General features: G+C 36.5%; 13 protein-coding genes and 3 pseudogenes across 24 annotated transcripts; 3 read left to right on the plus strand and 13 right to left on the minus strand.

Annotated features, from left to right (window-relative positions):
• Positions 1 to 504: 504 nt before the first annotated feature.
• Positions 505 to 5,557, minus strand: LOC148914546 (cyclic nucleotide-gated ion channel 1-like). Its single transcript, XM_089042676.1, has 7 exons — positions 5,503 to 5,557; positions 5,193 to 5,258; positions 2,911 to 3,398; positions 2,510 to 2,698; positions 2,144 to 2,224; positions 1,052 to 1,150; positions 505 to 978 (listed from the first exon to the last, which is right to left on the minus strand). Exons 1-7 carry the CDS (start codon positions 5,555 to 5,557, stop codon positions 505 to 507), a joined length of 1,452 nt encoding a protein of 483 aa, XP_088898802.1.
• Positions 5,558 to 7,355: 1,798 nt separating this feature from the next.
• LOC103340678 (uncharacterized) lies at positions 7,356 to 28,805 on the minus strand. 11 transcript variants are annotated; one of them, XM_089042430.1, is made up of 12 exons: positions 28,554 to 28,804; positions 27,548 to 27,643; positions 26,251 to 27,262; positions 26,078 to 26,134; positions 25,922 to 25,973; positions 25,758 to 25,831; positions 25,527 to 25,657; positions 25,298 to 25,421; positions 24,628 to 24,938; positions 23,795 to 24,523; positions 7,638 to 7,721; positions 7,356 to 7,442 (listed from the first exon to the last, which is right to left on the minus strand). In XM_089042430.1, exons 3-12 carry the CDS (start codon positions 26,273 to 26,275, stop codon positions 7,371 to 7,373), a joined length of 1,659 nt encoding a protein of 552 aa, XP_088898556.1. In that variant the 5' UTR covers positions 26,276 to 27,262; positions 27,548 to 27,643; positions 28,554 to 28,804; the 3' UTR covers positions 7,356 to 7,370. The 11 variants fall into 11 exon arrangements, with proteins under 11 accessions (XP_088898556.1, XP_088898552.1, XP_088898554.1 ...); XM_089042426.1 differs by having other exon boundaries at positions 27,484 to 27,643; XM_089042428.1 differs by having other exon boundaries at positions 27,548 to 27,647.
• LOC103340677 (cyclic nucleotide-gated ion channel 1-like) lies at positions 9,519 to 18,988 on the minus strand. Its single transcript, XM_089042434.1, has 7 exons — positions 18,135 to 18,988; positions 16,409 to 16,919; positions 16,084 to 16,278; positions 15,685 to 16,010; positions 10,352 to 10,466; positions 10,093 to 10,209; positions 9,519 to 10,014 (listed from the first exon to the last, which is right to left on the minus strand). Exons 1-7 carry the CDS (start codon positions 18,170 to 18,172, stop codon positions 9,535 to 9,537), a joined length of 1,782 nt encoding a protein of 593 aa, XP_088898560.1. The 5' UTR covers positions 18,173 to 18,988; the 3' UTR covers positions 9,519 to 9,534.
• LOC148914547 (auxin-induced in root cultures protein 12 pseudogene) lies at positions 11,797 to 13,309 on the minus strand (annotated as a pseudogene).
• Positions 28,806 to 30,634: 1,829 nt separating the features above from the next.
• Positions 30,635 to 32,407, minus strand: GNC (GATA type zinc finger transcription factor family protein). The gene is made up of 3 exons (XM_008244118.3): positions 32,058 to 32,407; positions 31,559 to 31,975; positions 30,635 to 31,416 (listed from the first exon to the last, which is right to left on the minus strand). Exons 1-3 carry the CDS (start codon positions 32,259 to 32,261, stop codon positions 31,030 to 31,032), a joined length of 1,008 nt encoding a protein of 335 aa, XP_008242340.1. The 5' UTR covers positions 32,262 to 32,407; the 3' UTR covers positions 30,635 to 31,029.
• Positions 32,408 to 43,367: 10,960 nt separating this feature from the next.
• Positions 43,368 to 48,925, plus strand: BGAL4 (beta-galactosidase 4). The gene is made up of 19 exons (XM_008244119.3): positions 43,368 to 43,825; positions 43,955 to 44,050; positions 44,181 to 44,293; positions 44,418 to 44,484; positions 44,591 to 44,683; positions 44,875 to 45,018; positions 45,482 to 45,570; positions 45,697 to 45,802; positions 45,897 to 45,984; positions 46,164 to 46,282; positions 46,373 to 46,534; positions 46,650 to 46,825; positions 46,986 to 47,095; positions 47,188 to 47,297; positions 47,392 to 47,502; positions 47,616 to 47,726; positions 47,820 to 48,025; positions 48,105 to 48,432; positions 48,514 to 48,925. The coding sequence occupies exons 1-19, from the start codon at positions 43,655 to 43,657 to the stop codon at positions 48,622 to 48,624; spliced, it is 2,511 nt and encodes an 836-aa protein (XP_008242341.3). The 5' UTR covers positions 43,368 to 43,654; the 3' UTR covers positions 48,625 to 48,925.
• Positions 48,926 to 49,004: 79 nt separating this feature from the next.
• LOC103340682 (acyl-CoA synthetase family protein) lies at positions 49,005 to 51,794 on the minus strand. Its single transcript, XM_008244120.3, has 6 exons — positions 51,480 to 51,794; positions 51,199 to 51,385; positions 50,896 to 51,079; positions 50,597 to 50,800; positions 50,150 to 50,449; positions 49,005 to 50,053 (listed from the first exon to the last, which is right to left on the minus strand). Exons 1-6 carry the CDS (start codon positions 51,777 to 51,779, stop codon positions 49,045 to 49,047), a joined length of 2,184 nt encoding a protein of 727 aa, XP_008242342.2. The 5' UTR covers positions 51,780 to 51,794; the 3' UTR covers positions 49,005 to 49,044.
• A 4,970-nt stretch (positions 51,795 to 56,764) lies between these two features.
• Positions 56,765 to 59,102, minus strand: PAO5 (polyamine oxidase 5). The gene has a single exon (XM_089042435.1). It carries the CDS (start codon positions 58,663 to 58,665, stop codon positions 56,962 to 56,964), a length of 1,704 nt encoding a protein of 567 aa, XP_088898561.1. The 5' UTR covers positions 58,666 to 59,102; the 3' UTR covers positions 56,765 to 56,961.
• Positions 59,103 to 61,862: 2,760 nt separating this feature from the next.
• LOC103340724 (uncharacterized) lies at positions 61,863 to 63,542 on the minus strand. Its single transcript, XM_008244168.3, has one exon. The coding sequence runs from the start codon at positions 62,840 to 62,842 to the stop codon at positions 62,315 to 62,317; it is 528 nt and encodes a 175-aa protein (XP_008242390.1). The 5' UTR covers positions 62,843 to 63,542; the 3' UTR covers positions 61,863 to 62,314.
• Positions 63,543 to 64,761: 1,219 nt separating this feature from the next.
• On the minus strand, positions 64,762 to 69,922 carry NFC5 (nucleosome/chromatin assembly factor group C5). The gene is made up of 15 exons (XM_008244121.2): positions 69,544 to 69,922; positions 69,258 to 69,321; positions 68,898 to 68,984; positions 68,758 to 68,820; positions 68,572 to 68,637; positions 68,388 to 68,462; positions 68,149 to 68,224; positions 67,656 to 67,881; positions 67,402 to 67,483; positions 66,964 to 67,037; positions 66,716 to 66,827; positions 66,513 to 66,587; positions 66,212 to 66,282; positions 65,527 to 65,626; positions 64,762 to 65,196 (listed from the first exon to the last, which is right to left on the minus strand). The coding sequence occupies exons 1-15, from the start codon at positions 69,777 to 69,779 to the stop codon at positions 65,095 to 65,097; spliced, it is 1,509 nt and encodes a 502-aa protein (XP_008242343.1). The 5' UTR covers positions 69,780 to 69,922; the 3' UTR covers positions 64,762 to 65,094.
• Positions 69,923 to 70,485: 563 nt separating this feature from the next.
• On the minus strand, positions 70,486 to 72,176 carry LOC103340725 (cytochrome P450 736A117 pseudogene; annotated as a pseudogene).
• Positions 72,177 to 72,506: 330 nt separating this feature from the next.
• LOC103340684 (uncharacterized) lies at positions 72,507 to 74,157 on the minus strand. Its single transcript, XM_008244122.2, has 4 exons — positions 74,015 to 74,157; positions 73,818 to 73,918; positions 72,849 to 72,927; positions 72,507 to 72,747 (listed from the first exon to the last, which is right to left on the minus strand). The coding sequence occupies exons 1-4, from the start codon at positions 74,015 to 74,017 to the stop codon at positions 72,700 to 72,702; spliced, it is 231 nt and encodes a 76-aa protein (XP_008242344.1). The 5' UTR covers positions 74,018 to 74,157; the 3' UTR covers positions 72,507 to 72,699.
• A 264-nt stretch (positions 74,158 to 74,421) lies between these two features.
• On the minus strand, positions 74,422 to 82,084 carry LOC103340685 (Protein kinase superfamily protein). Of its 2 annotated transcripts, none has more exons than XM_008244123.3 (17): positions 81,481 to 82,084; positions 80,648 to 80,773; positions 79,695 to 80,573; positions 79,470 to 79,610; positions 79,292 to 79,381; positions 79,095 to 79,184; positions 78,600 to 78,722; positions 78,374 to 78,508; positions 78,082 to 78,285; positions 77,897 to 77,968; positions 77,712 to 77,813; positions 77,505 to 77,603; positions 77,011 to 77,382; positions 76,634 to 76,924; positions 76,085 to 76,474; positions 75,698 to 75,941; positions 74,422 to 75,517 (listed from the first exon to the last, which is right to left on the minus strand). In XM_008244123.3, the coding sequence occupies exons 1-17, from the start codon at positions 81,560 to 81,562 to the stop codon at positions 74,830 to 74,832; spliced, it is 4,128 nt and encodes a 1,375-aa protein (XP_008242345.2). In that variant the 5' UTR covers positions 81,563 to 82,084; the 3' UTR covers positions 74,422 to 74,829. The 2 variants fall into 2 exon arrangements, with proteins under 2 accessions (XP_008242345.2, XP_016651723.2); XM_016796237.2 differs by having other exon boundaries at positions 79,695 to 80,567; positions 81,481 to 81,700.
• A 2,657-nt stretch (positions 82,085 to 84,741) lies between these two features.
• On the minus strand, positions 84,742 to 88,735 carry LOC103340686 (CwfJ-like family protein / zinc finger (CCCH-type) family protein). The gene is made up of 10 exons (XM_008244126.3): positions 88,579 to 88,735; positions 88,215 to 88,488; positions 87,644 to 87,773; positions 87,385 to 87,504; positions 87,120 to 87,237; positions 86,459 to 86,910; positions 86,070 to 86,355; positions 85,899 to 85,992; positions 85,591 to 85,736; positions 84,742 to 85,494 (listed from the first exon to the last, which is right to left on the minus strand). Exons 1-10 carry the CDS (start codon positions 88,651 to 88,653, stop codon positions 85,366 to 85,368), a joined length of 1,824 nt encoding a protein of 607 aa, XP_008242348.2. The 5' UTR covers positions 88,654 to 88,735; the 3' UTR covers positions 84,742 to 85,365.
• Positions 88,736 to 93,158: 4,423 nt separating this feature from the next.
• LOC103340687 (cotton fiber protein) lies at positions 93,159 to 94,282 on the plus strand. Its single transcript, XM_008244127.2, has one exon. The coding sequence runs from the start codon at positions 93,264 to 93,266 to the stop codon at positions 93,993 to 93,995; it is 732 nt and encodes a 243-aa protein (XP_008242349.1). The 5' UTR covers positions 93,159 to 93,263; the 3' UTR covers positions 93,996 to 94,282.
• Positions 94,283 to 97,581: 3,299 nt separating this feature from the next.
• LOC148914548 (uncharacterized) lies at positions 97,582 to 102,168 on the plus strand (annotated as a pseudogene).
• Positions 102,169 to 142,021: the final 39,853 nt, after the last annotated feature.

The following is a 142,021-nucleotide window of genomic DNA, read 5'->3' on the forward strand; positions in this document are numbered from 1 at the left end:
GAGATCAAAAGGCACTTTTTATATACTTTTAGTAAGCAAATAAGGCTTTTTTTGGCATTGTCATTATTCAAAGGTGTTACCGCAAAAAAATTAGCCTCCACTACGACAACAACAAAAAAGTGACAATAGTCACCAAATGTCACCAAATAATGATGACTGTTGCCACTTTTTTTTTTTTTTTTTGGTAGTGCTCGTTTTTGGGTCACAGTCATTACTTAACAAGAAACATAGTGGCTTGTGCAAAGCAAAAACAGGAAACCATATAGAAAAGGGCCAAGGCCTAAGAAAAGCACTTTAAAAAACTCAAAACGATAATAAATTATTGCATGTTACAAGGTCCAAAACAAATTCAAAGCAGGGAAATATTTAGTAACTCAAATTGAAAACAAAAAAGCAACACAAACACAAACAACATCCCCACACAAGATAAGAAGAAGAAAAAAAAAGTAGTTGGTTTATGTGCTTATTACACTCTTTTTTTTGGATGTCGTAGTTTTGGCTAATTTAATGTAAGTTTGTCCCATCCAATTGGGCCCTTAGCCTTTGCACGACGGCAGCGCCAGAATGCCTGTATGGAAGAAGCTGCAAAATGCTCCAATTGAGAACGAGGAAGCTCCCTTTGAAAATGCCACCAGAAACAATAGACTTCAAGTGGTTGGCCCTAATTGAAAATGCTTCAACTTTTGTTTGGGACATAAGATTTGTAGTGGAGATAGGTAACTCTGAAAATGAGCACAATTTGAATGCCCAATTTAGAAGTTCTTCTCCATGAAAATCACTTTTCTCAAGGCACTTGCACACATAATTTCCACCCTTAATAGTTGTGTAGGTCAATGCAGTGCCTCGTGTGATGAAAAACATCTTTCGAAATGGTTCTCCCTCTCGAATGATATAAACATCCTCGCCATAAGTCACCGGCTTAAGATACTCACAGATTGCTTTTAACACTTTCTCATCTATACTTTCAAGCAACGGCACCTACCAATATATATATAATTTAATGAACAAAATTTAATAGAAAGAATCAGAGAAAATTAATCCAACTACTTACTTTCTTTAGTGAAGCTAAACCGAGACCGCAAATATTACGCATTTGCTCTATTATGTCTGGATATATCGTTTCAATCTTCTGCTGCAATTTAAGCTGATCCTGCATATAATTATTAATTTTATAGATACACTAGAATTAATACAGAAATTTATATGGAGGAGCTTCAAGTTTAAAGACATAAATTTAATTTAGAATATCGCTTTGTCAAACAAAAAAAGGACATCAGTTTTGTTTAAACACCAACCTGCACCCTTGAATTGAGATATACTAAAAATAGTGCCAAGCCACTTATAGAGATCACAATCGAAAAGATGATTTCGTCCTTAAAGAAACTGGTCTGGAGGTTTGAACCAAAAGAACTGCAAAAAGAAAATGAAGAAGCAATATATTTGATTAGTGTTTAATAATCTTTTAACAAAACTGACTCATCTAGAGCATCTCCAAGGATATGTCATTTTTAACATATCTCTTCCACCCTTCAAATCTATATAGGATTTGACTATTCGGTTGGAGCAACTTTAACATTCATTTTTTGTCATTTCATGTCTATATGACAATTTGACATATCAGTTGAAAATGCTCTAAGATGAGGAAATTTTTAGAGTCAAAGAAATTTCCTTAGACGACACAAGGAAGAATTGATGGGTTTAAAACTTTGCATATGAAATTCAATATATATATAATTAATTGGTAGTGTTAGAATATAAGAACCTTTTTTAAAAATCAGAAATATAAGAACGTGTTTACTACTATGACATCCTGGTAAATTGTAATTATAGGATCAAAACATGATTTATTTATTTTTAAGGGATCATCATGAAAAGTTAAAAAACCTCATTAATATACAAACCTCAGATTTCGCAAGCCCCACCAAATACATTGCAACATCTTCACTGGAAGATCTCTTGAGCTTGTCATATTAGATTGGAGAGCGTATAGATATATACCATAATCGAAAGGTAAACTTGTTACATTTGCTGAAAGTTGTACAGCGCATGCTTCGTGTAAACGCGAGACATTGAACGTCATATTGTTTTCTGGAGTGAAGCTAGTGCAATAGAAGAAATAAACACGCGTTTCACGAGTACATACATCATAAATTTTACAGATATGCTCCTGCCAGCAAACCATCTTTCGGTCCACAGCAAAAAAGTACCACAACGCTCCGAATAGCTGAAGGACCAACGAGTATATAGTCAATAATCAATAGTTCATCGAAAATTTGAAAAGTATGAAATAATTCCCAAAAAAAAAGATCTAATATATTTTTCTACAATTAATTAACAATTAATTTAAATAAACAAAAATAAAGTAAAGTTCACTTATATTTTTCTACAATTATTCCTGTTCTTTTCTTTCTCTAATCTTTTGAGCAATAATTGAAAGGGGGGGAAATAATGCTAATGTAGGAGTTGATAATTTTTTTCTTCAAATATGGCAGACAAGATTGAAACTTACATGAGCAGTAAGGATGAATGGAAGGAAGTCCAGAGCAGCTTTAAGCAATCTTTTTACTGCGGTCTCTAAGTTAGCATGCCGATCGAGCCATCGGTAGAGGTTATAAGCCCGTAGAGTATATTGGATTGGAATTAGATAAAAAAGATTACTGTTATCAAGGTATGTGTATTTTCCAATGAATATGATTGCCTGGACACAATTAAGCCAACAGTTAAAATTTGATTACTGTGTAACCAATATTAAGTAATTATTAACATATAAAGATAAATGTTTATGTATGTTGCCAAGTCTAACATAACTCTGGCATGAGTAGTTTTTTTATATATATTAATATTAATTTCAAGATAAGATATTTAATTACGTGGAAAAAGGCTAGTTTTCTTAGGTACGAACTTATATACCTGTAGAATGGGAAGAGCAGCACAAATGCGAGGTAGAATGCCTAAGAACCTAAGTGATTTCTGGCCATTCAACACCTTCCAAATTCTGGAATCATGACCGCCAAAATGCTTTGTCCAGGAGGCCCCAAATGGCTTGGCATTAACATTGCTGCGACGTCGCTTTATGAAAACCAAAACGTCCATTCCATAAAATAGATCGCCGGCTGATCGTAAGGCCAAAAATGTCCACATCAAGGTTTGGTCCCAATAGTAGCACCTGCTATCGTCGATGATGACGGGAACGTAGCAGCTCAAAGGATCAACGAACACAGCAAATGCAGATGCTACTGTAAATATGATCTCCCACTTTGGAAGGAATTTTTTTGGCTGCTGATGAATCTGATATGCGTTATTAACAACTTCCTCCAGTTTTGACCCTTTTGCTGCAGCACTGCTTGTACTTGTGTGTCCTCCATCTTCCTTGAGCTTGGAAGATTCCCCCTCCTCATCTAGATTACTGAACAAGACACAACAAATTAACAAATATATAATCGCATCCAAGAGAAATAAAAATTAAGTATATATCGGTTATATGCACTTCTAACACGTATATGTAAGTGATGAATATAATATACTTAATTTTAACATTCATGCATATTTTTCATCATGTATGTATATGTTCTTCATTTTTACCTTTTGGTTAGGTAGATTATATGTAAATTAATTATGTGTTAAATTAATAAAAATAAATAAAGCGCTTTTAATTGTATAAAAAAAAATAAAGTGTTTTTTAATTTGTTTCTACTATTTACCTTTAAAGGCAAAATAATCATAAAAACTAAGAAATAAATGAAAATTGGGTTTTTATTCAATAACTATAATAGGAGGGTTCTTCCCAACATTTTGGTCATTGATTCGGTCTATATTGAAAGGCCCATATAATTAAGGGAGTTTCACTAAAACACCCAAAATGGAGGTTGAAATTATAAAAAAACCCAACACCCAAAACACTTTATAAACACACCCAAAACCCATCATTACACACACTCAAAACCCATGTATAAACACACCCAAAAAGTTGACTTTGGGGTTGATTTTGGGTGTGTTTCTATGTTTAAATAGTGCTTGGGTTTTTTTATAAATACATGTCTAGAATTAGGTTTATTTATAAATTTGTATATAATTAATCAGGCAATAAAATAGAATTTTTCTAACATATATATATATAGTGCCCTTCTATTAGGGAATCTCTCAAATAATTTTATTTGAAGGACACCATTTAGGGTTTCTTACGAAGAAAAAAAAATTAACAATCCAAACCATTTATTTTTCACATCTTCATTCAAAGATCATCCTTGCAAATTGAAAATCATTAAGGCATCTAATTGAGACCAACAAAATCAATGAACATGGTGCTTTAAGAAAGTACTATAATTTCAATAATTTAATTAAGTGGTCAAATAATATCGGATTCAAGTGGATTTTTGTAGAGATGATCTTTGAATAAATATCTACAAAATAAATGGTTTAGATTAGTAAAATACAATGTTGAGTGGGCTCTACAAGAGTGTCCCTCAAATAAAAACATGTGCTTTTGTCTTAGTCTGGAGAAGAAAAGTAGCTTTTATTTATTTAAAAACCCAAATTTGCTCAAGTTTAGCTATATATATACCCATTCTATTGAAGGATCCCTCAAATAAGAGGGAACCCCTAACGATTTTTTTTTCAATGATCCAAACCATTTATTTTTTAAGTCACATTCACAAACCATCCTTACAAAAAATTAGATAAATTGGAAACCGTTTCGACATACAATTGTGTCATACAAAATCAATGAATACGGTACTTCAAGAAAATACTAAAATTTCAATAACTCTGGTCAAATTATATCGGATTCAAGTAATTTTTCACATAAATAAATTAAGTATGCACCTAAAATAGTCCTCATACCATCAAAGTTTCCTATTAAAAAAACATTAAAAGAAAAAGAAAAAGGGGTTAAGTAAAGAACTTAACCTCAACTCAATTGATACATCTTCAACCGGTTTGATCATATCTCAAGCTTATTTGTATCCTCTCTCTCAATTCTACGGATTATTCAAAAACCCAGGTAGCTCGCTCTTGTTAAACTAGAGTTAATTAGAGTACATACTCCTGCAAATATTAGCCAAATATGAAGTGAAACTTAAAGAATTTTCCTGTCCATGTGTGAGGAGACTGAAGCCCCTTCTAACTTGACAATATATATATATGTGTGTGTGTGTGTGTAAAAGAGAATATAGCTACATTTTATTGAAACTTACACGCAGCACTGGGTAGGAGCAGATAGCTGAGCGGAGGGATTTGAAGAAAACGAAGAGGAGCAAAATCTGAGACACAGTGACAAAGTTAACAATAACTAACTCTAACTATGGTCCTCGTTTTATAGTTTTATTTCTTAATTTTTATTAATCAACAACTGTCATTGGGCGAGCGAGTGATCAAATAAAGAAATGAAAAGACTTGACGATATTAATTGGGGCTTATGGGTCTTCTCTTTTGCGCAAGTCTTTTTCTTATAATATAATCATTTAAGTTACAAAGTCTTCTCTCAACTCAACCAACTAAGATCACCGCGCCCAATGCGCTCATCTGTGTGACGCTGCCACATGCAATGGTCAATGGTCATTTCTAAAGCATATTGTATTTTGTAAGAAAAATGTAACGGCTAATTTCGATTTAGTATCATGAACTCTTACTCTTATGGCATGTTTGTCTCTGCACTTTTAATTTTAACAATTACATACCCTAATCTTTTCAATTTTTTCCAATCTGATTCCAGGTTTAACTTTGACATCAAAATTTTCGTTAATTGCTTGCATGGCAGGTGGAGCCCATCTCTTGCCCTAGCAAGAATAGGGCGCTAGAAACACAAATTGGGGCCTGGAGGGCCTCTTGCTCGGCTGGGGCCTCCTACTAGAAATGCTTTAAGTGGCTCTACTTTTGAGTGCAAGAGTACGAGCTTACTTTTCTGATTAGATAGTCTAATTCATATATGCAAAGTATTTTTTGTTTAATCAAGGAGAAGCACACATTATTTTATTAACCAGAATTGTTAAAAAGAAAACAAAAACTTATTATTTTTTCAAATGAATATTTGTTCTTGATTTTTTTTTTTTTTTTGGTCTTTTTTTTTTTTTTTTTTTTTTTTTTGCCAAGTGATTATTGTGTTGGATGTTGTTCAAGTGAGTTATTATATTAGTCTTGTTTATTATTATTCTTATTACTAGCCCCTTGGCACATGCGTGATTTCTTTTTTCTTTTATTTTTAGAATTAAGAAAAAATAATATGAGGAGTTTCCATAAAAGGATGACTTATTATCTATTTTTTTTTTAATTTTTTTTTTAATATTAAAAAAATATGAATTTAACATATTATCCTCATTTAATTAATAATTTTAATTCTTAATGTTTGAATTAACCAAGGGCATTTTCTAGTAATTTGAATATTTCACCATTCTCTATCTTTTGCTTTATATATATATTAGCCTCTCCACACGCGCTTTCGCGCCTGGGAAAGGCTTTTTTTAAAAAAAATTGTAAATTTATTTTAGAATTAAAAAAGATAATGCTTAGTTGTGTTCCATAAAAATAGGATCCATTATCTGATTTTTCTTTTAGTTTTAATTTTTTTAATATGAAAATGTGTGAATTTATTATATTATCCTCATTTAATTAATAATTTCAATTCTTAATGTTTGCATTAACCAATGGCATTTTTTGGTATTTTGAATGTTTCACAATTCTCTGCCTTTTGCTTTATATATACTAGCCTCTCTGCACGCGCTTCCGCGCCTGCTAGAGGCTTTTAAAAAAATAAAAATAAATTTATTTTAGAATTAAAAAAGATCATGGATAGTTGTGTTTCATAAAAATATGATTCATTATCTAATTTTTCTTTTTCTTTTAATTTTTTTAATATGAAAAAGTGTGAATTTACCGTATTATCCTCATTTAATTAATAATTTTAATTCTCAATGTTTGGATTCAACAAGGGCATTTTATGGTATTTTGAATATTTCATCATTCTCTGTCTTTTGCTGTGTATATACAGATATATATATATATATATTCAAATGTCAATTTCAGCATTCAAAACTATTTAAATCGTTCCAACATAAAATTTAAAAATAAAATAAAAAACTATTTAAATCGCATGGAAAGAGGTTATCAAATGAAGAGTTGAAGGAGATGCAAAATCGGGGACACAACAGCAAGCGTAGGGACAATTACCCTAAACTTTTCGTATTTAAAACAAAAAAACAAAAAAAATAAAACAAATGGTGGTTCCAAAATCTTCTCACCCCACCCCTTGGGATAATAACCAAAGTGCATCTGCCGGTTAATTTGCAATTACGTAAAATGGCCATTCAAGTCAGCATATACACCCCCACCGCTTGGAGAAACTTCATCTGCTGATCTTTTTTTATTTTCATCTGCAATTACCTGTTTTTTCTTTGTCTTGTAAGGAGAACTAGTGTGCCAAAAGCAATCATGATTGCCACTTTTATTGCCTGATAAGAGAAATGGGAGGATTAAAATGAAGAAATTGCATATCAGCACTACTTCCCTAATAGTTTGCACTCTGTTTCCTTGTTAGTTGTAGTCTTACTCTGAAGTCTTAAATCTTAAATCTTAGCCTTGAGGAGAGGAAGTCACATAAGAACTATAAATCATTTCACTAAAGAATTTAGGAGAGGAATTTTAACCTGTCCAACTTTCCCTCCAGAAGTTTCAGCTTCCTCTGGATGATCAACCTTTGATATTCTTGGTCTGTGATTCTTCACATTCTGCTAAAAAAGATGGCATGAACATTATGATCAGACTGCTAGAACAATAGTTCAATGGTCCACCACACCATGTTCGATACAACGAAAATAGCATCATTTGAAGTTTTAAAGCTATTGAATGCCTGTGAGGTGCAGGGGGCTGCTTGTGCGGGTGAGACTAGCAGAGCCAGGAAGGAAGAGAACCATGAAACTGACACAAGAAGGAGAAGAGAGGAAGCCATTGGAGAGAGAGAGAGAGAGAGTTTGGACTTGGACAAACCGAAGAAAAGATAACTGTCTTTAGCAAAAGCTGAAGAGAAGATAAATGTCTGAATTCAATTATGGCCCAATGAAGTTGGAGTGTAGCCAAAAGAATTAGAGTGCTGTTTATTATTTCCATTCTTTTAGTTTGAATTCAATCAAGGTATTCTAGGAATAATGATGTATGAAAAGATAAGATTATTATTATTTTTTAATTTACATGATAGATTAGAAGATAAAATGAATAGAAAAATAAAATACGAGTGAAAATAACTGAAGGATTATTGTCTTTAGCAAAAAGATGAAATAATTTTGCTTCCACTGTATATGCTTTCTGCTTGATTAATTAGTCAGTCTTCGCGTTCGTGCATAGTTCAGACCTGACTCATGGATTGTACTTTTTATGATTGCCCTGGTCTGAACTTTGAACAATTGTTTTCTGGCATATGTTAAAAGCTAATTAGAGTTAAATATGTTTGTGGGAAAACTAATATTTAGATATAATTCTCCCTCAAGTGTTTCTACGTGTATCTCTCTTTCCAAAGAATTAAAATAAGTTTTTTTTCTTCTTCTCTGTTTTGCCCCTCTATCAACCATCAAATTTTAGTGAGAATCCTTACTAACCTGAGACTGAAGAGAATTTGGACAGAACGAAATGGAGTTTTTCAAGCGTGACAATAGACAAGTCTAAAAAACTAAAAGAAAGTATTTCATATTCTATGGCTGAATGAAAGTTGGAGTGGTGGTGTTGTCTTTGGCCAAAAAGATTAAATAATTCTGCTTTTGATCTAAAAAACTGAAGATCAAAAGGCACTTTTTAAATGTTTTTAGTAAGAAAATAAGGCTTTTTTGGTATTGTCATTATTCAAAGGTGTTACTGCAAAAAAATTAGCCTTTGTTTTTTGGGTCACAATATCATTACATAACAAGAAACGTAGTGGGCTTGTACAAAGCCAAAACAAGGAAAACATAGAGAAAAGGGACGAGGTGGAAGAAAAGCACTTTAAAAAACTCAAAACAAGTTTCAACTCCAAAACGAAAATAAATTATTGCGTGTTACAAGGTCCAAAACAAATTCAAATGAGTTCACACCTCGACAAGGACGACAAACAGTAAACAATCGAAAACAACAAAGCAACACAAACACAAACAAAATACCCACACAATCATGCTTTCTATTTTTTAGTTAAATTTTAGCTAAAAACATATAAAAGTTATTTTAGGAGCTCTCTATACAATTTAAACTTCAATCATGCTCTTTAGTTTAGGGAGTCATAAATACTATAACTCTTTTTTGATTGGTCCATCTCTATTAAATAAAAGTTAGCATTAAATAAAAGTTTGAAATACTCATTAAATAAAACAGCATTAAATTATAGGGAGCCACTAGGAGTCATTTATCTCTCCTCAGATTTAGGAGCTTCTAGAGGTCTTCCTATTTTAGAAGGTGGATAGGGAGCATGGTTGGAGTTGTATTTTTACAATTCCTCCCTAAAATTTATCCAATGAATTAGGTTAGGAAGTCCATTGTAGATGCTCTACACTCTTTTTTTTGGATGTCGTAGTTTTGGCTAATTTAATGTAAGTTTGTCCCATCCAGTTGGGCTCTTAGCCTTGCATGACGGCGGCACCAAAATACCTGTATGGAAGAAGCTGCAAAATGCTCCAATTGAGAACGAGGAAGCTCCCTTCGAAAATGCCGCCAAAATTGAGCGACAATAGACTTCAAGTGGTTGGCCCTAATTGGAAATGCTTCAACTTTTGTTTGGGACATAAGATTTGTAGTGGAGATTGGTAACTCAGAAAATGAGCAAAATTTGAATGCCCAATTTAGAAGTTCTTCTCCATAAAAATCACTTTTCTCAAGGCACTTGCACACATTTGTTCCACCCTTAATAGTTGTGTAGGTCAATGCAGTGCCCCGTGTGATGAAAAACATATTTTGAAGTGGTTCTCCTTCTCGAATGATACAAACATCTTCGCCATAAGTTACCGGCTTAAGGTACTCGCAGATTGCTTTTAAAACTTTCTCATCTGTACTTTCGAGCAACGGCACCTACCAATCCCATATAATTTAATAATGTTGAACAAAATTTCATAGAAAGAATCAGAGCAAATTAACCCAACTACTTACTTTCTTTAGTGAAGCCAAGCCGAGACGGCACATATTACGCATTTGCTCTATTATGTCTGGATATACCGTTTCAATCTTTTGTTGTAATTTAAGCTGATCTGACACTTTTTTCGACCCCTGCATATAATGATTAATTTTATAGATGCATTAATACGAAAATTTATATGGAGGAGCTTCAAATTTAAAGACGTAAATTTAGTTTAGAATATCACTTTGTCAAAAAAAAAAAAAAAGACATCAATTTTGTTTAAACACCAACCTGCACCCTTGAATTGAGATATACTAAAAACAGTGCCAAGCCACTAATAGAGATCACAATCGAAAAGATGATTTCGTCATTTAAGAAACTGGTCTGGAGGTTTGAACCAAAAGAACTGCAAAAAGAAAATGAAGAAGCAATATATTTGATAAGTGTATATCGCAGGTTATAATGAAAATTCCCGCAGCTACCTAGCTCAAAATTGGAAGAGAGAGAGGGGCGGGGGGGAGATAAGAATCCTTGGAAATGTCATAGGTAGGTCATCATGACTAGAATTGTTTTTTTATTTTATTGTAGTCTTATGTCAAGTCTTAGTAACTTCTATAGGTATGATATTAATTATCACACAATAAGAAATAACACACTTGGGGCGCTTTAGGAATAATCTTTTAACAGAACTGACTCATCTAGAGAATCTCCAAGGATATGTCATTTTTGACATATCTCTTCCAGCCTTCAAATCCATGTAAGATTTAATTATTCGGTTGGAGCAACTTTAACCTTCAATTTTTGTCATTTCAAGTCCATGTGGTAATTTGACATATCGGTTGGAAATGCTCTAAGATAAAGAAATTTCATGACACAAGAAAAAAATGATGGGTTTAAAACTTTGCATGAAATTCTATATATATAAAACTAATTGGTAGTGTTAGAATATAAGAACGCTTTTTAAAAAAAAATCAGAAATATATGCTAGCACCATTATCCTAATCTAGATCCATTGAGCTTTTAAATTACAAAGTAAAATTACAAGGGTGTCAAATATGATTAATCATAACCTAACAGAATGGTTGTTCTGTATCTTTGTTTTGCGAAGTTCCTTTAGTTTTTATTTCATCAGCGCATATCTTATTATTTGCTTCTGAATATATGGATTTGAGCACACACTTGAATCACCTTAGTTGTAACTTGTAGCTAGCAATACGGAGTCCTAGCTTGACGGATCCTTCTTAGTGTCTAGGATGTCACTTGGAATGCATATGCCATGTGTTTGATAATTTGATTGAATGAGTTTTCAGTTTCTGAATTGATTTAGGATGTTTGTGTCTCGTCTGCAAAAAGTAGTATTGGATGACTAGTTCAGAATGCAAAAGGTTTAGTTAAAGTCAGGTATGTGCGCAGTTTGTTTGGTTGATTGTTATTGGGTAATACTTTGGTACAGTCTGTGTAACGTAGGCCATCTGATTTCTTGAGCCAAGTCATCTATCATCTGTTACGTTTTAACTCAGAGTCCTTGTTCTCATCGATTCATTGTCATTGGTGATTCTGCTGCTTACTCCCACTAAATAAAAGGATTTAACTTAACAAACTCTATTAAACAAGTAACCAAAATAAATAAAAAATTTGTGCTTATTACTAATTGTTTCATCTTCAACAATATAATAGGGATGAGAACATGACCAAGCGAATCGGAGCTTGGTACCAGAGAAAAAAATTAGAAACTATTGAATGAAATATGCAGAATTTAAAATTTAATAATATTCATGTTACACAACTAGAACACACTTAGCAATATATACATATTACTTTATATCATAATTTCCCCGAACCAGCCCCAACCTCATATCCAAAAAATTTCCCAAAGCTATCCCCAAACATAATTTTATTCTTCACACGACCCATTAGCATCAGAAAATTACCATCCCTGTACAATAAACCTCATCGATCACATTACTATGAAGAAAAATAAAATTAGAAAGACCAAATCCAAAATACCAAATTTAGAAAGCAATGAGAGCTGCAAGAATCGAAAGCAAAACAGAGAACAAAACCACGTTTCCTCCACTCCCAATCCTCAAAGCCCCTCCTGCAATACCACCCCCACCACGGCCACTAGCGAGACAGTCCACCTTGTTAGTCGTCCTAGGGGGAGTGCGAGTGCCCGTATTGGGAGCTGGAGCAGCAAAGCAGTGGACAGGTCTAGGGCGATCAATGCTAGTGCCCGTAGTGGTCTTAGCTACCAAGGACAAGGTCTGAAAGGACTCCAGGTTGGGGCCGACGATGTCATGTTTGTCGGGGAAACCAGAGGTTTGGTTGACCTTGGGCCCCACCTGCCAGACTTGGTTCACAGACTTCTCGTTTTTGGGAACCTTAACGGCGGCGAAGATCTTGAACGTTCCGTCGGAGAACTCGGAGCTGATGTCCCAGATATCGAACGAGAGTTTTCCCGGTACCAAGGAGGTGTATGAGCTGATGTTGAAGGTTTTGACGGTTGGGATCCCACTATCTGTGTTGTAGGCCAAGAGTATCTGTGCCCCAGCCATCTTGGTGGAGGTGGGGTTGATGCCCCACGCTACCCAGCCGTCAGATTGGGAGGGCGTAGAGACGAAGGCGATGGACAGAGAGGAGTTGGAGGTGTCGTAGGTCCAGTGGAGGTAGGAGCTGAGGACGGGGAGGTCGGTGCAGCTGGAGTAGAGCTTCTTTTTATTGAATGCCTGTGAGGTGCAGGTGGCTGCTTGTGCTGGTGAGACTAGCAGAGCCAGGAAGGAAGAGAACCATGAAACTGACACAAGAAGAAGAAGAGAGGACGCCATTTGGGGGAGAGAGAGAGAAATTTGGACAAACCGAAGAAAGGATAAATGTCTTTAGCAAAAGCTGAAGAGAAGATAAATGTCTGAAATATTCAATTATGGCCCAATGAAGTTGCAGTGTTGCCAAAATTAGAGTTCCACTCTTTGTTCCTTTTCCCCACTTATCTTATTTGTAAATGACTTCTTATTCAGTATATTGACAGTCGATATAACCCAAAATGAGTATTAAAAAATGAAGAGAAGTTCTTACTTTAGTTTTGAAATTTTGATTTTACAAGATTGATTATTTTCATGTGTACCAGAATCTGTTTTGAAGGAAAAGAAAGAGAAGCAAAAGCCACTTGAAGCGAAGAAGTAAAACCCAGGAGGTCTCTTCTCCAGGATTAGCAGAGCAAACACAAAAAACTGCATCAGAAATACAACTTCCTGCGGAGAAGGTATTTACTCCGAAATGGTCATTTCTTGCCCAATTAACTTGCACTCATGTTATAGTCTTGATTGGTTCTTAGTTTGAATTGAATCAGGGGTATTTTAGGAATAATGATATGTGAAAAGATATAATTGTGTTTTTTTAGATTTATATAGTGAGTGAAAAGATAAAGTCAATATAAAAATAAAATACGAGTGAAAATAACAACACCGAAGAATTATTCTTTAGCAAAAAGATGAAATAATTTTGCTTCGACTATGCAATTTCTGCTTGATTAATTAGTCAGTCTTAGCGTTCGTGCATAGTTGAGACCTGACTTATGGATTGTAATTTCTATGATTGCCCTGGTTTGAGCTTTGAACAATGATTGATGTCTCCAATTGTTTTCTGGCACGTTAAAAGCTAATTAGAGTTAAATATGTCTGTGGAAAACTAACATTTAGATATAATTCTCCAGAATTATTGTCTCCCTCAAGTGTTTCCACGTGTATCTCTCTTTCCAAATAATTAAAATAAGTTTTTTTCTTCTTCTCTGTTTTGCCCCTCTATCAACCATCAAATTTCAGTGAGAATCCTTACTAACCTGAGACTGAAGAGACACTGATAGAGGGAGAATTTGGACATAACGAAATGGAGTGTTTCACGTGTGACATTAGACAAGTCTAGAAAACTAAAAGAAAGTATTTCATATTCTATGGCTCAATGAAAGTTGGAGTGGTGTCGTTGTCTTTGGCCAAAAAGATGAAATAATGCTGCTTTATTCAAGTGGCAAATCTCTCCTCAAAGCAGATAAGACGTTGCTCTTGTCTTTTCCCAGCTCATTTGCATTCATCCTTTCCTGTTGTTAAGAAAGGTAACAATAAGCGGAATATTATTTTTGAGTGTAATTGACACATGTTGAATGTAGGGTGGTTACAAAGCAACACAAACACAAGATAAGAAGAAAAGAAAAAAAGTAGTTGGTTTATGTGCTTATTACACTAATTTTTTTGAATGTCGTAGTTTTGGCTAATTTAATGTAAGTTTGTCCCATCCAGTTGGGCCCTTAGCCTTTGCACGACGGCGACGGTGCCAGAATGCCTGTATGGAAGAAGCTGCAAAATGCTCCAACTGAGAACGAGGAAGCTCTCTCTGAAAATGCCACCAAAATTGAGCGACAATTGACTTCAAGTGGTGGGCCTTAATTGAAAATGCTTCAACCTTTGTTTGGGACAAAAGAGTTGTAGTGGAGAAAGGTAACTCAGAAAATGAGCAAAATTTGAATGCCCAATTTAGAAGTTCTTCTCCATAAAAATCACTTTTCCCAAGGCACTTGCACATATTTGTTCCACCCTTAATAGTTGTGTAGGTCAATGCAGTGCCCCGTGTGATGAAAAACATCTTTTGAAGTGGTTCTCCTTCTCGAAGGATACAAACATCTTCGCCATAGGTTACCGGCTTAAGGTACTCGCAGATTGCTTTTAAAACTTCTCATCTGTACTTTCGAGCAACGGCACCTACCAATCCCATATAATTTAATAATGTTGAACAAAATTTAATAGAAAGAATCAGAGCAAATTAACCCAACTACTTACTTTCTTTAGTGAAGCCAAGCCGAGACGGCACATATTACGCATTTGCTCTATTATGTCTGGATATACCGTTTCAATCTTCTGTTGCAATTTAAGCTGATCTGACACTTTTTTCGACCCCTGTATATAATTATTAATTTTATAGATACACAAGAATTAATATGGAAATTTATATGGAGTTTTGTTTAAACACCAACCTGCACCCTTGAATTGAGATATACTAAAAATAGTGCCAAGCCACTTATAGAGATCACAATCGAAAAGATGATTTCGTCCTTAAAGAAACTGGTCTTGAGCTCTGAACCAAAAGAACTGCAAAGAGAAAATGAAGAAGCAATATATTTGATAAGTGTCTATCGCAGCTTATAATGAAAATCCATCTGCTACCTGGCTCAAAGTTTTTGGGGGAGAATCTAAGGATATGTCATTTTTTACATATCTCTTCCAGCCTTCAAATTCATATAGGATTTTAATATTCAATTTTTGTCATTTCATGTCCACGTGACAATTTGACATATCGGTTGAAAATGCTCTAAGATAAAGAAATTTCATGACACAAGGAAGAATTGATGGGTTTAAAACTTTGCATGAAATTCTATATATATATATATATATATATATATAAAAATTCATTGGTAGGGTTAGAATATAAGAACGTTTAAAAAATAATAATAATAATAATAAAATCAGAACTATAAGAACTAACGCGTCTACTATGACATCCTTGTAAATTGTAATTATAGGATCAAAACATGATTTATTTATTTTTGGGGGATCATCATGAAAGGTTAAAAAAGCCACATAGATCTCAGATTTTGCAGGCCCCACCAAATACATTGTAACATCTTCACTGGAAGATCTCTGGACCTTGTCATATCAGATTGGAGAGCGTTTAGATATATACCATAATCGAAAGGTAAACTTGTTACATTTGCTGAAAGTTGTGCAGCGCATGACTCGTGTAAACGCGAGACATTGAACATCTTATTGTTTCCTGGAGTGAATCTACTGCAATAGAAGAAATATTCAACTGTTTCCCCACATATATCTTCAAATTCACAGATATGCTCCTGCCAACAAACTATCTTTCGTTCCACAGCAAAAAAGTACCACAAGGCTCCGAATAGCTGAAGGACCAATGAGCAGATAGTCAATAATCAATATTAAATTCAAATATGGAAGATTAAGATTGAAACTTACATGAGCAGCAAGGATGAATGGAAGGAAGTCCAGAACAGCTTTAAGAAATCTTTTTACTGCCGTCTCTATGTTAGCATGCTGATCGAGCCATTGGTAGAGGTTATAAGCCCGTAGAGTATATTGGATTGGAATTAGATAAAATAGCTGATGGTACGTTTTAATAAGGTTTGTATATTTTCCAACAAGTATGATTGCCTGGATACATTTAAAGCCAACAGTTAAAATTTGATAACTTTGTAAATAATTATTAACATATGAAGATTACTGTTTAATTATTAACCTAGATAAGATAGCTGTAGCTTCTCTTCGGTACGATCTTATATACCTGTAGAATAGGAAGAGCAGCACAAATGCGAGGTAGAATGCCTATGAACCTAAGTGATTTCTGGCCATTCAACACCTTGCAAATTGTGGAATGAGGACCGCCAAAAAACTTTATCCAGGAGGTCCCAAATGGCTTGGCATTAACATTGCCGCGACGCCGCTTTATGAAAACGAAAATGTCCGTTGCATAAAATAGATCACCGGCTGATCGTAAGGCGAAAAATGTCCACATCAAGGTTTGGTCCCAATAGTAGCACGTGCTATCGTCGATGATGACGGGAACGTAGCAGCTCAAAGGATCAACGAACACAGCAAATGCAGATGCTACTGTAAATATGATATCCCACTTTGGAAGGAATATTTTTGGCTGATGATGAATCTTATATGCTTTAATAACAACTTTCTCCAGTTTTGACCCTTTTGCTGCAGCACTACTTGTACTTCTATGTCCTCCATCTTCCTTGAGCTTAGAAGATTTCCCCTCCTCTAAAATAATATTCTCATCTAGATTACTAAACAAGACACAACAAATTAACAAATATATAATCGTGTCCAAGAGAAAGAAAAATTAAGTATATATCGGTTATATGCACTTCTAACATGTATATATAAGTGATGAATATAATATACTTAATTTTAACATTCACGTGTTCTTCATTTTTACCTTTTGGCTAGCTAGATTATATGTATATTAATTTTGTGCATTATATAAAAGAATAAAGCGCTTTTAATTGTATAAAAAAATTAAGTACTTTTAATAATTTGTTTCTATTATTTACCTTGAATGACAAAATAGTTATAAAAACTAAGTAATAAATGAAAATTGGGTTTTTATTCAATAACTATAATAGAAGAGTTTTTCTTAACATTTTGGTCGTTGACTGGGTGTATATTGAAAGGTCCTATAATTAATCAAGCAATAAAAATATATTTTTCCCTTTATATATATATATAGTCCCCTCTAATTGAGGGACACCCTTTAGGGTATTTTACGAAAAAAAATTCAACGATGCAAATCATCTATTTTTCACATATTCATTCAAAGATCATCCTTACAAAAAATCATGCAAATTGAAAATTGGGAGAAAAGTAAGGAGGGTTAGTAAAAAATATATGATGTTCGCACATTAATAACGTCTGGATGTCATAAGACAAAGGCCTCAATCGGTGAAACATTCAAAACCCTTATTATGTCCTTGCATAACAGAAATGCTAGAACATCATAATCTAATATAATAAGGGTAAAATAGTAAACATTAATTTAAAATTATAAAATAAAAAACAAATTCCACCTAAATAATTACATGAAAGCAGTCACTCCCCACTTAATCCACATTGCTCACTTTTCAGTTTTCTTTTCAAACTTTTAATTTAATTTACTAAATTATAAAATCAATAGGCACAAGGATGAGTATACCAAGAGACTAGTTTATCTTTAAAGATTCTATACTGCCCATACATTATTACTAATACTATTATTATTATGTATTAATATTGCATAAACCATTACAAGTCTTTACGCCAATGTATATATGCATAGTGTAGTGGTAGTAGAAAAGTTGTTGAATTGGTCATGGTGGATTGGATTAAAGCCACCTACGATACGTAGGTGAAGAAAGATCCTAATAAAACATGTTTAAGCCACTGCAAATGCGAGACCCTATTGTTTCATAAAACATCTACTTAATGAAAATGAAAAAGGTCTTAGAGTACATAAAGAAATTAACCTCAACTCAATTGATACTTTATCAACCGGATCGATCATGTCTCGAGCTTATTTATGACGCAAGATCTTTTTTGAAGTGTACGAGTTATTCACAAACCCAAGTAGCTCGCTCTTGTTAAACCACAACTCCAAATTATTGAGTATGTACTCACTGCGAATAGTAGCCAAATATGGAAAAGAGTGGAAGTTAAAGAATTATCAAATTAATATCCTGAGTACGTGTGTGTGTATATATATATATCATTTGAATGTCCGAACGTTATTACTCTGCATATGCTAATAATGTAAATATGAAGGAAAACATAGAAAGATAATAGAAAATACATGGTGTGTGGTTGTGGGCGTGGGAGTATGGGGCGTGGTCATGGGTGTGGCTGTTGTTTCTTGTAGAATTTTGGCGTGGTTGCTGTCGTTTTGGGCGTTAGTGTATTGGATGGGGACAACTGTATGTGATTGAGCTTAAATGAAAATAAGATAATTTAGAAGTTAGAGAAAGAAACTAACCTTTCAATCAGGAATCAAAGGGAGCAAAAACTAACCTTACGGCTGTTGAGTCATGATTGGAGACCCCCATAACTCAAGCTTATTGATGAGCAGCAGTAGGGAGCTTGTTATAAGAACCCTGCGAAAGGTCAAATATGTGTGCGGAAAACTAAAAGTTGGATATAATTATCAAATTTTAATAGTCCTAGTGAGAAGCCCCCTGCTAATAACCTGAGACTGCAGAGATGATTCATATAAAAGAAGTGCATTGAGACTTATACAAATTAGCTTAATTTGGTGGAGCAGAGAGAAAGAGAGGAGCAATTTGGACGGAGAGGAAACTGTCTTTTGGCACCAAAAAAAAAAGAGAGAAGATAAATGTCTGAATTCCATTTCAAGTATGGCCCAGTAAGATGAAAAAAATTTGATTCCACTAGGCTTCCTGCTTAATTATTTGCGTCTTTGTGCTAGAGACCTGACCTACTAGTTGGAAACGGGCCCCCTTCGCTTTAGGGATTGTATTTTGAATGATTGCCTGCTTTGAACAGTGATTAATGTCTCTAATTTGTTTTATGTCATCTTAAAAGACGGTTCCACAAAATAATGTTGACTCCTGCAAATGGTGGAAAACTAAAAGTTTGATATAATTATCAAATTTTAATCTAGTCCTAATGAGAATCCTTGCTAACCCTGTGTGTGTGTGTGTGTGTGAGAGAGAGAGAGAGAGAGAGAGAGAAAGAGAAAGAGAGAATTTTTCAAAAATATATACACTTATGCGACAAATGAAAATAGGCATGTCTGATTTCTGCTGGGCAGCCAAAAAAAGTCGAAAAATTAAAGAAAGTATTTCATATTCTATGGCCCAAAAAAAGATGAAAATGTTCAGCTTTATTAAAGCAGAGCAACTCTCTCTCTCTTCTCTGATTGTTTAAAAAAAAGTAACAATAAGCTGATAGGAGGCGACCTGTAAGTCTTTCCTTGAGAAATTTTTTTTTAGTGTAATCGACAAATGTGAAATTTATGTGGAATGTTTTCAATCCACTTTATAATACATATACATATATCAGTTGTCTCATGCATCTAATACCTATAGAGGACACTAATTGTTCTTCCTCCAGTTGGTCGTTTTGATGCAACACTACTTGTACTTCTGTGTCCCCTTCCTCTAAAATAATATTTCTATCTAGATTATTAAACAAGACACAACAAACTAACAAATATATAATCGCGTCTAAGAGAAAGAAAAATTAAGTATAGATATCAGTTATATGCACTTCTAACAAGTATATACAAGTTATGAATATAATATACTATAATTTTAACATTCATGCATATTTTTCGTCATGTATGTATATGTTCTTCATTTTTACCTTTTGATTAGGTAGATCATACGTAAATTAATTATGTGTGTTCTATATATATATATATATATATATATATATATAAAGCGCTTTTAATTGTATAAAAAAAATAAGTGTTTTTAAGGTGTTTCTATTATTTACTTTTAAAGGCAAAATAATCATAAAAACTAAGTGCCCGTTTGCATTACTTATTTGGGGTGATAAGTGTTTTAAAAAAAAATTTAGCAAGCCCAGCCTGTTTGGTAAACTATGAGAAAATCATTTATTATTAAAAATTGTTGTGAAAGAAAGCTATAAGAGAAAGCAGCTAATAAGGTGCTTTCATTTTCTGATTATACAAGAATCAGTTTTGAAGAGGCGTTAAATTTAATGATTATGAGGGAATTATTTTCTGATTATGCAGGAATTAGTACCAACAACATATTTAACAAAAAGTTTACCAAACGTCAAACTGCTTTCTCTCACAGATGATTTCTTCACAACAAATCTAATGGCAATTATTTTCACAAGCACAAGAATGCCAAACTGGCCCTAAGTAATAACTGAAAATTGGGTTTTTTTTTCAATAACTATAATAGGAGGGTTTTTCCCAACATTTTGATCGTTGACTCAGTCAACATTGAAAGGCCCATATAATTAATCAAGCAATAAAATAGAATTTTCATAACAACTATATATATATATATAGTGTCTTTTTATTGAGAGATTCCTTTAATAATTTTATTTGAAGGACACCCTTTAGGGTCCCTTACGAAGAAAAAAAAAATTTAACAATCCAAATCATCTATTTTTCACATCTTCATTCAAGGATCATCCTTGCAAATTGAAAATCATTAAGGTATCTACTTGAGACCAACAAAATCAATGAATATGGTGCTTTAAGAAAGTACTTGAATTTCAATAATTTAATTAAGTGGTCAAATGATATTGGATTTAAGTGAATTTTTGTAGAGATGATCTTTCAATGAATATCTACAAAATAGATAGTTTGGAAGGGTGTCCCTCAATGAAAGCTCTATCTATATACACAAAATTACATCAGATTCAAGTGATTTTTCACAAAAATAAATTAAGTATGCACCTAATATAGTCCTCATACCATCGAAGTTTCCTCTGAAAGAAAATTAAAAGAAAAAGAAAAAGGTGTTAAGTAAAGAACTTAACCTCAACTCAATTGACACATCTTGAACCGGTTTGATCATATCTCAAGCTTATTTGTATCCTCTCTCTCAATTCTACGGATTATTCAAAAACCCAGGTAGCTCGCTCTTGTTAAACTAGAGTTAATTAGAGTACATACTCCTGCAAATATGAAGTGAAACTTAGAGAATTTTCCTGTCCAAGTGTGAAGAGACTGAAGCCCCTTCTAACTTGACAAAATATATATATATGTGTGTGTGTGTGTGTAAGAGAGAATATAGCTACATTATATTGAAACTTGCATGCAGCACTGGGTAGGAGAGAGAGCTGAGAGGAGGGATTTGGAGAAAACGAAGAGCAACAAAATCTGAGACACAGTGACAAAGTTAACAATAACTAACTCAAATTATGGTCCTCGGGTTATAGTTTTATTTCTTAATTTTTATTAATCAACAACTGCCATTGGGCGAGCAAGTGATCAACTAAAGAAATGAAAAGACTTGACATGTTGTAAAGAATGTGGTTGAGCCCACATAAAGAAAAGAATGAAGGAGTTTGTCTGCCATCTTCCCTTGCAGCCAACCGTACATCACGGGTGCTTCAGTCTATTTGAAAGCTTCATCTCTCCATTGCCATGCAGAGAGAAAAAAGGAGAAATGATAACACACTCAACTGAGAGAAGAAAAGAAAGTGAGGAATCTTGAGAGTTAGAGAGCTCTATCTGAGAGAAAATTCTATCAATGTAGTAAAACCACAATAGCACACTTGGATCCTCTTTTGCCCAAGCCTTTTTCTTGTAATATAATAATTTAAGTTGTTAAGTCATCTGTGTGATGCTGCCACATGCAAGGGTCAATGGTCATTTCCAAAGCATATTGTATCTTGAAAGAAAAAATTAAGGATTAATTTCGATGTAGTAGCTTGAGCTGCTCTTTCTCTTAAGGCACGTTTGTCTCTGCACTATCAATTTTAACAATTACATACCCTAAGTTTTTCACTTTTTTGCAATCTGATTCCTGTTTTAACTTTGACATCAAAATTTATGTTAATTGCTTGTATGGCAGGCATGGGTCTCACCTATTCGTTTATTTCGACATCAATTAAAGAGTATTTTCGAGTAACTAATATCTTCTCGCCCATGAACACATTACACGCATTAATACCAAATTATTTCTTTAATAAAATACCCTTCAATTGACATTGAAATAAAGAAATAGGTGGGACCCAGGCTTGTCACACAAACAATTGACATAAATTTTGACAATGAAGTTAACGCATGAACCAGATTGCACAAAATTGAAAAGCTTAGAGTATGTAATCATTAAAATTGAGAGTGCATGGGCAAACATGTCTTAAAAGTAAGAGTTCACCCAAAATATAATAAGGTTTTATATTTGATGTTGAAACGGTCTGAAGAAGATTGTATAAACTCAAAGCTGGGAAGATTATTAGTCAATTCATTGACACATCTGCCCCAAATCAAGGATCTCTATTTAGATATGATTGAGCCGGGCCTGCATTACAATGAAATTAACTTTTATTGTGACGTGAAGATTCTTTTAATGTCTTTAGCAGCTTCTTATTTTCAAACTGAACATGAAGATTGGCACACACAGAGGCCATAATTAGACAAGAGAGCGAATCCGCAAATAAAAAGTTCATGTTCTTGATAATCTTTTTTTTTTTTTTTTTTTGCCAAGTGATTATTGTTGTTTGGATGTTGTTCAAGTGAGATATTATATTAGTCTTGTTTATTATTATTTATTCAAATGTCAATTTCCGCATTCAAAACAACAACAACAAAACTATTTTAATCGCATGGAAAGAGGGTTTTTTTTTTTTTAACAACTTATCAAATGAAGAGTTGGAGGAGGGGCAAAATAGGACACACAGCCGCGAGTGTAGGGACAATTACCCTAAACTTTTCGTATTAAAAAACAAACAAATGGTGGTTCCAAAATCTTCTCACCCGAAGTGCATCTGTCGGTTAATTTCATCTGCAATTACGTAAAATGGCCATTCAAGTCAGCATATACACCCAACCCCTTGGAGAAACTTCATCTGCTGATCTTGTTACATTTTTATATAAAAAAACAATATACGTACCAGTTTTTTCTTTGTCTTGTAAGGAGAACTAGTGTGCCAAAGCCAATCATGATTGCAACTTTTATTGCCTGATAAGAGAAATGGGAGGATTAAAATGAAGAAATTATATATCGGCACTACTTCCCTAACACTTTGCACTCTGTTTCTTTGTTAGTTGTAGTCTTACTCTCTCTTAAATCTTAGCCTTGAGGAGAAGAAGTCACATAAGAACTATAAATCATTTCACTAAAGAATTTAGGAGAGGAATTTTAACCTGTCCAACTTTCCCACCAGAAGTTTCAGCTTCCTCTGGATGATCAACCGTTGATTTTCTTGGTCTCTGATTCTTCACATTCTGCTAAAAAAGATGGCATGAACATTACATATGATCAGACTGTTAGAACACTAGTTCAATGGTCCACCACACCATGTTCGATACAACGAAAATCGCGTCATTTGAAGTTTTAAAGCCGTTCAGAATATCATTCTCATGTCAATAATAATCTTTTCCTTCACTATGAAGTGCCGAAAGTTTTAATTGAGATACAGTTAAATCAAATATATCAAATCAAAATGCTTCAAATTCATGTACCTCTTCTGAATTTTCTGGTAGAGAAACATTCATCCTTCCTTGCTGGATGTTTGGCTTCTCTCTGCAACCTCCTAGTAAATCCATTAATTTTTTACCACTAGTTGTTATGCAGAAACGTATTGCTTCATCTGGGAATATCCAGGCACCAGAGCTCTCAAAGGGAATTTGCCTATCTTCACAGTTTACTACTGATGTACACACATTGGCACTAGTTGAAGCTTCTTGAATGTCGATGATTTGAGAAATATTTCGGGAAGAAATTTCTAGTAGACTCTCCTCTATAACCGGAATGCCACCAGAATTTCGCCTTCCATGGCCCGTATTACTTGGTTGGTGCCTATGCTTACTAAGAATCTTCTCTGAAACTTGAACTGTTTCACATCTTGATGTTGTAATGAAATCTTTGTGGAAGTTCTTTTTCTTTATGCCAACTTCTTGATGTACATGCAATAGTTTGACTTTATTTTTTATCACAGTGGGATGTGATGATTTAGTCCCATCTGAAGCTCCAAGTAAATTAATTTGCTCACCACTTTTATCACCAGATGTTGGGTCAAGTAGCAAGTCCCCTGAAGCAAAAGACTTCACAACCCCTTCTAATATTGACTTTGCAGTTTCTGTATCCACTTTCTTGTCTTCTTTTAAATTATGGATTTTCAGGGGAGCTCCTGCTTTAATACTGTTCGATTGAACTTCTTTTGATGGCGGTTTGATGCAAGGCCTCATATCCTGTGCGTGAAGGAAACAGTATGCATCAAGCTCATGGAAAAAACAAGTTATATCCACTTGCAATGACATATGGATATCTGTTTCAAAGCAACATGCAGACATACCTCAGCTGAACCACTTTCGAAGGCACTTATCATTTTCTTTACATTGCTAGGAGTTTTATGGATTGGACCCTGCTTCTCGAGGTTATGAGGCTTATCTTCCTGAAGATTAGGAAGACTTATTGCGCTAACCATTGATTGTGAGCTTCTTAATAGTTTCGGAGATTCACTAGCATATTTGGCCTTGGCTGGAACATTAGCAGGAAGTGGCTGTGCCTCAGTCTCCTCAACTAATTTCCCTTGACATGATTCAGTCAGAGGGAGGTCAACCCTCTGATGCAGAGTAATGCCTGATGAAGTCTCCTCATTTCTATCTGCATCACTCTAAAACACGTTAAATGATCATTAAAAGAACTCGTGAACGTACCTTTCAAGCTTCTTTTTACTTAAAGTGGAAACATTCCACTATCCAAATTGTGTTAATTTTACTTCTGATCATGATGAGTGCTTCCAATCCCAATTACTATCTTTTCAATGCTTATGGCTTCTTTCCAAAGAGTCATTCAAGAAAGGTAAATCTGATACCATATTGAAACTAAGGACTTGTCAGACTATTTAACTGTTCTTGTTATGTTACTTTACTGTTCTTGTTACGTTACCTTTTTCTGCCTGAAGATTCTAATTTTCTGTCCCAAAAAAAAAAAATTATAATTTTCTTGTTGGGTGATCGAACCTGAGATCTCATTGGGAAGGCACAAAGATGATGCAAGATTTGTCCCAGCACCAGGAGTAGTTTGCACACTACCGGGATTGCTATAGGTAAACTCCCCAAGTTTCTTTTTTAGTGCAGATTCTCTCTGCAAGCAAGTTCAGAGGATGTAGTAAATGCCAACAACAATAACAACTTTTGAGTACAAACTGAAATTTATCATTAAAAATAAATCAGAACCACGAAAGAGTACCATCGAACGGATTCGGATGCGCTCTTCTTCGTTGAGTACAAACTTTAACTTCATATGCACCAACCCACCTCCTTTGAGGGGAAAGAAAGAGTCCCAAAGACCCTTCTCGACTATGGACTTGGTCTCAACACCTGATCCACACATGATCATACATATATTCATCTGCCTCAGTTTTAGAATTGATAAAAGGGTTCATCTAGTTATATATATGGGATTGTTTGACAGATAAACCTGCATCTAATATCTCATTTCCCTCGGCATCTTGAAGAAGAACAACCAAATTGTCACGAAGGGTCGTCAATGGGCTGTTAATAAACACAACATGGATTAATTAGATATCCAACCAATAACAATAGCATTTTTAGGACTAAAATAAGTTCTGCTGTGATTATTACAAGGTGAAGTCTCCCTTGTCCCAAGTTTGGCACTCTCTTTTCCCCATGGAAACTGCAAGTGCATATGTATACAGTGAGAACTTTGTTAAATTGTTGAAGTTTTTAGATAGACATTTAAAGAAGGAAACTGAGTTCAGAGGATAAATAATTGCTTACCCTTTATGGATATTGAGGAAGAAGATGATGAAGATGGAAGGTCCATGAATTCAAGAACTGAAGTGGAATTCAATATTCATATGAAAGAAAAAAGTTAATATTTATGTTAGACATAACATAACTGCCATGCCCATGTTTGAATTACAGTTGAAAACTTAGTTGTTAGTTGGTACCTGAAACTAGGATGGTTCCTGGCATTGTAGAGATAAAGATTCGTAATGGGAGGTTACCTGTGCAAGACCAGGGCCAGTATGCAAAATTCTCCTCTCTTTTTTTCTTTTTCTTTTTTTCAATTAGCTTTGAAATTTGGATGAATGGTTCAAGCCTGGAAGAGGGCAGATGGGATTGGATGGGAAGTGTGGATATCGTTAGAGGAGGGAGTTGGAGGACACAGCAATGGTGGAGCCCTCTATTAATTGTTAACCACGTCGAAGTCTCAAACTCAAAGCCCTCGAAAGGCAAAATGACAAAATCTTTATTTCTTTCATTCTCTCTCACTCTTGTTGTTTGCTTAATTTTTGTCCTTGGGTGCCTAACAACTGGTCGGGCTCCCAACGGAGGCTAATGATCTTCATTGGTAGTAATCTTAATGAATTTTTCTCCATTAATTCCACACTAAGTATTTGGGAAGAAATAAATAATCTAATATTTTGCAACAAATTCCCAATGTAAGAAGATACAGATAATTCTCATGGACAAGGGATCCTTATATCGAGCAAAAATTGGCATGTAATCTGCTGCAAACATGTTACTCAAGCCAAAATTATCCATCTCCCAACATAACAAGATCTAAGTGCGATGGTCTATACTTTGAAACAAAACTTCTCTGTATAAGCTTCTGTCAGTAAAGAGAAGCACCAATTAAAAGCTTGGTGCGGATTTTGCACGGATAAAACTTTTAAGATTGTCTTTTCTTCATCATTTCAATTATTCTCTTCAGGATCCTTGACTTTGAATTCGTTTTCCCTTCTAACGTCTACTTGAAATGTTACTGTTGCCGGTCTCCAGGGATAGGCAGGCTGCTGCACCTTCACATATCCCATGTCTCAGAAGTTGTACTTGTAGTAGTTGTTGCAGGAGGAGAGGGCACTTCAACTTCAGCTTTGTGATTTTTAGCGCCTGTTTCTGCAGATTTCCTATTTACTATGCCAATATCTCTCTTCCGAGCCCCAATAAACATGTAAGCTGCAAGAGGTCAGATGCAAGTCAGTAAGATCCTGTATTTCCTGTCAACGAAGTTAGAGTCATAGTATCGACTTGAAACCACCACAACTCCACAAGGAATGAAACTGTAGTTAACTTTTGAGTTTGACTATAATTTTTGTTATTCATACTGTGACAAATTATCAATAAAAGAAAAGAAAAGGTAAAACTAAGTACTGAGGAGATGAATTCATCAATAGAACCTTAAGAGATCAAGAGTTTAACCCCAATTACTCAATGGTGAAGTGGCAAAATAGGCACACCAACCAGTTAGCTTCATGTCATCAAGGTAAAGAGGAATGGAAAGTGGGTTTGTCCAGATGGCAGTAGCCTCTCATTATCAGGGTAGGGAGGGGACTAATCCTTCCTACGGGAAAATCAAACCAGAGATCCAGTCACATAACTCATTCAATGCACTCGCAAATAAGAAAGATAGAAGAGGCATTTCATACAAAGATGGCTATCTTCAAAACAACAAAAGTAGCAACTCTTGTTTTATACAATGGATGTATACTTGATCATCACCCTTTTAACAGATAGGGAAAACACCAATAAGATTAGATTGAGAGAGAGAGAGAAGCCCAAAAGGAATAAATGGATGTATACTTCTCCACATCAATTATATTTTCCCAAAAAACCTGCTTTAACAACACCCACCCCCTTTCAATAGATACGGCATAATCTAAGACGATTGGATTAAGAGAGAAAAGCCCAAAGGACAAATGGATGTATACTTTGGCAAGATTTACGTCGATCACAAGACAGAAAAGCATACAGCTCGTATCTTGGCCCAAGATATGAAACCACTTTTTCTATAGATGGCAAACATTCACAAATCAATAATCTTCCGCCAATTAAGATTTGCACATAAATGTCAACTTACTCCAGCTAGTTTTTAAGTATCTAACCTCTATCCCGGCCTTCCAGATTTAATAAATTGATTCCCGCAGTCTAACTAGATTATGCGATCATATCATTAAACAACAATGAGAACAAATTACCCATCAAACAATCATAGCCTAAAGAAACAGTTAAACAACAGCTTGACAAAATTTATATAACAGGCTTCTCTGAGTCAATAAATCAAACACATTGTGCACCAAAATGAGAAAACACGCGTTCCAAATCACTTAAACGGAGCCTCTGCTTAGATGAACATAACCCATTACCCAAAATTGATAAAAGACTCTAAATTGCAACCCCATAAGCCATAATCCAATCTAGTTCAAGAAACACACAGAAAGTAAAGGCGAAAAGGATCGGGGAAGCTGACCTCCGAGAGCAAGATTGGAGATCAAGAGGACTCGCCAAATGAACTTGTAGCGATTGATTGGCAATTCCTTTGGCGGTAATGGTGGTGGTGGTGGGTCCGCCATTTTTGCTTTTGAGTCAGAGCTATTTGGGGCTAGCTCGAGCTCTCTCTCTCTCTCTCTGGGCTCGACTCGACTGTTTGTGCAGAGCCAAGAAAGGAATCTGTTGAAGAACTCTCAAACAGTCTGCTCTGGTCGTTAATTAACTAATTTTACCAAATTAAGAGTTCGCGTATTTAGGACTTCAAAATGTTGAGAAAAATGAGGTCGGAATAGTACGTACGACCTGTCGTTTTGTTGAAGTATAAAGGTATGCTTTTTTTATGGTTAAAGTCAATGTTCCCTAGATAAAAGTACGTGTCGTCGATCATGGGGATGTTTTCAATAATTTTCCTTCTTCTTTTCTTTTTATTAATGATTTAATTTTTCTTTTTTTTCCTTTTTTTCCAGAATTTTTTATTTCTCAAGCAAAGTTTGCCATTGTCTAAACACAAAAACACGAATTGATTTGTTTTCCTTTTCCCCTTGGCATTTGAAATATGGGATTTTGAGACTCTGCATTTATGTTTCGTTTATTTACTCAAATTTCGATAAATCTAAGTCACTGAAATAATTTAACCACTTAACACACAACATGTCATCAAACTTTTAAATCAAGTTATTTTATTTTATTTTTATTTCCAACACTCTCTTTTTTTGTTTTCTCTCTGGCGAGCATTATTTTTTTGTTTTCTCTCTCGCGAACAAGGAACTAGCAACAAAACCTCCATGAATAAAGAACCCCAAGTTTCAACACCAGAGAAAACAAAATAACCTGTCCTTACAAAGGTTAAAAATTAAAATTTAAAAACATGAGAAAGTGGTCCCATTCCTACTATAGATCATGATATATTATTGGGGAGTGATCTAACACCAATTGGTTGAGCCTTTGGAAAATCTTCACAATTCATTTTCTTCATTGGATGCAAGTTCTTGATGAATTATTTAACGTCATTGTCTAAACGGATTATATGAACTTGTCATTAAGGTTAGCTCAAATGGCGAGGATGATGGATGGAAAAATGGGTTCCAATTTCTTTCTTTTTTGCCGTGCGGTGTGAGTGAATCTGAAAATATTTCGAACTGCCAAAAGAGAACTTAGCTAGATGCCTTCTTCATATATATAAAGTCATACTACCCATACATTACCACATTTGCCTCCAACAAAAACACAGAGCGAGCCAACTCGAAGTTGTTATATGATATCTGATATTGTGCAACTTATCTATCCCTTTGAAGTACTTAACTGTGGCTAGGGCTCAAGAGTCACTGTACACTCACGTATATGCTACAAGTTTAGTCCTTCTCCTTCCTTTGTACCACTATGCTGCTGCTGCTACTACTTACTAGCTCTCTTCAATATCAACTTCGAATCCAGACAATGTCTGAGACAAACGATCCTCTAGGTGACAACCTTTCCAGCCCAAAAGGCTGTATTTATATACATACATACATATATATATATATCAACTCTGAATCATCAACGTCATTATTGCTTAGCCAGTAAGCCCATAAAGCTTTTCAGCAACAAAACAAAACGAAAAAGAAATCAACTGTAGACTGTAAAAAGCTCAGTTGTTCCTTTCTCATATGAAACACCCTATATATATATTCCCTAAAGTTCTCTTTGATTATTAAACCTCGTGTATTAGAGCTCTCTCTCTCTCTCTCTCTCTCTCTCTCTCTCTCTCATATGTATGTTTGGGATGATCTGCACCCCTCAATCTTCGTGCCCTACTGCATATGCAGTATGTATCCACCTGATTCTAACGGTCATGTGACTCAAAAATATTTTGTTTCACTACACTATATTCCGAACTTGGCATTAATTGCTGGTCAGTGATCGATGGTACCTCTTCAATTATAAACTCTGATACAGTAAATGGAAAAAACCCTATCTACTTCACTTCACAACTAAGATTTGTACCAGCTAACTGCGGGCAGCACTGAAATCAAACAACAAGAGGACAAGGAAAGCAAAACGAGTATATATACGCGGCAAACCTTCGGAAAAATTTATTAGTTTTATATATATGCAGGATGACAATATTAATTGATCAAAATGATAACGCAACGTACAAGACATTTATATTGAACAAGCAGCTAGCACCATAATTTGCATGGTGAATTCTATTTCTACTTGCCTAAAACAAAACACCATATAATTAATAAGCTCTCATAACATCATCACAACATTTACTTCGTTTATTTTTTGGTTTTTATTGAACTAACTAATTCATGCGGTTCCTCATCATCACTGATTTTGTTACTCTCTCACACTCTCTCTAACCTGAACTTGGTTTAGTCCTAATAATAATATAACTAAATACTACTACTACTACTACAAAAGAAGTACTTGTTGTGGACTAATTAAACTCGAACATCGGTGTCGAAATTAATTCAACCATGAACAAGTCCACAAGATAAAGCCATGAGCAGGATCGCAGCTTCCTTCTCGTCTTGTGGGAAAACTCGTTGAAGGCTAGTAGTGGTGGTGGTAGTGGCAGATGATGAATGGTTATTGTTCATGCTTATTGCGAAATCCTCAAAACAAAGCTTCTTCGGTGGTCTGCCTTTTGATGGTGGGGTTGAGCTGAGTTTATTGTACGGCCTTTTCTTGAACGGGACAGTAGAAGCAAGTCTTGGTTTATTGTCTTTGTGTTGCACCTTACTAGTACTCTTCATAGGTGGCGCAGCAGCCAGGGTTGTGCCGCTTGCTGCCGCTGCAGCAGCTGCCATGGCCCGCCTTGCCTTCCTTTGCCGAATTCCACAGGCGTTGCAAAGTGACTGCTCCACCATAATTGTGCAAATTAATAAGTAAATAAAAAGAAAGAAAATTTTAACTTCAACTAGAATAGTTATCAAATTAACTATTTATCTTTGTATAGTTGTAGCAATAAATTAGACAGAAGATTAAGTAATGAATTACCTTGGGGCCTCTTGGTCCGCTCCTCCATAGAGGTGTCTTAGTAGTGTTGCAATCAGAGCAAACCCTAATAATTGGGACGTTGTTGTTCATGTTGTTTGACGAATTGTTGCTGCAGCTGATCATGTCAGGATGCTGCGGCTTCTGCTCTTCAGACTTGTGTGATATTGATAACTTCATTGCAACTGGTTTATCATCGCTGGATGTACAGCTGCTCGAAGTTTGATCCGGGTTTGTCATCTTCTTCATCATCCTCATCTTTGAAGACATCCACTTATCAGTACTTGGATTTCCATTTCTGCCAGCTCCATTCTTGGAAATGCTTAATTTCAGAATAGTACCACTGCCACTTTCGTTTTCGAGGGTTTGAGGGTCGTGATCACATGATCCGCCATACGAGACAATATTATGATGATCAGCCTAAAAAATAAGAGAATTCATTAGGTACAGGAAACCAAATAAGATATAGAGATCACATAATTAAATTATATAGTAATAGTACCTCTAGGAGTTGGAATTGAAAGTTTTGTGGTTCTCTATAGTGATCGGATGGTGCTTGGGCTTGAGATGGAGTTAAGAATATGGGGCTGGAAAAGGAGGAAGAAGAGAAAGAAGTTTGAGGTTCTAGATTGAAGAGATGGTGGTATTGATGATCATGATCTCCGCCATCTCCACTGAGCTCAAGAAAAGGGGAAGGTGGAGCCATTGGGAGAGAAAGCTAGCAAATTAGGAGAAGGCTAGTCAATCAAATCTTATATGTTACTCCAGTAAAGGTGGAAGAGGTCGGAGAAGTAGAGGGAGACATAGAAAGTAAAAAGAGAGAAAAGCAAAAGGGCCTAAGCTGTAGAGTGGTGTTACTCTTTTAAAAGAAGAGATCGGCTAGAGCAGGTGAGAGAGAGAGAGAGAGAGAGAGAGAGAGAGAGAGAGAGAGTTGAAGACATTCACGTGACTTCTTGATACCCAAACAAACAAGTTAAAAAAGACAAAACCACAAGGAGATGTGTGGAATGCTACTACACAGACCCCATATTGATGTCAAAACCCTATCTGCAAAGTTAGTAATTCACTCCACAATCCGGCCCCCAGTGAGAAAAATAAATAGTAGTGGCACCTCAGCTAGTCTAGCCACAGTAGTACAACTCAACGTTGCATGCTGGCCACACAAATATTTTAGGATCACATCACATTTCCATCCATCACTACACACCTTGATTTGAACCAATGATCATCTCAATTATAACCGATATATATTGCTTTGTACTCTCAACTTAATGGACAATCGATCTGAGCCACCACATGCATGTACTCTCTAATGCTTTGATATTTCTCTGGTTCTAGGGCTCGTGTTAAACCACAAATTTCTCAGAGCTTCAATTTTTTGTATTACTTTGGTATAAGTTATAACCATGGTCTTAATCATTTTCGTAAACATCTTAACAAACAAGACGATATTAGAACTTTGCTTATAGAAATTATAATACTTTGATATTTGAAACATTCATAAACGTCTCTTTATGAATTAATTAATAAGACGACTAACCTGATATCAGAGTTTTAATTTCAAAATTATAATACTTCTACATTTGAAACATCCGTGCCCGTGCGCAATAGAATTATATATATATCAAGTTAAAGTATCCAAGAGAGCTAGCTAGGTAACTGATGTGGTGAGTTGTAATTAAGGGGGATGGAGTGATGAGGATCACAGTGTTTTTTTTTTCTTTGTATTATGTTGGTTCAAGTTATGGGAGGAACAGGAAGGAATGTTATTTTTTGGGCAGATGAAATATTGGTTACAGTGTGGATGGGAACAAGTCCTGACCTTAGTATTGCCAAAAGACAATCAATGCTTCGACTGGCAAGGGACAAACCTTGCGCCCAACCCGTCCCCACATCTTTTCCATAAAGTATCTCACCAGAAAAATATTTATATATAACAAAAAAAATGCAGTTTTTTTCCCAAGTCATTATTATGAAAACAAAACGCAATTAATAAAAATTTGATAACAATATGCCAAAAATCATGAATATTTTTTTTAATTCTATGGGACCAGTAAGTAACCCAAAAGGAAAAAAAAAAAAAAAAGTAGCCAAACATGAGAGTTTGCATTATTGACCTACCAACAAATTTGCAACTAGTTGGAAATTGTCCCAACATATAGTCAACCCTAACTACCTCACGTGAACGATGGAGAGCAATATGCCAATTATTGAAAAGTAATTATTCAATCTCTCTATACATACACATATATCTATATCATTCGAATATTCACACGTTATTATCGTGTATTTTATTTATGGTACATTAGATTGAGAGTTACCATTTATTAGAGACCAAATAATAATTTACCTTACTTACCTCGTGATGGGATTAAATAGTGAGGCATTTACCTGACCTCCATGTTTTTGCGTGCATCCAAATTCCAAACAAAAGATATCATTATTAATTAATTAATTTAAAAGGCTGTATATCTTCATTTGGCATTCATGAGGTCATCGATCGATGAAGTTAAAAGTAGGACCACTGCTATAATTATTTTCCCCAATTCTGCTAAATTTGTTACACAGGGTTAAATATAAAAGTTGTGTTCCTTTGAATCTTCTGTCTCGTGTCTTTAAGCATGATGGAGTAAGAATTGCCTATCAAATTATTACTAGTACAGTTGTACAAAAACCCCAAATATCTCCTATAGGTTTCACCAAATTCATGCGTTTTTCTGTCATATCTAAAAAAGAAGAAGAGTACGTATTCATACACTCCCCCAAGTAATTTGTTTACCATGTTTCACTTATTTGAATCTAGATACCTTTTTATTTTAAAAGTAAGTTGTTAATCATATATGAGATTGCGGTCAGGAGATCATAGCGTTTAAAATAATTTGAGTTTAAGTGAAGCAAAATAAAGAAAGAAATGCAATTCGAAATACGCCATTCCTTAAAAAGTAAAAGTTAGGGCTATGAAAACCAATTAGCGTAATGATAATAAATGGATGAGTATGGGTCATGTCATGAACTCGGACATTCTAAGTTCATAATTACGGGCATATATCATATTATTAGTCCCTTAGTTAGCACACATGTAAGCATGTATCAGTTGGGTTTCTTTCGTTATTCCTTTAATTAGAATAATACAAACCAAGCTTTGTTGAATATTTGTGAGGCTGTAGTGGAAACAAGTATTAAAGATATACCAAATCTAATTCAAGCACACAACGACAAAAGCCTCTAGATATATACCAAATCGGGTATTAAAACAGATAACATATATAGGAACTTCAAAATTAGTCATTAGTCACACAATAATAATATCCATGATCGATCTATCAGAAATATTCAGAATTGATCAGAAGCACATAATTTTTCACGATCACGAGGCAGGCTACGTATGCAGTTTATGGTTCACTCCTGTACATGTTGGCTGTTGGGAGTGGAGACATATGTCTTGATTGGGACGGTGGTGAAAATTTTTACTTTTTTTGTCACTCATATTTACTTGTGTCCAAATTTGTGTAGCTTTCGTAATAGTACGCTTCAATATTTGAGGGACCATGTCACGATAACCATTCAGATATATGACAGTTTTCGGCATTGCCAAAGGCCCCAGCCCTCTGTCTCTCTCTCCCTCTCTGTCTCTCTCTCTCTCTAGATACGTTATGGGCTGGCAAATATTGATGGGGTCGGATCTTGGATCGGATGGGCAATATTGCATGTAAGGTTCGATATACAGTTTAGAAGTTTAGATCCCTTTGTTTGAGCTGCCAAATCAAATGTGAAACCATCTAATCCTTTACAAAATATAAATAATTAAGATTTAGTGCCGACCGCATGCCTTGTATATTGAGCTAAACTTCCAAACACAATTAATGACAATTTAACTTTATTAGTAGTTGTTCTCTATAATTTTTTTTTTTTAAAAAACTATGTGCATCACGCCCAATCGTTAATTAAAAATGCAGATCGATATATTATTGATGTTGGCAAAAATGGATCGCTAATATGTCGTTTTGTTTCTTGATCACAATCAGAGAATAAAATATCGAAAATTTTGCCGATATTTCGGCGAAATTATCGATTTTTAGGGGCAGCGATATTTTAGTATGTTTCCATTTATTTATCGTCAATTTATTGATAATTTCCTCGATAATTTCGGTACCGATATTTTCGTTCAAATGGCAGCTGCAAATGGTCAACATATCGCGATATTATCGATAATATCGCGATATGAACTTTCAAAAATGAAATAATTCGCTTGAACGTCGCACACAGGGGTTCGAACCCCTCCCAGCTGCCAACTTCTAACTGATATTTTTAGAAACATCAATGGAACCAGTCGATGAGTCCATACAAGGAAAACCAGATCTGAAGTTATGAACCTTAAAAGATAAATAAATAAAAATCTATCCAGCAAAACATATATGAACCTCAACTGAGCTTTAAATTTGCATAAAAAATCGGATTCCATATTCGAACAATAAAAAAATCAGATTCAAGAACTTAACCCAAGATATTCAAGAACCCAAATCTGCAAAGAAATAGATATAAAGGGAGAGATAGAAACATAGAACCGAGAGAGAAAAAATCAGAGAAAGAAAGGAAGAAAAAAGAAAAGACAAAGAATAAGAGAGAAAAAGAAAACGAAGAAGAAATGAGAGGAGAGAAAGAAATGGGAGGAAATAGAGCTTAGAGCTCCAAAACCACGGTTTTTTCATGGTGGGCTCTCACATCTCTCTTGCGATGATGACTGCCCCAAGTGCCAGAACAAAAACACTTAGAGGAAAAGAGGTGGAAACGGAAAGAATGAGAGAAAGAAAGAGAGAGTGAAGTGAGAAAAAGAAATGAAAGAAATGAATAAAGTGACTGACGTTGATGGATGGGATTAGATAGATAGGGTTAGGATATTAGTATTTAGTATGGTTAGTTGGGCTTGGGATATTATTAGTATGGCTTGTTGGGCTTGTTGGCTAGTTGGGCTTAGGATATTTAGTATTGCTATCATTGCATGCATTTTCTAATCAGCTAGTATAGCTAGTTGGGCTTGGGATATTATTAGTAGAAATCACTCAAACATGCTATGCAATGCATTTCCTTCCAATATTTTGTGTTAAAATAATAGATGATTGACTAAATAAAATTTTTACAAAGTTTCATTAAAAATTTCCATGTATTTATCACAATTTCCGTAGTTTTTATCCAATTTTTATCGATACCGATATTTTCCCGATATTTCTATTGATATTTCCGTGTTTTTGAACTACCAATATTTCCGAAACCCTCGATATTTAAGACCTTGATCACAATGATATCAACACATTATCGATAATATTATTTTGTTTAAAATTAAACAGAATTAGAGATAGGGTGTGGTGGGTGAACAAGTCGGTGCATAAAGAAGAAATTCTAATTATTTTCCTTTTCACGTTTACTTGCTGAACATACTGGACTCCACACCAAAAAAAAAACATATGCCTTCTGGCCCATCTTTTATTCAAGTAATAGGCCCAAGTAAATTAGGCCTCTACACTGTGTTTGTTAGGAACCCACCAAACACATGGTTGGCATTTTTATAGGGCCAGCCAGCAGGCAGCACCCCGGTATTTCGCCTGTGAAGTGAAAACTTCAAACTTAATAAGCATTCTTTCATCAATGTTTTAGAGACAACTAAAACAATACAACAATAATTCTTACGTGACAACTAATTATACGTGACCGCTAAAACAATACAACACTAATTCTTATCATGCATGCCTAGACGATTTCTAGACAAGATTTAGTATGAAACTTATCGTTAGACTCACATCAATCAACGGTTCACAGTCGTTCACGCGCGCATGTAATTAGTTATTGGTGTCATTTGGCAAAGAACAACACTATCAAATGCGGGCCCAAAAAGCTGGATTTCAAAAAGATAGAAGAGTAGGGCCGTTCACTGTTGTAAAGGATCGGGATTAAGATAATAAGATGAGGTGGCACTGGCAGCCTAAGCAAGATGAGAAATTGGATAATATATGGTTTTAGGGTTGCTTGTGCGTCAAATTCATCCCATGACCACACACGCACACACACGCAAAAGATAAGGAAACTCTTTTTCTGCGAGAGTTGCAAACTTGGAAAGAAAGAAAGTGTCTTTTTTAATTCTTATCCCTTTAAAATGATGATCTGCAATTCCGTTAACAAGAGGATGTCGTTGTTGTTGATCAACTTTTCCTTTAATCATGTAACGGAAAACACTAGTGACGTTTAGAACAATGACAGCAAGCAACATGTCAGATATTATATTTGACATATCAGCTGATATGTTTCATTGAAACATTGGATCAGAAGAAGAAATGTTGATAAACAAACATTGCCTTGAAAGTGGTGAGTTTGTTAATGAGGCCCTCTATCTTAATCAGTGACCTAATTTGTTCCATTGGGTAATTCTGAGGTAAACATGAGCCATGCATGTTAACCTGAAGTTTTGTATTTCAGCACGCAATTACCTACCAGTCTTGTTTACGCAACAGGTCACCAAAGGAGAGCAAGTGGTGAGTTTGGTCAACAGCTAGGAAGAGAGGGGCTGAGCCCATTACCTCTGCTGCCCCCCCAGCTGGTGGTTGGCTTGGCTTTGTGATCATATGTTGCAACAAGACCTTGACAGTGGTCTGGTCCCAACTCAACCAACAAAGCATGGCATGAAGATGAAGGGATTCTTCAAAAAAAGATTTTGGTTGGGAAAGTGGTAGGTAGTGAATTCTTGCAATAAAAATTTCAGCGATCTAGTCTTGGTGAAATTAAAACCAGAAACTATAAGTAAAAACAGGCGGTGGAGTTGGTTGATTGTTGAATCAATTTAAGTGAAGTAGTTTTTCAACTTTCAATGTCAAGGAAAGTTGAGCAGCTGGATATCATACAACTAACCAAGATTAATGGAGAGATTTAGGATATTGGGTCATTATATTTACAACAGAAATTGATTCAGAGTTGGTTAAAACTTCAATTAGCGTACCTAATACTAATTTGGCAAGTCAAATGACAAATCACTATTCGCTGAGGATAATTTCGTTAAGTCTTTTGTTAAATACATCATTATCAATGTGGGATCCTTTCTTTTGCCGTATCCAACCGTTTCTGGCTTTCTGCTTATGGCCCCATTGGTTTTTAACATGTTTGTCACTTTGATTTGGAAGAATATGTATCAATGATTCTGACCAAACAAAAACTTTGTATAGATGATGGGGCGGCCGCAGAGTTCAACTCATATTGCCAATGCCATGGATGTGGACGTCCAACCAAGTTGGTGTTCTACATTATTACGATAAACATGGCCTACTTCATAGGAGGAAACATTATTTTAATTGATAATTCACATGTTTATATCGTTAATTTACCATTACACAATATTTAGTTTGACATCAATTGACTACTAGTTAGTCTCGCAACATAATATATCAATTAAACTGTCTTAACATATCTAACATGTTATGTCATCCGACTATTATATTATACGAATATCTTCGATTGATCAACTTGACTTCATAATATTAAAGATTTAGTGGTTGTCCAAATTTGATTTTGAGGATAACATTAAAATTCCGATGGCTTTCGGCTGTTGTATATGACTTCGTATCAAATCAAAAAGACTCATGGAGTCATGATATTGAAAAATTGGGCAATTGTCGTCCTCTTTTAAACACAATCATGATAAGCATTGCATCATAGGAAACTCAGAATAAAGTTTATGGACTATTTATAAAATAAAATAAATCAATCAATTTGTATATAACACATGCAATGGACCACGAGGCAAGAACTAAACTACGAAAACCCATAAATTCAAAATCTTCTAAATGAGGTGCAATCTTTTTTTAATCATATTTTCCATTTCTTTGTTTATCTATTTATTTAAAAATTATTTAATATCTTGTCCAAAATAAAATAAAAATATATATTTAATATCAATGCAAAAAATATACATAGAAAATCGTGGAATCATTTGATCTGATCAGATCAATCAAATGGGCTCACTCGCTTGGTTAGGTGACACCGACCCTTTGCGAGATGGCCCACAAAGTTTCTTGAAAGTCCAAAATGAGCCTGCTGACATAGAAACATTTGGACCCCACAGAAGCTATAAGTTTGGATAACTGCCAATCAATAGGCCTCATCAAAGCGTGGCAAACTCATCCAAAAGAAAACAAAGACACAACCTGCCTGGCTTGGCCCTCAGCCTCTGCCTTTCCCTTTTGTTTGGCTTGTTTGGCGAACCTTAAAACGCTTTGCCTTATCATTAAAACGATCAATATTCTCTCTCCAATCGGACGACTGTTTTGGTCCTAGTTTGTTATGTTGCATTTTGCATGAGGAGAGAAACTATTTTATTGTTTTGAGGGGCCCATCCAAGGGCAATTTGGTCATGAGGCTGATGTTGTGCATTCATCATCCTCTTGATTATCACACAGTTGCAGTATGTTGGATTTTGGCTTGTGCTTTTGGAAAAAGCCAATTTGATTGCTTATACTTGCTAATCAAGTGGCCATGCTGATTCATTACTTTCTTAAAAGATTTAAGCCACTCTTGTGAGAAATTGGATATTGCTTTTGGGCTTCAAATGTATAAAACGTGACGTTCTTAATTTTAAGGTAGGGTCTGAATTACAAATATGGATAATGAAAAAATTATCATTGTCCATTTTATTAAAATTGTATTAATAACATGTCGTTATATTTCGTTGACGTTCTTTGAAGAACGAACATTCATTCCATAGTCGAACAAGTCAATTTGAATCACATATTAAATCCAAATTTTCATACACGAAGAACTAACAAGTCAAGTTTGCTTTAGGACAAATATTTCCTCAATACTAAAATAAGTAGGTCATATTGATATGGAATTACTTAAAATAAATAACATTTGCATTAGAAGAAAAAAAAAACTAAACTCAGTAAAACATAAAACAAATGAAAGACTACTAAAGTTGATCGAAAAATAAATAAATCAAAGTTGGGTAATGCTTTGGGACCTGCCAATTCTAGTTTTTGATACGTAACTGCATGACAAGATAGGAAGCCATCTAACCCTTTTTAAACCATTTTTTCTTTTTTCTTTTTATTTTCCTAAATAACTGTTTAGGTTTTAATTACTGGTTTGTTGTTGACGATTAATATTGTCATCATCACTGAACCTGAATAAAGTGATTACCTTCTTTTCTTTGTTATATAAAATAATATTTGCTTTCGAACATCTTTTGTTGTCAAGCTTGTTTTTCTTTTTCGACTTTTTGTGTCTGTAATGAGAAAATATTATCTTAATTATAAATTACCTTAAAAAAAACAACAACAACAACATCAACATGAAGCATGTGAGGACATAGAACTTAGGAGGTGCATCTCATTGCGTCTCAGGAGAGGAAGACAAGAATTTTATTTTCACGGATCGCTTTTCCAAAGTTTGCACTTAGCAAAGTGTTCATGCATTTATGTCTTATCTCTGCCCCTCAAATATTTTAAAATACAATAATATTCCTTTCTTTTTCTTCTTTTTTGCTAGTGGATTCCTTTCCCAGTAACTGAGAAATGCATAGGATTAAGAAATTATGTCACACAAATGACATGACATGCATGTAATGAATTAAGTTAATTACGGACAGGGACGTATCAACGTTTGTTTAATATGGATTATAGCTCAAGTGAGTTTTTTTTTTTTTAAAGAATATTTTTTATAATTAGTATATCAATTTTAAGGTTTAGCTTAGTCTAAAATTAACAGTTCACTCGTAAGGTAAATTTAGTCCACCTCATTTTTGAAATTTAGATAATTATGTATATTTCATAACTTGAAGATAAATTTTATGCGGAAAATAAATAAATAAATAAATAAACGAGTTTGTATATATTTTGTTTAGAGATAAGATAGGATCTTGAGTGTTGTGACACCATGAGAATCAAATGAGTATTTTATTCAGAAAATGTTTTGTTAACCAAAAAAAATTAGTTTTAATATATGACTTTGATTGTTTAATGAATACGTCTTCGGTGCTATATAAATAATAATTTGCATATGATATAATGACTCTGAAATTGGACCGATCTCGATGTAGCTCAAATAAGATATTAAAATATATAATTACATGTTTGAATTTATGCATTTGACATCATTTTTATTTCGTTGAAACGGGAGACTCATGCATTCGTCTTAAAATCAACTGATTAAGCGGTAGGTTACTGGTCACCCAATCACAGTTGTATTCTATAACAACCAGGAAACTTGGTCTGATCGATACATCACCCATTATAATAGACATCAAGCCAAAAATTCAACCAGCGTAGTTATGCAATTTTTGTTATAATTCCAAGAGAGAGAAATGCTAGTTTCAACAACCGTTTGATTATTGTAAGTCTCATAGTACGTACGCTCTATATTATACATCAACAAATCAAAATCGTACACACAAGCGTAAATGATATTGTGAAAACCGTTGTCCGGAATACATGTCTTGATTTCGAAGTTGTAATTATTGTATTTGATAATTGTTAGCAATTTCTTACTCGTGTAAGTAATATGACAAATGATGTATAAACCATTTTAGCACTCAAATTAGACTAACAAACATTAATGAGTTTGTCCTGGAAACTTCCTCATGACATGAACTTGCGGATTGTATTTTTACATTTTGTAGGCGTAAGCTGCAATTTAGTCTCTCAATTACCGGACCATATGGCATAATAGTGAAGGTGGAGTAAAAAAGAAAAAATAGAATAATAGTTTGTGCAATATTCTAACTTTCCACATGGCGTGCTGCGATTCGTAGCCGGCGTGTCCAGAGTGGAAATTGGAAATAGTTTAGAGTGAAAGCAACTGCATCACTGCTTGCAAAAAGCTATAGATATGTGGAAACTTGATCTTGCTACTTTTAACTTTCAACGAATATGACCAAAACAACAGTGAATTTCTTCGAAGAATGTATAGAATAATGAAGCTTTACTGTTGTCTTGTGACTTCTTGTGCACATCAATATGGACTTTTTTCTTTTCTGTTTTTCGTAAGGGCAAATGGAAAATCAAAGCTTAAAGTCATGAAAACCAACAGATCCCATTTGTTGTTTTGCTTGCACCTTTTGATTCCTCCTACTCTCTATTTATTTATTTTGTTGACAAAAACTATTTAAAACTATTTATTAACAAATAATGATAAGCATGAAAGTGTACATTTAAAAGAAAATAATCAAGTTTAGAATAGATGCAAGTTCAATCTCCATCCCAATAATTTAGATTAGATTAAAGCATAGAATATAGTTTGTATAAAAAATAAAAAGAAAAAGATATTGGGTGAACGATATTTAAATGAAAATAATGCAAGTTTGATATTGGATGGTTTTAAGACAATCATGGAAAGAAAAAAAGAGTTGATCACCTTATCCTATAACGAAAATCTAGAATCTTTTCTCAAATTTCTTTATATACACAAGAAAAAGATCTATATCTTAAATAAATCAAAATCTCAGTGGGGTCAGTTTGTTCAATTGAGTAAATAGACCATCGTTTTCAATCGATAAAAAATGACCAAGTTCTTTCAACATATGTTAGTGGTGGTTCCTTTTATTTTTCTCTGTTTTCCTCCAAAACAATATTGAATGGATTATTTTTCCAACATGGATAATCCCATGCATGCTTCCTTATACCTTTTAAAGAAAAAATATCTTCCAATCCAAATCACGTTTCCTTTTAAATTTAAGACCAAAAAAGAAAATCAAGGGCCAAAGGATAAGCTCCAAAAATTTCCATTTTGTTTTTAAATTCAGATTTGTTAGTAAATTTGCATCCTTGAAAATGTATATAAAGCAGTTGGGGGAGCTACCCGTTCTCAACGCAACTAAACCAAAACTCTCTCACCCATCAAATCCATTACACTAACACAACTCTGCCACTCTCTCTCTCTCTCTCTCTCTCTCTCTCCTCTTTCAATATCAAAAGCATCAAAAAAGAAAGCGTGCATTCAAAAATCAAAACCAAATCCCGATACCGAAATAAAATATTTCAAGTTAGATGCAAACAAAAACAGAGACAAATATAAAGGCCGTTGCTTTGCGCGTTTGAGAGGCTTGTGGGTGTTGGAATTTAAACAATGTGGAACGTGTTAAGAGGCAACAACATGCTCCTTTCATTGCTCTTGTTTTCATGGCTGGCTTCTGCAGCTACTGCCTCAGTGAGCTATGACCACAAAGCTATAATAATTAATGGGCAGAAGAGAATTCTCATCTCTGGCTCCATTCATTATCCCAGAAGCACACCTGAGGTACCAACAATGCCAATGTGGTTCATAGCTTTCTTTTTGTTTTTTTAATATTTATTTATTATTTGTGATGATATTTTAATGCTTTTTTGACTTATGGGTTTTTTCTGGCGTTTGTATGTGTGGTTACAGATGTGGCCTGATTTAATACAGAAGTCCAAAGATGGAGGCTTGGATGTTATTCAGACCTATGTGTTTTGGAATGGGCATGAGCCTTCTCCAGGAAAAGTAATGCAATTGCATTTTAATTTTCTCTGTCTCTCTCTCTCTCTCTCTCCCCTAATGCAAATATAGTTATGCTCTGGTGTTAAAGTGTACTTTTTAGAAGTTTAACTTGTTTTTTTATTCAAATTTGCAGTATTATTTTGAGGACAGATATGATTTGGTCAAGTTCATCAAGCTGGTACACCAAGCAGGCCTATATGTTAATCTCCGGATTGGCCCTTATGTGTGCGCTGAATGGAACTTCGGGTAATAATATAATATTAAAAACAAATATTACCCCTAGGTTTAGCCAATGACTGAAGTTTAGAAATTTTCTTGCTTTTGTTCTTGTCGTATTCATTACTCTGGTTTTTCTCTGTTTCTGATACAGGGGATTCCCCGTTTGGCTTAAATATGTTCCCGGAATTGTTTTTAGAACTGACAATGAGCCTTTCAAGGTTAGGCATTTAGGAATCTTCCATTTCCTCTATTGCTTCTAATTCGATAATTTAATTTTTAAATTTTCTAATTTATCGATTTCATTTCTAAATTACTGTTATGCAGGCGGCAATGCAAAAATTTACGGAGAAGATTGTCAGCATGATGAAGGCAGAACAGCTGTTTCAAAGTCAGGGAGGTCCTATAATTCTATCTCAGGTGAGAAAAATAGTTCGAAGTTTTAATCTATGCCATGTTTCTTGAACTGGGTTTTCAATTTGCTTTTAGTTCCAGCACCAATTTTATAAGAAATTGAGCAGTGTTTGTTTCTTTTTGTTTTATTTGCTGAGGAAAATATTGGGCAGTCAATGCTATATTAACCCTTTTTTATTTTATTTAAAATTTGACAGATAGAAAATGAATTTGGACCAGTAGAGTGGGAAATTGGTGCCCCTGGTAAAGCTTATACCAAATGGGCAGCTCGGATGGCTGTGGGTCTCAACACTGGAGTGCCATGGATTATGTGTAAGCAAGAAGATGCCCCTGATCCAGTTGTAAGCTACTCTGCCTATTTTTTCAAAGTTCTTTTTTATCTTTTTTCTCCTTTGTGTTGTCAATTTTTACAAGCATCGCATAATAGTTATTCATTTAGTGTGACCCTCCTTTGTTGGTGGGGTTTTTAAGCAGTTTGTTGTCATCTTAACTAAGTTGGTGGCCTCATGCTGTAGATTTTTGTTTCATGTGGTCAGGGCAATGCTTGTGCCCATTTTATGTGTTAATTCTCCAGATCTGCAGCTCTGTTTGTCAATGAATTCGTTTAAATTTTTTATAATTCTGACTTTTCTGCTGAAGACATGGAAGTCTACTTGGGTTGGTTTGGTCAATAACTGAGTTTGTTCTGCCAAATAAATTGTGCTATTAATTGCAACAAAGAACAAAAAAAAGAGCTTCAAGATATTTCTGTCCTCATCTCTAGAAGTTTAGACTAAAACCTTGTCATCATTTATTATGTGATAGATCGATACCTGCAATGGTTTCTACTGTGAAAATTTCACTCCAAACAAGAACTACAAACCCAAAATGTGGACAGAAGTCTGGACTGGCTGGTAAGTCACACATGTTTCCTGTACAGGCCAAAAATTTATTGCCGGAGACCTACTATTGTGTAGGTACTGTCTTGTATTGTTGTTCAAGTCCTTTGATGAGGCTGCCTCTTTGTATGTATTTTACAGGTATACAGAATTTGGTGGGGCAGTTCCCACTAGACCTGCGGAAGACTTGGCATTTTCAATTGCAAGGTTTATACAGAAGGGTGGTTCTTTTGTGAACTATTACATGGTTAGTTTCCGAGTTAACTGTATTTGACTGGTGTTTAATCACCTAGACTATGCTTTCTAAACTTTGTTTTCTTTCCTCCCACTTTGTGTTCCAGTACCATGGAGGAACGAATTTCGGCCGAACAGCTGGAGGTCCTTTCATGGCCACCAGCTATGACTACGACGCCCCTTTAGACGAATACGGTATGTAAATAGAGATTAGCCTGCTAGAGTAGGTTGTTATAAAGTTTGGCTCATAAAGTCATAATCCTCACTTTACGTACTTGTGTAATTTTTCAAACATCCAACTAGGAAAATGCTTAACAAGTGCAAAAACTTAATATTTCACATGGATAAAAATTGGTTTCCTTATGCTATGCCAGGACTACCAAGGGAACCAAAGTGGGGACATTTGAGAGATCTACATAAAGCCATCAAGTCATCCGAGTCAGCTTTAGTGTCTGCAGAACCTTCAGTGACATCACTTGGAAATAGTCAAGAGGTAAGGTTTTTTTTTACCTAGCTAGAAAAACCATATCATAAATCTTATTCTTCTTTGAAATTGCTAAGGTTCTCATTGTTATCCTTGTAGGCTCATGTGTTCAAGTCGAAGTCTGGGTGTGCTGCATTCCTTGCAAATTATGACACAAAGTCCTCTGCTAAAGTTAGCTTTGGAAATGGGCAATATGAACTGCCACCATGGTCCATCAGCATTCTCCCTGACTGCAAAACTGCAGTTTACAACACTGCAAGGGTGAGGAGTTTGGATATTTTGGTCTACACCATTCAAATTGTACTTTTTAATTTCAGTCTAGAAAGTTCAAGCTTTTCTACTTGGAGATTCACTTGGGATTGTTATCTCTGTACAGCTTGGTTCCCAAAGCTCGCAGATGAAGATGACACCAGTAAAATCTGCACTTCCTTGGCAGTCATTCATCGAAGAAAGTGCCTCTTCCGATGAATCTGATACAACTACGTTGGACGGGTTGTGGGAACAAATAAATGTCACTAGGGATACTACAGACTACTTGTGGTACATGACAGAGTAAGTATATTAAACAAACCATAGATTGAGTTTAAGTTTTTTTTTATCTTTTATTCAATGTATTTGGGAAAGGAACTAAATCTGTGTAAACTTCTTTTTTCTTGTTTTTCTATTGATTTTCTTTTCTTTCTAACTTAGTAATTTAAATTGATGTTACCAGTATCACAATCAGTCCTGATGAAGGATTTATAAAGAAAGGAGAGTCACCTCTTCTTACCATCTATTCAGCTGGTCATGCCTTGCATGTTTTCATCAATGGTCAGCTATCAGGTACATGAAAGAGGATGACATTTTGTGTAAATTCGTCTACTTCTTCTGCTGAATGAATTTAAATTTTATAAAATGGTCTACCTATATTGCAGGAACCGTGTATGGGGCATTGGAGAATCCTAAATTAACATTTAGTCAAAACGTGAAGCTGAGATCCGGCATCAATAAGCTTGCTTTACTTAGCATTTCAGTGGGTCTTCCGGTTAGTTCCCCCATCTTCTAATGGGATTTTGGTTGTTAAATGCATTGATATGGCAATTGACATTTTTGCTTTTCTGTGGTTTAATAAAAATCAGAATGTTGGTCTTCACTTTGAGACATGGAATGCTGGAGTTCTGGGCCCGGTCACATTGAAGGGTCTGAATTCAGGAACATGGGACATGTCACGATGGAAATGGACCTACAAGGTTTGTTGCCCTTCAACTTTCCTGTTCCACTTGCTTCCCCTGCCAGGATGCTGAAAATTTTGACAAAGACAACTAGAGAATAACTTGTGTGTTGGCATGTGCTTTATGAGCAGGTTGGTCTCAAAGGTGAAGCTTTAGGTCTTCATACTGTCAGTGGGAGTTCTTCTGTTGAATGGGCAGAAGGACCGTCAATGGCTCAAAAGCAACCTCTTACCTGGTACAAGGTTAGTATTCTCCCAATATATCTCTTATATGTAAATCTTTATTTTGGAGTTCATCAAAGATAAGATATTAATTTTGAGTTGTGATATTTCCAGGCCACTTTTAATGCACCCCCAGGTAATGGCCCATTAGCTTTGGATATGAGTAGCATGGGAAAAGGTCAGATATGGATCAATGGACAGAGCATTGGACGCCACTGGCCTGCATATACAGCACGGGGTAATTGTGGCAATTGCTATTATGCTGGAACTTACGACGACAAGAAATGCAGAACACATTGTGGGGAGCCCTCTCAGAGATGGTAAGAAAAGTTCATCTTCTTCATTGTCATACCTTTGTTTTGTCAATTACAGAAGTCATGTGAAACTATTTATTTTCAGGTATCATGTTCCGCGGTCGTGGTTAACCCCGAGCGAGAATCTATTGGTAGTGTTTGAAGAATGGGGCGGTGATCCGACTAAAATATCTTTGGTGGAAAGAAGAACATCAAGTGTCTGTGCTGATATATTTGAAGGGCAACCAACATTGACAAACTCTCAAAAGTTAGCCTCTGGCAAACTCAACAGACCAAAAGCCCATTTATGGTGTCCACCTGGTCAGGTCATCTCTGATATTAAGTTTGCTAGCTATGGGTTGCCACAAGGGACGTGTGGAAGCTTCCAAGAAGGGAGCTGCCATGCCCACAAGTCGTATGATGCTCCTAAAAGGGTATGCCCAGCAACACTTTGCTGATACTTACTTGAATTCTCCTCAATAACTGTAAAAACTAAAATTTCTTTATTCCTGCAGAACTGCATTGGAAAGCAATCCTGCTCAGTGACTGTGGCTCCAGAAGTTTTTGGAGGAGATCCTTGTCCGGGCAGTACGAAGAAGCTCTCGGTTGAGGCTGTTTGCAGCTAAGACCCAGTGGCTCTGTAGATTACTACATATATGAAGTCCAGATTAGTTCTATCTTTACCAGATAAGAATTTCATTGCCATCTTAGTGATTGTGTACATAGCCAAGAAAAGCTCTCCCTCTCCACATGATATGATACACCTAGGAGGACTACGTACAAAGTTTGTGGTCCTCAGATTTGCGCAAGCATTTCCAAATGTATGTAACAACAGCTTATGGAAAAGCGATGCGATGTAATTCCTTTACCTTTACAAGAATAAATTGAGAATTAATAGATACTACTTTTTATCTTTTTGTTTCCAAATTGCTGTATTAGCAAATATCTGTAATGTTCGTGTTTAAGATAGATAAGAAAATTTCTGTGACAAGTTGCCGCAAAGAACTTGTAAACAAAAGGCCAAATCGATTTTGCATAATATTTGTTCACATTGATGAAACAGAGCATGTTCTCTGACTCAATACATGAATGACATCATCTAAATCTTTGTGGAGCTCTAATACTTCTTGTCCCTGATGCCTCCACTTCTCCAATTTACGGCAGAAATCCATTACAACCCAATTTCCGTCATCAATTTTGAGTTGGATTAACCTCTTGATGCATTTTATCAAGTATTTGCTGATCCGCATTTTCACCTGGCAGAGAAAGTCTACGCCAGCTTCTTCAGTCTCGAACAGTGAAGCAGACATACTTTCTATAATATCAGTTAAACTGAAGACAAGACAGGCACCTGCTGTAGCTTCCCTTTCATTACATTCATCACTCCATGTAACTAAGTTCCTATGCCCTTTGGAGTTCCATTTTACATGCTTCAATCCTGTAGCGTTAGTTTCCCTCAACTGAAAAATTCTACTAGTTGTGGCATAATGCAGCAGCAATTCACATCCATCTTCATTGGTATAATGAGGGCAACCAAGCAAGATGCCTAGTGGGATTCTCCGGAACAGGACATTTTGCTGCAGACTAAGACCACAGGGTCGTTTTGTTTCACATGATGTTGAACTGTTAACAGTTTCATTGCAATTCCTTGTGTACATATTACTGAACCCGCTGAGCCAGACTGCAACTGCTTGATAATCATACTCCGTTGTGGAACTATAGTCCTCTTCACAGAATTTCTGTTTCTTGAGTTTTTTCTTGTAGCCGTATGTTTCTTTCTCATGGGAACCTGAGCCAAATGGCTTAAAAGCCCAAGACTCTGATGTTTTAATCAAACAATCAGCCAGCGTATCCTGGTGAGATTTACTAACAGGACTCAAAATCCAGGCAATGTACCTTGCTGCAGAAATAGAAGGTAGTTCTTCGTAGTGTGCTTTTCCAACTTTGGATGCCCCCAATATGCATTCTGGATGACAACTGTCATGAGAAGTTTTCTCCAAGAAGAGCAATGCAGAAGCAAAGTAGAACCAGTCTGGGAAGTTGATGGCCAGGGACCTACTATGCAACATTTGTGGATCAGTCTTGGGTTGTAGGACTGAGATGGTGTATAGGCCATATGTTATCAGATGGACTAATGGGGTAAGAAATTACCAGAGAGATTTGTCATCAATTGTTGAAACCTTTACTGCAGATGGCTTAAAAGTTGGACAAAGTTGTTTCTGGGCACAAGGCACTTGCTCATTTGTCTCATGCACTAATTGTAGAAGACCCTCGTGGGAGAGGGGTCCAGTCAAGATCCTTAGCAAGCGTTGGTTGTATGGGAAATAAGCATTAGAAAATGGCAACTTTGCTCCCACTTCCAGTGATATGTCCCAGAACATTGGTCTTGAAACCACATCTAATATCACTGCAACCAATTGAATTAGAAGCTCAAGCACAGAAGCCAGACCCCTGATGCAAAACTGGATTCTATTAATATACCATATCAAATTAAATCAATTTTCATAAAACTTCAGTTTCCTTGAGCGTGACCAACGATTAGTTAAAATTTACAACAGAAAGAACTTAAACGTGCTTGTCAACAAGAAATGGACTTACGTGACCAAAAACCATCGGTGCAGCAAAGCTCTGGCCTCAACAAACATAATGGGAGAAAGTACCAAGGATGTGATAACAGAGAGCCAATCATTACTTTCACGAAATTCCTTACTCAAACAAAGAAATGGCCTGTCTATGGTTTCTTGCAAAATGTTTGAAACATCGCGCTTCAAAATTAGTGGGTCAAGATACCACAACAGCAATCTGCATAGAAATTAGAATCCCGACATTTATAACTACAAGAACACACAGAAAAGCAGAAGGAACTTGCAAACTAGACAAAGTCCATTTTCAAAAACCTGAATGGTATTTTATTGTTGTCAAGGGATTTTTCTCTGGGAAAGTGACAGAGAAGCTTTGAAGTCAAGGTCTTTCTTGCATCCACTGATTTTACATCAAGAACGGGTCTTGACAGCTGCCGGTACAATGATGCTGAACTCACAACTCTTACAATGGCACGCAGTAAAGAATCCGAAAGATTACCTTCAATTCAAACACATTGAAAACAACACTCATTTTAGAATTACATAATAAAAGAAGATTACTTTATAGAACATGAAACAATTTTGAACACCAATTTTAGTATTAGAGTGTATACCCACCATGTCCCTCCAATTTCTCAAAAATATCAGCAGCCGCTTCGATCAAATGCCCACAATCCCGGTGACAAATCGAGCTTCCAATCAGCAAAATCTCATCTTTCGGAGATCGAAAGACCTTGCAACGAATGGAAGACAACAAAACGGTGACAATTGTCTTCACTAAATACTCAATGCCCGAATCGAAAACCTAAACACCACAACAAAAATACAGAGATGAGAAAAATCCTAACTTCAACATTCTTTTTGTCTATTAAAAAAATCCCTAATTTGAGAGAGCTGACCTGGGGAGCTTTGAAGCACATTAGAGATAGGACTGTGTCCAAAACCCTAACCCTAGAATTGCCGTTAGGGTTCAGAGATTGGTTCAGCTTTGAAATAGAGAGGTCCAGAGCTGCTTCGTCAAGTTCTTCTTTGGCAGTGTGAGGAGAAAACGACGTGTCATTTAGGGATTTGAGGCGGGAAGCGAGCCTGGCGAAGAGATCGGTTATTTCTGGTAGTGTGGTCATGGAGAACTGAGGTGAGGGAGACTGACTCTGAGGCCAGAACCGGCGGTCATGTGGGTTCGCGCCAAATTGAAGCATTTAAGCTATATCATACTTGGGCCTGGGCGTCGTAAAGCCCATTGAGAGTTATTCAGGCCCAAGCACACGAAAGAATTAAGAAAACTCAAATAATTACAAGTTGATGTTTTTTTGGGGTCTGGGTAGTCTCATCTCATACCGTCCATTGTGAGAGAAATTTTTGGTCCGGCGGGTGAATCAAGTCATTCATTCAGCCACATGCACAAATAAAGGGTACCTCTGCACTAGGATGGATCAACGTGAAATCGAGTAAAACTTAAAATAGAGATACCTTTTTTGTGTGTGTGGTTGGTCTATTGCAGGACCAAAGAATCTCTCTTGTTAAGAGTGACCAAAGAGTTTGGGTCTGGTCTAAGTACAAGGTTTGCAAAACGGCTGCACATCTATACCCAGGTTATTGGAGTGGTTCAGCTCAGCTCCATGTCTGACTGGTAGAAAAACATTTGCAGTCACAAAGCTGTGCATACAAAACAATGGTACTTATATGTAAATTGTTTTATGGTGGAAGCGACAGTTTGTGGATTACTTATTTATCTGCCCTCTGGTCTGTGCTAGCTTACATGCAAACTCGACTTTTTATTGATTAAAAGTGCTTTTTGTATAAAAGCACTTTGTTCAATCACTTTTATTAGAGCATTTCCAGTTAGCCATGGCAAGAGGAGTTCTAAGGCAGCTACTATTCAATTGAATAGTGGCTGCCCTTTCAAAGTGTGTTTAGTTTATGCTTGCCATGGCAAATATTATTCATTTTTTTTGTTTTTTTCACAACTTTGTTCACTTAAACAATTAATTTGGATAATATTTTCGGATAAGATTTTATTGTAGTTGTATTTTATTTTATTACTTGTATTGGTTGGTATTTATAGAAAAAAAAAATGTATGAGGATTTGATGTTAAAAGTGAAGAGTATTGGTTGGTATTTATAGACACTGGCGGACCTGGAATTTTTTTAGCGAATGTGCAATATTGACTAAGTATGAAAAATGGTTTTTCGGAATAATCATTTTCTCAAGATAATTTTTGGCGGCTTTTATTCCTTACACATCAAATAAGAAAACTTGATTTTATGAGATTTTAGTATGAAGTATATATTGACTTAATGAGCCATCATTTTTAGCCTAAATCATATTTTGCACTAAAACCGATTTTTCATATTTTGATCTGGTGGGAATTTGATTTTCTAGTATTTTTATTTGAATCCAAATGGGGGGTACTTCATTATTTACATTGTAAACTTAAGTAAATGGAGTAATATACAAATAAATGAAAGTAAAAGGACAAAGACATTTACTTTTAAAAATAAAAAAATCAGTAATTTTTTGGTTTTTTTTCTTCCTTTTTTCATTTTTTATTGCACAAAAATTTGCCATTGGATTGCTAGAAAAAATCTTATCAGAGAGCCCAGCGTGCGCCACGTGGGACGAGGGCAATCGTAGTGGTGTGTTCAATTTTTTGTTGGCGCGTGTATCGCGCGCCAACGTTAATTTTTTTGAGAGCCCACGCTGACGCGTCACGACGATGTCAACACGCTGACGTCAACTTAGCCCGCTGGCTAGGCTCGGCCAGCCCAATTTGCTGGGTCCCACTCCTTGCCCGGGCAAATTTTGTTGCTGGGGCCTCCCCTTGGATCCCCTCGCTGGAAGTGCTCTTAGTCGTAATTTTATTTGGAAATATATAAAAAGCTTTCATTAAAAAATCACGTTCTTCTGCATATTCATCTGGTAATCCCCATGCCTTGCTTCAAACACATTTGGGAAGTATGGTGTAATTGGCGTTGCCTCAAGAGGGCATCAATTTGAAAAAAGCCAAAACAAGTAACATTACAAGCCCACCATGCCAAAATTGGGGCAGTGAAATTTGCGCTCTTTACTCTAAGCACTTGATTTACCAACAATCTAGCATTTAGAATGGATGGTAAACTTACATTATAGTTTCATCGTATGACCAACACCTGTAGTAAGAAAATCTTCTCATTCTTACTCGTTTTATCATATGAGCAACACGTGATATGCAAACATGAATGAAGAAGTCATCCATTGCATGTGATCATGTAAACAACTGCTAGTGAGAAAAGAAGACGTATGCAAAAAAATTCACCTCCCTCTTGCAGTCATTCATTTTAGCTGGAATAAAGAAAGTTGAAACAAGCATTGGCCAAATTGACGTCAGATGCAACTTTTTGTTTTTTTTTTTTATCGACTGGTTAAACCTAGATGGGCCATTATTTATCAGCAGCAGGACAAATCCGAAGAAGATGGTGCCTTTAATTGCAGTGAAGTACGTTACTGTCTAGTAGTAGTTTTAGTTAATTTACAGGGAGGCATAGGAAGGAACTAGGCATACTGTTGTTTGTTTTCATGGGAAGCCTCCAAACTCCTAAGCTTGCTAGCTAAGACCCTCTTCCCTATGAGAGTAGACCCTAGATTCCCTCACAAAAAAAATTATATATATTGGAATTGGACCATTAGTGTATGCTTTTTTAGTTAAGGATTTAAAGCAAAGCTTTAGATGCCAATAAGATAACTTACTTAAAAATCAGCTTCTCTTTGAACATCATTGGCTTGGCTCACCAAACTAAAGTTAGAAAAGCTATTTCATTTTAGAGAGAATAAAGCAGACAGACAGACAGCTTCAATTTTATTATATCATACACTTACAATCTAAGATTTGTGGAAAAACAAAAAGCAAAGCTTATATCATTAGGTTAAAGATGGTAGATTCACAAAAAGCAAAGCTTATAAAGAAAAAGAGATGTTGTCCAAAGGTGGAAGACAATTAGATTCACAATTTTAAAAAGGAGTATGATTTGATTAATTCATATTTAGAAAAAAGCATTAGCGTATCAATCACTCACTATAACTACTTGGACGATATAAAAATGTTCGGTTATCAGATTATCAATATTCATCATCTAGATTAAGACAAGATACCATCACTATATCCAATTTGATTATAATTTTTAAGGCTTAAAGTGGGAATGATATTTGCAAATATCTTGCAGTTTGCAAGAACATTGGAATTGCTCATATCATGAGGAAATGAGAGGCAACGTCTTCCTCTGTGAACCGCACAATTTGCACGTGTCGTCAATTCAAAGTACAGGCAGCAAGTTGCTGCCATGTGGTCAAATTTCAGAAAGCTTGACCAAGATTAAACAAATAATGAAGGGGACATTGAACTGTGAAAAACTGAGCAAGTAAAGCTTCATTTCCCCTTGGGTGTGTCCTCATCTCATTGGTTTGGGATTTAATGAAATGATTATGGTTTTGATAATACAAAAGCACAGATAAGTTAATATGGTTTGTTCCAAAATGCACCATCATTAAGCAAAGGCTTTTAATGATGATTAGAGACAGATTTAGGGTTAAAGTAAGTAATTAACAAGTTAGATTAATTAGTCAGTGGGTGAGGTGGGGTTGGGTGGTGCAGAGCAGAGAAATGGAGAGATTCTCAGTTGTTTGTTTATGAAACCAGACAAGGACTTGGTGACAGATGGTCTGTGATATGCTCAATCATCAATGGCTGATTGAAGCCCACAAGAGGTAAAAAGAGACAGCAAGTGGGGCAAACCAGTTTTTTTTTTTTTTTGGTTGCTTTTTTTTCTGGGAAGAGACTGGCAAATCTTACAATAATAGAGGCTCTATGAATTGCCCTTGATTTGACCACACACACACACAAACAGAGCACTTGCAAACAGATTGGCCTATATCATCCAAGCCAAAAGGCTCAGCAGCAGCTTGTTCATTTCATTTCAGGGTAGTCTCCCTCAACAACCTAGTGCCTTAAATCATGTGATTTGTTGTTTACTGATTTTGTAATGGTGGTGGAAAATCTAGCATGGTCAATTATTAAGGCTATGTGGGTCTTCTTGGAGGGCAAGCAAAACCATAGATTAGAATGAGGAGAGGCAATCCAACGGATGGGATCGAAATTAATATGGTATATCATCAAAGCATGTTTGGACAGAAGAATCTGCTGTAAATATTTAGGTTGTTGTTGGTGTTGTTGCTTCTGGCCAGTCATTTTCTGTCTCTACCCAATGTATGGATTTTTGCTCTGTAGCCAAAATCAAATAGTACCAAGTGGGTAGCTCACTGCTATTATGCATTAAGAGATAACTGTCTCAGTGTGTATTGGCATATCTCACACATATACACATAGCAGCTGTGCTTAGGTCATTCATTCACTTGCGAGTAGCTACTCACGAGCGTCAATGCATATTAAGTTTCTCTTGCATCAACAGTTGAGAGTTGTCCACGTCTATAGCTCAGACGTATACATAATCTTCTCTACTTCTATATCATTTTTAAAGACAATATGGTTTACTGCTATGTATGACTGACCCCTTTAGGCCACTACAACACAAAATTTACCAAATGGGACCTAAGAGTTGTAGTTCTATTCTATCCCAACCATCCTGTGTTACCTACGCTTTAGCCAGCTCATTGATTGCCCCAAAGTTGTCCAACGTCTAACTCTACCAAGGAATGCAAATGTGGCTTAGGTCAGTTGACCCCCTTTTGTTTGAGTTTGAACTTCCTTCTCGTACATTAGAATAGTTTAGAATATCGTCATTGTCAAATCTATTTAACCCCGGAAAAAGAAAAAGAGAAAACTCTATAAAGGATATGTTGCCTTGGAATTCCATCGTAGAGAGAGAGAGAGAGGTAAACTCTTTATATGGATTGAAGAACACAATGTCATGGGCTGTGAAACAAAGTGTCAGTGCAGGAAAGGAACGGGTGAAAAGAAATGCAGCTGGAAAGAGCGGGTTTATCGGATCCTGTCCATTGAGCATTCCAAAATAGACACTTGGTAGGGAAGGGAGGTGGCATCCAAAGCTTTCTTGTTATTTGTACTTCTCAATATCATATAATACCATCTCATGAGATTGAGAGGCACATGTGGTTTTGCCTTGATGAAGAGAAGCACAAATGAAAACAAAGAGAAAAACTGCATCTCACACGCAATCAAAGAGAAAGCAATGGAAAATCAAAGTAACTTCTTTAATCCATGCAGTACATCTAACAAATTGTCCCCATCTCTCTCTCTCTCTCTCTCTCTCTCTCTCTCTCTGATCTCTCCCAAAGAAAGAGAAACAAAGATGTTCTACATGAAAATGAAAATAATTAATATCATAGCAATAAATGTGCAAAAATAAATAAAAGTCCTACAAAGTCCTCTAAACCCCAACATGGTGATAATGTTGGAGAAGCCTATTGGCTTCTCTAAGACCACTAAAGTAAGCTCCATGGGTGGTAGAATAGTGGGTTCTGTGTGTAGCTTCCCCTGCAAACAGAATTTGAAGTGGGGGGGAAGTAGCAGGCTCATCACCACAACTGTTCAACTTTGGCAATGGCTCTGCCATGGTGTCCAAATCCTCACCACTTGATCCAACAGCAACATAAGAGTAGGATCCTAGAAACAGAGGATCATTACCCCATTGACTCTTCAAAACCTTTGCAATTTTTACTTCAGAGTTCTCTTGTGAATTCACATTCCCATTGCATAGTTCATAGGAATGACAATTTTCTCTCTCTTTCTTTTGGGGTTTTGACAGAAAGCTAGAGACTGTTGCTGAAACCCCATTAATGATCTCTTCATCTTTGAGTGATTCAAGCTCAAGTGCTTCTTTCCCTGCAAACCAAGATAGCAGAACGCTGGAATTGTGATAGAGTGGACAAAGAGAAGCTGTCTTCCTCATCCACCATGGGATCTTTTTATGCCTGAATTCTGAGTCTGCTCTATGAAAAACCATTTGTAAAAATGGAAACTTACTGAAGTCTTGGCCTTTTGTAGCATGGGTAGAGCTCAGTTGCAGAAACAGCTTGTTAACAACACCAAAACCAAGCCTTGATATTGCCTCAGTCTTGAAAGAAGGCAAGGGAGGATTGAACATACCTGAATCTTGTTGAATTGAAGCTTTAAGGACCCCCAAAGAAACTGTAACAATAACATGATCGGCCAACATAACTGACCCATCAGAAAAGTGTAGCTTCACAGGCCTTGTGTCATCATAACCATTGTTGATATGAGTCTCTGGCTGCTGCCATTCAATTTTTGTGACCTTTCTGCCTAACTGGATCAACCCAGATGGTAGAACAGAGGCTAGTGATTGAACTATGCTCAAGTAGCCTTTAGCAATGGTGATTTCTTCGCCTGGGAACATACGGTACTCGCTTTCTGCACTATAATCCAGAGTAAACAAGTCACCAGCTGATGTATAAGTCCTTTGGGTGCTCTCATGCATTGCAAAGATGGCTTCTTCCAGCAACCTTCTGCTCCAATTTCCATAACCATTGAGCTTCAGCTCCTCATCTTGGTTTTTCTTTGAAATCCAATAAGCATCAAGGCCCTGCCTTAGGAAAGAACCAACACTGAGCTTCCCAAGACCGCCATTGCTTGTACAAACCTCGGCAGCTTTATCTCCAAGCTTACTGTATTCAACATCACCATTGCTCTCTGTTTCAGTACTTTCATCAAACACCTTCTTCCCCTGAGCATAATCCATCAAGTTCTTGAACAGAGATGAAATGGGGTCTACCAGAGTGGGGTTTAGCTCAAACCCACATTCAGCAATGGTCTTGGGCTCATCAGAGGACCCATCCATGCACTCCCATGGCTGCTCAGACTCAAGTGCATGGATTTCTTGAGCAATTTCGTGAACTGGGCTGCCTCCAATGCCATGGATCCAAGTGGCGCCCATCTCAATCCGGTCACCACCAAACTCTGATGTGTTGATTCTGCCACCAATTCTTGACCCACCTTCCACAACACAGAGCTCAAACAAGTCCTTGGACCCAGTGGCAGTGAAGAGCTTGTTAGCTGCTGTCACACCAGCCATTCCTGCTCCTATTATCACAATCCTTGATTTCTTGGCCACCATTTTTGTTTCTAACCTCTGCTTCTTTCAACAACACACAAAAATGACAAAAGGGTACTTAGAGTTTTTTAGACACAAGAAGAGTGAGAAGAGAGAGAAAAAGAAGAACTGTGAGGTGAGGTGATATTGAGTTACTGATGAGGATTTTATAAGGATCTCCTATGTCCTCTCTTTGTTTCTTTTACATATTACTACATTTTTCTTTTTCCCTTTGTTTCTTTTATTATTATTATTATTATTTTTTTCTAATAAAGACAGGGCTCTACTTTTTTTGAGCTCTCTCTACAAGTATATGGCTCATACCCAAAAGACCATTCTCTATGAAATCTTGTCCTAGCATCTCTCAATGCCACTTCCATTTATGTCCAAAATATCATTATATCTTCTGCACTCATTTGAATTCTGATTAGCCATAAAGATCTCAGCAGGCATAGTTACCAAAGGCAAAGGAAATTTTTTTTTATCATATATGATGATGCCCAGGAACATCTGAAACTTTAAAAGGTTGACAGGGCCTTTCACCAACCTTCACATGTACATTGAGCAAGGGACACCCCACCAACTCAGCAATTCAACGGTCCTGATCGGTTGATGAACCGTCATTCGGTGGTTCACGACTCATGACTTGGGTTTTTTTATCATGTATGTTCGTATTTAACTTTCAGATTGACAAGTTCGCTGTTCTCTATGGTTCATGACTCATGACTTGTGAGATTTTTCTCCCATGCATGTTCGTATTTAGCTGTTAGATTGGCGAGTTCACTGTTCTCTATTCATTGAGCTGTTTTGTGTTCAAACAACTCCATCACCGAGTTCACTGTTCTCTATTCATTGAGTTGTGTTGTGTTCAAATAACTCCATCACCGAGTTCACTATTCTCTGTTGGGATTTGTCTACAAATCGTACTTGATCTGTTTAAGTCCATAAACCCTAAACAGTAGCCTATTGTGGTCAACGTATACTTTGAATGGTAAAGGTGACAACGAATCTTGGTGGCCATCAGCACCATGATGACATTTATTACTATGACCCAACGTTATTATTATTTTAAACTCTATGCCATAGGCATAGATATAGGTTTATCAGTTGCTTTCACAAACTAAAACGTTCATGGTTCAATACTTTCAATTGTTTACCATATCCAAACTTTCTTCTAAATCTTCATCAAAGGTAGTGCAGATATGACAATATACACATTGGAATGACAGGATTTTGTATTGATTTCTTACAGTTAAAAATTTTATTGAACAAGAAAGATTACTACATCATTTACAATCAATTTATATCGTGTCAAAGGGTTTGTGGAATGAATCTTTATCCCATTCGATTAAAAATTGGTCTTAAATATATAGTAATATGAATCTTCATCAACGAAGTTAATCATCTTGTTAAGTCAAAGCTTATAGTACCACATTGATGACAACTTCTTATGTGACGGGTTCTAGTTATTTTATAGGTTACTTGCATTAGATTAAAAAAAACTTATATCTAACGGGTGTATACGTCATATAATGTCACTAGAACATTAACACGTGACTGAGAGAAAAACATATACTTGTTAAATGCAACTAAACGAGAAAAAGAACATTTGAATGGGGCGTTTTTAGGAAGAAAAAGTAATTCATTATTGATAGTTTGCTTTTACAGAGAATGACATGGATGATTGAGACCCAGGAGTTCACTTTTTTTTATATGAGGAATTGATAGGAGAATGATGGGATTGGGATGGGGTACAAAACTGGCCATCCATTGATATGATTGCCTAAAATTCTTGTTGGGTTTCACTTTTTTTAACAAGAGTTTTTCTCACCACTTTTGAACATTACTATTTCATTGAAAATATATGTCATGTATTATGATGATTGTGTATTTTAAAAACAATTTATACGTATAATACGTAAAACCCTTTGCATGAAATGATAATATTTCGAGCAACCTATTTGTTAAAGGGCTAATCCCCAAGAGTTTAGGGCTAGGGTTCTTGAGCTGCAAATTGTCCCCTTGTTTAGTTGGTAGGTACCCATTGTTTTTTTGTTTTTTTTTTTTTCAATCAAAATTGGGAAATTTGTTTGTTTGATGCTCATAGAGCTCGAAGTGGCTAGCTTCCTAGTGATGCCTAGCTAGCTAAAGACTAAGAGACCTAACCACTCATATTTATAGATAATAAATTCACTCTCTTAATCAACTTTAGCTTTCGAAGATGTTAAAGTGACGATGGTTGGTTAGGGAATAATTTGGTCATCAAATGATGTGAGGAGAGAAGAAAAGTAGTCCAAACAAAGCTTTTTTTTAAATGAATGGAATAGAATAGAGTTCCTTTCTTTTGCCTACAAGCGATTGGAGGAGAGGGGTTTGCACAAATATTCATTGGATGTTTAGGGGTTTTGAACCTCTATCAACACGGGTGAAGATGAAAGAGCTCAACCACTGACAAAATAATTCCTTTCTTATGATAATATTTAGTGGCGGTGGTGATGGCAGTGTCCTCCATTATCATATTTTCCACCAAGTCTTAAAGGAAATTAATGGGCCAATGAGACCACATGAGGCCCAATTAATGGGCCCAAATTTAGCTAACTATTTGTTTGCTTCCAGGATGATTGGAGTTTTGGGTTTTGTCCCAAATCCTAATGATAATGACAGTGTGGGCAACAAAGCAGACCCATGCCATTTCCAAAATTGCCACTGGGGGATGTTCGTTTCGGCCCAAGAATGAACTCATTTGGACCCACACACTTCAACACATAACCGGAGCCCATTCCACAAGTCCAATTGTCAATGAACAAATCGGATCAACAAATTCGTGGTAATGCTTCTCTTTCCCATATTTCTCAAGTTCGAATTTCCCTCTCGGTGAAAAAGGATGAACAAAATATTATAAACTTTTGATTTAAATAATTGTCACAACACAAGGTGTCTTTGTGACATGTTTGGCAGGATTCGTGATGAACACAAGGGGCCTAGTCGAAGTTTGAAAAAAATGGTCAAAGAAATCACCATCCATCCATCCAAATCCATATCTTGAAAAGCAAAAAAAATCAAAAACAGAGGCAAGGCAGAGGCATGCTTAAAACGTATGTCCCTTTTCTAGGAGTAGAGTAGAGTGGAGTAGAGTGGGACCCACAGAAGCTGACTCATTATATATCAATTTCATCCATTTTCTTCTTCGTTAAGGAAATAAAATTAAATAACAAAAATCAAACCGATAAGATAATAATGCTCCAAAACCAAAACAATAAAATCATAAAATAATTGCAAAGAAATTTAAAGGCAAATATTTTTTCAATAAAACTCTGTATTTTTTTCTTTTTGCAGTCAGTACTGTACGTACTACTACTACCAGACGGCCACATGCACACGCAATACCCAAAATGAACATTTCACCTTTTCTTTTCTTTTTTTCTGTGTGTACCCCCTAAATTGCTAATTGACAATCCTAATAATGTCCTATTCACATCTCTGTAGCTAGCTTCCTGCAGAAGACTACTCTGTGTAGCAGAAAATAAAACCCACCTACCCCTCTGGCCATGCCGCCTTTCATAAAAACACCCATTTCTTCCTAAACCCACCAAAATTCATTTCTATACCCCCCAGCCCCAGGTTGTTGAGAGACAACAAACAACACACAGACTCTGGGACTGCGAGAGAGAGGTCAAAATAGGTCTTCCCCGATGAACCTCGCCAGCGCAGCATCATCCCACTCCGCCTCCATGCCCAATCCGCCACCACGCGCCGCCTCCTCGATTATACCACACGCGCCGCCGCTCTCCTCCTTCGCCTCCTCCATCAACCACCTATCGAACTCCAAACCCATAACCTCCGCTCCAATGCCTAGCCCGCCACCGCATATGTCGACCCCCACCATGCACGTCGACTCCAGCTCCGAGAACGACGACCCGCAGCTCTCCTCGTTGCCGTTGACGGTGAAGTACGATGACGGCGAGTACGGGTCGTTGACGAACCTCACCTTCGCACCAGTAGTGCAACTAGCACCGTTGTCCGCCACGTCCAGAAGCTTCATCACCTCGTCGAGCGTCTCGTCGGGTTCGTTGAACAGCAGAGTCAAAATGTCGTCGTTTTGATCTCCTTCCACCTCCAGATCTCGCTGCCTCTTCACCGCCTTCTCCTCCAACGCTTCGTCTCCAGGCCTCTTAAGCGTTCCCCTGTCTGTGTCCGCCATGAGAGAGAGAGAGAGAGAGGTAGAGAGAGAGTGTGAGTGTACGGAGAGAGGCAGAGTTGGAGGAGTGTGTGGGTGTGTCGTGTATATATTTGAGTGGGACTTGACGTTTTACGTACAGTTTGGTGAGGTGTGCAGCCAAAATTCCCAATTTCGTTCCCCCCACATCGAAAATGGTGAAGAATTACCAAAAAGGAGGGATCGTGGGTCCCATATTTGGTGGGTCCAGCTGTCGACGACTTTGCTATAATCTAAACCGTTGAAGCTTACGCACCTGGACGATCTGACGGGGCGGGTTTTGTTAAAGATTTGGGGCTGGGTGACGTGGCGTGCAGTGGAGGTAAGGGATGGGAAGGAAAGGAGAGGAAAAAAGCGCGTTTTTAATGTTGTGTAGTAAATAACTAGAAACGGTGTGTGTTACTAGGAGCCTTCGCGAGAAAGAGAGATTTTTTGTACCCTCCGTTTTGATGTGCAAAAAGCGTGTATTGGAAAGATGGCTCTTTTGGACATCGAATTCATTTTACTCTTATGGAGGGGAAAAAAAAAAACAGAAAAAAAGTGGACGTTTTTGTTGTAATAAGCATGAGTCTAAAAGGGTTTTAGTTTCTGGATTAAGCAGTTGGTGCTTAAGTTTGTCATGTGAACATTTGAGTAAGAAAGTTTGTAAACAAAAATTTAAAGGTGCAAGTATCATGGTTTTTCGTCCTCTAATCATTTAGATAAGGAAGTTGTCCAGGTAATTCCAAAGTTAAGTTGTCATATTATGAATTTGAGTCATTTCGGTATAGTCTTGTTTAGAAATTTTATGGATTTGTCTGATAACACAATATGCCAGATTATTGTGGTTTTTCATGCTATTAAACTTTCCATTTAAAAAGTCCCTAATAAGGAATAATCCTGGTTAAATTTGGTAAGAACTAAGCCGTGCAATGTAACAAACCAGATAATTGTGATAGGTCATAGTGTCAAACAGACAAGTCAAATCATTCACTAGGTTCAATCTTATCCAAATGTGGTCCTAATTACCAATCAGGTTACATCACGTGCTAAATAAACAAGAAACCGTTACTCCAATATGGGTATATATAATCTCGTTGCCAACGAGGTCTAGCCCACTGAAAAATGATGATGACTTATAAGACCATTAGTCTCATGTTTGAAATCTCATGACCCTTTTGGTAGTGTGTATTATATGCTCTCATTTCCTTATAGTTTAAACTACCGCTTGTATAATATATATAATCTCGTTAATTCTTTATATAAGAAAAAGGAAAACTAGGATTCAAGTTGGGGAAAGGGATTTGGACTTTTTATTTAGGGTTATAACACTAGTATACAATGGTACCTAGGGATATAATAGATGAGTTTGGTTTAAAAATCTAGATTTTGAAGTGTAGCTCATGTTTGTCCCTAGGCATACAAAACCACTATGCTTTGCTTATCTCTCTCACCAATAGACACACAATAGTCGACAATTTGGCATTCTCATAATTCTTGCCTAAGAAATTGGAACATCCCATTTCTTACAAAATGATCCAAACACGTCATATGAGCTTAGATGTTTCTTCCATCGCGATTACTAGGCTCATAATTGGTCTAATTTAGTAGAGATAATTTGGTCCAGCTCGATTATTATCATTATTATTCTAAGATAATTGAGTTAACAAAATATTGTACCTTTAACTGCTTGTCACATCATTTCACTTGTCTTGATGGATAAAGAAATGGACTCACTTTTTGTGTGAATATAATTTTTAATCACAAACAGAATTGTCAATGCGAAATCTCTGCAAATGCTTAAATCCAAAATAAATAAGGGAGTTTCCTAAAAACCAAAAATGAAGGTTGACATTTTAAACACACCCTCTATTAATCTTACATGTCATTTGTAAATAAATAAAGACATCTACCACAACGAGATATTTGCCCCTCTTAAGGCTTCTGAATAATCATGTCCAATCCAATTAAAATTAAAATCTCTGATGAACATGGCCGAAAGAGTGAGCCATGCATCTAGGTTAAAGATCCCTAATCCCAAGCACCGGTCAAACACGATGCCGCATACATAAACTTAGTCTAAGCATGAATTTTCTCCTCTCATCATAAACACCCATATCCAATAAGCAAATATTACAATCACAGCAGACCTAGAAAACCATCCTACCTCTCTAACATAAAAGAGCTTAGATTCATTCAATAAGCTTGCTACAGAAATTTTTTCCCACGAATCTAAAAGTGCACTTGACACTCAACTCTCAAGGCTTTGAAGCACAGGAAACGACATGGGACTTGAACTTCTCAAGCTCTGCCAGAACCTCCTCTTCAGGTCTGTAGATCAGGTCACTCATTCGCCATATCTGAAATCAATTGTCAGCTTCAGAAATCAGTTTCCATTGTCAAATCAAAGGGTAATTTCTCTTTTAACCAGAGAAAGGTTTCAAAGGAAAGGGTAATATGGGAGGAAGGAGGGCATAGGGTAAAACACATCATGTGTACACCAGAAAAACTTTGTTCAAGCAACATTCTTTTTCTTATCATGTTTAACGCTTCACATTCATCTCATATGGTTTCTCATTATTGCTCCCTCAGCTTTCAAAATATACTTCTTTAAATTTGTTTTATAAGAAATAATTTATCACGGGTAAAGAGAAACCCTTCCAATGAGGTAAAGAAGAACATCCTGATACCTGCAATGTCCCCCCTCCACCAGTAGTATCACAGTCATCAGACACACTAACGATGGTCCATGGATCGGATGCATTCCAATGGAAATCAACAACTTTGTCCCTGATGAAGTAAAGAAAACCACGAGAGAACTATGAGAAACTAAAAGGAAAAAAGAACGCTAGACTATTCAAATTATACAGTCCAGGATCCAATTTCACTTGAGAAAACTTCATTACCATTTACCAGGCAATACCAAACATGTTCTAGATATAACCATTAAAAAATCATTCAGCGCCAAAGAATTTTAACAAACCTAGAAGACTAAGCAATAAGGTACAAGATAGATAAAAGGTTTTAGACCACTATCATGTCCAACTCTCTTGAGAAAAAGCCAACAAAGACAAACAGAACATTTCCCCAGTTTGGCAAATGATGTTAGCAGAGTAAAATTTCCAACAAACATTTTATGCAAAGGTCAAACTTAAAATTTCAGAGAACATGAGATAATTACAAGATCATGTTTTCATCACATACTGTTTACTGACCATATGAACCTAAAGATATATAGGTGGCATGGAAACAATATAAACTCTGGTATGATTCCCATTTAACAGAAACCGAGAAAGATAGAAAGTCAGTGAGATGCAAAAGAAAGAATCCTGTACCAGACACATCAAAAGCTAAGTAAAAGAGATAGTCTCGAACCTGTGCCCAGCATGCTGGAAAAACAGACCAGGTGGAGAACTTGGGCCTTTGGTAGTTCGCTCCTTACTTACCTGCAAGTTATTGTGTTTGCAAAAAGTTATCACAACTTCTGACTAATTGAAGTAATGGGCAGAGAAATAGAGAAGGTGAAACTCAAAGAAGTGGCAATCCACTCTTATAAGAACACAACAAAAAAGTTATTTAGAAACACTTTTTTCATCATTTCAAAAAGTTGATTGAATTTAAACTTACAAGATTAACACATAAATCAAACCACTGTACATTCTGAAGGCCACCATACCTTCTCATAATCCCAAATGTTTAAAAGACCATCTTCTGCAGAGCTTCCAAAGACAGACGATTTGTCTGGACACCACTGAAATATAAATGTAATTTGGTAAAAACAACAGATACAGACCTGCAGTTCTTGCAAAAAATGTACTTCCCATAGAGTAGAATTTTTTTAGAAATAGAATATAGCAAGACATGCAGTATAAGTATTACCTGGACACAAAGAACAGCTGCTTTGTGACCCTCAAATTTATAAATAGGTGCCCCAACTCCGCCAGAAGTGAGATTTCGGCGATCAAACAAGCGAACGGAATTATCTGCTGACCTGTTAAGAAATCATACCAGCATAGACGTATTAACAAGTGTCATATCTTCTCACAGTTCAAGCCTTAAAGCACAATAAAAAAAACAGAGGATTAGAAAAGCAGCAAAACTGAGAGAAATATGCCATTAGCATGTACCCTGTTAGAATAAGGTTATCATCATGGGGATTCCAATCAACACAGTGAAGATCAGCATTATGTGCTTTTTCAACCTGATAATCAGAAACAAGAACAGCCAAAATATACAATAAGTAGAAGGCAAAATTACACTTAAAGAAAAAGACACCTGCCAAGATTAATGATCAGAGATATTTAGGAAGATCTAACACCCAAAAAGATACTCCTATAGGCATGTTACTATTGATAATTAAGCAGTAATCTTCAAACAGAAAAATAGTTACATCAAAGATATATGCTGCAAACTGACACTACTCAGCCAAATTCTACATGTATACCAGTTTATTCACCCAACTCCGAAGTATGAAGCCTTTTAGCATGTGCAGAAGGACTGAAAATCCATTCCAAAGGCATATGAAAAATTAAAGGAGAGCCTAAAAAAAGGATGAGATGCATAACCTTTATGGCAGGGCTAGAGCCCACACGTGCATCCCATAATATGAGGCAGGAATCGTCACCAACACTACAGAACTCCTGTGAACTTCAGTAGAGATGTAAAATCATAAGAAATAAAAGGCCACGTCCTTAGAAGATAAATTGCAACTACTAAGGTTTAAATTGAATAGAGGTTCCATGTCTTTATTAGTTTGATTGAATCTTGGTCAGCATAAAAGAATTTATAAAGGCTTGGTAAATGAGAAGATGTAAGTTACCTAGATGGGCAAAATGCCACATCTTCAACTGTATCCTCATGCCCATAGTAGATTCCTCGTGGTGCAACAGAAGGGCCATCAGCAGCTTTATCATTACCATCCCCAGGCTTTGAGTTTTGTTTAATAATTGACCCACCAGATCCTGGAGATTTGGTTGCTGCTGGATCTGTGGTAGCCGCTGATATATGGTCCTGAATACTCCACAAAACCACTGTTTTGTCCTTCCCTGCAATAAAATATTTTTTCCAGTGAAAAAGAAAGAGCCTTCATAAAATACATAATCTAATTTCTCATAAGCCCAATAACGATAAGAATAACGATGGTGAGATGAGTTCTTGAAATCAATCGCAAACTAAAACATACAGCATCCAGTCATCAAATTTTACAGTAAAAAGAGCAAATTATATAAACAAGAACCTACATACATTAGGCATACTTAAATCATTTAACAGCATCATTAGGATTCAAAAAACAAAAGAAAAAAATTTCACACCTCCAGACAGCACATATGGTTCAGTTGGACACATTGCAAGAGCAAATTCTGCATTATCTTGATGTCCAGTCAAAATCTGAAAGGAGAAAATAGTCAAACAGGTTCTATATCTTTCAATTGAACAAACAAAGTTAGCAGTAAATCATACAAATCTTGAAAGGGTCCAACATTTAAAAATTGTGGCTCTCAAGGAAAAATGAAAAATTTAGGAAAAGAGATACGTAGCCAAAAAAGCTTACCAAATCCGGGCGTGAGCTTGTGGCTCCAAGGACAGCATGACGGTTAGGTTGAGCTTCCACATCCCAGATTAGAACCTAAATTTTGGCAAAATTTCAAAGTGATTATAACTTCAAAAATGAACCCAAACATATAAAACAAAGAACATGACACTATCATCAAAATTAATAAATAAAAAACACTTACATCAGGGCTGTCTGTATGTGTGGCCACTATCTTAGTGTTCTGTGGAAGTTCTCTGATTCTGTTTATCTGTCAAAATATATGAAAAGATTACTAAAGACAAAGTAATTGCAAGCTTCCAAGATCAACAACTTATACCCAAAATGAGAGAAGAAAGAATCAACGACTTAACAAGTGCATCATTCATACCTCTCCCGGATGTATGATAGTCTTGTACTTCTTAACAAATGGTGAGCGGGCTTCTTCATTGAACTGAAAAATGAAGTAATTAATAATGATATTCACAGAAGAGTTAAGCAGCATGCAAAAAATAAACCAATCACAAATACCTGAGATATATGCTCTGCAGCGGCAACTCTAGGTTTGACAACCTCGCAGTTTGCAATAACCAGCGTATTTGGAACACTTCCATCAGTCTGACAACGAATCAGAAAAAAGGATATTCTTTTAAAGAGAACATAACCTTAGTAAAATTTAGTATATATCTCCAGGATCAACATCACAAAAAATTTGTGCTTTAGCGCAATATAGTAACTTTAACGATTTCTAGTATGATTTATGAGTTTCAAATCCAAACACAGAATTTGTGCTTCCAATAAATTCAAGTGAATTTCATGTGTCGCAACACTTCCATGGGAGGATATTCAAAATTAACTGTGGGTAATCAAAATTGAGATGAGCAAGCTTACCTGCTCAGAAAGGTAGAGACGCTGGCGATTCTTGTAAGTAGCTTGCTCGAGCTGAGGACCCCACCTGGCCAAAACAGAAGCAGATATACAATGCTTATTAAAAAGGATGCAGACTTTTCACTATCCATTTGCCTCACAAACCCTAAAAACCAAAAAAAATCAGATACACAGAAACACAAAACCTAAATTTAGAGCAAAAACGAACTGCACAACTGACAATGAGGTCTCATAAAAACCCTAAAACCCCAAAAATAGGGATAGAAGAAGTTAGACAGAGAGAGAGTACCGGCAAGAGAGGGAGGGCCAGACGAGGTTGTGGTTAGCGAGCCAGTCGTAGAGGACAGGGACGAGTGACTTCCACTGAGTGTACTTGTCGTCGACGGTGGCTTGTTGGTGGGCCTTCTTCATCTTGGCCTGCTGTTGCTGGTCGTCCTTCTTTTCTTCCTTGGGCTTGGGCTTTCGGCCCCGAGTCTCCTTCTTCTTCACAACTCCGACTTGTGGCTGCTGCGACTGAGCGTCCATGGCTACTCTGATTTGCTCTGCTTCTCTGAGTTTGGCTACGACTTCGACTAAAAACCCTTGGATTTTACTTCCCACTTTGTCTCTCTCCTCCTCTCTCACTTTCTCCGTGTGTCTCTCTCTGGCTCTGTTTCAAATTGGGATGCGACTCCGGTGGTCCACCCCACGCACTTTTAAAGTGGACGATACACACGCGCCATGGAAATTTCGTTTTTTTTTTTTTTTGGAGGGGGGGGGAAATGTACATAAATTTATATGGCACTGAATAATATGAAGGATTGTTTGGAGGTATAAATTTTTTATTTTTAAGTACAAAAGAAAAATTACAAGGAGAATTGCGAGGGATTCCAATATTTCTATGATCAAACAATAATCTCATAGTCACCATAATTGGGAAATTATAAAATGAAATACAAAAATTCTGTTTATGAGGACCCATATTAGCAAAAACATCAACAACCATATTTTCTTTACAAAACATGCACTAAAATATTAGAAATCTGAAGCTGTTGAAGAAGATCTTGGATGTTCTGAAAAACAATGAAAATCGACAACGGTGGTGAACCATATTTCTGTAAAAGATTAATTAGAATTTGTGGTAAAACTAATGTCAATTGATAGTCACATGTGTGTCTATAGGAACTTTGTAATTGTGTTACTTACACATTATTCAGAAGAAGAAAAATATGCGAATAAATAATGAGAAATTTTATTCTTATGTTGCTCATCTTTATATACAAGGATTATTTTAGGTACCCTCATTAAGCAGGACTTGTTCCCAATAAAAATGACATATAATCACATAGACATGTTCACAAGCCAAGCCAAAGGATAAAAAGAAAAGGGAAACAAAGAAATTTTAAAAAGGCCTAAGCTTTGGCACAGCAAGAAGAGGAACTTGTCTGTGGATGACAAGACCTGTGCATTCTGTCATGTTCATGTCCTCAGCTCTTGCTCCACAAGGCAATGCCCAGTCAAACTTGCGCGCAAGATTTGCCAACACAAGCTCAATAGTGGTCATGGCAAACATTTGGCCTTGACAGCCCCTCCTGCCAGCTCCAAATGGGATTAACTGCAAGTCATGTCCTTTGAAATCCACAGCAGAGTTCAAGAACCTCTCCGGTTCATCCCACAGTGAGGGATCTCTACCAATTGTCCAGGCATTGACAAGGACCATGGTTCTTGCTGCTATGTCATAGCCCTTTATCTTCACATTTTGGTTGATTCTCCGGGAGCCAGTAAAGGTATTGGAGGATATAGCCGAAGAGTCTCCTTGATCACTGCATTTAAGTAGTGCATTTGATCTAAGTCAATTTCTGCTATTTCTGGTTTCCTATTGGCAATTCCCATAATCTCATTTTGAACTTTTTTCAACACACTGGGATGCCTTAAGAGTCGGTTCATTACCCACTATAGAACTGTGTATAGTTGTATCAGTTCCACCAGCAAACATCCTGCAAGAAAAGAAAGCAGGAAAGACAAGCTTCATTCAATTGTGCAGGATTCTTCATTTAATAAAAACATTAATCTGGACTTAGCATTTGAATGAATTATCCACTCTGATATTGCAAAGCATCAAACCTAGAATGATTTAATGGTTTTGCAATGAATTTGAAATGCAAGGCTCAGAATACAATGACTTGGGATTTGTCAGGGCGATGTTAAATTTTCATAAATCACTAATATCATATCACAAATCACATCAGCAGTAAGTGAAGCAAACAACTCACTCAAATTCACAGGCAATGACAACAAACAAGACTGCTTCACATTATCAACCAGCAAGCCCAGCTCTTCTTCTCTAACACTTCTAAAAGACTGAACCCTTTTGTTACTTAAAAGCTGAAGCACACAGATGCTTCTCATTCTTCTCCAATGCTCACCATGAGGAGCTGTAGACACATCTTTCCCTTCATAGAGAAGCCTATCAGAAATTGCCAACTTGGGTCTGTTGGAGAAAATTGTATCATTTGTTTTCATGATCTCACCAGCTGCATCCGCAGACAGAACTATGAGCACTGGTCTGATGCCAAGATGAAGCAGCATGAGCTCACCATGGCGCTTAGCTAGCTGTTGCAGGGATCAGCAAGGGTGCATGTCCAATTGGTGGAGGTTGCTTAGTATGGGGAGCCTTGGGGGACAAGGAGGCAGGTTTTTGTGGGGTGTTCTTCTTGTACTGTGAATCCATTTGATGAGCAAGATTGTGAAGAAGATGAAGAGAAGAGCAAATGCAAATACTTGATTCAACATTGCCACCACTGTGCAGACTGAATTGGAAACCCAGAGGACTCTGGAAATGGGTTCTGAGTTGTGTTCTATATTTTGTTGTCACGCAACGTGTGTGGAAGTGGAGCCACTCCACTCCTTGTCTATTTGCGAAAACCTTTACCAAATGTATAAGAATCCTTTTTCAAAATCTTTGATTAAAGGTGACTTAAAAACTTGTCATTGGTGGTCTTATTAGACAAACTTTGATAATTTTGTATAAGCTATTTGCGTTATAACTGGAGCAATCATAAAATTGACCTAAATACAACCCGATTGTTGTTGGATTGAGGCTCCAAAACAATCTATTAGATGGTAATGATACAAAGGTAAAAGACTAAAAGTCAATGAGGAAATCCAAAATCAAAATTCGAATTTTGGGTTTGGGGTTGCCCACCTCAGTGCAGGTTAAGAATACTGACTGCATTTCTACTGAACTCTATATCTCATGCCCAAAGAAAAAAATGAAAAATCTAAAGCACCATTGCAATTCAACATCTTCGTTTCAAGACATTATGCCATAAACTAGTTTAATCAAACTTGTCTCATTTAAGAACAACACAAGTAAGAGAACATTAAACTAACAATGTCAACAATATCATATCCTTCATGTAAATCTCTGATTTTTTTGTTAACAAAATTTCATAACTTTATAGCCTTAGACATAAACACCCGATGCGAGCAGTAAGAACAAGGATCCAAAACCCTGCACACCAAAGAGAACAATTAGACTCTTGGCAACAGAAAAAAATTGAGCAATCTATTATTGTATCAGTAGATAATAGAGGATTCTGACTACAGACGCACCAAGAAGACAGAGGCCACTGTTCCTGTTATAAGCTCCTTAGCAAGACTGCGGCTTTTCCTAGATATGGTCGCTTCATAGCTACAAAAGATATTCACACCACCATTAAAAACTACTATATTCAGAAGATGATGGGGTGCGCTTAATACAAAACTCAATGGACCTAATTACATAAAGAACAAAAGATGATGCTAGGCCAATGGCTTGTAACAATAATCAATCGTGCTAAACATTTGCTCACTTCAATTAGTCAAGATGAAACATGAGGGTTTAACAGTGCCCAGAGTCTTTCCAGGCTGCTGACTTATCCAAGAATAATATGAGAAAAAGGTTTCCGAACTATCGCAAACTATTACAATTTACAACCTGAAGCTAGTACCCTGCCTGCATTGTTCCTTCACAAATCCAAAACTTTTAAACTAAATATATAATAATATACCCTTCTTTAATCTTCAACTGGTTATTAAGCAATGTTTCAGTCCTTCAGATTCCTATCCTGGTTTTTAATCAGACTATCTTTTCACTATAACGACTAGAATTTCAATTTGCATTTCATTTATTGGGATATAAAGCAGTAAACTTTATTCCTTTCGTTCTTTCAATTTTCTCCAGTTCATGTTTTAGACTCTGAATTGAAGGCTAAATCAGTTTGTTATTTATGTTTGTGAGATTTCTGCAAACCCTGGTTCCAATTCTACATAGTAAATATGAATTGTAACAAATGCACTCTCAATAGGCTCAACAAAATACACAATTTTTAAGTTTGGCTGCTGAGAAAAGCACAAACAAAGGATATAAACTACAACCAGAAATGAAATTCGCATTCTTTTGAGTTGAAAACATTATCAGATCATTAATTGTGCAGAGAAAAACACAAATTGCAGGCTCGAATGTTCTAATATGAAAACAAGATCTATACAGAAAATCAGAGAAAATTGGATAAGGATCTAGCTATGGGGGATCGGACTCACATGAAGAAGGAAGCGGTGAAGATGAGGCCGATGGCGAGCATCACGACGGCGAGAGTCGGATACCACGTGACCGCCACGGGACTGGCAATTGGCTTCGGAGCCTTGAGAACCAAAAAAACAAAAAATTGAAAACATCAAAGGCAAAATCAGTGAAACAGAGAAATGTAAGAGAAGTGCTTTTCGATCGTTTGACTTACCATGGCAGTTGGAGGTGAAGTAGAGAGAGAATTGGAAGCTGTTGTTGAAAGCTTGGGCTTTGATCTGTTCAGATCGAAAGCAGAGAGCAGATTTAGGCGAGTGAGAGAGGGGGCCTTCTCTCTCAGTCTATTTGACCCAGGAGACTAGAATCTGCTGGGTCTTCGGTACCAATCTCGTGGCTTTGGCGGGGTTTGGCTCAATCAGGACCGTTGATCTGAAAAAACAACGACATGTCGTTTAGTGGTTTCGGTTTCAGCAAATATATCATCACCATTTTCCAATTTTTTAAATTTGTTCCAAATTTATATTCATCAACATAAAAACACAGAATTTTTTCAACAACTAATTTAAATAAATTTTGGTCAATGTTTTTGATCATTTCATCAACCAATGTGATATATATATATATACCAAAAAGGGGAGAGATGCATATTATAGATTCATTTTATGGCACAAATTGTTCTGTACATTTTGGTAACGAGCATCCTTGATCTGAACACACAATTTATCACTGAATTTACAAAAAAAGAAAAGATTTCTAGTAGCCTCTGTCCAAAAATTTTGATCTTCAACTCTGACAATTCAGTAGCTCCTGTTACCATTTTGATGTGTTTATTGAGGTTGATCCAAATTGCATTTCCATTCAGCACAAGTGCACAACTTGCTTTATATCTCAGTTCCCATACTGCAGGCCATTCTTGAATTCTTGCCTGCAGCAGAACATGAAGTGAATGCCTGCTTTTTTACATGGGAAATCTGAGATTGGATCGAACAAGTAACCCATCATCGTAAAAAAGTGTAACTTTGCAAGCATTCAATGGGATCCTTGCCATAACTTCAACATAAACCCGTGCTCACTCACGCTGCCCCCGGATGATCTCCTCAGTCTCTCCCAGAACTGCTTACTCCTTCCTGTTCCCAGAGGACCTGAACTGGAGTGCCTCCTAAAGGATTCAGAATCTTGCCTCCCCCTGCTCATTGATGTACTGAACAGCTTCAACGGCGATCCTTCCCTCTCTGTCTCAAGATCGGAATCATAGGTAAGTATGGAGTATTGGCTTTGGAAAGTATCTGGCAACTGTCCTGAGGCAGTGCTTGCTTCAGCAGCCACATCGATGGACAAATCGTCTCGACTAGAACTCCTTGAACCTATTTCTTTTGCCTCATCAAACTCATTGCACACCAGTTTTAAGGCCTGAACAACTTCACCCATGAAAGGACGATGTGATACCTCCGGTTGTACGCACATTGAAGCAATAGCTGCCACTTTAGCAATACTGTCAAATGGGACATCTCCTAGATTTGGATCTATCATTGCTTCCAATCCTTCTTTACTTGTGAGGAGTGGCCGGGCCCATGCAACTAGGTTTTCTTCACCAGGTGGCTGTGACATGTCCACTGGTTTTCTTCCAGTTAAGAGTTCAAGAAGGACAACACCGTAGCTATATACATCACTCTTGACAAGAAGATGCCCAGTCATTGCATATTCTGGAGCCACATACCTGAATATTATCATTAGGAATTTAAAGATGTCAGAAACTGCCAAAGGCACCACTGCGACATAATAGAGATGTTAAAAAAGTCTCCTCTAGGTCACAGGATATAGCATGCAATGGTGGTTAGTCAACAAAGGATGATCTAGGAACTGGAATACTTAATAGAGGCAAGAAAAAATTTCATACCCAAAAGTTCCCATGACCCTGGTTGATATGTGTCTATTTTCCTCATCCATGGCGGTTCGTGCCAAACCAAAGTCGGACACTTTTGGAGTAAAATCATCTTCCAACAAAATATTGCTGGCTTTGAAATCCCTGTGTATGACACGGGGACTGGAATCCTCATGTAGATATGCCAGACCCCGAGCAGCACCAAGTGCTATCTTCATGCGGTGTGCCCAATTAAGTGGAGCAGTGTCCTTGTCAATTCCTAAGATCAAGCAAAATTGACAGAAGCATAGCTATGTCAAAAAGAATCCTTCAACATTAAAAAAGTTCATTAAGAATGGAACAATTATGAACAGCATTCAATAAACTCAGAACTAAGCCTAAACAAACAGACAAATAAGCTACCATGCAAATGAGATTCCACACTGCCATTAGGAATGAGCTCATAAACCAAGGAACGGCTATGCTCTTCTGTGCATATGCCAATCAACTTGACCAAATTTCGATGATGAAGGCGACTAAGCATCTCAACTTCAGCCAAAAACTCCCGACCACCCTGCTGATCATCTCTTTTTAGAACTTTGACAGCAATCTTGGTCTCATCTTCAAGAACACCACTATAAACACGCCCAAAGCCACCTTCCCCAAGTATTCTTGAAGGGTCAAAATTGTCAGTGGCTCTCTCAATGTCACTTGCACTAAAAGTATTAGCAGATCCTGTATATGTTGCAATGCTAGATCCAAATGATAACGACACGGAACTGTGCCTACTTTCCATCATAGACCCAGCAGTACCTGTGAAATATATACATTATTTTCTATATTAGAAATGATAATGTAATCTAACCACTGGCCCATCTTAAAGATTAGAGTCTGCTTAAGGAACCTGCAAGGCCATACAGACTGACATGTGCACCTGACCTAATTTGATTAAATTTGCGGGATTCATATTACCTGATGGTTTGCCAACAGAAGGTAGCAAAGCCTGTGGAGTTGGTGTTGGTTCAGAAGCACGGTCTCCATGTTTGAACAGAAAAACCCAAGCAGCAGCAGAGCATAAAGCAACTGCTGCAAAGGTAGACAAAGCAATAATAGCAATTATCCCACCACTAAGCCCATTTTTATTCCTCCTCTTGTGCACATCAACCCCGAGGGGCTTTACCGTCCTTCCATTATTGTTGTTACCAGGATATGGTCCTTCATATATTACATCAACATCCGAAGATGGTGGAGATGGGGGTAAACCTATACATGTATAGTTTCATGTAAAGATAAATGTTATTGATAAAAATGCCTACAGTATGTATATGCATACGTATTGTATACTGTACCTGGATAGTGCACATATAGTACATCATAGTCACCAAAGTAGGATGCTTTTATAAAAACTTGTTTATGCCAAAATCTCTGGGAAGTCAAAAATGCTGTGGTGTTATCAAACTTTTCTCCCAGGGGAACCAAGTCAATGAGGGCTACTGTCTTCTCTGGTTGCTGGGTAGCTGCATTGGCTCCAATAATGCGAACCTGACTTTGCTGCATAAAAACCCCGACAGCAATTTCCTGGGCTAGCTCTGAAACCAAGGGGAAGAAGGTATACAGAGCAACACTAAGTCGCAGTCCAACTTGCAAAGGCAAGACACAGCCACAAGGTGACCCAGGAGGGGTATTTGTATAGGGATCTGTGCAAATAGTTGATGAACAATCTACAAAAAGGAAGAACCTCTGCATTACATTTTAGTTTGAACTTTCAAGAAGAATATCGTAGGACCAACAAAGAGAGGAGAGACACCAGTAAAAAGGTAAATAACTATTTTAGCTTAAATACCTTCATTGGGAGGTGGTGGTGGGAATGCTTGAACAAGTGGCAGGGGTTGCACTTTTGGGCTTTTTGCCGAAGACCCCGATGGAGAAAGCTTAGGGGGCACTTCAGATTATAAACATATAACTATCAGGTAAGCTATTTAGTAGACAATAAGATAAATGAGTAAGTTCAGCAATAAAACAGAGAACCAGAGGCAAGAGCATTTCTTACTTTTGGTATAGTGAGGTGCATCTTTTAGAGACGGAGAAGGAGCAGGGGAAACATGGCTTAATGACGGAGTGACAGGTAAATGAGATGGAGGAACTGAAGACCCTGACATGTAGAAACTGTGTCAGCATTGAAAAGTCAGGTTTAATGTTGGGACCAAACAAAACAAAAATTCAATGCTTTGGTACCTGGATTTAGGGGTGGAGAACCATAGTGTCTTTGCCTGCCTGTTTGAAACGATGCTGGTGAGATCACTGGACCTGTATAAAGTATTGAAATGATAATCTAATAATGAAAAAGAACATGACAAGCCACAGAATAGTATTTTTATCTATGTGATTCAGGCGCATGTAGTTCAGGTGAAACATTAAACCTGGCTGTTTTGAAGTGGAAGGAGAAACCAGATATGATGGTGTAAGAGCAGGACTGGTGACTTTGTTCCTCACATGATGATTCTTATACGTTGAAGGTGAAGATGCAGGAGAACTATGCCCCTTATCAAAAGGAGGTTCAGGGGATGAATCAGACGGTGCAGGAGCAAACTTATAATGTCTCACGGGTTTGCGGACAGCAGGAGCTACAGTAGAAACAGAACCTAGAGTTATAAACTTGACAACAGAAACTTTCAAGTAGCAACTAATATGAAACATATAGTTTTTTAATACCTTTAGCTGGGGTATGGCCCATGGGTATTGCTGGCTTGGGAGCTTCATATGATGGTGCAACAACTGGTATTCGACCCCTTTTCCAGTTAGTGCTGGAGGGAGGAGATGATACCACAGGTTTGTGAACGGAAGGAGCTACAGCAGAAAACATAACCAAGAATTAGAAGGTTGACAGCACTAACTCCCATATAGAAACCAATAGGAAATATGCAACATTTTTCTATACCTTTAGCTGGGGTATGGTCCATGGGTAGTGAAGGCTTGGGAGCTTCATATGGTGGTGCAACAGCTGGATTCCTTTTCCAGTTGATGCTGGGGGGAGTAGATGATGCAGGAGAGACTTCAGGATCTGCAACCTCATATTAGGGCCGGTCAATTATTACAATGGTTAGAATATAATTGTTGAAAAATTCAGCGGTATCGTAATTTAAGACCAAATAGAACACTGATTTTCTGTAATCTCATATTGGGGCCAGTGAATATACAAATTGTTAGTTATTCAAATGACAGGAATGATCAAACACACTCAGTGGCACGTTTTCACAAACAGCCAAATCACGAATAATGATATTGAAATTAAATTTGGATATGAAGTCCAAAGGTTCAAGGTTAACTGCTAAAAGGACAACAATTCAATGAAGGTATTAAACTGACTCAACTGGGTATCACAATGTGAATATTATAACCATAGTTTTCTACTATGCTCTTTCTGAAGTAGTACCAGGAAATGTGGACGGAGATTCTCCAGGTGTAACTGGGTGAATGGACGGCGAGTTTTGTGGTGATTTGCTTGTTGGTGAAGCAACTGGTACTGCATTTTCAGAGAAAAGAACAAATGGATCAATTTAACTAGTTCCTATAATATAAAGATTATATATGACATTTTTTCAAAAAAAAAAAAAAAGGAACAAGGCGTACCAGGTAATATAGGTGGTGCTATATTCGGTGTGCTCGGATGCATCACAGGTGGATTTGGTCCCAATGTCCTCGGCAATGACGAAACAGGTGCTGTATTTTTGCAAAAAAAAAAATGTAAAATACTGCTTATAACCAGTATCTGAGATCTAGTAATGTCATAACAAAATACTACATCTACCTGGAGCAAGTGGCTCTGGTATGGGAACCTTATTGTCTGGCGCATGTCTTTGATGAGGACTTAATGGTGATGTGTCTGGTGTACTTGAATGGATGGCTGGTGAAATTTGTGGTAATGTCCTCGAAGGTGTTGCAATGGGTACTGTATAATACGATACAACAAATATTTGGTTGGAACCAATTCAACATAAATTCATCATAGAAATAGCCCTGGTGGTTTATCTACCTGGAGCAACTGGCACTGAGATTGGACTCTTATTGACTGGTGCCTTTGTTTGAGGAGTAGGTGGCACAGATGGTACATGACCTTCGACACTCAGTGGTGGAGAAGCATTATTTGGTGGCACAGGCGGTACATGACCTTCAACACTTAGTGGTGGAGGCGCATTATTTGGTGGCACAGGTGGTACATGACCTTCAACACTTGGTGGTGGAGGAGCATTATTTGGTGGCACAGACGGGACATGACCTTCAACACTTAGTGGTGGAGGAGCATTATTTGGTGGCACAGGCGGGACATGACCTTCAACACTTGGTGGTGGAGGAGCATTATTTGGTGCCACAGGCGGGACATGACCTTCAACACTTGGTGATGGAGGAGCATTATTTGGTGGCACAGGCGGTACATGACCTTCAACACTTCGCGGAGGAGGAGCATTATTTGGTAGCATAGACGGGACATGACCTTCAACACTTAGTGGTGGTGAAGCATTATTTGGTGGCACAGGCGGGACATGACCTTCAACACTTGGTGATGGAGGAGCATTATTTGGTGGCACAGGCGGTACATGACCTTCAACACTTGGTGATGGAGGAGCATTATTTGGTGGCACAGACAGGACATGACCTTCAACACTTAGTGGTGGAGGAGCATTATTTGGTGGCACAAGCGGTATATGACCTTCAACACTTGGTGGTGGAGGAGCATTATTTGGTGGCACAGACGGTACATGACCTTCAACGCTTAGTGGTGGACGAGCTGCATCATCTGGTGGCAGCACTTCGGGAATACTTGGTGACAAGGATGGTACTTGTCCCTTGATCTTTTGGGGCACTGGGGCAGACATAAGAGGTGGCATCGCAGGCGGAGGGTGCAAATCTGACCCTAGATTGTCAAGTTAGGAGCTTAAGCAGATGTCTAAACTTCTAAATCTACAACAGCAGAGTTATGGGACTTACTATTTGGCTGTAATGCGGGGATTGGTACATTGCTTGTGAATGACTTTCTGTGAGAGAGAGGAGCAGGTGTTGTTTCAATAGGAGGATTCACAGAGAGAGGTTCTGGCGATGGTGATAGATTTAACCCTGAGAGAAGGTGAAGGCCGGTGCTTATAAGAAGAAAATTAAAGCAAGCTATGAAAATGTGATATCTTAAATCCCTTTTATATTACCATTCTTGTTATGGAACAATATATACTTTATAGTTACGAGGCATTTCATCAGATGAAACCTCAATGGTAAGGCATTTCCCAGATCAAGATGAAACCCGAACTAAAATAGAAGTTGCTAAATGACCGTGCTTCTTGGGACATTGTAATTTCGAAAACAAAATATTACAATTCCAGGCCATCAGTACACTAGATGGCCCACTAGCTGTGAGCTCTGGTCTAAAATTATACTCGGGCAGAATTTGAAAACAATTCAATAAGATGAGAACATGTTCAGATTGGTCTAAAATTATACTCAGGCAGAATTTGAAAACAATTCAATAAGATGAGAACATGTTCAGATCGAAGAAGATGCCGAAGTTCGAATCATTTGATCTCTTTTCTAATATACTTCATATATCTATCAGAACAGAACATATATGTGAATACAGCATTTGATCACACTCGTGTGCACCACATTATTGGGCTTATAAACAACAATAGCGACATGAAAATTCAGAAACCCAGATCAATAACAATGCTGCTAAAGCACAAAAGCTTTAAAATCCATATGAAAGTTAACAACTTAATCCAACAGTTCTAATAATGCTTATATGACTAAGATTTGTAAAGGTTAAAATTTACCTGCAGATCCTTGGAGAGCTAAAGCAAAGCCAATGACACAGAGATTAATCAGCTGGAAAATGGCTGGCATCACCACCCCCATCCCATAAACAGTTCTAATTATTTTACTCTCTACCCCAGCCTCCTCAACGGTGAAGAAGAGATTAGAGACCAATAAAATAATAATAAAATGAATAAATTAATCTCTATACTATGAGTTGTAACTTGAAGCAAGATGTAAAGGGAGATTAAATTAAACAAGTCTCACAAGTAGTGAGAGCAAAGCAATGAGAAGGCAGCTTATGGAAAGACCCAGAATTGGGTTTGGTGAAAATAGCTGAGGGAACTAATCCTCTAGCTTTCTGGGAACTAAAGCTCTGAAATTTGCAGAGCTTTGGGGTGTCCATGAAAGACAGAACCTTTCCAGCAGACATGAGTAACAAAACACAACTGGAAATTATGAAGTGAACCAGAAAAACAAATTTTTATTTTAATATACACCCAACAAACTTGCAGTGCTAAAGTAACAAACTTTGCAAGAAGAGAGATGCACTCGAGTGGGGTAGAGAGAGAGAGAGAGGCTGGCAGAGATTCTTGGCAAATATTTAATAATAGTGGGAAGGCCAAATTGATGTTTAATGGGGAATGAACCAAAGTACAAAATTTTCATTTGGGGTTGAAATTCTTGAGTTTTTGTTTTTAATGGTTTTTACTTGACTCTCATTTTCTTCTTGGTTAGCGTTTGTTATTGTAAAGATTAAGCCTTTTGGATGTGGTGTGTCAAAATCAGGGTTTGACACATCACCCTCCCTCCATGATCTGGATAATTCAACCTTTTTTAATACAAGCTTTATATATTAAATACTCTTGTATTATATTCTACTACTGTATGGTTTGGCAATCAGCATCCGCATAAGATAGAAAGTAATTTTCTTTTTGGTTGAGAGATTTGATGGATTGAAGTAGAAGCCTTTCTTCTTCATCTTTTTCTTTGGGTGGGCTAGAAAGTAAAAGGAAACAAAGATGGCCAAGCAGTTTTGTTAGTTGCATATAATTATCCAGACTTTGGACCCATAATACATCTTTTAGCAATTTTAGATTTCAGATTTTGAAAATGAAAAACTTAAAGAAAGAAACGACCTTTTTTTTTTCCTGCTGAATTTTATATCTTACAACGATTGGCCAATCCATTCCTGACATATGCTGCAATTATGAATGAGAAGCCATCTCTTCCCTCTCAAAAGGGTTGAGATGAGTGTCCATTTATGGGGTCCATACTCTTAATGCAGACCCCCCAAACTACCTTGTAGACTTCAGAGGAAGATGATGATTCTAACATTATGTCTCTTCTTAAATGGCTGACTCAATTACTTTGTTAAAAAAAAGTAATCTTAAGCTACCCAACTAACATAACTTACGTTTACAATAATTTTAATTCTGGTGGTGAAATTAGAAAAAGACAATGAGCCACATACTAAACACGTTGCTATGAATGGAGCCCACCCTGGTGGTGGTGGTGGTTCACTTTGTCCAAAGCTGTTGCAGATTATGGCTCGTGGGTTCCCTACCTATCAAACTCTGTGGACTATGGTGGTTGGGTTGTGTTTGGGTTGTGCGGTGCAATCCCATGACGAATTTTGACAGTGACAGTGGTGATGATGATTATGATGATAGTGTATTTGTGATGATGCACACTTTTTAGAAAATATGCATCTAAACAAGTCGACAGCCAATCTAAGCACACGCATGTTTAGGCTTCAACATGTAACAATAATTTATAACTCATTTTAATGGCCTACAAAGTAGTTTTTCATCCGCATAAAAATCAAGTGTAGTTTTTCCTCAATATCAAATCAGATAATAGTCCAAAATAACATGTGATAATATCTCAGTCAGTGAGTCTCTGACTCATGCAGAAATTTGAATGGATAAACTATTACGATTAATTTGGACGGTGGTCAGAAAATGGAAAAGGTCTAAAAGTAGGCACACCTTGCCTAAACTGTTGGACGCACAAATTCAGTTGCTAAAATATACTTCAACTTCAACTTGTACTATTGGGTTGAATGTGTTTTTTTTTTCCTTTTCTGTTGATATAAAGCGATATTAGAGGAGAAAAAATCGAACATACGTAGGATATAAGAATAAATGCTTTTAATCACTGAGTTATAAGTCTTTTAACTTGAAAACTATTGACTTTCGTGATCAAGTATAAGTCCATCTCCACAGATTTATCAGAAAACGAACAATTTGTGGAAATCATTACCGTTTTTGAATGCGTCAACCATGGCTTTTAATCAGACAAGTAAAATATTATGAGCTTATGGGATGTAGACAAAGGCTCTGAACTCCCACCCCACATGATGGATGATAATGACAGCGGGTTTTGTTTTTGTTGGGATCTCTCTTGCTTTATCACTTCACGGACTAGAACACGTCTGAAACTATGAGCCCCACATGGCATCATCAAAAACTCAAAATTGGGTTTCATTATATCGCAATGATTTCTCTTCTCATGTAGAGGTGCAAAGCAACTGCCCTTGTGATCCAATAGTTTTCTTGTTTCTCACTCCATCTGTGTTCGAGTGATGGCCTGTTATATTTTTCACGACCTAAAAGAAAAGGCAACGTCACTGTTTCACCATAAAGTTTTCTTTGTATATCCATCAACACAGAGGCTTCTAGGTGAAGCTGTTTTCTTTTTCTTTTCCTTTTTTTCCCAACGAAGATTTACAAGCAAGAAATTTGAGGAGGGGAACTCCAACACAGAATCTTACAATTCAGTTTCACTTATACCATAAGAAGATTGGCACTTTGGGACCATCCCAGTATAGCTTATTCTTTAGTTTTAGTTAATGGGGGCATTTGATTTCTTTGTTTCTTTGGCAGGCTGCATCTTTGATAAGGCTGAAAAGCATTATTCTTGCAATGAATATTCCTTGCCCACTCTGGTAGGCAGACTCCTAAGTCCTACCTAACCAAAGTCTCTCAACAAGCTCTCTAATGGCAAACAGAGATTGTTATAATTTTCTGGCCCCTGAGAGCGTGACACTTGCACCTACTATCAGAGGCTAGGACCACAATAGAGCTGACTTTTTTGGTCATTTCAGAAGTTTCTGGTTATCAGGATTAGATTTCTAAGTAAAAAAATCATTAAAATGAAAAGAAGCATAATCAATTATTAGATGCCTAATTTTATTCTTGATCGCATTCCGGAAGATGTTGGCCATAGCTTTCTCAGCTTTGCATCATTCATTCCACATGCAATCAACCAAAAAGGAAGAAAGAAATGCCTCTTGGCTTCAAGCTTCAAAATGGAATTCAATTATTGAGTCTCAACTGCCACAAAACTGAAAAGAGCTTATAGTTAAAAGCATTATATAATATGCTTGACATCGAAGCCGTGTGACAGAGTGAAGATAGTAGAAAATTACAAGGCCGGATGTAGATACATAACAGACATCTCAATTCCAAATGCGAAAAATATTATACGATATGAGAGAACATAGAAAAGAAAATAGGCATCAATCAGCACTTGGGTTAAACTTACTGGACTCGTTCTCATCTTTGGACACTCTGCGAAAGTTGAAATAGCCAATAAGTATTCAGTTGGTGCACTAAGGCCACCTCTTGATCTCACGAGAATGAACCGTCGACAAGTTGTTCAGGAAGCATTAGAGAACATCTGGGATTAGTTGTCAAAATTGAGCAACCTTGAAGTGACGAAACAATGACATACATTGAGCAATCTTGTCTTTGGTTCTCAAAATTGGTAAGAATATGGATGCTGAGGACTACGGAGGTTGGTGGACGTCACCAGTAGACAAAGAAATTGCAAAGGACATTCAAGATATCACATCACGCCACAAATTTATGACTCTCAGTCCTAGTTCCTTTTGAGAGAAATTACTTATTTGGATCAAATTCTTCAAATCCACTCTTGAAATCTCCCGCCATCTTGGCTTCCTCTTCTTTGCTATCTGTACAATTCCTCCAATCAGCCCTGTCAGCCTTGTTCAACAAACCTGCTATAACCTACAGAACATTTCATTTGCCATTGGATTTCAACCTTCTGAATGTCAGGAAAGGAATTGTCAGATTACAAATTACCAGTAGAATTTATGATCTTACCTCGCGTCCAAATTGGGGTAGGAATCTCTCATTCTCCTCAATTGAATGAGATAGGATTGTACCATCAGGGAGCTGAACATAGAAGAAACTGAAATTTCTGTCGAATTGCGTCCTTAACATTTTCCTCCCATCAGAATTGTTACCAGCTGCAACGAAGAGAAGCATCAATTAAAGATGCAGTACAGGCCAAAAAGAACAAAATTTAAAGATGTAGTAGAAGCTAAGAAAAATCAGAAGTTTCACATGAACACAAAGCATAATCAAAGATCCTAGACAATGCATGCAACAAATTTGCACTATTATTTTACATTTCATAGTCTCAAACTTGAATCTCAACTTTTCTGCAGCTAAGTTAAATATATTTTGAACAGCAGCTGATTTGGCTGATGGAACAGGAACGGCCTATACAAAAGAACAAGTGGGGTAAGTAATTCATCCATGAAACTTCATATATAAACATTTGCAACACAGATCCTTACCTGAAGATTAGCATGAGTTGTACGTTTCGAAGCCCACTCAAAGAAAACAACGTCCTTCCCTTGTTTTTTATAATACTGCTTTAGAGCATCCTGGAATTTACCAAGCTCAATTTCGCATTCTGCGGGTAAAGAAAGGGTGTTGGGTGAATGGCCTATAGGAATTAGCAATACGTGGTCTTCAACAAGCGGACCTTTAGCAAGGGCACAATAGTAATGCTCCCCTATGCTGATAATTAGATGTGATTCTACTTTGGGGCTTGACAAACAAAACCAGCACTCTGTTGACCTGCATGTGAGATCAAACTCAATGTTACAACAAAAACAAATAACATCTTGAACCTCATTGGCCTGCTCAATAAGCATCAAAAAGGTGTTATTCAGAGTCGGACCTGTTACTGTTGGCATTTCCAGATCCACGTCTCTGGTGAGAATTGCTCTCACCTTCAGCCTGTAAGCTGTGCTTAAATTTGCAATCTGGACCCCTTTCACATTTTCCTTTGTTCATAAAATCGAAACAAACACCCCTCAAAGATTGTTCTCTTGCATCTACATCATGCTGAAAGTTGCAATTTTCCCCTCGAGGACAAGAGCCAGAGGATACAAACTTAAAACACAGCCTATTACCATCCCCAGCTCCATGTTTCTGCCTTTTTTGGTTGACATCATATCTCCAGTACTGTGAATCAGAAATGCTATCGCTAGACCTCTTTCCAGCTTCTGTTGCATGATCTGTTTTCTCCCCATATGTGTATGGAGATAAGGTAGTGGTTGGTGACTTTGTACTAATCTCAACAGTAGACATTGTAGATGCTGGAGTAGGAGAAATTGCATGAATAAATTTCTGAGGAGCAAAGACAAATACAAAGGGTTATCAAAGTTATATTTAAGGGCATAAAATGAAGATGTAATATCAAGCAGCTGAAGGATATTGTCCAACACACAAGAGAACAGCATGCGTATCAATTCATCCCAAGACCAAATAATAAGTAAAATAAAAATGTTAACATAGAATTGATGAATATAATTTGAAATTATGCTGAGATAACTAGCCTGCTTATCTTTGTTTCCAACCGGAGCAAGGCCCAAGAAGCGGGTCACATGCACAGCATCAACATTGGAGTAAGGTTCACGTGCATAGTACACGCCTTTCGTACCTGCAATATGATAGCTACCACAGAAGATGAACTTTGATCAGAATCATAGAGTTGTTGCTACTGTTCTCTGAAAATACAAAACTTATTATGTTTGCTACTATATGCCATTGAGGAGAGTATTAAAAATGACATGACATGCAATAACATCCAAAATTTTGTACCGCGGTTTGATCTCGGCTACTAACTCTGCCACAGTAGAGTCACTGCCAAAAGGCTCAGAGGCTCCAGGAGGAACATCGGATGCAGCTGCCCTATTAGTGATCCCGCTTGGCCATTTGTTAGTAATAATCAGTCAAAGAAATCACACAAATGGTCCGAAAACTGAAAAATGCAGCAAGAAAGAGCATGTAACGGATACCAAATGAGCTTCTTTCTCATTCTAAAGTAACACATAAGTAATTTATAACAAAACAAGGATATGTTAGAAACAAGTCAATAATTCCAGGCTCCTCAGCAACCGCTCGCAACACATCAACATCATTCTGGCTATACGTCCCAAACTGTTGACCATCCGAACATTGGAGACCAGATAAATACGCCACAGATAACCCTAAAAATGAGTGCCAGTAATTAGCTATAAACAGAAATGAAACTATCAGCACATATCCTAAAATAAAGCAAACTCCCATAAGCTATTACAACCCTTACACATTCCTCTATTATTCCCACACCCAATGACTCTAATCCCAAAGCCGTATATTAACACTGGCCTTTAATCAGACTTAAGTGTGACCCAAGTAATTCCTAGTTAAGCTGAGCAACAACTAATCCGATCTTAAGCAAAATATAGCAAACGTAAGCTAATGGAAAACGTACTCAGCTAAGCTTAATACAACTGATCATCAAACTTAGAGTAAGCTGCTGAATTCTATTTAAGCACAATTTTCAAACCAAAATTTTCATCTCCAGTTCCCTCCATTTTTGCATGCCCAAAAAAACAAAGTTATCTCCTTTATTTTTCCCAGTACCAAGCAGAGACTTAAGATGATACCATGGAGCTTAAATTTGCCACTGCCTTTCAACCAGTAGAGATTGTTGCATATCTTCAAGCCGTCCAATTTGAAGCCTTGGTTCCCGGAATCTTTCGCTGCGGCCAAGAGTACCTTAGTGGCGGCAACGCCATAGTCTCCGATGAAGTAGGTTGGTAGAGGAATTTGTGCCCGGCCTTCAATGTAGTCATTGAACTCGTCGAGCTGGTCCGCCGAGTCGGGGAAGAACTGGCCCACGCAGAACAAAGCGTCGAACGGACCCGCCGATTTGTTGACCTAGAACAAGTTAACTCAGTAAGAATCAGAAATCGAAAATTAATTGAGCTAAAAAAAGATACAGAGGTAGAGATAGAGATATATATATACCGAAGCGACTCGTTTAAAGAGCTGCTTGAGGTGGCCCAAAACGTCGCCGCAGAGTAAAATTTTCGGAGGAGCCATGGGAAGGAGTGAGACTGAAAGAGGCGGGGTCTGGAGGTTGAAGACGGAAGATGGATGGCGAGTTAATGGGCCTGAGGTACTGGGCGCGCTTAAGCTTCTGCTATTTTGGGCTTTGGAGGGCAGTTGCTTTGTGGCCCAATTTTAGGCCTTGTAAAAATCATTTGGAACTTTTTTGTTTATTTATTTATTTTATATAAAATTTTAAGTGTATTCTGAAAATAAAAAGTGGCAACATTTCACTAATGGCCCCTGCAGTTATCTGAACTTTCATTTTTGTCCTTGTACTTTTTATTTTTTAGTCTCATCTTCTGTTTCCACTTCAATCTCATCCGACGATGAAGTTGATTTTTCATCCATTTTTGTGCAAATATTCTAATGTCAATTTTTTTTTCTTCATGTTATTTAAGAAAATTCTTTGGGAATTGTTAATCTTTGATTTTACTCATAGGTGGAGTGATTGGACTTTTGCATCTTTCTTAGGGTTTGATCTTGAAATTTCAAGAATTGAAAGTACTCTTGAATCTTTCTTGGGTTCTTCTTTGTGACTAAACCCACAAGTCATTTGAATCGATCTGAATTTTTCAACAGAATAATCCAACTTAGCCAAAGAGTAATGATTTATGCTTGTACATTTCTGACTGCTTCAATATTATAACCAAAAAATTCATTGAAGAATACTTTTCCAAGGAATATAATTACCAAGAGTTTCCAAATTTTCATCATGAGTGGCTCTCAAGTTTCTCTGGGAAATTTGTATTTTATTAAATTTTCATCTAAATTCTTTTGAAAAACTGGGTGATAAAATGGAAAATGTGTTCATCACTGATTGAAAATTAGCCTAAAGATAATGTGGTCTAGTCTAATTTAAGCAAATGATACTGTGTCACATTGTTATTGACTTATATATCAATTAGAGCACATGCTGGTCAAGTGTGAATGCAGAAAAAATAGAACAATTTAAGTTAGGAACAAAAAAAAACCCTTAAAGTACAAGGTGTGGTGTGATTGGCAAACTACCGCTTCCAGCTGGCGAGTTACTTAGTATCTTAATGGTAGAGGTTTGAAACCATTGAAAGCACTTTGTGATCAGGGGCAAGTCGAACTCCAAGCGGGGATTAATTTCACCCTTCGAATGTGGGGACACCTCGTGGTATTTACCAAAAAAAAAAAAAAAAACCCTTAAATATATGTTGATTGCATACGGGATCACATTGACTGCTGACCCAAGTCTTGGTCTTCGTTCCACATATTTAATAATTCAATAATATTTAGGGCCAGTTTGGTATTGTATATCTTTCATATTTGCTGCATGAAAAATCAGCTGTAAAGTAAAGTAGTTTGGCGTTTGGTAAATTATTTGTTAGTACAAAAATTAGTTTCACTTTTTATCTTTATACAATTCTTTTGGTAAAATAAAAAGCACTTTCACTTTTGATCTTTATACAATTCTTTTGGTCGCTTAGACAATTTCCACTTCCATCTTGGTGCAACAAAGACATCTATAAAGAGATAAGCACAATCATATCAATGCTATGCTGTGTAATTGTGACTAACTTACAAACCAACTAATTACCTATGTCAATTAGCCTCAACAGAGCAATTCATTCTACATTATACATTTCCAAGGCTAATATAAAAATCCCACATCTAGACAAATTTCTGCCAGTTTCTGAAATGATTCACCTAATATAACTAGTTGCAGATGCAGGCTAGAGTCTCAAAGAGACATTGACTACTTGAGAGAGAGAGAGAGAGAGAGAGAGCGAGTCTGAGAGAGATGAGTATTAACATTTGGATAAACAAACAAAATTCTCCTGAGCACTTTTCTGGATACAGAAAGCATATATTGCTAGCAGCTGCCTAGCTCTCTGCAAATTTGTTCAATTTTTATCTGCTGATCACATGCTTCTTCTTTTTTCTTTTTTCTTTTTTTTTAATAAATTTTTTTATTTAAATTTCTGCATAAATGTGACTCTTAAAATTTCTGAAATATTGTCTGTTTTAGACTATAAGGTAAGAAGAAGGCACATGGTTTATGTACATTAATGTTATACCAACCACACATGTACTTTTTTTTTTTTTTTTTTGTCTTCTTACATAAGAGAAAAATGTATTTGAACATGAAATCTCATATACAACCGCTTGAGTTGCAAGTCCCATGTACCCCACAAAATGTAATTAAAACACTAGAAGGTGATGCAACTCTACAAACGTCATCTTTTCTCTTTTTATCTTTCTTTCGGGTGGGTGAAATAAATTCTTAACTAAATTTTCCACAGAAACACTCATCTTTCTTCCCCAACCATCTTCCTTTCTCTCATTGGAGGTATTTTGGTTGAATGGAACAATCAACCCAATTATTATCAATATTTGCTTACCCCTATCATTGACAAGAGATGAAAACCTACCCAACAATCAACAAAATAGAAATCTCTATCGTTGCTTCACAAACTTATCTTTTGTACTTCAACCCATCACCAATCGGATAATAGAATCAATATTTCGCCCTGTTTTTTTCCCGCAATAACAAAATCCAATCTTTGTGTCATGTTCTTCTGAAAAATTAGGTGATAAAATGGAAAATACGTTCACACTTTCATCATTGAAAATGAGTCTAAAGATAATGTGGGCCCGTCTAATTTAAGCAGCCGATACTGTCACATGGTTATTGACTCATATATATCAATCAGTGCACATGTTGGTTAAGTGTGAATGTAAAAAAACATAGAACAATATAAGTTAGAAAAAAAAACCCCCTTAAATATATGTTGACTGCATGCACGATCACGTTGACTGCAGACTCAGGTCTTGGTCTTGGTCTTCTTTCTACTTATTTAATGTTCAATAATATTTAATCGTTGATTAAAATAATTTACTGGGTCTATACTTTGTAAAAGTCGATGGAATGACATGATGGACTCTTTCCTTTTTCTTTCTTTAGACACACAGCGTTCCTCGACCTTTCATTACAAGACCATAAGTCACCTTTTGAAAATATTGAATTTAAAGTAGTCTTTTTTTTTAAAAGGTGTCTAATCTGCATAAATGTGACTTAAAATTTCTGAAAATATTGTCTGCTTTGGACTATCAGATAAGAAGAAGCACATGGTTTCTGTACATTAATGTTACACCAACCACAAAAGGTACTATCTTTATATATTTTTTGACATAAGAGAAAAGGGCATTCGAAACGAATCTCATACACAATCATTTGAGTTGCAACTCTCATGCACCCCACAAAATGTAATTAAAACACTGTAAGGTGATGCAACTTGTTCTACATACTATACGAATGTCATCTTTTTCTTTTTGTCTTTCTTTCGGGTGGGAGAAATAAATTCAGAACTTAAATTTCTCCAAAACTAGATGGATTATAATGACCATTTGCCCATAATAGTAATTAGTTAACTCTTCCTATCCTAAGCTACAAAGATGCGCTGTCCATGCATGCGATTATAGGTAAACCTAGTTAGTATCCTTGCTGTCAATGATAAACAAACAGTTGTATAAATTGTCCATATTGCTTAAATCTTTGTTTTCTAAATTGCAAAAGTCTTCAGCGCCATAATCGATTGCATCTTGATGTTGACCTTTATCTGGAGGCCACATGTGTAATTCATGATCTAAGTCAAAGTTAGGTTGGAGAGATGTCCTTCAATTATATATTAGTTCGTTATCACACTGCTGATCACTTTACTTCATTTTAATGGTAATAGCACGCATATTCATTTGAGGTAATAACTCAAGACGATGAATTACTCTTTACGTTATCATAAGTAACAACAAATGCTACCCTATTCATCTTAATTATCACTCATGTTGAGTTTTCATGGCGGGATATATGATATTAGCACTAAACATCACCTCCGGATATGTCATATTTTGTCTAATACGAGCTATATATGTTCAGAAAATAGTAGAAAAGTTGTCAACATGATCGAGTTGATTTAGGACATGTTCAGAACAAGTGGGAAACTTGCTGCAATTACTATTCATATAAAACATGTCCTAAATCAGCTCAACCAAAATTAGGAAAGTTACCAATAATCACTGATAAAAAAATGCGAGTTATTTATTATAATTTGAATTAAAGTAGTGTATGCAAATCAACTGACAATGAAAAGGAAGAAAACGAGAGAGTGTTGAAGAGTATGGAAAACAACAAGGTGAATCTGACATATACATATAAACTCATACATATTTGATAGAATTAAAATAATATCGCCTAAAAACATAGTCTTCCCAACATGAACTTGTCATTCACCAGCGAATTTAAGATGATATAATAAGGGGATACAATCCAATCCCCTCTTCCTAAAGATTTATTAATATAGTTTTATTGGGCTGATAAGTTATAATTTATGCATCAACCTACTGTGAAAAATAATAAAAGGAGGGGCCCTCCTCCACCCCGACATTGTTTCCTTCGAAATTCACTACCAAACAAAAACGTCACCTCTCACCTTTATATAAATGTCTCCACTTCATCCGAGCAACAACACAACACACGCAGAAAAAAAACACACAAAACCCATCTCTCTCTCTCTCTCGCTTCTTCTCTTTCTCTCTGAAACTCACAAGATTAAAGTGAAACGCCAGAGAGAGACACCATGGCAGACCCAGCAACGTCCTCGTTTTTGTCCATCATGATCAGCTGGTTCACGCCCACCTCTCTATTCCTCTTCGTCAACCTCGTGATCGGTACCATCGTTCTCTCCTCTCGCTTTGGGACCCACAAAAACCCTGAACAGCAGCATCAAGATCAGCTCACTCCTCACAGCTCGCACCAGCTCGTCCGTACGCCTTCGCTCTTGGACCGGGTCAGGTCCTTCGACTTCTCACACTTCAAGTTCGAACAACCCAACCCGGAACCCGAACACGTGGCACCAGAGCATGTAAACCCAGCCGGGTTAACTCGGACTCCCTCGCTCTTGGAACGGCTCGGGTCGATGGATTTCTCCACTCTGTTGAGATCGGAAAAGCCTGACACAGAAACTAGACATCTTGACCCGAATGAGTCCGAGCACGAGACCCATGATCCGAACCCGAGGAGAGAGAATTTGGTTCATCGGAGCAAGTCGGAGTCGAGTGGTGGAGCTCCGGCGCACCATCACGAGCAGATAAGAAAGTCTGTTAGCGAGAAATCGCCGCTGGGAAGGGTTGAAGGAAACGACGACGTAGGGGACGACAGAAGGCCGAGGGTGGAGAAAACGAGGTCGTTTGGGGGCGACGAAGGGGTTGACGCGAAAGCTGATGATTTTATCAACAGGTTTAAGCAGCAGCTCAGGCTGCAAAGGCTGGACTCTCTCTTGCGTTACAAAGAAATGCTTCAAAGAAAATAAAAAAACAACAAATAATTGTAGTAGGTATTTTCTTCTTCTTAAATTTTAATTTTCGGGGGTTTTTTTTTTTTTTTTCCTCAAGGTGGGTTTCGTTGGCTGTGATGTGAGATTGTAAGTGTCACCACCTTTTTCATTTTTCTGAATATTAGTATTTTCCTGGAACCGAGGCCTTTCATGGTGTTCAAATTCAAAGGGTCACAAGGCAGCTGAGAAAACTCAAATCTCAGACCAGTTCGTCAACAAAATTAAATATTAATAAAAGAGTTGAGAGTAGGTACGTTTTATAACCCCATCCCATCTTCAGTTCCTACGAGTTATATATGAGCTCTCTGCCAAATTAATATGTTTGATTACTTACTGCATGCTTGGCTTTATTTTGATAATGAAAGACCATTAAATAAATTGCTTTTTAATTAAATCTTTCCTGATGGATAACTTAAAATTTTCAACAACAAAAAATCATTCATCAAAATATTAATAAATACGGTATGGATATCACTCTTTATTTAGTAGTAATTCTCTAATGCCCATTGTGCTATACAAATTAGTTACGTTGACTATTATATATAAAGAGGTGCTTACGCGGTATTAATTATTCCATTAAAAAAAAAGATAACATGACACACGTGGAGCACATTTTATTTAAGTATAATAAAATATTATTCATATTTAAAATTGAATTTAAAAAGAAGGAAAAAAAACAAGACTGACAAAAGCGAATTTGGATGGAATGGCAAATAGCACCACTCTTTGTCTATATAAATTTACTCCACAGCAAATTTGGATATTAAACTGACAAGAAAACCCAAACAGAAACGGGCAAAAATTTGGATCCTTACCAAAAAACAAAAGACAAGAATGTGACATTCAATGACGAGTTAACCTCGACTTTCTTTTCAGTATTTTCATGTTTAGACAGCGCTGTTCTGCTAGCATCTGAAGATGCACAGGACCAAACCAAACTAGGTCTTACGACAATTCGATATTTTGCGCTTTCATTTATTATAAATTTGACTTACATCCTCCAAATTGATATAGATGGTTTGATGAGTCCATGCTTTATTTTAGTTAGAAAGAAGTTACATATATATATATATATACACACACGCACAAAGAAAGAAAGAAATAAAGTCCACAAAGCAATATAAATAGCAATTGAAACAATCTTATTATTATTTTAAATTAAAATTATTACATATGCAAGACATAATTTGTCATTTATTTTTTTGGAGCAAGACATTCATGCCGCATGCAGCTAGGCAACAATTCCCAATCCCTTAATTAATATGATTATTTTTGGAGCAGCTCTCATAACATGAATCCACGAAGCCTTTCACATAGAGCTTATCTACAATACATGCAAATAAAAACAAAATACAAAGAATATCAATGACCAAAATATAATTCAAAACAAACATGAGAGAGAGAGAGAGAGAGAGAGAGAGAGAGAGAGAGAGAGAGAGAGATCAATAATCCCATATGGAAATATGCATATTACCAGAATTGGAAGTGCCTGTGGTAGCAATGGAGTTGGCACAACTTTGTGTACAATCATACACAACATTCGAAAGTCTATGTTTGCATCTGATCATGCACGTGCCAAGGCATATTGGGTTCATTAGGCACTTTGTCGCACATTTAAAACCACAAGAAATAATATGGCCATTTGGAACCACTTGATTTCCATTGGAAGGATCAGAGACATCATCAACATGACCAAGAGTGTTGCCATTTGGAACCGTATTGGTATAGGAAGGATTCATATCAGCTTCAGCTATTGCAAGCACAAGCATGCTCATCAAAACCACAGCCCTCAACACACTGGAATCCATACCTTCTCTTTCTTTGTTTCAAATTTTTTTCTATTGAACTCTGTTTGATTGCTGGAGTTTGTTGGTGGAGGAAGTGGAAGCGAATGCCACAGTTTATAGGGAGACCCTTTGGCCATCTATTGTTCTAAGCATGATTGTAGCTAATTACTTGAGCTGTAATGGAGCACAAATTGAATGTGTCTCTCTTTTGATTTCATGGCGATTATCAGTGAAGACCACCCAAAGTTCAGTCCAAAATATTTCTCTGGTGAGCCTCAAATTATTAATTGGTGGATGTAATTTAGGCGGTTTGGCATATATTTGTTTCTCATTGTAAGGAAATGACAGAATTATTGTTGATCAATTGCAGGTGTCCTTTGATTTAGTTCATCATTTGCGCCCCTTTGATTTAGTCATTTTGTCTCACCTCAAAAGTTAAATTTATAATTTAGCAATTTTGGTGTCTATACATCACTATCGAAATATATAATGTTCAAGCACTCAAAATAATTACACTTCACTTATAGAGAAAAATCGGTAACTTCACGTTAGTAATTCCTCATTCACTGGGTCTCACCTCAAAAGTTCAATTTATAATTTAGCAATTTCTATTTTTACTTTTTATTTAACAAATCAACAGCAGTTGTTAGATAAATAATTATGGGTTAATTGTACTTTTGGTCAATGAAGTTTGGCTCAGAATCAATTTGGGTCCTTGAATTGAATATCGATGATATCCATTTGACGAATTGTAGTTAGCCAAGCAGTTGTTGGACATTTTTGGTCCTATTATTAATTTTTTTAATAAATCGTATCGCCGCACGGCTATACTATTTCTTTTAAAAAAAGTTGGGAAAAACCCAGTATAGCCATGTGGCTATACTATTCCTTTTTAAAAAAAAGAAAAACGAGTATCACCGCGCTGCTATACTATTTATTTATTAAAAAAAAAGAGTTGTTGTAACGCCATGTGGCTATACTTATAGAAAAAATTATTATAAACAACGAAGTATAGCTATACTATTTCTTTTATAGCGCACGGCCATACTATTTCTTAAAAAAATTGGAAAAGTCGGGTATAGCCGCGCGGCTATACTAGTGCTCGAAACAAATTGCGAAAACCGACTATACAGTTTTGAAATTTAGGAAAACCGCGTATAGCCGTTCGGCTAAACTATTTATTTTTCTTTTTTTTTTGGTTTGGGATTAAGACGGGTATAGCCGCACGGCGATACTATTTCTTTAAAGAAATTTGTGACTTTTTAAAGAAATAGACCGAGTATAGCCGTGCGGCCACACATTTGGAAAACGGGGTATAGCCGCACGGCGATACTACTTCTTTAAAAAATTTAAAAAGGAAGTGTAGCCGTTCGGCGATACTATTTCTTTCAAAACATTTAAGAGAACATAGTATAGCCGGTCGGCTATACGATTTTTTTTTTTTGGGTTTGGAAAAAGGAGCATAGCCATTGCTAGTTTTTTTTTATTGTTTCCTTTTCTGATTTTGCTTATACATTTGCAGAAATCAAATCTCCATCAACATGTCAAGGCAGTGCACCTTGAACATAAACCTTTGTCCTTAGCTTTTCGGGTTTTGGCTTCAGATTCGCAAACAAGCATGTGAGAGATAAGCGTGAGAAGACTGGGCGTCATGTCTATGCATAGGCTAATGCGAAGGAAGCTGATAAAGTAGCCAAACCAGTTGCAGTCTGCTGGTATATCTTCTGGTGGAGATGGAGCTGCTTCTTCGGGTAATACAGTAAATATGTGTATAGATGTATGTAGCAGTGTATGTTTGTATTTAATAATGAATTTATGTGTTTATGTGCATGTGTGTACTATTTCTGGTCTGGATTGGATGAGTTATTAGTATATGTATATTTACATATGTGTTTGGGTCTGTGGTGATATGCAATGCAATGCATAAACATGTACAATTTTGTATGTATGTTGACATGTTGTGATTGTTATTGTACTGTGGCATCTGCAGGTCCAAAAGAACCTGATTGCTTCTCACCACTAGGTTTCAGTCCTTTTTAATTTTGGTTTTCGAATTTGAGGGATTTACTGTTGTGGATTCATTTGGTTTTTGTATTTTAAACAAAATCTGAAGCTGGGTTGTCTTCAGATTGATTATATTAATTTTTACTTATAATTTGGTTACTTTTGTTACAGGAAGAGATGGAAATGGTGAAGAGGCTGATGGGGATGGGGAAGGGGAAGGAGAGAGGAAAAATCCAATACTTGCCAAGAATGTGGTGCTACTTTTAAGAAACCTGCATATCTCAAGCGGCAAATGCAAAGCCATTCCCTTGTGGTGTTGTCTGCTACCGATTAGTTTGATAGTTTGATAGCTTCATTAAAGCTTGGATCCCAGACAAAGATCTCCAAAATGCGAGAGGTTTCTGACTTTAATGGACCAGTATCAGGTGGGAGACCTCCTTTGAAGCTCCATCAAGTGAACCTCAATCACGTACTGCAGTTAGAATTGAATGCGTGTTCACTTGTTCCTGAATTCATTTAGCTTAATCTTTACAGTGGCCATACGTTTGTCCGGTGGATGATTGTCGTTCCAGCTTCAGAAGAAAGGACCACATAAATGATAAATCTTCATATTCTTCAGCACCAGGAGAAACTCTTTATGTGTCCGATTGAAAACTGTAATCGTGGGTTTGTTTTTCCCAAGATAACATGAGGAGGCGTGTGAAAGAACTCCACAATGAGGACGATCCTTCGGCTAACGTTGGAGGTCAGAAGCAGCCTGTATGCCAGGATTGTGGAAAGGTGTTCAAAGCTGCGGAAGCATGAGAATTCTCACGGTAGATTTCATTTCGAGTCGATCTTCTTTTGTATTCTGCCAAGTATCGCCGCCCGGCTATACGATTTATTTTTAAAAACTGAAATCCCGTATTACCGCACGGCTATACGATTTATTCTAAAAATTAAAAACACTGTAGAGCCGAACGGCTATACTATTCTGTAAAGAAAATGGAACACCGAGTAGAGCCGTTCGGCTATACTATTCTTTGAAGAAAATGGAACACCGAGTGAGCCGTTCGGCTATACTATTCTTTAAAGAAAATGGAACACCGAGTGAGCCGTTCGGCTATACTATTCTTTAAAGAAAATGGAACACCGAGTAGAGCCGACGGCTATACTATTTCTTTTTTAAAAAATTAAAAACTGAGTATAGCCACGTGGCAATAATATTTTAAAAAAATAATTAAAAGCAGAAAAAATAGTAAAGCCGACCGGCTATACTAATGCTTAAAAAATTGGCAACAACAGAGTATAGCCTCGGCTATACGATTTCTTTGAATTGCAAACTAGATGATCAAGCATCCCTGCATATATATAATATAAGTGGGTTTCTGTTGACTTCTCTTCGCTATCCATACAAACTTCTTCCCATCCTTCTCAACGTAGCCATTCATGGGCACTCCATAAGCCTATTCCCAAGAAGAAGTACACATAAAAAATGTTAAAAATGAAAAGTTGCAAGAAAATCAAATGAACAACAATAAAAGAGTTAGCTGGCTTCCTTCCTACATGACCATTGAAAAAACGACCAGACTCAATGCTACCACTGAAGTTTCTAACCCTACGAAAAATCTTATATTCCTCTCTAGCCAACACTATAGCGCACAGTGTCCCCTCCAAAACCTCATTATCAAGCCCTTTCATAGAACCTCCATGTCGAGGCACTGCAAGATACATATATAGCACCAATTAATCCAATGAGCCAGTTGCCATTCATCATACAGATTAATATAGCCAAAATGACTTGCTAGAGATGCATCAAAAATTGATTATAATTCACTGTTTAATCACCTAGACCAAGGTAAAAAAAAGGTGGCTCAAATCGCAGAAACAAACCGTAGCTCATTCCTTATACCTGGACCATGTTCTTCCCCTAAGCTTTTGATTACATCTCCCACAGCTCTCGTCCTGTGCTCAGCGATGAATACAAACGGAAGGAACTCAGAGTGCGATTCCTGCAGGCAGTTTCAATAACAAAGTACAACTGAAATGAAGATTCTCTTTCTAAACATGTCAAATGTTAGTCTAAAAAAATACTGAATTATGAAAATTAACAACAAAATGGTATTTTTACACTCGTCAAATTCTAAAACGAAAGAAAATTAAAGTCCTAAATACGTCAAGGTAGCATTAAACATATTAAATTCTCTCAATCATTTCGATGTATAGCTTAGAAACAAATTCTATTGTAAAGTATAAATGAATACTTTTGTTCTAGACGATAAAAAAAAAGTGGTTAAATATACATCAGAGTCCATTAAATTTTTAATATGGCTTCAGGATCATTAATTTCCTCCTTTTTTATTTCCTTTAATTTTTTAACATCCCTGTTGAATTTTGTCCTTTTGTCTCAACTTGGATGCTTCTTCTTGTAAGAAGAAGGTATCTATTAATTTAATTACTAAATAATTTCTAATGTGAATGAAACATGTGGTTATCATAATGAACTGAAAATTAATATACGAAAAGTGAAACTTGTGCATATATAATTTTTATGAAAAAATTGGGAACAATCTGAGTACAGCGGCCCGACTATACTATTTCTTAAAAAAAATTGGAAGACGTGTATAGCCGGGGCTATACTATTTATTAAATAAAATAAAATAGAAGAGCCGAGTAAAGCCGATCGGCTATACTATTTTTAAAATAATTTTTCCTTCTCCTGACTTTAAAAAGAAATGGGCTCATTAGCCGATACAGATATATTTTTGGGCCACAAGAAATGCATAAAGCATAGCTCTCCAACTCTCCATTTGTGAACCCACACATCTGTCTCTGACTTTACAACTACGATTGATTTAAATCTTGTTGGACCATTGATTTATGACTTTGCGATCAATCTTCGTCTGAGTTTGTGGTCTCTTGTTTTGCAAGTGCATATTGATTTCTCTTCCATCCAGTTGGGTTGTATTTGGCATGATATGGAAATCAATGCACCCGGGTGTGCTTCATATCTTGTTGATAGCTTTTTTGGGGTTCTACTCACTTGGTATTCCGGTGCCCTCCAATGCTTATGTATCCTTCCTAGTGCGTTATTGATGACCCGGGTCTTATATGTTTCCTACTGTTTTCGAGATTCATCCCTTGTAATTTTGCAATAATTTCTCTCTTTTAATGTGGTGTCGATTTAGTCCTCAGTAAAGTTGCCTATTATTTTATTGCTTGTGTACATAACCACATGACATATTGCTGTGATTTATCAAAATTTTCTCAAATTATTATAATTCGTGCACAATAGTTATAAAATTCAAATTTTACACAAAAAGAAGGAACAATAAGAGAAAAAATCGTAGCCAAAGGTGGTTCATATGGTAGATCCAAAGATTCCTATGAAGATGAATCCATTCACTTAGAAAGGTTAGAATGGTGGGTTTTTCCCCAAATTTATTTGAAAAATACTACTTCCACATGCCTATACTAGGTTTTTCCCTAATTTTATTTTAAAAATAGTACAGCCGGGGGCTTTCCTCGGTATTTTCTTAATTTTTTAAAATATTATAGCCGTCCGGCTATACTAGGATGTTAAAAAATATTCTGGCTAATCGGACTCGAACTCTTCTCTACGAACATCTAGGGCACAAAGCAAGCCCGTTCCAGGTTTTGAGCAGTGTTCGAGATATCGCCTAGGCGCTAGGAGGGAGGACACCGACACCGGGGAGTTAGGGGCCTAGGCGGCCTGGGAGGATCTAAGGCGGCGCCTAGGCGGCTGGCGGATCTATGCGGCGCCTAGGCGGCTGGCGGATCTAAGCGGCACTAGGCACCTGGCGGGTCTGGCGCCGGGCGGGTCATGTCCTTTTTTCCAAATGAAGACAGACGAAGCTCGCTGGTGCGAAGGAGCAAAGGTGACATGTATATAGTGTGTGTGATAATTGTATGAATAAATATTTCTAGTATGGAGAGTTTGTGATGCAATTGGAGTTCTCTGACAAACTAGCCATAATAATTTGCACGTTTTCTGGTGGTTAAACAAATAGGATTGTCCTTGCTTGCGATTTCTTTTATCACCTACTGACCTCTATTTACATTTCTGTCTTATTTGTCAGATTGAGATAACGGTCACATGAATTCGCTCAGTGCTTTTGTGGATATAAGTCTCGAACCGTATTCAAAGTCGCATATTCCGTACTGTTTATTACACTAATGAAAATATACTAGTAAGTTATTGATTCTGTTGATTATGTGAATACCAAACCATTGCAGTGAAAGTGCTGATATGATACTTGCAGGTTTGTGCTCCAACAGGAGCTGGCAAAACCAACATAGCTGTGATTTCTATTCTACATGAGGTATGCAAATTATTGGCTATTCCTGGGTTTTTGTGAGTTTTGTTTTGGACTGGTTGAGCATTACAGAGGTATCTCTCTCTTCATCCACATCTATCTATCTATCTATATATATATATATATATATATATATCTCTCTCTCTCTCTATAAGTTATATATAGCCAGTTTTATCGTTTCTTCATATTTGTGTGGCCGTAGTTTGGATTTTCCTGGTATTGTCAAGCATGTGGCTAGTGAACCATATTGAAGGTTATCAGGCAATGTTATTCGTTCATTCTCGAAAGGACACAACAAAAACAGCTCAGAAATTGGCACCTTTATATTCCATCTTACTTTTGTGGGTTTCTATTTGGTTGAAATTACTTTTTGAAATTGTTAATAATAAATGAGGAAGGTTCTGTTGGTTCCTGATGCAATTGCATCAGCTGGACCCCTACGATTCCTTGCAAGTTTTGATTTCAGCCATAGCAACTGCCTTGATCTTTGTATAATATGTTTCCTTTGGGGTATATGTGCCATTTGCTTTCTCTTAATAGTCTTTCTTTTATACTATTTCTTTATATATAAAAAAGGGGATAAATCGAGTATCGCCGCGCGGCTATACTATTTTAAAAAAAATTAAAAAACCGAGTATAGACGGGCGGCTATACTATTAAATTTAAGAAATCAAATCTCCATCAACATGTCAAGGCAGTGCACCTTGAACATAAACCTTTGTCCGTAGCTTTTCGGGTTTTGGCTTCAGATTCGCAAACAAGCATGTGAGAGATAAGCATGAGAAGACTGGGCGTCATGTCTATGCATAGGCTAATGCGAAGGAAGCTGATGAAGCAGCCAAACCAGTTGCAGTCTGCTGGTATATCTTCTGGTGGAGATGGAGCTGCTTCTTCGGGTAATACTGTATAGATGTATGTAGCAGTGTATGTTTGTATTTACTAATGAATTTATGTGTTTATGTGCATGTGTTTACTATTTCTGGTCTGGATTGGATGAGTTATTAGTATATGTATATTTACACATGTGTTTGGGTCTGTGGTGATATGCAATGCAATGCATAAACATGTACAATTTTGTATGTATGTTGACATGTTGTGATTGTTATTGTACTGTGGCATCTGCAGGTCCAAAAGAACCTGATTGCTTCTCACCACTAGGTTTCAGTCCTTTTTAATTTTAGTTTTCTATGATCCAATTATGAATTGTTATGAATTGGGTTTTCGAATTTGAGGGATTTACTGTTGTGGATTCATTTGGTTTTTGTATTTTAAACAAAATCTGAAGCTGGGTTGTCTTCAGATTGATTATATTAATTTTTACTTATAATGTGGTTACTTTTGTTACAGGAAGAGATGGAAATGGCCGAAGAGGCTGATGGGGATGGGGAAGGATAGAGGAAAAATCCAATACTTGCCAAGAATGTGGTGCTACTTTTAAGAAATCTGCATATCTCAAGCGGCAAATGCAAAGCCATTCCCTTGTGGTGTTGTCTGCTACCGATTAGTTTGATAGTTTGATAGCTTCATTAAAGCATTGGATCCCAGACAAAGATCTCCAAAATGCGAGAGGTTTCTGACTTTAATGGACCAGTATCAGGTGGGAGACCTCCTTTGAAGCTCCATCAAGTGAACCTCAATCACGTACTGCAGTTAGAATTGAATGCGTGTTCACTTGTTCCTGAATTCATTTAGCTTAATCTTTACAGTGGCCATACGTTTGTTCGGTGGATGATTGTCGTTCCAGCTTCAGAAGAAAGGACCACATAAATGATAAATCTTCATATTCTTCAGCACCAGGAGAAACTCTTTATGTGTCCGATTGAAAACTGTAATCGTGGGTTTGTTTTTCCCAAGATAACATGAGGAGGCGTGTGAAAGAACTCCACAATGAGGACGATCCTTCGGCTAACGTTGGAGGTCAGAAGCAGCCTGTATGCCAGGATTGTGGAAAGGTGTTCAAAGCTGCGGAAGCATGAGAATTCTCATAGTAGCTTTCATTTCAAAAGTCGATCTTCTTTTTGTATTCTGCCGAGTATCGCCGCTCGGCTATACTATTTCTTTAAAAAAACTGAAATCCCGTACCGCCGCGCGTCCATACTATTTCTTCTGAAAGATTGAAAACGCAGTATAGCCGCACGGGTATACTATTTCTTCAAAGAAGATGGAGCACCGAGTAGAGCCGAACGGCTATACTATTTCTTTAAAACACCGAGTAGAGCCGAGCGGCTATACGATTTCTTTACAAAAACCGGGGGAACCGGGTATAGCTGGTTGGCTATACTGTTTCTTTTAAAAAAATTAAAAGCTGAGTATAGCCGAGCGGCGATAATATTTTTTTAAAATATAAAAGCAGGAAAAATAGTAAAGCCGAACGGCTATACTAATTCTAAAAAAATTAGAAAAAACACAGTATAGCCGATCGACTATACGATTTCCTTGAATTGCAGAGATACGCATGAGAAGACTGGGCGTCATGTGTATGCATATGTGAGTATTATTCTTTGATCATTCAATACCCTCATCATATGTTGGATTTTGGGATAAGCATCTTTCCAGGAAATTGGGTGATGCTGTAAATCTGAAACACTAAATATGTATAGCATTTCTGTGTTTTTTTTGGAGATAAGCATTCTTCTGTTTAGTGGAATGGTATTTATTAATACAATATTTGAACCACAACCTCTATCCCTGAACTTCGATGGGCTGGAACAGTCATTTTGCATCGGCTCAAAATTGTGCAATGAGTGCTCTCTCTTCTTTTGCCTCTCATTTTTGCCACCACATGTTTATGTGGAACAACTTTGTTCTGCTTGTTCAGACCTTGTGAATATATAGTTTTGGATTGTTTTGATAATTTAAGAATGACTTTGAAAACTCATCCCTTTCAATAGAACTTTCAATTACTGTAAGTAGAAAAAAGAAATAGATTTAATTTGGGTGGAATATTTGGTGCGTGGTATTTTGATTTGCGTTGTCAGCAAATGCACAGGCCAGAGTATTGTTCTGCTTGCATCTGAACATGCACAGGCCAAACCAAACTAGGTCTTATGAAAATTTGATATTGATTTCGAACAGGGGAAAGGGATTGGATAGAATGTATGTGACATGTATAAGCCTCAGATAGAATAGAAACTAAATTGCCTTAAAGCGAGATGAAAGCTCGTTACAAACCAGTCCACTAGCAACTAGATGATCAAGCATCCCTGGATACATATAATATAAATGGGTTTCTGTTGACTTCTCTTCGCTATCCATACAAACTTCTTCCCATCCTTTTCAACGTAGCCATTCATGTGCACTCCATAAGCCTATTCCAAGAAGAAGTACACATAAAAAATGTTAAAAATGAAAAGTTGCAAGAAAATCAAATGAACAACAATAAAACGACCAGACTCAATGCTACCATTGAAGTTTCTAACCCTACAAAAAATCTTAGTATCTAGAGGTCAGTACATTTTTATTTTAAATTTTCTTTTTAGTAATTAAATAAAATCTTAAGCCTTATTTAATTACTTTCATTAGTAATTATGTTTTAATCATTATTTATTTTGTGAATAATTAGTATTAAATATTTTAATTAACTTCATAAATATATTACTTAATAAATAGTAATTGTTTTTTTATTTATTTTTTCTTTAATAAAATACTTAAATACTAATTATTCACTAAGTAAATAATAATTAAAACACAACTACAAAATATAGTAATTAAAAAAGAGAAATTCAGATTACGATGTTTCAAGGGTATAGCCGTGCGGCTATACGTTTAAAATATTATGTTAATGGAGCCTTACCAAAACAAATTTATGTCCGGAGTGCAAAATTGAATCAATAAATTTGTGAACATGAAAATACTTTAGTAATTCGCTGACTCACTTGAGAAGTTATTTTATTGCTTGTGTACATATCCACATGACATGTTGATGTGATTATAAAAAAAAATTCAAATTATTATAATTCATGCACAATAGTTATAAAATTCAAATTTTACACAAAAAGAACGAACAATAAGAGAAAAAATTGTAGATCCGAAGATTCCTATGAAGATGAATCCATTCTCTTAGAAAGGTTAGAATGGTGGTTAATTTTTTTTTAAAAATAGTATAGCCGCGCGGCTATACCCGTTTGAACCTAATTTGTTAAAAACCAGTATTGCCGGGCGGCTTTACTCGGTATTTTCTTAATTTTAAAGAAATAGTATAGCCGTTCGGCTATACTCAGTTTTTAAAAATATTCTGGCGAATCGGACTCGAACGTCTAGGGCACAAACCAAGCTCGTTCCAGGTTTTGAGCAGTGTTCGAGAATCGAGATATCGGCCTAGGCGCTAGGCGGGAGGACACCGACACCAGGGAGTTAGGGGGCCTAGGCGGCCTGGGAGGATCTAGGCGGCGCCTGGCGGCTGGCGGATCTGGCGGCACCTAGGCAACTGGGCGGTCGTGTCCTTTTTTTTCCCAAATGAAGACAGACGAAGCTTGCTGGTGCGAAGGAGCAAAGGTGACATGTATATAGTGTGTGTATGATAATTGTATGAATATATATTTCCAGTATGGAGTTTGTGATGCAATTGGAGTTCTCTGACAAACTAGCCATAATAATTTGCACGTTTTCTGGTGGTTAAACAAATAGGATTGTCCTTGGTTGCGATTTCTTTTATCACCTACTGACCTCTATTTCATTTCTGTCGTATCTTGTCAGATTGAGATAACGAAGTCACATGAATTCGCTCAGGCTGCTTTTCGTGGATATAAGTCTCTGAACCGTATTCAAAGTCGCATATTTCGTACTGTTTATTACACTAATGAAAATATACTAGTAAGTTATTGATTCTGTTGATTATGTGAATACCAAACCATTGCAGTGAAAGTGCTGATATGATACTTGCAGGTTTGTGCTCCAACAGGAGCTGGCAAAACCAACATAGCTGTGATTTCTATTCTACATGAGGTATGCAAATGATTGGCTATTCCTGGGTCTCTATTCTCATTTTTGGTAATCATACTTTTTCTCTTACTACTTTGGCTTGATCTCAAATTCACACATTTGTTTTTGTATTGTGTAAGAGTTAATCTGGGTTAGTTGCATAGTTAAAACGGAATGGGAACGGCTGTAATGTTATATGAGCTGGTATTGTATATATTTTTCTGGGAGGGTTAGTGTGTTAAAGGTATCAGCTTGCAAAATAAAGCAAGGAAACTAGGCTTTTGACTGCCTTTGTTATTCGAGTGCTTTTATGTCATGCTGATGTACTCATAGTACTTTCATGTTGAATTCAACCTATTTAGTTTTTGAAAATATTCAGTATATCATCCATTCTGAGATTTAGATAGTGAGTCGGCATTTTCTGTGGTAGATTGGACAGAACTTCAAAGGCGGTTACTTGCATAAAGATGAATTTTAGATGGTTTATGTTGCGCCAATGAAGGTGTCCACTCTATATAACTATTTTCCTATTTTTATTTTCTGAGTGGAGGGGGGTGGGTGGGGGATGGGGGTTGGGGAAGTAGGCATTGAAATAGTGGCTTGTTACTTATTATCATTTATTTTTCAGGCATTAGCTGCAGAAGTTACATAAACTTTAGCCATCGCGTATCTTCATTGAATATGACTGTGAGAGAACTTACTGGAGACATGCAGCTTTCTAAGAACGAACTTGAAGAAACTCAGGTCACTTTTATCAATTATGTGTGCTCCGTGAGCAAAAACTGTTACCCAAAAGAGGAAAATGAAAAACTTAATTAATGGCTTCACTTTCTTCTTATTAAGATGATAGTCACTGATTGATTATTTTTTCATATAAAGTGATTAAATGCTTTTAGATTTTGACATTATGGGTCCACTGTGTTTCCTATTGTGGTTACAGAATTCTTTGGTTTCTGTTTTTTCAGTTGTTTTTGTTTGTTTGTTTGTTTTTAATCTTATTTGAAGTCTCTAGTACTCACACTCAGAAGTCTGAATGATATTTGTTCAGTGATGCTATTCATATATGTAGTCTTTTGCACATCCGCTTGCCATTAGTATGAGCTCTGCAGTTAAAATTAACTAATTTTAGTGTGACTGATCTTTTCACTTAACTTGACAAGTTTTGATAAGAGCTTGTTCAGTATGTGACGGTAAATATCATGTATTTTGTACACAAGTTTTTTCTTAAACCTTTGTTCAAACTAGTAGGAATTGTTACAGAAGAAATTATTGTCTGCTCAAGTTTTCATTTTGATCAATTTCATAGACGCATTACAGAGGTATCAAATGTCAATGTTTAGCCGTAAGGTTCCCTTTGGTTGTAGTTTTTGTGAGTTTTGTTTTGGACTGGTTGAGCATTACAGAGGTATCTCTCTCTTTATCCACATCTATCTATCTATCTATCTATCTCTCTCTATCTATCTATCTATCTATCTCTCTCTCTATCTCTCTCTCTATCTCTCTCTCTCTCTCAGTTATATATAGCCAGTTTTATCGTTTCTTCATATTTGTGTGCCATAGTTTGGATTTTCCTGGTATTGTCAAGCATATGGCTAGTGAACCATATTGAAGGTTATTGTAAGTTGTTCTACTGTAATGAAAAATCAAGCTTTGAATAGAGTTTTCATGAGCTTGCCTAAATTGGGTTCTATGTAGATTATGTTCTATGAAGGCTTGTTAGATTTGAGAGAGTCTAAGAAGGAAACATGACAGTGCATACCTTACAGCCCGTATTGAATTGCAGAATGAGATATGCTACAAGAAGGTTTCTTTTTCCTTGGGCTCTCCTTTGTGTAATGTATGCATTAGCAACTGCCTTGATCTTTGTATAATATGTTTCTTTTGGAGTATATGTGCCAATTGTTTTCTCTTATATTGTTTTTTGTTTTGGAGTTAATGATATTGCTCTGGTTCAAAAAGATAAAATTTATCAACAGAATGACTTAAATGAAAAATAAATATATTAATGTACTAAAAAACTACGATCTATATTGATGCAGTAATCATTGGAAGTTTGATTTCACACATCTAACATAGAAACAGTGGCTTGCTCAGAAAGAAATAATAATAATAATAAAAGGGATGCAATTGGGGATGCAATATTACTTATAAAAGGCAGGCGGGCGAAGGGGTTGCTTGGTCATTGGTGGGCGAGGAGGTCGAGAGAGAGAGAGAGGAGGCGACGGCTCAGAGGAGAGAGAGGCAGCGGGGTTTTAAAAAATTTAAGATGTTTTTCCAGTTCCACTTGAAAATGTGGTGAAAAGAAAAGCGAAGGGAAGATTTCATATATTTGGGTGTATGTTATTCGGCATATGAGTAAATTCTGTACCTATTAGAAAAGCAATGGTCCTGTTATTGGAGCTTAATTCCATCCATCAATGGGTTAAGGCCCCGTTTGGGATTGCTTTTTTTGGCAAAAAACCTGCTTCACTTTAAAGTTAAACAGTTTAAGATGTTTGGTAAAAATAAAATATTCTGATTATTTTAAAAGCAATGACCTTTTGACTTTTAAGCAGCTCTAGGTTGCTTTTCAAAGCTGTTTTCAAAAGAAGCATAGATGAATCTTTAATGAATTTTTTTAATTCTCAAAATACCACCATTCATTTTTAAAAATGATACTACCTCCACTTCCACATCCAACTCCACCACTTGCACCACCACAACCACCACCACCACCACATCCTCCTCCTCCTCATCCTTCGCCACCATCACCACAACCACCACCTCCTCCACCACCTCCACCTCCACCATCGCCACCACCACCGCCACCACCACTGTCACCACCACCACCACCTCCACAACCACCATCCTCACCACCAGTGGCAGAGCCAGGAATCTTACCATAAGAGGTCTTAGTGTAAAAGTCCAAATAAAAATTTAGTGGAGGCAGCAAGGGAGGAGATGGAGTTGAGGGTTTGGGGGAGTTGGGAACTTAGGGTTTGGAAGAGAAAACAAAAGAATTTTGAGGTTGAGAATGGAGGAATTGCTGATGTGAAGAAGGACATACGCTGGCTTTTTTATATTTTATATTTTATATTTATATCTTTTTAAATATATAAAATATGTTTCAGACATGGCCCAAAACGACGTCGTTTTGCCCAGGTTGTTTAAAAAAAACAGCGCGCAGCAAACCCTCCATTCTTCTTCTCCAGCTGCAAACCTTCCTTCTTTCAGTCATTTCGTTGACCACTTGGTGTGCAGCTCCAAGAGGTCGCACCAACAGCTTCAAGGGACGTCTAAGCTGATTTCCATGGCTTCCAAGAGGTCATGCGACCCCCCACTGTGGCTCCGCCACTGCCCACCACCACCACTACCACTACCACTACCACAACCACCAACTCCAACTTCATCACCACCACCACCTCCACTCCATCATCACCACTACCACCACATGATTAGTACATAACACTTTCAACATCATGTCTATTTTAGTTATTATTCACAGTTACAACAATTTTATATTAAAACTTACCAAACGGTTTTGACATTGCTTTTTGTGCTAATAGCACTTTAAAAATAGGGAGTTTCACTAAAACACCCAAAATAGAGGTTGAAATTATAAAAAAACCCCAACACCCAAAACACTTTATAAACACACCCAAAACCCATTATTACACACACTCAAAACCCATTTATAAACACACCCAAAAAGTTGACTTTGGGGTTGATTTTGGGTGTGTTTCTATGTTTAAATAGTGTTTGGGCTTTTTTATAAATACATGTCTAGAATTGGGTTTATTTATAAATTTGTATTAAAAATATTGTTTACCAAACATGAAGCTGCTTTACTTTACGGCTAATTATTTTCAAAGCACAGCATAAACAACTTTTTTTAAAAGTGACAGCAATCCCAAACTGGGCCAGCAGACGTGAATTTCCACTTTTATGAATTTCGAGTTAGACTTGAGGGTATTGTTTTGAGATGTGATGATGCATGAAAGAATGATGTCATACCAGTTTAGCAGTAAATTGAATAGCATACTTATTTTAGGTGTTGCTCCTTGGAGAGTATATTCTTTCCCTCTATTAATATTATTGATGATGTTGGTGATGACGGTAGGAGTGAAGAAGTTACGTTTGTAACAGATTAAGATGGTGGTATGCAAGAAAGAAATAAGGTCCACAAAGCAATATAAATAGTAATTGGAACAATCTAATTATTATTTTAAATTAAAATTATTGCATATGCAAGACGTAATTGTCATTTATTTTTCTGGGGCGCAAGACATTCATGCTGCATGCAGCTAGCTAGGCAACAATTGCCAATCCCTTAATTAATATGATTATTCTTGAAGCAGCTCTCATAGCATGAATCCACGAAGCCCTTCACATAGCGTTTATCTACAATTTCAAGCAAATAAAACCAATATACATAGCATATCAATGACCGAAATATAATTCAAAACGAACATGATAAAGCTAGAGAGAGAGAGAGAGAGAGAGAGAGAGAGAGATAAAGGCAGATCAATAATCCCATATGGAAATATGCATATTACCAAAATTGGAAGTGCTTGTGGTGGCAATAGAGTTGGCACAGTTATGTGTACAATTATATACAACATCTGAAGGTCTATGTTTGCATCTGATCATGCACATGCCAAGGCATATTGGGTTCATCAGGCACTTTGTCGCACATTTTAAACCACAAGAAATAAGATGACCATTTGGAACCACATGATTTGTATTGGAAGGATAAGAGACATCATCAACTTGACCAAGAGTGTTTCCATTTGAAACCGTATTGGTATAGGAAGGATTAATATCAGCTTGAGCTATTGCAGGCACAAGCATGCTCATCAAAACCACAGCCCTCAAGATACTAGCATCCATACCTCCTCTTTCTTTGTTTCAACTTTTTTTTTTTATTGAACTCTGTTTGATTGCTGGAGTTTGTTGGTGGAGGAAGTGGAAGCTATAAAGCCACAATTTATAAGGAGACCCTGTGGCCATCTATGGTTCTAAGCATGTTGTAGCTGATTACATGAGCTGTAATGCAGGTATATTGAAGCGATACATGCAGGACTATCATTTTGAGCATAATTGAAGGTGTCTCTCTTTTGATTTCATTTGAATAAGTCCGAAATATTTATCTGGTGAGCGTCAAATTATTGTTAATTGGTGGATGTAATTTAGGCGGTTTGGTAGTATCATAATATATATTGTTTTCTCATTGTACGGAAATGACAGAATTATTGTTTATTTTCTTGATCAATTGCAGGTATGCTTTGATTTAGTTGATCTTGACTGTAATAGAGCCTTTTTCTTTGAAGATCAATTGCGTAGAGTCCCTTTTGATTAAGTCTTTTTGTCGGGACAATTATGTGCCTGGTGAAGTTAGTTTTCTATGCATTTATTTTGCCAACGGGGTGTAACCTAGTGGAAAAGTGTTTTGACATGCAAACAAGAGGTCTCATGTTCGAACTCCCACGACAATTTGACTGTGATTGTGTGAGAAACCCTCTCCCTTGTACTTTAGACTATCACTTATACTAATAAAAAAAAGCCTTTTTGTCTGGACAAAATTCCTTCATTAATTGGGTCTCACCTCAAACGTTAAATTTATAATTTAGCAATTTTTGGTGTCTATACATCATTATATTGGGAAAATCCGATTATAGCCGAACGGCTGTACTATTTCTTTAAAAAATTAGAAATAAATCTAGATTAGCCGCACGGCTATACTATTTATTATGGAAAAAAGAGAGAGAGAGAGCCGAGTAACGCCCAGCTTCTTGATGGACATCCATTTCTTAATTGTACCAGGGGTTCCAATCACAATTTGTGCTGATACTGGTGCTCGAGATTGAATGGACGTAGAACTCGTCCTCTCCGTCGGGACAACACACTCTGCATTTATCCCCGTGTACTTCCCCATCTTCTGAAGGACCTCCATATTCTGCCACATTCACTTACCACCATCAATCCTCTAGTCCAAAAAGCTCAGCTATATTCAATTTCCACAAACAAATAAAAGAGCCTTTCTTTCTTTCTTTTAAGTAAATTGTATATCATTCACCATATAATTTCTATTCAAATTAATATAAAAAAAACAACAACAATTGGAGTAACAATCTAAGAAAAGAATGGAACTTCACATGAATGGCCAACTCTTTGGTGAGGTAGATACAGAGCGCCTGAGGAGCTTTAACATTGGAGCTCTCCATCTCTCCATCTGTTCAATAAGGGGAAAATTGCAGATAGTTTAGGATGAAATGAAAGGTGAAAAATGACGAAGCTGAAGACAAAGTTCACAACTATTTTAGGTAAAAGCTAAGCTCCAAGGGTCTTACCTTGATTCTTAGGCGTGAAACTCTCAGGAAGTTTTAAATCATAGCAAAACAAAACATCCCTACCAATTGCATTTGACATTAAAGTGCACTAGAGCTGTCTAATTTAGGAACATGTCATTTCATCAAGGTCTGGAGGCTCTAGATACCAAAAGCAAACTATTCAAGCAAGCTCCTACTGAGCACTGACAGCCTAAATACTGATAGAATAGAAACTAAAATGCCTTAAAGTGAGATGAAAACTCGTTACAAACCAGTCTACCAGCAACTAGATGATCAAGCATCCCTGCATATATATAATAGACTTCTCTTCGCTATCCATACAAACTTCTTCCCATCCTTCTCAACGTAGCCATTCATGTGCACTCCATAAGCCTATTCCAAGAAGAAGTACACATAAAAAATGTTAAAAATGAAAAGTTGCAAGAAAATCAAATGAACAACAATAAAAGAGTTAGCTGGCTTCCTTCCTACATGACCATTGAAAAAACGACCAGACTCAATGCTACCACCGAAGGTTCTAACCCTACAAAAAATCTTATATTCCTCTCTAGCCAACACTATAGCGCACAGTGTCCCCTCCATAACCTCATTATCAAGCCCTTTCACAGAACCTCCATGTCGAGGCACTGCAAGATACATATATAGCACCAATTAATCCAATGAGCCAGTTGCCATTCATCATACAGATTAATATAGCCAAAATGACTTGCTAGAGATGCATCAAAAATTGATTATAATTCACTGTTTAATCACCTAGACCAAGGTAAAAAAAAGGTGGCTCAAATCGCAGAAACAAACCGTAGCTCATTCCTTATACCGACCATGTTCTTCCCCTAAGCTTTTGATTACATCTCCCACAGCTCTCGTCCTGTGCTCGTGATGAATACAAAGGGAAGGAACTCGAGTGCGATTCCTGCAAGCGGTTTCAATAACAAAGTACAACTGAAAAGAAGATTTTCTTTCTAAACATGTCATTAGTCTAAAAAATACTGAAATATGAAAATTAACAACGAAATGGTATTTTTACACTCGTCAAATTTTTGTCAGATTGAGATAAAGTCACATGAATTCGCTCGCTTTTGTGGATATAAGTCTCGAACCGTATTCAAAGTCGCATATTCCGTACTGTTTATTACACTAATGAAAATATACTAGTAAGTTATTGATTCTGTTGATTATGTGAATACCAAACCATTGCGGTGAAAGTCTGATATGATACTTGCAGGTTTGTGCTCCAACAGGAGTGGCAAAACCAACATAGCTGTGATTTCTATTCTACATGAGGTATGCAAATTATTGGCTATTCCTGGGTTTTTGTGAGTTTTGTTTTGGACTGGTTGAGCATTACAGAGGTATCTCTCTCTTCATCCACATCTATCTATCTATCTATCTATATATATATATATATATATATCTCTCTCTCTCTCTCTCTCTCTATAAGTTATATATAGCCAGTTTTATCGTTTCTTCATATTTGTGTGGCCGTAGTTTGGATTTTCCTGGTATTGTCAAGCATGTGGCTAGTGAACCATATTGAAGGTTATCAGGCAATGTTATTCGTTCATTCTCGAAAGGACACAACAAAAACAGCTCAGAAATTGGCACCTTTATATTCCATCTTACTTTTGTGGGTTTCTATTTGGTTGAAATTACTTTTTGAAATTGTTAATAATAAATGAGGAAGGTTCTGTTGGTTCTGATGCAATTGCATCATTTGGACCCCTACGATTCCTTGCAAGTTTTGATTTCACCATAGCAACGCCTTGATCTTTGTATAATATGTTTCCTTTGGGGTATATGTGCCATTTGCTTTCTCTTAATAGTCTTTCTTTTATACTATTTCTTTATATATAAAAAAGGGGATAAATCGAGTATGCTATACTATTTTAAAAAAAATTAAAAACCGAGTATAGGCGGCTATACTATTAAATTTAAGAAATCAAATCTCCATCAACATGTCAAGGGTGCACCTTGAACATAAACCTTTGTCCGTAGCTTTTGGTTTTGGCTTCAGATTAAACAAGCATGTGAGAGATAAGCATGAGGCGTCATGTCTATGCATAGGCTAATGCGAAGGAAGCGATGAAGCACCAAACCGATTCATCTTTGGTATATCTTCAGTGGAGATGGATGCTTCTTGGGTAATCTGTATAGATGTATGTAGCAGTGTATGTTTGTATTTACTAATGAATTTATGTGTTTATGTGCATGTGTGTTACTATTTCTAGTCTGTATTGGATGAGTTATTAGTATATGTATATTTACACATGTGTTTGGGTCTGTGGTGATATGCAATGCAATGCATAAACATGTACAATTTTGTATGTATGTTGACATGTTGTGATTGTTATTGTACTGTGGCATCTGCAGGTCCAAAAGAACCTGATTGCTTCTCACCACTAGGTTTCAGTCCTTTTTAATTTTAGTTTTCTATGATCCAATTATGAATTGTTATGAATTGGGTTTTCGAATTTGAGGATTTACTGTTGTGGATTCATTTGGTTTTGTATTTTAAACAAAATCTGAAGTGGGTTGTCTTGATTGATTATATTAATTTTACTTATAATGTGGTTACTTTTGTTACAGGAAGAGATGGAAATGGCCGAAGAGGCTGATGGGGATGGGGAAGGATAGAGGAAAAATCAATACTTGCCAAGAATGTGGTGCTACTTTTAAGAAATCTGCATATCTCAAGCGGCAAATGCAAAGCCATTCCCTTGTGGTGTTGTCTGCTACCGATTAGTTTGATAGTTTGATAGCTTCATTAAAGCATTGGATCCCAGACAAAGATCTCCAAAATGCGAGAGGTTTCGACTTTAATGGACCGATGTCAGGTGGTAGACCTCCTTTGAAGCTCCATCAAGTGAACCTCAATCACGTACTGCAGTTAGAATTGAATGCGTGTTCACTTGTTCCTGAATTCATTTAGCTTAATCTTTACAGTGGCCATACGTTTGTTCGGTGGATGATTGTCGTTCCAGCTTCAGAAGAAAGGACCACATAAATGATAAATCTTCATATTCTTCAGCACCAGGAGAAACTCTTTGTGTCCGATTGAAAACTGTAATCGTGGGTTTGTTTTTCCCAAGATAACATGAGGAGGCGTGTGAAAGAACTCCACAATGAGGACGATCCTTGGCTAACGTTGGAGGTCGAAGCGGCCTGTATGCGGATTGTGGAAAGGTGTTCAAAGCTGCGGAAGCATGAGAATTCTCATAGTAGCTTTCATTTCAAAAGTCGATCTTCTTTTTGTATTCTGCCGAGTATCGCCGCTCGGCTATACTATTTCTTTAAAAACTGAAATCCCGTACGCGGCGTCCATACTATTTCTTGAAAGATTGAAAACGCAGTATAGCCGTCGGGTATACTATTTCTTCAAAGAAGATGGAGCAGAGTAGAGCCGAACGGCTATACTATTTCTTTAAAACACCGAGTAGAGCCGAGCGGCTATACGATTTCTTTACAAAAACCGGGAATCGGGTATAGCTGGTTGGCTATCTGTTTCTTTTAAAAAATTAAAAGCTGAGTATAGCCGAGCGGCGATAATATTTTTTTAAAATATAAAAGCAGGAAAAATAGTAAAGCCGAACGGCTATACTAATTCTAAAAAAATTAGAAAAAACACAGTATAGCCGATCGACTATCGATTTCCTTGAATTGCAGAGATACGCATGAGAAGAGGCGTCATGTGTATGCATATGTGAGTATTATTCTTTGATCATTCAATACCCTCATCATATGTTGGATTTTGGGATAAGCATCTTTCCAGGAAATTGGGTGATGCTGTAAATCTGAAACACTAAATATGTATAGCATTTCTGTGTTTTTTTTGGAGATAAGCATTCTTCTGTTTAGTGGAATGGTATTTATTAATACAATATTTGAACCACAACCTCTATCTGAACTTCGATGGGCTGGAACAGTCATTTTGCATCGGCTCAAAATTGTGCAATGAGTGCTCTCTCTTCTTTTGCCTCTCATTTTTGCCACCACATGTTTATGTGGAACAACTTTGTTCTGCTTGTTCAGACCTTGTGAATATATAGTTTTGGATTGTTTTGATAATTTAAGAATGACTTTGAAAACTCATCCCTTTCAATAGAACTTTCAATTACTGTAAGTAGAAAAAAGAAATAGATTTAATTTGGGTGGAATATTTGGTGCGTGGTATTTTGATTTGCGTTGTCAGCAAATGCACAGGCCACAGAGTATTGTTCTGCTTGCATCTGAACATGCACAGGCCAAACCAAACTAGGTCTTATGAAAATTTGATATTGATTTCGAACAGGGGAAAGGGATTGGATAGAATGTATGTGACATGTATAAGCCTCAGATAGAATAGAAACTAAATTGCCTTAAAGCGAGATGAAAGCTCGTTACAAACCAGTCCACTAGCAACTAGATGATCAAGCATCCCTGGATACATATAATATAAATGGGTTTCTGTTGACTTCTCTTCGCTATCCATACAAACTTCTTCCCATCCTTTTCAACGTAGCCATTCATGTGCACTCCATAAGCCTATTCCAAGAAGAAGTACACATAAAAAATGTTAAAAATGAAAAGTTGCAAGAAAATCAAATGAACAACAATAAAACGACCAGACTCAATGCTACCATTGAAGTTTCTAACCCTACAAAAAATCTTAGTATCTAGAGGTCAGTACATTTTTATTTTAAATTTTCTTTTTAGTAATTAAATAAAATCTTAAGCCTTATTTAATTACTTTCATTAGTAATTATGTTTTAATCATTATTTATTTTGTGAATAATTAGTATTAAATATTTTAATTAACTTCATAAATATATTACTTAATAAATAGTAATTGTTTTTTTATTTATTTTTTCTTTAATAAAATACTTAAATACTAATTATTCACTAAGTAAATAATAATTAAAACACAACTACAAAATATAGTAATTAAAAAAGAGAAATTCAGATTACGATGTTTCAAGGGTATAGCCGTGCGGCTATACGTTTAAAATATTATGTTAATGGAGCCTTACCAAAACAAATTTATGTCCGGAGTGCAAAATTGAATCAATAAATTTGTGAACATGAAAATACTTTAGTAATTCGCTGACTCACTTGAGAAGTTATTTTATTGCTTGTGTACATATCCACATGACATGTTGATGTGATTATAAAAAAAAATTCAAATTATTATAATTCATGCACAATAGTTATAAAATTCAAATTTTACACAAAAAGAACGAACAATAAGAGAAAAAATTGTAGATCCGAAGATTCCTATGAAGATGAATCCATTCTCTTAGAAAGGTTAGAATGGTGGTTAATTTTTTTTTAAAAATAGTATAGCCGCGCGGCTATACCCGTTTGAACCTAATTTGTTAAAAACCAGTATTGCCGGGCGGCTTTACTCGGTATTTTCTTAATTTTAAAGAAATAGTATAGCCGTTCGGCTATACTCATTTTAAAAATATTCTGCGAATCGGACTCGAACGTCTAGGGCACAAACCAAGCTCGTTCCAGGTTTTGAGCGGTGTTCGAGAATCGAGATATCGGCCTAGGCGCTAGGCGGGAGGACACCGACACCAGGGGAGTTAGGGGGGGCCTAGGCGGCCTGGGAGGATCTAAGCGGCGCCTAGCGGCTGGCGGATCTGGCGGCACCTAGGCAACCTGGCGGTCGTGTCCTTTTTTCCCAAATGAAGACAGACGAAGCTTGCTGGTGCGAAGGAGCAAAGGTGACATGTATATAGTGTGTGTATGATAATTGTATGAATATATATTTCCAGTATGGAGTTTGTGATGCAATTGGAGTTCTCTGACAAACTAGCCATAATAATTTGCACGTTTTCTGGTGGTTAAACAAATAGGATTGTCCTTGGTTGCGATTTCTTTTATCACCTCTGACCTCTATTTCATTTCTTGTCGTATCTTTGTCAGATTGAGATAACGAAGTCACATGAATTCGCTCAGGCTGCTTTTCGTGGATATAAGTCTCTGAACCGTATTCAAAGTCGCATATTTCGTACTGTTTATTACACTAATGAAAATATACTAGTAAGTTATTGATTCTGTTGATTATGTGAATACCAAACCATTGCAGTGAAAGTGCTGATATGATACTTGCAGGTTTGTGCTCCAACAGGAGCTGGCAAAACCAACATAGCTGTGATTTCTATTCTACATGAGGTATGCAAATGATTGGCTATTCCTGGGTCTCTATTCTCATTTTTGGTAATCATACTTTTTCTCTTACTACTTTGGCTTGATCTCAAATTCACACATTTGTTTTTGTATTGTGTAAGAGTTAATCTGGGTTAGTTGCATAGTTAAAACGGAATGGGAACGGCTGTAATGTTATATGAGCTGGTATTGTATATATTTTTCTGGGAGGGTTAGTGTGTTAAAGGTATCAGCTTGCAAAATAAAGCAAGGAAACTAGGCTTTTGACTGCCTTTGTTATTCGAGTGCTTTTATGTCATGCTGATGTACTCATAGTACTTTCATGTTGAATTCAACCTATTTAGTTTTTGAAAATATTCAGTATATCATCCATTCTGAGATTTAGATAGTGAGTCGGCATTTTCTGTGGTAGATTGGACAGAACTTCAAAGGCGGTTACTTGCATAAAGATGAATTTTAGATGGTTTATGTTGCGCCAATGAAGGTGTCCACTCTATATAACTATTTTCCTATTTTTATTTTCTGAGTGGAGGGGGGTGGGTGGGGGATGGGGGTTGGGGAAGTAGGCATTGAAATAGTGGCTTGTTACTTATTATCATTTATTTTTCAGGCATTAGCTGCAGAAGTTACATAAACTTTAGCCATCGCGTATCTTCATTGAATATGACTGTGAGAGAACTTACTGGAGACATGCAGCTTTCTAAGAACGAACTTGAAGAAACTCAGGTCACTTTTATCAATTATGTGTGCTCCGTGAGCAAAAACTGTTACCCAAAAGAGGAAAATGAAAAACTTAATTAATGGCTTCACTTTCTTCTTATTAAGATGATAGTCACTGATTGATTATTTTTTCATATAAAGTGATTAAATGCTTTTAGATTTTGACATTATGGGTCCACTGTGTTTCCTATTGTGGTTACAGAATTCTTTGGTTTCTGTTTTTTCAGTTGTTTTTGTTTGTTTGTTTGTTTTTAATCTTATTTGAAGTCTCTAGTACTCACACTCAGAAGTCTGAATGATATTTGTTCAGTGATGCTATTCATATATGTAGTCTTTTGCACATCCGCTTGCCATTAGTATGAGCTCTGCAGTTAAAATTAACTAATTTTAGTGTGACTGATCTTTTCACTTAACTTGACAAGTTTTGATAAGAGCTTGTTCAGTATGTGACGGTAAAATATCATGTATTTTGTACACAAGTTTTTTCTTAAACCTTTGTTCAAACTAGTAGGAATTGTTACAGAAGAAATTATTGTCTGCTCAAGTTTTCATTTTGATCAATTTCATAGACGCATTACAGAGGTATCAAATGTCAATGTTTAGCCGTAAGGTTCCCTTTGGTTGTAGTTTTTGTGAGTTTTGTTTTGGACTGGTTGAGCATTACAGAGGTATCTCTCTCTTTATCCACATCTATCTATCTATCTATCTATCTCTCTATCTATCTATCTATCTATCTCTCTCTCTATCTCTCTCTCTATCTCTCTCTCTCTCTCAGTTATATATAGCCAGTTGTATCGTTTCTTCATATTTGTGTGCCATAGTTTGGATTTTCCTGGTATTGTCAAGCATATGGCTAGTGAACCATATTGAAGGTTATTGTAAGTTGTTCTACTGTAATGAAAAATCAAGCTTTGAATAGAGTTTTCATGAGCTTGCCTAAATTGGGTTCTATGTAGATTATGTTCTATGAAGGCTTGTTAGATTTGAGAGAGTCTAAGAAGGAAACATGACAGTGCATACCTTACAGCCCGTATTGAATTGCAGAATGAGATATGCTACAAGAAGGTTTCTTTTTCCTTGGGCTCTCCTTTGTGTAATGTATGCATTAGCAACTGCCTTGATCTTTGTATAATATGTTTCTTTTGGAGTATATGTGCCAATTGTTTTCTCTTATATTGTTTTTTGTTTTGGAGTTAATGATATTGCTCTGGTTCAAAAAGATAAAATTTATCAACAGAATGACTTAAATGAAAAATAAATATATTAATGTACTAAAAAACTACGATCTATATTGATGCAGTAATCATTGGAAGTTTGATTTCACACATCTAACATAGAAACAGTGGCTTGCTCAGAAAGAAATAATAATAATAATAAAAGGGATGCAATTGGGGATGCGATATTACTTATAAAAGGCAGGCGAATTGGTGGCGAGAGTCGAGAGAGAGAGAGAGAGGCGACGGCTCAGAGGAGAGAGAGGCAGCGGGGTTTTAAAAAATTTAAGATGTTTTTCCAGTTCCACTTGAAAATGTGGTGAAAAGAAAAGCGAAGGAAGATTTCATATATTTGGGTGTATGTTATTCGGCATATGAGTAAATTCTGTACCTATTAGAAAAGCAATGGTCCTGTTATTGGAGCTTAATTCCATCCATCAATGGGTTAAGGCCCCGTTTGGGATTGCTTTTTTTGGCAAAAAACCTGCTTCACTTTAAAGTTAAACAGTTTAAGATGTTTGGTAAAAATAAAATATTCTGATTATTTTAAAAGCAATGACCTTTTGAGCTTTTAAAAGCGAGGCTCTAGGTTGCTTTTCAAAGCTGTTTTCAAAAGAAGCATAGATGAATCTTTAATGAATTTTTTTAATTCTCAAAATACCACCATTCATTTTTAAAAATGATACTACCTCCACTTCCACATCCAACTCCACCACTTGCACCACCACAACCACCACCACCACCACATCCTCCTCCTCCTCATCCTTCGCCACCATCACCACAACCACCACCTCCTCCACCACCTCCACCTCCACCATCGCCACCACCACCGCCACCACCACTGTCACCACCACCACCACCTCCACAACCACCATCCTCACCACCAGTGGCAGAGCAGGAATCTTACCATAAGAGGTCTTAGTGTAAAAGTCCAAATAAAAATTTAGTGGAGGCAGCAAGGGAGGAGATGGAGTTGAGGGTTTGGGGGAGTTGGGAACTTAGGGTTTGGAAGAGAAAACAAAAGAATTTTGAGGTTGAGAATGGAGGAATTGCTGATGTGAAGAAGGACATACGCTGGCTTTTTTATATTTTATATTTTATATTTATATCTTTTTAAATATATAAAATATGTTTCAGACATGGCCCAAAACGCGTCGTTTTGCCAGTTGTTTTAAAAAAAAAAACAGCGCAGCAAACCCTCCATTCTTCTTCTCCAGCTGCAAACCTTCCTTCTTTCAGTCATTTCGTTGACCACTTGGTGTGCAGCTCCAAGAGGTCGCACCAACAGCTTCAAGGGACGTCTAAGCTGATTTCCATGGCTTCCAAGAGGTCATGCGACCCAGACCCCGTGGCTCCGCCACTGCCCACCACCACCACTACCACTACCACTACCACAACCACCAACTCCAACTTCATCACCACCACCACCTCCACTCCATCATCACCACTACCACCACATGATTAGTACATAACACTTTCAACATCATGTCTATTTTAGTTATTATTCACAGTTACAACAATTTTATATTAAAACTTACCAAACGGTTTTGACATTGCTTTTTGTGCTAATAGCACTTTAAAAATAGGGAGTTTCACTAAAACACCCAAAATAGAGGTTGAAATTATAAAAAAACCCCAACACCCAAAACACTTTATAAACACACCCAAAACCCATTATTACACACACTCAAAACCCATTTATAAACACACCCAAAAAGTTGACTTTGGGGTTGATTTTGGGTGTGTTTCTATGTTTAAATAGTGTTTGGGCTTTTTTTTTATAAATACATGTCTAGAATTGGGTTTATTTATAAATTTGTATTAAAAATATTGTTTACCAAACATGAAGCTGCTTTACTTTACGGCTAATTATTTTCAAAGCACAGCATAAACAACTTTTTAAAAGTGCAGCAATCCCAAACTGGGCCAGCAGACGTGAATTTCCACTTTTATGAATTTGAGTTAGACTTGAGGGTATTGTTTTGAGATGTGATGATGCATGAAAGAATGATGTCATACCAGTTTAGCAGTAAATTGAATAGCATACTTATTTTAGGTGTTGCTCCTTGGAGAGTATATTCTTTCCCTCTATTAATATTATTGATGATGTTGGTGATGACGGTAGGAGTGAAGAAGTTACGTTTGTAACAGATTAAGATGGTGGTATGCAAGAAAGAAATAAGGTCCACAAAGCAATATAAATAGTAATTGGAACAATCTAATTATTATTTTAAATTAAAATTATTGCATATGCAAGACGTAATTGTCATTTATTTTTCTGGGGCGCAAGACATTCATGCTGCATGCAGCTAGCTAGGCAACAATTGCCAATCCCTTAATTAATATGATTATTCTTGAAGCAGCTCTCATAGCATGAATCCACGAAGCCCTTCACATAGCGTTTATCTACAATTTCAAGCAAATAAAACCAATATACATAGCATATCAATGACCGAAATATAATTCAAAACGAACATGATAAAGCTAGAGAGAGAGAGAGAGAGAGAGAGATAAAGGCAGATCAATAATCCCATATGGAAATATGCATATTACCAAAATTGGAAGTGCTTGTGGTGGCAATAGAGTTGGCACAGTTATGTGTACAATTATATACAACATCTGAAGGTCTATGTTTGCATCTGATCATGCACATGCCAAGGCATATTGGGTTCATCAGGCACTTTGTCGCACATTTTAAACCACAAGAAATAAGATGACCATTTGGAACCACATGATTTGTATTGGAAGGATAAGAGACATCATCAACTTGACCAAGAGTGTTTCCATTTGAAACCGTATTGGTATAGGAAGGATTAATATCAGCTTGAGCTATTGCAGGCACAAGCATGCTCATCAAAACCACAGCCCTCAAGATACTAGCATCCATACCTCCTCTTTCTTTGTTTCAACTTTTTTTTTTTATTGAACTCTGTTTGATTGCTGGAGTTTGTTGGTGGAGGAAGTGGAAGCTATAAAGCCACAATTTATAAGGAGACCCTGTGGCCATCTATGGTTCTAAGCATGTTGTAGCTGATTACATGAGCTGTAATGCAGGTATATTGAAGCGATACATGCAGGACTATCATTTTGAGCATAATTGAAGGTGTCTCTCTTTTGATTTCATTTGAATAAGTCCGAAATATTTATCTGGTGAGCGTCAAATTATTGTTAATTGGTGGATGTAATTTAGGCGGTTTGGTAGTATCATAATATATATTGTTTTCTCATTGTACGGAAATGACAGAATTATTGTTTATTTTCTTGATCAATTGCAGGTATGCTTTGATTTAGTTGATCTTGACTGTAATAGAGCCTTTTTCTTTGAAGATCAATTGCGTAGAGTCCCTTTTGATTAAGTCTTTTTGTCGGGACAATTATGTGCCTGGTGAAGTTAGTTTTCTATGCATTTATTTTGCCAACGGGGTGTAACCTAGTGGAAAAGTGTTTTGACATGCAAACAAGAGGTCTCATGTTCGAACTCCCACGACAATTTGACTGTGATTGTGTGAGAAACCCTCTCCCTTGTAGTTTAGACTATCACTTATACTAATAAAAAAAAGCCTTTTTGTCTGGACAAAATTCCTTCATTAATTGGGTCTCACCTCAAACGTTAAATTTATAATTTAGCAATTTTTGGTGTCTATACATCATTATATTGGGAAAATCCGATTATAGCCGAACGGCTGTACTATTTCTTTAAAAAATTAGAAATAAATCTAGATTAGCCGCACGGCTATACTATTTATTATGGAAAAAAGAGAGAGAGAGAGCCGAGTAACGCCCAGCTTCTTGATGGACATCCATTTCTTAATTGTACCAGGGGTTCCAATCACAATTTGTGCTGATACTGGTGCTCGAGATTGAATGGACGTAGAACTCGTCCTCTCCGTCGGGACAACACACTCTGCATTTATCCCCGTGTACTTCCCCATCTTCTGAAGGACCTCCATATTCTGCCACATTCACTTACCACCATCAATCCTCTAGTCCAAAAAGCTCAGCTATATTCAATTTCCACAAACAAATAAAAGAGCCTTTCTTTCTTTCTTTTAAGTAAATTGTATATCATTCACCATATAATTTCTATTCAAATTAATATAAAAAAAACAACAACAATTGGAGTAACAATCTAAGAAAAGAATGGAACTTCACATGAATGGCCAACTCTTTGGTGAGGTAGATACAGAGCGCCTGAGGAGCTTTAACATTGGAGCTCTCCATCTCTCCATCTGTTCAATAAGGGGAAAATTGCAGATAGTTTAGGATGAAATGAAAGGTGAAAAATGACGAAGCTGAAGACAAAGTTCACAACTATTTTAGGTAAAAGCTAAGCTCCAAGGGTCTTACCTTGATTCTTAGGCGTGAAACTCTCAGGAAGTTTTAAATCATAGCAAAACAAAACATCCCTACCAATTGCATTTGACATTAAAGTGCACTAGAGCTGTCTAATTTAGGAACATGTCATTTCATCAAGGTCTGGAGGCTCTAGATACCAAAAGCAAACTATTCAAGCAAGCTCCTACTGAGCACTGACAGCCTAAATACTGATAGAATAGAAACTAAAATGCCTTAAAGTGAGATGAAAACTCGTTACAAACCAGTCTACCAGCAACTAGATGATCAAGCATCCCTGCATATATATAATAGACTTCTCTTCGCTATCCATACAAACTTCTTCCCATCCTTCTCAACGTAGCCATTCATGTGCACTCCATAAGCCTATTCCAAGAAGAAGTACACATAAAAAATGTTAAAAATGAAAAGTTGCAAGAAAATCAAATGAACAACAATAAAAGAGTTAGCTGGCTTCCTTCCTACATGACCATTGAAAAAACGACCAGACTCAATGCTACCACCGAAGGTTCTAACCCTACAAAAAATCTTATATTCCTCTCTAGCCAACACTATAGCGCACAGTGTCCCCTCCATAACCTCATTATCAAGCCCTTTCACAGAACCTCCATGTCGAGGCACTGCAAGATACATATATAGCACCAATTAATCCAATGAGCCAGTTGCCATTCATCATACAGATTAATATAGCCAAAATGACTTGCTAGAGATGCATCAAAAATTGATTATAATTCACTGTTTAATCACCTAGACCAAGGTAAAAAAAAGGTGGCTCAAATCGCAGAAACAAACCGTAGCTCATTCCTTATACCTGGACCATGTTCTTCCCCTAAGCTTTTGATTACATCTCCCACAGCTCTCGTCCTGTGCTCAGCGATGAATACAAAGGGAAGGAACTCAGAGTGCGATTCCTGCAAGCAGTTTCAATAACAAAGTACAACTGAAAAGAAGATTTTCTTTCTAAACATGTCAAATGTTAGTCTAAAAAATACTGAAATATGAAAATTAACAACGAAATGGTATTTTTACACTCGTCAAATTCTAAAACGAAAGAAAATTAAAGTCCTAAATACGTCAAGGTAGCATTTACCATATTAAATTCTCTCAATCATTTCGATGTATAGCTTAGAAACAAATTCTATTGTAAAGTATAAACGAATACTTTTGTTCTAGACGATAAAAAAAAAAAAAGTGGTTAAATATACATTAGAGTCCATTAGATTTTTTTTGGGAGTTTCACTAAAACACCCAAAATGGGGGTTGAAATTATAAAAAAACCCAAGCATTATTTAAACATATAAACACACCCAAAACCCATCATTACACACACTCAAAACCCATTTATAAACACACCCAAAAAGTTGACTTTGGGGTTGATTTTGGGTGTGTTTCTATGTTTAAATAGTGCTTGGGTTTTTTTATAAATACATGTCTAGAATTGGGTTTATTTATAAATTTGTAATTTTTAATATGACTTCAGGATCATTAATTTCCTCATTTTTTATTTCCTTTAATTTTTTAACATCCTTGTTGAATTTTGTCCTTTTGTCTCAACTTGGATGCTTCTTCTTGTAAGAAGAAGGTATCTATTAATTTAATTACTAAATAATTTCTAATGTGAATGAAACATGTGGTTATCATAATGAACTGAAAATTAATATACGAAAAGTGAAACTTGTGCATATATAATTTTTGCAAGTGCATATTGATTTCTCTTCCATCCAGTTGGGTTGTATTTGGCATGATATGGAAATCAATGCACCCGGGTGTGCTTCATATCTTGTTGATAGCTTTTTTGGGGTTCTACTCACTTGGTATTCCGGTGCCCTCCAATGCTTATGTATCCTTCCTAGTGCGTTATTGATGACCCGGGTCTTATATGTTTCCTACTGTTTTGGAGATTCATCCCTTGTAATTTTGCAATAATTTCTCTCTTTTAATGTGGTGTCGATTTAGTCCTCAGTAAAGTTGCCTATTATTTTATTGCTTGTGTACATAACCACATGACATATTGCTGTGATTTATCAAAATTTTCTCAAATTATTATAATTCGTGCACAATAGTTATAAAATTCAAATTTTACACAAAAAGAAGGAACAATAAGAGAAAAAATCATAGCCAAAGGTGGTTCATATGGTAGATCCAAAGATTCCTATGAAGATGAATCCATTCACTTAGAAAGGTTAGAATGGTGGGTTTTTCCCCAAATTTATTTGAAAAATACTACTTCCACATGCCTATACTAGGTTTTTCCCTAATTTTATTTTAAAAATAGTACAGCCGGGGGCTTTCCTCGGTATTTTCTTAATTTTTAAAATATTATAGCCGTCCGGCTATACTAGGAATGTTAAAAAATATTCTGGCTAATCGGACTCGAACTCTTCTCTACGAACATCTAGGGCACAAAGCAAGCCCGTTCCAGGTTTTGAGCAGTGTTCGAGATATCGGCCTAGGCGCTAGGAGGGAGGACACCGACACCGGGAGTTAGGGGCCTAGGCGGCTGGGAGGATCTAGGCGGCTGGTCATGTCCTTTTTTCCAAATGAAGACAGACGATGCTGGTGCGAAGGAGCAAAGGTGACATGTATATAGTGTGTGTGATAATTGTATGAATAAATATTTCCAGTATGGAGAGTTTGTGATGCAATTGGAGTTCTCTGACAAACTAGCCATAATAATTTGCACGTTTTCTGGTGGTTAAACAAATAGGATTGTCCTTGCTTGCGATTTCTTTTATCACCTACTGACCTCTATTTCTGTTTCTTTGTCTTACGTCGATTGAGATAACGAAGTCACATGAATTCGCTCAGGCTGCTTTTCGTGGATATAAGTCTCTGAACCGTATTCAAAGTCGCATATTCCGTACTGTTTATTACACTAATGAAAATATACTAGTAAGTTATTGATTCTGTTGATTATGTGAATACCAAACCATTGCAGTGAAAGTGCTGATATGATACTTGCAGGTTTGTGCTCCAACAGGAGCTGGCAAAACCAACATAGCTGTGATTTCTATTCTACATGAGGTATGCAAATTATTGGCTATTCCTGGGTTTTTGTGAGTTTTGTTTTGGACTGGTTGAGCATTACAGAGGTATCTCTCTCTTCATCCACATCTATCTATCTATCTATCTATATATATATATATATATCTCTCTCTCTCTCTCTCTATAAGTTATATATAGCCAGTTTTATCGTTTCTTCATATTTGTGTGGCCGTAGTTTGGATTTTCCTGGTATTGTCAAGCATGTGGCTAGTGAACCATATTGAAGGTTATCAGGCAATGTTATTCGTTCATTCTCGAAAGGACACAACAAAAACAGCTCAGAAATTGGCACCTTTATATTCCATCTTACTTTTGTGGGTTTCTATTTGGTTGAAATTACTTTTTGAAATTGTTAATAATAAATGAGGAAGGTTCTGTTGGTTCCTGATGCAATTGCATCAGCTGGACCCCTACGATTCCTTGCAAGTTTTGATTTCAGCCATAGCAACTGCCTTGATCTTTGTATAATATGTTTCCTTTGGGGTATATGTGCCATTTGCTTTCTCTTAATAGTCTTTCTTTTATACTATTTCTTTATATATAAAAAAGGGGATAAATCGAGTATCGCCGCGCGGCTATACTATTTTAAAAAAAATTAAAAAACCGAGTATAGACGGGCGGCTATACTATTAAATTTAAGAAATCAAATCTCCATCAACATGTCAAGGCAGTGCACCTTGAACATAAACCTTTGTCCGTAGCTTTTCGGGTTTTGGCTTCAGATTCGCAAACAAGCATGTGAGAGATAAGCATGAAGAAGAGGCGTCATGTCTATGCATAGGCTAATGCGAAGGAAGCTGATGAAGCACAAACCAGTTGATCACTGGTATATCTTCAGTGGAGATGGAGCTGCTTCTTGGGTAATACTTGTATAGATGTATGTAGCAGTGTATGTTTGTATTTACTAATGAATTTATGTGTTTATGTGCATGTGTGTTACTATTTCTGGTCTGTATTGGATGAGTTATTAGTATATGTATATTTACACATGTGTTTGGGTCTGTGGTGATATGCAATGCAATGCATAAACATGTACAATTTTGTATGTATGTTGACATGTTGTGATTGTTATTGTACTGTGGCATCTGCAGGTCCAAAAGAACCTGATTGCTTCTCACCACTAGGTTTCAGTCCTTTTTAATTTTAGTTTTCTATGATCCAATTATGAATTGTTATGAATTGGGTTTTCGAATTTGAGGGATTTCTGTTGTGGATTCATTTGGTTTTTGTATTTTAAACAAAATCTGAAGTGGGTTGTCTTCAGATTGATTATATTAATTTTTACTTATAATGTGGTTACTTTTGTTACAGGAAGAGATGGAAATGGCCGAAGAGGCTGATGGGGATGGGGAAGGATAGAGGAAAAATCCAATACTTGCCAAGAATGTGGTGCTACTTTTAAGAAATCTGCATATCTCAAGCGGCAAATGCAAAGCCATTCCCTTGTGGTGTTGTCTGCTACCGATTAGTTTGATAGTTTGATAGCTTCATTAAAGCATTGGATCCCAGACAAAGATCTCCAAAATGCGAGAGGTTTCTGACTTTAATGGACCAGTTCGGGTGGGAGACCTCCTTTGAAGCTCCATCAAGTGAACCTCAATCACGTCTGCAGTTAGAATTGAATGCGTGTTCACTTGTTCCTGAATTCATTTAGCTTAATCTTTACAGTGGCCATACGTTTGTTCGGTGGATGATTGTCGTTCCAGCTTCAGAAGAAAGGACCACATAAATGATAAATCTTCATATTCTTCAGCACCAGGAGAAACTCTTTATGTGTCCGATTGAAAACTGTAATCGTGGGTTTGTTTTCCCAAGATAACATGAGGCGTGTGAAAGAACTCACAATGAGGGCGATCCTTTGGCTAACGTTGGAGTCGAAGCAGCCTGTATGCGAGGATTGTGGAAAGGTGTTCAAAGCTGCGGAAGCATGAGAATTCTCATAGTAGCTTTCATTTCAAAGTCGATCTTCTTTTTGTATTACGCGAGTATCGCCGCCTCGGCTATACTATTTCTTTAAAAAAACTGAAATCCCGTACGCGTCCATACTATTTCTTCGAAAGATTGAAAGCAGTATAGCCGTGCGGGATATACTATTTCTTCAAAGAAGATGGAGCACGAGTAGAGCGAGCGGCTATACTATTTCTTTAAAACACCGAGTAGAGCCAGCGGCTATCGATTTCTTTACAAAAACCGGGGAACCGGGTATAGCTGGTTGGCTATCTGTTTTTTTAAAAATTAAAAGTGAGTATAGCCGAGCGGCGATAATATTTTTAAAAATATAAAAGCAGGAAAAATAGTAAAGCCGAACGGCTATACTAATTCTAAAAAATTAGAAAAAACAGTATAGCCGATCGACTATCGATTTCCTTAATTGCAGAGATACGCATGAGAAGACTGGGCGTCATGTGTATGCATATGTGAGTATTATTCTTTGATCATTCAATACCCTCATCATATGTTGGATTTTGGGATAAGCATCTTTCAGAAATTGGGTGATCTGTAAATCTGAAACACTAAATATGTATAGCATTTCTGTGTTTTTTTTGGAGATAAGCATTCTTCTGTTTAGTGGAATGGTATTTATTAATACAATATTTGAACCACAACCTCTATCGAACTTGATGGGCTGGAACAGTCATTTTGCATCGGCTCAAAATTGTGCAATGAGTGCTCTCTCTTCTTTTGCCTCTCATTTTTGCCACCACATGTTTATGTGGAACAACTTTGTTCTGCTTGTTCAGACCTTGTGAATATATAGTTTTGGATTGTTTTGATAATTTAAGAATGACTTTGAAAACTCATCCCTTTCAATAGAACTTTCAATTCTGTAAGTAGAAAAAAGAAATAGATTTAATTTGGGTGGAATATTTGGTGCGTGGTATTTTGATTTGCGTTGTCAGCAAATGCACAGCACAGAGTATTGTTCTGCTTGCATCAACATGCACAGGCCAAACCAAACTAGGTCTTATGAAAATTTGATATTGATTTGAACAGGGAAAGGATTGGATAGAATGTATGTGACATGTATAAGCCTCAGATAGAATAGAAACTAAATTGCCTTAAAGCGAGATGAAAGCTCGTTACAAACATCCACTAGCAACTAGATGATCAAGCATCCTGGATACATATAATATAAATGGGTTTACTGTTGACTTCTCTTCGCTATCCATACAAACTTCTTCCCATCCTTTTCAACGTAGCCATTCATGTGCACTCCATAAGCCTATTCAAGAAGAAGTACACATAAAAATGTTAAAAATGAAAAGTTGCAAGAAAATCAAATGAACAACAATAAAACGACCAGACTCAATGCTACCATTGAAGTTTCTAACCCTACAAAAAATCTTAGTATCTAGAGGTCAGTACATTTTTATTTTAAATTTTCTTTTTAGTAATTAAATAAAATCTTAAGCCTTATTTAATTACTTTCATTAGTAATTATGTTTTAATCATTATTTATTTTGTGAATAATTAGTATTAAATATTTTAATTAACTTCATAAATATATTACTTAATAAATAGTAATTGTTTTTTATTTATTTTTTCTTTAATAAAATACTTAAATACTAATTATTCACTAAGTAAATAATAATTAAAACACAACTACAAAATATAGTAATTAAAAAAGAGAAATTCAGATTACGATGTTTCAAGGGTATAGCCGTGCGGCTATACGTTTAAAATATTATGTTAATGGAGCCTTACCAAAACAAATTTATGTCCGGAGTGCAAAATTGAATCAATAAATTTGTGAACATGAAAATACTTTAGTAATTCGCTGACTCACTTGAGAAGTTATTTTATTGCTTGTGTACATATCCACATGACATGTTGATGTGATTATAAAAAAAAATTCAAATTATTATAATTCATGCACAATAGTTATAAAATTCAAATTTTACACAAAAAGAACGAACAATAAGAGAAAAAATTGTAGATCCGAAGATTCCTATGAAGATGAATCCATTCTCTTAGAAAGGTTAGAATGGTGGTTAATTTTTTTTTAAAAATAGTATAGCCGCGCGGCTATACCCGTTTAACCTAATTTGTTAAAAACCAGTATTGCCGGGCGGCTTTACTCGGTATTTTCTTAATTTTAAAGAAATAGTATAGCCGTTCGGCTATACTCAGTTTTTAAAAATATTCTGGCGAATCGGACTCGAACGTCTAGGCACAAACCAAGCTCGTTCCAGGTTTTGGCGGTGTTCGAGAATCGAGATATCGCCTAGGCGCTAGGCGGGAGGACACCGACACCGGGAGTTAGGGGCCTAAGCGGCTGGGAGGATCTAAGCGGCGCCTAGGCGGCTCGGGCGGATCTGGCGGCACCTAGGCAACTGGCGGGTCGTGTCCTTTTTCCCAAATGAAGACATGACGAAGCTTGCGGTGCGAAGGAGCAAAGGTGACATGTATATAGTGTGTGTATGATAATTGTATGAATATATATTTCCAGTATGGAGTTTGTGATGCAATTGGAGTTCTCGACAAACTAGCCATAATAATTTGCACGTTTTCTGGTGGTTAAACAAATAGGATTGTCCTTGGTTGCGATTTCTTTTATCACCTCGACCTCTATTTACATTTCTTGTCGTATGCTTTGTCAGATTGAGATAACGAAGTCACATGAATTCGCTCAGCTGCTTTTGTGGATATAAGTCTCGAACCGTATTCAAAGTCGCATATTTCGTACTGTTTATTACACTAATGAAAATATACTAGTAAGTTATTGATTACTGTTGATTATGTGAATACCAAACCATTGCAGTGAAAGTGCTGATATGATACTTGCAGGTTTGTGCTCCAACAGGAGCTGGCAAAACCAACATAGCTGTGATTTCTATTCTACATGAGGTATGCAAATGATTGGCTATTCCTGGGTCTCTATTCTCATTTTTGGTAATCATACTTTTTCTCTTACTACTTTGGCTTGATCTCAAATTCACACATTTGTTTTTGTATTGTGTAAGAGTTAATCTGGGTTAGTTGCATAGTTAAAACGGAATGGGAACGGCTGTAATGTTATATGAGCTGGTATTGTATATATTTTTCTGGGAGGGTTAGTGTGTTAAAGGTATCAGCTTGCAAAATAAAGCAAGGAAACTAGGCTTTTGACTGCCTTAGTTATTCAGTGCTTTTATGTCATGCTGATGTACTCATAGTACTTTCATGTTGAATTCAACCTATTTAGTTTTGAAAATATTCAGTATATCATCCATTCTGAGATTTAGATAGTGAGTCAGCATTTTCTGTAGTAGATTGGACAGAACTTCAAAGCGGTTACTTGCATAAAGATGAATTTTAGATGGTTTATGTTGCGCCAATGAAGGTGTCCACTCTATATAACTATTTTCCTATTTTTATTTTCTGAGTGGAGGGGGGTGGGTGGGGGATGGGGGTTGGGGAAGTAGGCATTGAAATAGTGGCTTGTTACTTATTATCATTTATTTTTCAGGCATTAGCTGCAGAAGTTACATAAACTTTAGCCATCGCGTATCTTCATTGAATATGACTGTGAGAGAACTTACTGGAGACATGCAGCTTTCTAAGAACGAACTTGAAGAAACTCAGGTCACTTTTATCAATTATGTGTGCTCCGTGAGCAAAAACTGTTACCCAAAAGAGGAAAATGAAAAACTTAATTAATGGCTTCACTTTCTTCTTATTAAGATGATAGTCACTGATTGATTATTTTTTCATATAAAGTGATTAAATGCTTTTAGATTTTGACATTATGGGTCCACTGTGTTTCCTATTGTGGTTACAGAATTCTTTGGTTTCTGTTTTTTCAGTTGTTTTTGTTTGTTTGTTTGTTTTTAATCTTATTTGAAGTCTCTAGTACTCACACTCAGAAGTCTGAATGATATTTGTTCAGTGATGCTATTCATATATGTAGTCTTTTGCACATCCGCTTGCCATTAGTATGAGCTCTGCAGTTAAAATTAACTAATTTTAGTGTGACTGATCTTTTCACTTAACTTGACAAGTTTTGATAAGAGCTTGTTCAGTATGTGACGGTAAAATATCATGTATTTTGTACACAAGTTTTTTCTTAAACCTTTGTTCAAACTAGTAGGAATTGTTACAGAAGAAATTATTGTCTGCTCAAGTTTTCATTTTGATCAATTTCATAGACGCATTACAGAGGTATCAAATGTCAATGTTTAGCCGTAAGGTTCCCTTTGGTTGTAGTTTTTGTGAGTTTTGTTTTGGACTGGTTGAGCATTACAGAGGTATCTCTCTCTTTATCCACATCTATCTATCTATCTATCTATCTCTCTATCTATCTATCTATCTATCTCTCTCTCTATCTCTCTCTCTATCTCTCTCTCTCTCTCAGTTATATATAGCCAGTTGTATCGTTTCTTCATATTTGTGTGCCATAGTTTGGATTTTCCTGGTATTGTCAAGCATATGGCTAGTGAACCATATTGAAGGTTATTGTAAGTTGTTCTACTGTAATGAAAAATCAAGCTTTGAATAGAGTTTTCATGAGCTTGCCTAAATTGGGTTCTATGTAGATTATGTTCTATGAAGGCTTGTTAGATTTGAGAGAGTCTAAGAAGGAAACATGACAGTGCATACCTTACAGCCCGTATTGAATTGCAGAATGAGATATGCTACAAGAAGGTTTCTTTTTCCTTGGGCTCTCCTTTGTGTAATGTATGCATTAGCAACTGCCTTGATCTTTGTATAATATGTTTCTTTTGGAGTATATGTGCCAATTGTTTTCTCTTATATTGTTTTTTGTTTTGGAGTTAATGATATTGCTCTGGTTCAAAAAGATAAAATTTATCAACAGAATGACTTAAATGAAAAATAAATATATTAATGTACTAAAAAACTACGATCTATATTGATGCAGTAATCATTGGAAGTTTGATTTCACACATCTAACATAGAAACAGTGGCTTGCTCAGAAAGAAATAATAATAATAATAAAAGGGATGCAATTGGGGATGCGATATTACTTATAAAAGGCAGGCGGGCGAAGGGGTTCGGGTCTGGTGGCGAGGAGGTCAGAGAGAGAGAGAGAGGAGGCGACGGCTCAGAGGAGAGAGAGGCAGCGGGGTTTTAAAAAATTTAAGATGTTTTTCCAGTTCCACTTGAAAATGTGGTGAAAAGAAAAGCAAAGGGAAGATTTCATATATTTGGGTGTATGTTATTCGGCATATGAGTAAATTCTGTACCTATTAGAAAAGCAATGGTCCTGTTATTGGAGCTTAATTCCATCCATCAATGGGTTAAGGCCCCGTTTGGGATTGCTTTTTTTGGCAAAAAACCTGCTTCACTTTAAAGTTAAACAGTTTAAGATGTTTGGTAAAAATAAAATATTCTGATTATTTTAAAAGCAATGACCTTTTGACAGACTTTTAAAAGCAGCTCTAGGTTGCTTTTCAAAGCTGTTTTCAAAAGAAGCATAGATGAATCTTTAATGAATTTTTTTAATTCTCAAAATACCACCATTCATTTTTAAAAATGATACTACCTCCACTTCCACATCCAACTCCACCACTTGCACCACCACAACCACCACCACCACCACATCCTCCTCCTCCTCATCCTTCGCCACCATCACCACAACCACCACCTCCTCCACCACCTCCACCTCCACCATCGCCACCACCACCGCCACCACCACTGTCACCACCACCACCACCTCCACAACCACCATCCCCACCACCAGTGGCAGAGCCAGGAATCTTACCATAAGAGGTCTTAGTGTAAAAGTCCAAATAAAAATTTAGTGGAGGCAGCAAGGGAGGAGATGGAGTTGAGGGTTTGGGGGAGTTGGGAACTTAGGGTTTGGAAGAGAAAACAAAAGAATTTTGAGGTTGAGAATGGAGGAATTGCTGATGTGAAGAAGGACATACGCTGGCTTTTTTATATTTTATATTTTATATTTATATCTTTTTAAATATATAAAATATGTTTCAGACATGGCCCAAAAGCGACGTCGTTTTGCCCAGTTGTTTAAAAAAACAGCGCGCAGCAAACCCTCCATTCTTCTTCTCCAGCTGCAAACCTTCCTTCTTTCAGTCATTTCGTTGACCACTTGGTGTGCAGCTCCAAGAGGTCGCACCAACAGCTTCAAGGGACGTCTAAGCTGATTTCCATGGCTTCCAAGAGGTCATGCGACCCCATCGACCCATTGTGGCTCCGCCACTGCCCACCACCACCACTACCACTACCACTACCACAACCACCAACTCCAACTTCATCACCACCACCACCTCCACTCCATCATCACCACTACCACCACATGATTAGTACATAACACTTTCAACATCATGTCTATTTTAGTTATTATTCACAGTTACAACAATTTTATATTAAAACTTACCAAACGGTTTTGACATTGCTTTTTGTGCTAATAGCACTTTAAAAATAGGGAGTTTCACTAAAACACCCAAAATAGAGGTTGAAATTATAAAAAAACCCCAACACCCAAAACACTTTATAAACACACCCAAAACCCATTATTACACACACTCAAAACCCATTTATAAACACACCCAAAAAGTTGACTTTGGGGTTGATTTTGGGTGTGTTTCTATGTTTAAATAGTGCTTGGGTTTTTTTTTTTATAAATACATGTCTAGAATTGGGTTTATTTATAAATTTGTATTAAAAATATTGTTTACCAAACATGGAGCTGCTTTACTTTACGGCTAATTATTTTCAAAGCACAGATAAACAACTTTTTTTAAAAGTGGAATCCCAAATGGGCCAGCAGACGTGAATTTCACTTTTATGAATTTGAGTTAGACTTGAGGTATTGTTTTGAGTAGGGTGGTAATTTCCTACCCGACCCGTTACTGAACTACGGAAAAAACGACTTACCCGCATGATTAATAATGTAATTTTGTCAACCCGTTTTGACGTCTTATTAAACGTGGGTTTGGGTTAACCCGCCAACCCGTTAAAAATACATGTGTAACCCGTTTATTAAACGGTATTTCAACCGTAAGACACGCCAACCCGCGTGAAAATATAGGGAAATAGAGACTTCAAACACACATATGGAGTTTCAACTCCTCCATCCTCATTACTCTCCAACACCTTATCCACCATGCTAGATACAACTTGTAATTATATACTATGCCTTTTGATATTTATAATGTTTCTTTTTCTTCTTTTGTTTTTCTTTTTTTTCCGTCTATCTTCTCTCTCTCTTTTTAATTTCTTTTCCTTCTCTCTTTTCTCCTCTCTTTTTTTACTTCTCTTTAGTTTTCTCCTCTCTTATTTTTCTTTCTTTTCCTTCTCTTTAGTTTTTTCTCCTCTCTTATTTTTTTCTTTCTTTCCTTCTCTTTAGTTTCTCTCTCCTCTCTTTTTTATTTTTATTTCTTTCTCTCTCTCTCTCTCTCTCTCTCAATTTTTTCCTCTCTTTTCTCTCCTCTCTATTTTTTTGTTTCATTCTCTCTTCTCTCCTCTCTCTATCCTTTTTTTCTTTCTTTCCTTATATTTTCTCTCTCTCTGTTTTTTATTTAAATTTTTTAGTTGTGACTTTGTAACATGCATGTTATTATTTATTAACCTGCTATACGACTGAAACCCACGATAAAAAACGACCCGACAGACACGCTTATTAAATGGGTTGGGTTCGGGTTAGCATTCTTGACACGCGTTATAATATCCCGATACGACACGACCTTGCCAGCCCTAGTTTTGAGATGTGATGATGCATGAAAGAATGATGTCATACCAGTTTAGCAGTAAATTGAATAGCATACTTATTTTAGGTGTTGCTCCTTGGAGAGTATATTCTTTCCCTCTATTAATATTATTGATGATGTTGGTGATGACGGTAGGAGTGAAGAAGTTACGTTTGTAACAGATTAAGATGGTGGTATGCAAGAAAGAAATAAGGTCCACAAAGCAATATAAATAGTAATTGGAACAATCTAATTATTATTTTAAATTAAAATTATTGCATATGCAAGACGTAATTGTCATTTATTTTTCTGGGGCGCAAGACATTCATGCTGCATGCAGCTAGCTAGGCAACAATTGCCAATCCCTTAATTAATATGATTATTCTTGAAGCAGCTCTCATAGCATGAATCCACGAAGCCCTTCACATAGCGTTTATCTACAATTTCAAGCAAATAAAACCAATATACATAGCATATCAATGACCGAAATATAATTCAAAACGAACATGATAAAGCTAGAGAGAGAGAGAGAGAGAGAGAGAGAGAGAGAGAGAGATAAAGGCAGATCAATAATCCCATATGGAAATATGCATATTACCAAAATTGGAAGTGCTTGTGGTGGCAATAGAGTTGGCACAGTTATGTGTACAATTATATACAACATCTGAAGGTCTATGTTTGCATCTGATCATGCACATGCCAAGGCATATTGGGTTCATCAGGCACTTTGTCGCACATTTTAAACCACAAGAAATAAGATGACCATTTGGAACCACATGATTTGTATTGGAAGGATAAGAGACATCATCAACTTGACCAAGAGTGTTTCCATTTGAAACCGTATTGGTATAGGAAGGATTAATATCAGCTTGAGCTATTGCAGGCACAAGCATGCTCATCAAAACCACAGCCCTCAAGATACTAGCATCCATACCTCCTCTTTCTTTGTTTCAACTTTTTTTTATTGAACTCTGTTTGATTGCTGGAGTTTGTTGGTGGAGGAAGTGGAAGCTATAAAGCCACAATTTATAAGGAGACCCTGTGGCCATCTATGGTTCTAAGCATGTTGTAGCTGATTACATGAGCTGTAATGCAGGTATATTGAAGCGATACATGCAGGACTATCATTTTGAGCATAATTGAAGGTGTCTCTCTTTTGATTTCATTTGAATAAGTCCGAAATATTTATCTGGTGAGCGTCAAATTATTGTTAATTGGTGGATGTAATTTAGGCGGTTTGGTAGTATCATAATATATATTGTTTTCTCATTGTACGGAAATGACAGAATTATTGTTTATTTTCTTGATCAATTGCAGGTATGCTTTGATTTAGTTGATCTTGACTGTAATAGAGCCTTTTTCTTTGAAGATCAATTGCGTAGAGTCCCTTTTGATTAAGTCTTTTTGTCGGGACAATTATGTGCCTGGTGAAGTTAGTTTTCTATGCATTTATTTTGCCAACGGGTGTAACCTAGTGGAAAAGTGTTTTGACATGCAAACAAGAGGTCTCATGTTCGAACTCCCACGACAATTTGACTGTGATTGTGTGAGAAACCCTCTCCCTTGTAGTTTAGACTATCACTTATACTAATAAAAAAAAGCCTTTTTGTCTGGACAAAATTCCTTCATTAATTGGGTCTCACCTCAAACGTTAAATTTATAATTTAGCAATTTTTGGTGTCTATACATCATTATATTGGGAAAATCCGATTATAGCCGAACGGCTGTACTATTTCTTTAAAAAATTAGAAATAAATCTAGATTAGCCGCACGGCTATACTATTTATTATGGAAAAAAGAGAGAGAGAGAGCCGAGTAACGCCCAGCTTCTTGATGGACATCCATTTCTTAATTGTACCAGGGGTTCCAATCACAATTTGTGCTGATACTGGTGCTCGAGATTGAATGGACGTAGAACTCGTCCTCTCCGTCGGGACAACACACTCTGCATTTATCCCCGTGTACTTCCCCATCTTCTGAAGGACCTCCATATTCTGCCACATTCACTTACCACCATCAATCCTCTAGTCCAAAAAGCTCAGCTATATTCAATTTCCACAAACAAATAAAAGAGCCTTTCTTTCTTTCTTTTAAGTAAATTGTATATCATTCACCATATAATTTCTATTCAAATTAATATAAAAAAAACAACAACAATTGGAGTAACAATCTAAGAAAAGAATGGAACTTCACATGAATGGCCAACTCTTTGGTGAGGTAGATACAGAGCGCCTGAGGAGCTTTAACATTGGAGCTCTCCATCTCTCCATCTGTTCAATAAGGGGAAAATTGCAGATAGTTTAGGATGAAATGAAAGGTGAAAAATGACGAAGCTGAAGACAAAGTTCACAACTATTTTAGGTAAAAGCTAAGCTCCAAGGGTCTTACCTTGATTCTTAGGCGTGAAACTCTCAGGAAGTTTTAAATCATAGCAAAACAAAACATCCCTACCAATTGCATTTGACATTAAAGTGCACTAGAGCTGTCTAATTTAGGAACATGTCATTTCATCAAGGTCTGGAGGCTCTAGATACCAAAAGCAAACTATTCAAGCAAGCTCCTACTGAGCACTGACAGCCTAAATACTGATAGAATAGAAACTAAAATGCCTTAAAGTGAGATGAAAACTCGTTACAAACCAGTCTACCAGCAACTAGATGATCAAGCATCCCTGCATATATATAATAGACTTCTCTTCGCTATCCATACAAACTTCTTCCCATCCTTCTCAACGTAGCCATTCATGTGCACTCCATAAGCCTATTCCAAGAAGAAGTACACATAAAAAATGTTAAAAATGAAAAGTTGCAAGAAAATCAAATGAACAACAATAAAAGAGTTAGCTGGCTTCCTTCCTACATGACCATTGAAAAAACGACCAGACTCAATGCTACCACTGAAGTTTCTAACCCTACAAAAAATCTTATATTCCTCTCTAGCCAACACTATAGCGCACAGTGTCCCCTCCAAAACCTCATTATCAAGCCCTTTCATAGAACCTCCATGTCGAGGCACTGCAAGATACATATATAGCACCAATTAATCCAATGAGCCAGTTGCCATTCATCATACAGATTAATATAGCCAAAATGACTTGCTAGAGATGCATCAAAAATTGATTATAATTCACTGTTTAATCACCTAGACCAAGGTAAAAAAAAGGTGGCTCAAATCGCAGAAACAAACCGTAGCTCATTCCTTATACCTGGACCATGTTCTTCCCCTAAGCTTTTGATTAAATCTACCACAGCTCTCGTCCTGTGCTCAGCGATGAATACAAAGGGAAGGAACTCAGAGTGCGATTCCTGCAAGCAGTTTCAATAACAAAGTACAACTGAAAAGAAGATTTTCTTTCTAAACATGTCAAATGTTAGTCTAAAAAATACTGAAATATGAAAATTAACAACGAAATGGTATTTTTACACTCGTCAAATTCTAAAACGAAAGAAAATTAAAGTCCTAAATACGTCAAGGTAGCATTTACCATATTAAATTCTCTCAATCATTTCGATGT

Source organism: Prunus mume, linkage group LG8 (assembly GCF_029339155.1).
Source record: "Prunus mume cultivar Tortuosa linkage group LG8, ASM2933915v1, whole genome shotgun sequence".
NCBI lineage: Eukaryota > Viridiplantae > Streptophyta > Magnoliopsida > Rosales > Rosaceae > Prunus > Prunus mume.

Coding starts and splice junctions, on each gene's coding strand:
- LOC148914546 (XM_089042676.1), bottom strand. CDS start 5,557: ATGACCATTGACCATTGCATGTGGCAGCGTCACACAGATGAGCGCATT. Junction 2,699..2,910: donor CTGCTCTTCCCATTCTACAG/GTATATAAGTTC, acceptor AATTGTGTCCAG/GCAATCATATTCATTGGAAA. Junction 979..1,051: donor GTTTAGCTTCACTAAAGAAA/GTAAGTAGTTGG, acceptor ATATATTGGTAG/GTGCCGTTGCTTGAAAGTAT.
- LOC103340677 (XM_089042434.1), bottom strand. CDS start 18,172: ATGATCGATCCGGTTGATAAAGTATCAATTGAGTTGAG. Junction 10,467..15,684: donor CTGCAAAATCTGAGATCTAT/GTGGCTTTTTTA, acceptor TTCTTTTTGCAG/TTCTTTTGGTTCAAACCTCC. Junction 10,015..10,092: donor GCTTGGCTTCACTAAAGAAA/GTAAGTAGTTGG, acceptor TGGGATTGGTAG/GTGCCGTTGCTCGAAAGTAC.
- LOC103340678 (XM_089042424.1), bottom strand. CDS start 26,275: ATGCCAGGAACCATCCTAGTTTCAG. Junction 24,939..25,297: donor CCTTCCCAATGAGATCTCAG/GTTCGATCACCC, acceptor AGAGTGATGCAG/ATAGAAATGAGGAGACTTCA. Junction 24,524..24,627: donor TCGAAAGTGGTTCAGCTGAG/GTATGTCTGCAT, acceptor CTTCACGCACAG/GATATGAGGCCTTGCATCAA.
- GNC (XM_008244118.3), bottom strand. CDS start 32,261: ATGGCTCCACCTTCCCCTTTTCTTGAGCTCAGTGGAGATGGCGGAGAT. Junction 31,976..32,057: donor TTCAATTCCAACTCCTAGAG/GTACTATTACTA, acceptor CTTATTTTTTAG/GCTGATCATCATAATATTGT. Junction 31,417..31,558: donor GCGGACCAAGAGGCCCCAAG/GTAATTCATTAC, acceptor ATGGTGGAGCAG/TCACTTTGCAACGCCTGTGG.
- BGAL4 (XM_008244119.3), top strand. CDS start 43,655: ATGTGGAACGTGTTAAGAGGCAACAACATGCTCCTTTCATTGCTCTTG. Junction 46,535..46,649: donor CAGTTTACAACACTGCAAGG/GTGAGGAGTTTG, acceptor ATCTCTGTACAG/CTTGGTTCCCAAAGCTCGCA. Junction 47,298..47,391: donor GCATTTCAGTGGGTCTTCCG/GTTAGTTCCCCC, acceptor AATAAAAATCAG/AATGTTGGTCTTCACTTTGA.
- LOC103340682 (XM_008244120.3), bottom strand. CDS start 51,779: ATGCTTCAATTTGGCGCGAACCCACATGACCGCCGGTTCTGGCCTCAG. Junction 51,386..51,479: donor TGTGCTTCAAAGCTCCCCAG/GTCAGCTCTCTC, acceptor TGTGGTGTTTAG/GTTTTCGATTCGGGCATTGA. Junction 50,450..50,596: donor CACCGATGGTTTTTGGTCAC/GTAAGTCCATTT, acceptor GTTTTGCATCAG/GGGTCTGGCTTCTGTGCTTG.
- PAO5 (XM_089042435.1), bottom strand. CDS start 58,665: ATGGTGGCCAAGAAATCAAGGATTGTGATAATAGGAGCAGGAATGGCT.
- LOC103340724 (XM_008244168.3), bottom strand. CDS start 62,842: ATGGCGGACACAGACAGGGGAACGCTTAAGAGGCCTGGAGACGAAGCG.
- NFC5 (XM_008244121.2), bottom strand. CDS start 69,779: ATGGACGCTCAGTCGCAGCAGCCACAAGTCGGAGTTGTGAAGAAGAAG. Junction 68,463..68,571: donor CACATACAGACAGCCCTGAT/GTAAGTGTTTTT, acceptor GCCAAAATTTAG/GTTCTAATCTGGGATGTGGA. Junction 65,197..65,526: donor GTGGAGGGGGGACATTGCAG/GTATCAGGATGT, acceptor AATTGATTTCAG/ATATGGCGAATGAGTGACCT.
- LOC103340684 (XM_008244122.2), bottom strand. Junction 72,928..73,817: donor TTCACCGCTTCCTTCTTCAT/GTGAGTCCGATC, acceptor TATCTTTTGTAG/CTATGAAGCGACCATATCTA. Junction 72,748..72,848: donor CAGTGGCCTCTGTCTTCTTG/GTGCGTCTGTAG, acceptor TTTGGTGTGCAG/GGTTTTGGATCCTTGTTCTT.
- LOC103340685 (XM_008244123.3), bottom strand. CDS start 81,562: ATGGGGGTGGTGATGCCAGCCATTTTCCAGCTGATTAATCTCTGTGTC. Junction 80,574..80,647: donor CCCCGCATTACAGCCAAATA/GTAAGTCCCATA, acceptor TTGACAATCTAG/GGTCAGATTTGCACCCTCCG. Junction 78,286..78,373: donor GGGCCATACCCCAGCTAAAG/GTATTAAAAAAC, acceptor TTTCTACTGTAG/CTCCTGCTGTCCGCAAACCC.
- LOC103340686 (XM_008244126.3), bottom strand. CDS start 88,653: ATGGCTCCTCCGAAAATTTTACTCTGCGGCGACGTTTTGGGCCACCTC. Junction 86,356..86,458: donor GGAAATGCCAACAGTAACAG/GTCCGACTCTGA, acceptor TCTCACATGCAG/GTCAACAGAGTGCTGGTTTT. Junction 85,993..86,069: donor CAACTCATGCTAATCTTCAG/GTAAGGATCTGT, acceptor TCTTTTGTATAG/GCCGTTCCTGTTCCATCAGC.
- LOC103340687 (XM_008244127.2), top strand. CDS start 93,264: ATGGCAGACCCAGCAACGTCCTCGTTTTTGTCCATCATGATCAGCTGG.